The 129,533-nt window shown below is 37.7% G+C and overlaps 6 protein-coding genes and 3 pseudogenes across 7 annotated transcripts; 7 read left to right on the plus strand and 2 right to left on the minus strand.

Annotated features, from left to right (window-relative positions):
- Positions 1-898: 898 nt before the first annotated feature.
- LOC149016234 (protein IRX15-LIKE-like) lies at positions 899-2,763 on the minus strand. Its single transcript, XM_089157360.1, has 2 exons — positions 2,503-2,763; positions 899-2,403 (listed from the first exon to the last, which is right to left on the minus strand). Exon 2 carries the CDS (start codon positions 2,338-2,340, stop codon positions 1,435-1,437), a length of 906 nt encoding a protein of 301 aa, XP_089013486.1. The 5' UTR covers positions 2,341-2,403; positions 2,503-2,763; the 3' UTR covers positions 899-1,434.
- Positions 2,764-25,631: 22,868 nt separating this feature from the next.
- On the plus strand, positions 25,632-38,968 carry LOC149016235 (uncharacterized). The gene is made up of 2 exons (XM_089157361.1): positions 25,632-26,893; positions 38,359-38,968. Exons 1-2 carry the CDS (start codon positions 26,375-26,377, stop codon positions 38,611-38,613), a joined length of 774 nt encoding a protein of 257 aa, XP_089013487.1. The 5' UTR covers positions 25,632-26,374; the 3' UTR covers positions 38,614-38,968.
- A 3,105-nt stretch (positions 38,969-42,073) lies between these two features.
- Positions 42,074-50,725, plus strand: LOC149016236 (F-box/kelch-repeat protein At3g23880-like). Of its 2 annotated transcripts, none has more exons than XM_089157362.1 (4): positions 42,074-43,387; positions 49,455-49,663; positions 49,747-49,802; positions 49,915-50,725. In XM_089157362.1, the coding sequence occupies exons 1-3, from the start codon at positions 42,128-42,130 to the stop codon at positions 49,751-49,753; spliced, it is 1,476 nt and encodes a 491-aa protein (XP_089013488.1). In that variant the 5' UTR covers positions 42,074-42,127; the 3' UTR covers positions 49,754-49,802; positions 49,915-50,725. The 2 variants fall into 2 exon arrangements, with proteins under 2 accessions (XP_089013488.1, XP_089013489.1); XM_089157363.1 differs by having other exon boundaries at positions 50,120-50,725.
- A 6,352-nt stretch (positions 50,726-57,077) lies between these two features.
- On the plus strand, positions 57,078-79,228 carry LOC149016237 (F-box/kelch-repeat protein At3g23880-like). The gene is made up of 3 exons (XM_089157364.1): positions 57,078-58,465; positions 78,565-78,731; positions 78,848-79,228. Exons 1-3 carry the CDS (start codon positions 57,188-57,190, stop codon positions 78,855-78,857), a joined length of 1,455 nt encoding a protein of 484 aa, XP_089013490.1. The 5' UTR covers positions 57,078-57,187; the 3' UTR covers positions 78,858-79,228.
- Positions 70,280-73,709, plus strand: LOC149016238 (uncharacterized). The gene is made up of 2 exons (XM_089157365.1): positions 70,280-71,983; positions 72,146-73,709. Exons 1-2 carry the CDS (start codon positions 71,080-71,082, stop codon positions 72,160-72,162), a joined length of 921 nt encoding a protein of 306 aa, XP_089013491.1. The 5' UTR covers positions 70,280-71,079; the 3' UTR covers positions 72,163-73,709.
- A 10,408-nt stretch (positions 79,229-89,636) lies between the features above and the next one.
- Positions 89,637-90,585, plus strand: LOC149016239 (endochitinase EP3 pseudogene; annotated as a pseudogene).
- Positions 90,586-92,448: 1,863 nt separating this feature from the next.
- On the minus strand, positions 92,449-112,721 carry LOC149016240 (SKP1-like protein 1B; annotated as a pseudogene).
- Positions 112,722-113,589: 868 nt separating this feature from the next.
- On the plus strand, positions 113,590-113,946 carry LOC149016241 (chitinase 6 pseudogene; annotated as a pseudogene).
- A 6,795-nt stretch (positions 113,947-120,741) lies between these two features.
- Positions 120,742-123,885, plus strand: LOC149016242 (F-box protein At3g07870-like). The gene is made up of 3 exons (XM_089156711.1): positions 120,742-122,084; positions 123,202-123,245; positions 123,649-123,885. The coding sequence occupies exons 1-3, from the start codon at positions 120,881-120,883 to the stop codon at positions 123,883-123,885; spliced, it is 1,485 nt and encodes a 494-aa protein (XP_089012837.1). The 5' UTR covers positions 120,742-120,880.
- Positions 123,886-129,533: the final 5,648 nt, after the last annotated feature.

Raw genomic sequence — 129,533 nt, forward strand, 5'->3', positions numbered from 1 at the left:
CAACAACAATGCCTTCTAAACCAGGGAATTAGCAAGAATATTTGACTCTCAGTGGAAAATATTGATTTTAAAATTGTATTCTATTTGTTTTCTTCTTAGTAAAAGTATATGGACTGTGGACATAATCTATTATGTGCCTACTGATCAGGTATCTGACATTTGATATCAAAGTGACACAGTAGAAGTGTAGTAGACCCATTAACCCTCATCTCATACTAAAAGTTAGATACTGTAACCTATCATGTACTAAGTTGCCCTAATCTTGCGTTCATACACTAAATTAGGACCCATTAAGCACGTAACATAATTTTCAAATGAACCACATAAATCTTACCCAGATAATGTTTCCACAGCTTTGTTAACATATGCTTCTCCTCATCTCCCTTGTTGGGGTGTAAACGGATCGGATTCGTCGGATAGTGGTATATCCATATCCGCATCCTATTATATTCAGATGCATTCGGATAATATTCTATCGGTTTTCAGACGAATTCTGTCGAATTCAGATGATAATCGGATAGTTATTTTCAGTTATTTTCTTAAGTAGATTCTTCTAAATGGGCATGAATATAAATTAAATACAAGTTTTCGACTACCTGTTTACATCTTTACCTTTTTATTTGTGAGGGCAAGGTTTGAAATTTAAGAATTTAACAACTTTCGTAGCTATTTTAATAAAAAAAACCTAAAAAAATAGTCATATATCATAGGTAAAATTTATAAAAAATAATAATAATAAATTTAAATAAGTAACTTAATCGGATAATTTTAATCGGTAAGAAATGAGTATATCATATCCGCATCCTATTAATAATCGGATGTATTCGAATACCCCTAAACAGATGCGGATGCGAATTCAGAAACGAATTTCAATTATCCATTTACACCCCTACTCCCTTGTCTATCTACTACAACTCAGGTGTCCCTTATCTTTTCTGTACAATCTGTAGGGCCAAAGGCTACTAGGGTGAGTCCTCTATTTCACATCCTCATGCCTTTTTCCCACCGACACACCCTTCCTCTTTGTCTGCAGTTCTGACTTCTGAGTCACAATTCCAAACTTTTTGAATCGCCAGATGCCAAAATAAAGCCTGCATTTCATGTGATTTCATTAAAGACATTTCCAGTTCCTGTATCTCAAACATGATCGCAGTCAGAAATTGAGTTCCCAGCCCATCTCAGACTCTCTCATTAATCCTTAAAACTCTCAGTCAGGGACAACCACTTTAGCCAAGAAACAAGCTCTGGTTGGAATTTCATTTTCAAACCCTTCCATCATAGAAACTTCAGATACAATTAAACCATCAACTTCACTTTGCAAATATGTATAATGTAAAAGAACTTGCAGAAACTGCAGAGAAAAACGAAAATTTGGAAACTGTAAATTTACAGTAGAAAGGAAAACTCAAATTCTATCGATTCATGATGATGATATCAGTGTGATGTACGATTTGGGCAGAATTCTGAAGCGGCGTTACCGTCCATTCGTTCCACCACGAAATGGGCTAGCAGGTCTTTGTTCTCCACCATGTTTTCCTTACAGAGGAACTCGTCGCTGCAAACCCTCTCTACTTCTCTGTGAAAATCATGAACGAACACATCTGTCTTGGAAACGGCACCTTTCTTGCTTCTTGCCAGAACACCGGCGGTGAAGATCGCCGACATCCGCCCTGGCGCCGCCGGATAATATCCTCTTGGACCATCCACCAAGATTACATCCCAAGCCACATCGTATAAATGATTGGGTAGATCGTTAATCCCAAGCTTGCAATCGGAGAAGAGAAGATTCTGAACGGGTCTGCACTCGTTTCGAAGCTGTTCTTTTGCAGATTGGACGAGTTCCTTCAATTGACCTACCTGGGTTGTGTATGAAACATCGTATGCTTCCATGTCAGGGTGTTTTTCTTCGTAATAAGCGATGTAGTACTCGTTTTCATCGAGAAAAACTGTGCGGCCGTTGTGATTCAGAGCTTTCCAGAGCTGGAATTCATGGGTTAGACCGAAAACCAAGAAATTGCAGGGATTGGAAGGGCAGTTATGGAGGGCTTGGGCGATGGATTTGAGTTCTGAAGCTGTCATTTTTCCGGTTGCGTTGGAGTTTGAAGCGTAATGAAGGAGAGCATCTCCGATGGTTGTGGGTAGCCTGGTTTGAACATTAGTCCCAGGAGCAGGGGAAGAAGCAGAGGGGATGATGGAATCCCTTGTGTTCAGTAGTGTTAGAAGGAAAGCGAATGTGAAGAAGGCAACAAAGGCTAGAATCCATACTCGATGAGAGCTTGCTTGCTTCTGCAGAGAAGGATGGAGGATGAGCAGCTTCGTGTTGTTGTTGGTGTTCTTCATCTCTGACTAGTAGCAATTCAAATTTCAAACCAGCTGGGTAACTTTGAACTGGGTTTTCCTTTCCTGGAAAAATTCAAATTTGAAGCTACTTTTCAGAACAAATGAACTGAAAGAAAAAACAAAGAAGCTTAGAAGAAAACGCAAATAGAAATGGCTTCTGACCCAAAGATGGGACACAGAAATGGCTTCTCTCCCCTCTCTCTCTCTCTGTCTCTCTATCTCTCAAGCTCTGTTCGCTGCTGTTGTTAAAATTTGAATCACAGAGAGACAAAGAGAGAGAGAAAAGGATAAAAGAGGGGAGATCTGAAAACCCAGGTGGTTAGATTGGAGAAATGAGGAATTAGGCATGCATGGACAATTGGGCATAAGAGAGCTTCTGGGTTCTCTTTTCAAGGGTGAAACAGAAGAGAGGTGTTAGTTGAGGAAGATAGATCATCTCTCTCAACCTCATTATTCAATTATATTATAGTGAGAGAGAGAGAGAGAGAGACAAAGAGGTTTGGACCGATATGGGCCCGGTTCAATTTGGGGTTTGGTTTGAGTTGGTCGGTTGGAGAAAGAATAGATTCTGTGACAGAGTGGAAGCTTGGGATTGGGGAGAGAGAGCGATTTGGTAACAGAAAACCAGCGAAACGTCGCTGTTACTTTGGCTCCCAGAAATCGGTTCGTTTGGGAGATTCCATTTTTCCAGAATTTGCATTATTGATCATCGCTTTTGTTAATTTATTTGTACTGAAAAGGTAATATGGAATATGAAATCAAAAAGTAAATTTACGAAACCGCGATAACTGGGAAAATGTGGTAACGCATTACCGGAACACAGGCTTAAATTTTGGATAACGAAAAGAGGGGGACGTGGCTTTCTCAAATTTCCAGGCTTGATTTTTTCTGCGTCAATTACAAGAACAAGTCCGCATTCAACGGTGATAGGGTTGGTCATTTCAGGTTGGCTTGCTTGCGTGGCTGCCACGTGGCCCCACGGCTGATTTTGAAATGTCCAATGTTCAGGCTTTGCTAGGTATGTGAAATTGCTTAATTGTGCAGCACTTTCAGCGAACAGTCGAGATCTCGATCTTGACCAAGATTTCGATATCGACCGTCTATTTTCAAAAAGTGTTTTTACACTATTGAGAAAACAACGTTCAAAATCTCTATCTCGAGCATCCCAACGCAGTGTTACTCATTAATTGTGCAGCACTGAAGTCAAGCTTGTAAGTCTGGGAGTTTAGATGCTCTCCATCCGAGTGAGCCGTCTCACCATTCCCCCACGTTCATATTTGACCTGCCCATAGTATGCAGGCAACGGGTAGGTCATGTGTCAAGCCTTATGTGAATGGGGAAGAATGGGGAACCATTTACTTGGTGGTGAGTTCTCCATCTTGGGTCAAGTATCTTGGGTGATTTTTTTTTTTTTGAGAAATTTTCAGAGTAGTCCCTTGAATTACTTCTTAAAATTAATGTCATTTCTTAAATTCTGTAATAACCAGTGAGACCCTCTATTACCAATACCATTTGTCTTAATTACCTTTTACTCATCTAGTTCCAATATTACTCCCACATCTAAGAGAAGATGGAGAAAAAGAAGAAGAAAAAATTATTTGCAAAATAGTATCACCTAGAAAATACAAGAATAGAAGAAGATGTACAAGAAGACAAAGACAATTTAAATGAGTCGTTTTAAAAAGTTTAACTTGAATTCATTAGCATTAACTCTGATTTCCTAACAGTAAAGATTATTGTTGATATTTTTTTCTTCCTATAATGGTTTGATTGATAAATTGAATAGCTTAGTGGATGACATTAATTTTAAGAGATTATTCAAAAGGTAGTGCTAAAAAAAAATTTCTTATAGAAGCCAATTGAAGTTTAAGAACCGTTTGGTAACGGATTTGTTCTGAAATACATATTTTCTCCTTAAAACATTTTCTGTTTATGCATAAAAACAATTTTGAACCAAAAATGGTTTTTTTTTTTATAAGAATACTATGAAACTCCTTTTGAGGTTGTCAATAGAGATAGTTGTGTGTTTACTCCTTTTGAGGCTGTCAATAGAGGCAGGCAGCTGCTGTCACAAATAAAAATCCGTTTAGGTCTCTAATATAAATGTTTTGTAGACAAAAAAATCTAAAATAAATTATTTTATTTAAAGAATTTAAAAGTAAATTATTCTATTTAAAAAAATGAAAAATCAACTTTGGTGTTTCGTAAATATTGTTCATAGCACAAAAAAAATAGGCAGAATAGGTCAATAATTTAAGTGGTCCCAAGAAAAATAAATATTATACAGAACAAATGTAAATCATTATTATATCTCATTTCATAACGAAAAACAATGTTATTCTCGTATATGATTTTTGCATCCACGTGACAATTAACAAGAAAATGCGTGAGAGCATTAATATGAGTGAAATTTTCAATTTTAAAGGTATGTTTGAATAATAATTTTGTTCTTTTGCATTTAAATACACCCAAATTCTTTTGATTTCTCATGCATAATTTAAAAATGAAAATTTTGTACATGTTTAATGACACTTTTTTATTTTCATACATGATTTTCACATTACATAGCGATTGACAAGAAAGTGCGTGAGGGCATTAATATGAGTGAAATTTTCAATTTAAAAATATGTTTGAAAAATAATTTTGTTCTTTTGCATTTAAATGCAACAACCACACAATTTCTTTCAATTTCTCATGCAGCATTTATAAATAGAATTTTGTACATGTTTAATGACACTTTTGTTATCTTTACTTTTAATTTCTCTTTGCGGGTGGATACACTATGATATAAGGCATGAGAGCATTAATATGAGTGAAATTTTAAATTTAAAGGCATGTTCGAATAATAATTTTGTTCTTTTGCATTTACATGCAACAACCACAATTTCTTTCAATTTCTCTCATGCATAATTTTTTTTTCTTTTTTGCTAATCTAACTTTCATTAAGAGACAGGGTAGTATAGTGAACTAAACATAATCTCAGTATCTAATCAAAGGAACATAGCTAATAATTTGGGTCCTGAACTAAGTAGGCCTTCTGTGCTAGATGATCTGCAACAAAATTGAATCTTCTAGAAACATAAAAGGACTTAAAGCCCCAAAATTTACTACTTATAAATTTGATATCTTCAATTACAGGTAGTATAAAAGTAAAGGGGAAAGCTGTCTCAAATGAGAATTTTGTACATGTTATTATCTTCACTTTTTATTTCTCTTTTTAAGTGTAGGGTGGATACGCTACGATATATGGCGTGCTAATGTTGTTGTGCTCTCTTTGTCCCTTTGAAATAATCTTCCTTCCCTTTTACACCTCGATGAATGTCTATCTTTTAATTATATTTTACTTTTCTTTCTTTTCGTGTCATTTAAGTGTATGAAAACTCTTTTTTTTTTTTTTTAACATAAACAGGATTGACCCACCAAAAGTATTAGAGAAATCTGCTTGCAAGAAAATATTATCAAAATAAATAAATAAAATAGCGTTTAAAAAAGTAAACGTGGAGGCGTAGATCTTTGTCTTCTTAACAAAGCAAGCACGTAGTGATAACAATCATAAATATGATAAAAAGAAAAAAAACAATAACAATCATAAGTTGAATTTTGTACGAGTTGGTCAAATAAGTTGGGATTTATTTGTACAAACTTGACCAAATCCCCACCTCTGGTTTAGATAAACGGAAATATCTGATTTTAATTTTTTTTATATAAAAACAATTAAAATTATTTTATTTTTTGGTTTGCCAAAACCGATTTTTATAAACCGGTGGTTCGACCCGCGTCGCACACCTGGCTGTGGTGGGTGAGTCTCCCAACGGAGATTTTTTGCATCCACAAGGATTCGATACCGGAACTTTGCTTAAGCGAACCAAGCTGCTTACCACTTGGACCAACCTCCGTTGGTACAATTAAAATTATTTACTCAATCAACAAGTCTTTGATATTCACAGGTATATAAATATTTTTGTAAAGATTGATTTCTATATCTTGTTTTATACATTCACGCCCTCCAAAGTGAATCCGGATCATCACCCCGTCAATGCTCCCCGACGGTTTTACCACCACAAAATCGGTGGGCCCCACAGGTAAAAATAATATATATATAAAACCCATCACCCAACCCCTGAGCCCCCCTGTAATTTGTGGTGGTAAAGCCGTCGGGGAGCACAAAATGCTCTCCCGACGGGTTGCAGATCCCGACTGCTCGAAAGGTGTACATAACAACCCCATTTGCGGGTGAAATTGAATTCGAATGCAACATGTACAGGATTTAAAGGAGTGTTGGGTTATGTTGTTTGAGGGCTTGGAGGTAACCCATTGTGTATGGATTTTATTCTTATGAATCTGAATAGCACCATTAAATGAAAAGCTCTAGTATTAAGAGAAAGCTTATTGTATTATTCAACGGGAGGCTTTGATCATTTGATTATAACCAAGGTTCGATATATCTTTTCATGTCACCATGTCGGTGGCTAGCGACACCACCGACACGGCGATGTTTTGCCGATTCTTCGGCAATTTTTGGGGGTGAAACTATTGCCTGAAATGGGAAATCTTGTTGCTTCATGCCTTCACTTGAAACAAGAGAGAGAAAGATTGGCGATGGAAGGAACTACACAAAATCGCCGGAAAGTTGCTACTAGCCCACTGCTTCACGCCTTCACCTAAAACCAGAGAGAGAGACTGACGGTGCTGCTAGCCCATTGCTTCACGCCTTCGCTGGAAAGTTGCTACTAGCCCTCTGCTTCACCTGAAGCTAAAGAGAGAGGCCTGAAAATACTCAGAGAAATATCGCCTACAAAGTGCGAGAGAGAGAGGGAGAGAGAGATAGAAGAAAAAAGTTGCAGGCTGGAGAAGAACAGCAACGGTGAAGTTTTTCCGTCGTCAGAGTTGGAGAAGGTGAAGAGCCAGCAGCGACAGTTCGATTTTGGCCGATATTTCGCTGGTTCGACGATTTTCCAATGAATTTGGATCATTTTCCGACGACTTTTGGACGATTTTTCAGCGAATTTCAGTCGATGTTGAATCGAAGCTCGGTTTCATGTCGCCCTTCAGCAACATGCCGACTTATCGCCGAAATGTCACAATATTTCAACAACATAATGTACCGTGATTATAACTACTTTTCTCTCATAAAGGTTGTGTGTGATTAGAGTTGAAGATACTCCTATGGATATAAAGAGGTTTGGTTTGGGATATCAAGCAAATAGATTTTTGTCTTCCAATTTTCCTTTTTCTCCAAGGGAGAGTAACTGCTATGTCGGCTCCTGGTTAGGATGACAACCTCGTCACCAAGAGGGAGAGATTGGCCTACTTCCACACATTGGTCTCCAAGCTTGTTAACTTATCTTCTTCTTCCTTCTTCTTAATTTTTTTATTTTTTTTAAATTTTTTATTTATTTAAGGGGGGTGTTTGAATTTTTTTTTTAAAGAATGTATAGATTATTGAAAAAAAAAGAAAGTACAATTATTTCTAGTTCACTTATATTGCTCCTTTCATCTTATAAATAATTACTTTTTTTTGAATGATTAAGGAAAAAGTATTATAATCGATGAATATTTAAATAACATACCTAAAATGATTTGTATATATGATTGAAGTATCAATGCCTTGGTTTGTTTTTTTATTTATTTATTTTACTTTTAGTCCATCGTTGAACATCTTGTGAAAGTTAGGTTTTTGGGGTCCATAAAGCATGATCTTAAAGTTTGATAAGATCAAAACTATAATGAGATCACGAAATATCAATCGATTTTCTTTTGTTTTCCTCCTTCCCTCGAGAGGAGCAATGCCAACAATACATTGACTAGGGTTGGAATTATGAAATATGATATATCACACTCACTACTAGAAGCTTGAAACTAGTATTCATTTAATGAATGAAAATTTTAATATTTTTCTTCTAAAATTAAATAAACATTTAGTAACAACTGCTACCTTCAACCACATCTACCAAACTTAATATTCTATTATATCTTAATAAAACCAGATATACTTAAAAGATAGAGTAGTTAAATTTTACTCTTTATTTTATAAATTTTGTGTTTTGGATGCCTTGAGTTCTTCATTTCATTAAAATGAGTATCACGTAAACGAGTATCCAAAATGATTTGTCTAATTGGAGTATCGATCAATGCATTAGTGAATGAGTATTCAAATGATTTGTATGATTAGAGTATCAATGGCTAAGTTTTTATATTTTTTATTATTTTTTTATCTTTTGGTTTATTTTTTAGTAAGTTGTGAAAGTTAAGTTCTAGGGGACCATTCATCATAAATCATCGCCGTAAAGCTTATGAGTTTCAAAAACATAATGAAGTCATGAAGGATTCATTATTATTTGCCATTCTTTTTTTCTCGAGATTCTCATTGAAGTTAAAGTGTAACACCAACTTCTTACTTCTCTCTTTGTAAATATTGATTTAGGTGAAATTTTTTTCTTTTATCCGAACTAACTTAACATATATCCCAACTACATCCTCAAAATAGTTTTAGTGGAGTTTTACCGATGACCCAAAAAAATTTCGAACTTAGATGGGACACTTAAAATATAATATATCACACTCATCACTACAAGTTTGAAATTAGTTTCCACTTAACTAGATCTCAATCTTTTTCTTCCAAAATTTGAATAAAAATTTCAATGCCAACCACTACCTTCAACTGCATTTGGTACTAAACTTAATTTTATTATTATATATTTCTCATTTGCTCTTTACCTATATATGTTAGACAAGAGACCAAATCATTATCTAACCAATGACCTATGTTGGCTTTACTTTCCATCATTCAAAGCAGATAAATTGTAGCTCTCAATGTCTCATTATTCTAGTGGAAAGGTACACATAAATCTTTATTTAATTGGAGACATAAGATAATGGATTATGTCCTTTATTTTATATAAATTTTTTCTTAATGTCACACATTACCCAATAATTATAAAAGGAATTCAAAGATTTTTTTTTGCTTTTAGGTATGGAAAGAAATTCAAAGATTAGTACTTGCTTTAGTACAACTAATCTAGCTAATTAAAGCAAAATTAAGATTCCATAAAGTTAAACCCCATTACATGCTACAGTTATGTCATGAATCTCAAAAATGTTTTGTGAATATAATTAAGGAGGGTTTCCTACAATGGCACCAAAAGATTTAGAGCAACTTATACTGGCAACTCAAAATGGAGGCCTTAAAGCACTAACACCCTACTTTATATTTAAAAAGCATAGAGACCTTAAAATTGGATTTTCATTGGATATATTTGTCCAATTTATCACTGAAAATAGTTAAATTACTATTTATTTAAAAAAATATTCCTATAATAAAGGTTTTCAGTAATAAATTGGACAAATATATTTAATGAAAATTTAATTTTGGAGTCTTTGTGCTTTTTAAATATAAAGTGGAGTGTCAATGCTTTAAGACCTCCATTTTGGGGCGCCAATGCAATTTGTTCAAAGATTTAATACGTACTAGGGGATGGGAAGATATCAGCTTTTAAGCATCCATTATGGTTGACATGGTTAGAATAAGAAAGAAAACGTCAATGTGGGTCAAAAAAATATCTTAAATATTAGAATGCTTCAGAGCCAAAAAATATCAAAGTTGTATTTAGCTGTCTTTGATATGATTTCTTAAACTTGAACATCACCTACGTATGGACTTATTAAAAATTTCAACAAATGGAAGGATCTATTTTATCCTATATTCCTATGCTATCATTAGTCAGGTAAAATATTGTAGGGTTGTTCATAAAACTTTGCTTTCTCGAATAATTTATGGTTAGGGGAAAATAAAAAAATAAAGAAACTAAATTTTTTTTTTGTGTTTGATCAAATACATTGTGAAATCTATAACTATTATACGAACAAATATTTTGAAGATAAGTGAGATTTTTGCCAAACTAACAGTTTTTGAGGTGATTCATAACATTTTCACCTCTCCGTTAAAATTATCAGTAAAAAAAAAATGACTTGCAGAAAATATTTTTAAAAAAAATCCAAATTCTACTAAACACAGCCTTATCTCAACATGCATATTTTCATAATTGTTTAAATTCATTTCTTAAAATTATATGAGTCTGGAGAATTCAAATATCTAGAGATTTCAAATTTATAGATTTCAAATTCATAGAGTCATAATTTATAAAATTAAATGTTTGGTTGTGGAATGAAATTTGTGGATTCATCCTAAAAAATATTTGATCGACGTGATTTTTTTGAATGTGCAAATTTATAGCTTTTTTGAAATCTCTGAATTTCATCCCTTACCCATAAATTTACAGATTTATGTTTTTAGTGTAAAAAGGTGAATCTGTAGATTTCATGAATCTAAAGATTTTTACAACCAAATGGGTATAATTCTCAGATTCATGAATCTAGAAATTTGAAATCTCTAGATTTATGTAACCAAACAGGCCCTAAAGCAATACACAATAGAATTTTTGTTTTCTACCTTACGAGTATCTCCCGTGCAGCCCTTAGATCACGATAGGCAGAGTTTTCTAAATCTAAGGACTATAATCTTCCTACCTTTATAATCACAATGTTTGGATGTTTAGAACCTTATGTCTTCAATTTGAAAACCACATCGGAGAAATCTATGCCATGGAAGAAAAAGGAAATTTCCAACAATGCCTTTCCCAATCTATATATATGTTCAATATTCACTTTTATGCATATTATTATTATTATTAGGTTGTCCCCCCCCCCCCCCCCCCCTCTCTTGTTTTAATTTTTCAGTAGAACTCTCCTGCTACATGGTCAGTAGTCACTTTCTTGCAAACATTGTATTCTAATTTTTCACAAAAAAAGGGATATTGGTAGGCTAATTTGTGTGTTAGTGTGGTGTTTTGCAATTCCTTTCTCCTTAACTATTGGTTATCCTTTTATTTCATTTCATTGTTTATAATTTCTAATACAAAAGTGAGGTCATTCTCATCTTTTTGGATCAAAATTCAACTTAAAGTAATCTTTAAATTAACTGCATCTGCTTTGGGTATCAAGAATACTCCTCTCACATAAAGATTCAAATATACAAAACCATTGAATCTGAAAAAAGTTAGTTCCTGGGAAGAAAAATTCATTTTCCTTCACTGTTTTCCATCTTAAGAAGTTACCTAAAACCATATGAGATACACCAAAACAAATTCTACTAAACCAATAATGAAACGTCACCAACCATTTGACGAAATGCCGATGAGACATTTAGGTTTGGTAGAACTCATAATTTGATCAGGTTGTGTCAACTAATCTCTCCACTCCTGCTCACCTCTTATCTACAGCCAACTCAGGACAAGAGATTTTTTTTCCAAACCCAAAATGAACTTAGTCTTTCTCAATGGTTGAATCTCCATTTTTTACTTTGAAGGTCATCATGAAAGAACCAAATTAAGACTTCTTTTAATGAAGCTCCTTTTGACTGGACTGCCTGTGTCTGCTAAAGACCACTTAGCCACTTTGTAGTGCTTTCTATCTTGTAGATTTTTTTAGTTCTTTATAGCCAAAACCGTACATGATCACTTTGAGAAAAGAAAAGACATCATCTGGTAGTGAAAACCAACACAGATGGACTACTTCTTTGTTGAAAACGTGTTGCAATAGATGAGTTTATTAATGTTCTGATAAGGATTAATGCTTTTCCTTGACTCATAAGATTTGCCCTCCACCACAAAAAAAAACTACTAGTCATCAAATTGTTCTATAAATTGGGAAGAATTGAAGAAACTCAGAAGCAAGATGTTGGGAACTCTGGCATCTTGAGTTTGTTGAAGAGCTTCTTGTTTTCTGGCTGTGGGTATGAGGTGGTAGTGAGGCAGTCTCTTGTGACACCCCGGCCGCCTTACTGGTGGTGTCCTTGACTCTTGAGAGGCTCCCTCACCACCACTTCATTCACTGAGCTATTGCATTGGGAGGGGGCGATTTCTGCTCTGCAACCATATATTACACCCAGGTGATCTCTCTTTCACCCTCATGGCTCGGTATGCTCTTGATATTTCTTTTTAATTTTCTTTTTGGAACTTAAGTTCTTCTGGGCTGGCCTGTGTGCTCCTTTACTAGACCTATAAATGGATCGGATCCGAATCCGAATCCGGTAGAAATTTAGAGAAGGCATCTGAATTCGAATCCGATAAACTATCCGGTTATTGATTGGTGATTGTAATTTTTTTAATTTTTTATTTCTGATTACCAGTTTCTGAATTCGATTTTAGCCCTTTTTTTTAGAGAAAAGTATTTAATACTTTACTTTATCCGATTTCCGATTATCCGATTACCGGTATCTGAATCCAATTATCATCCATTTTCAAAGAAAAAAAATGTTGAATACTTTACTCTTTCCGAATAAATTTTTTTTTTTTTAGATATTATCCGATCCAACAAGCAGTTATCTAAATTCGAATCCAGTTGCTTATTAGACGGATACGGATATTTTCCGGTAAGAAAAATTCCAGATACGAATACTTTTTCTTTTTTTTTGCCAACCCTGGTTTCCAAGGCTTTGCCCTGACTAATCCGGTGTTCGACCTGGGTCGCACACCTGGCTGTGGTGGGTGAGTCTCCCAACAGGAATTTTTTGCATCCACGAGGTTTCGATAACGGAACCTTGCTTAAGTAGAGCAAGCTGTTACTACATCCTCAGGGTAGCTGTTACATAGAATTTAAATAAGCCCCTGGATCCAAGGGGATTCGAACTCATCTCTGATAGTTTTTTTTTCTTTTTTTTTTTCTTCTCTTAATCCTACTCAAGGACCTATGCTAGGCTGGTGCATCTGACATGGTAGCATGCACCTGCAGTGTCTAGCATTGGATGAACATCACATAGACTCTATTAAATCTCAAACTATTCTTTTGTGTGATTGAGATTTACGGAATCTATGTGGCGTCCATACAATGTTGGGCCCCACAGGGACCGCCACGTGAGCCGCACCAGCCTAGCATGATTTTTTCTTGCACATTGCACAATGCAGGATACCTTTGCTTGGGTTGGTTTCAAGGCCCAAATCCAAGCACTAGTAACAGTAGTCCAGGTGGGCCTGAGGCCCAACATTCAGCAAAGCCCCTAGTTTTGCTTTTCTTTCCTGGTAAGCCCAATAACTAGAACATGGCTGACTACTGATAAGCTTATTAGGGCCCAGTTTATAGGACCAATCTACTGTTCAAGTTTCGGGTGCAAGTTTGGACCAGTAAATCTGAGCCCACCTTCAGCCCCACAGGGCCTGGGCTGGGCTAGAGCTGAGATTTGAAGCCAGCTTTATCCTTTGTGTAAAAATTTAATTACCTAAATGCATATAAAATATTTAATTACATATATACAAAAAATAAAATAATATATTAATTATACAAGAGGGAATAATAAGACTCAAAAGTTGGGCCAAAAGAAAATTAATAATAAGGTTGTATTAGGGTATACCGACCCTTCACAGCCCAATATATGACCAACTTGGATGGGATGGTTTAAATTATTAAATAGCAACCTACAACACCTTTACATAATGGATATGGTTTTGGTATAGTAGGCAGTAGGACCAAGGAGATTCCTTACACTTTCCCCAACTTTGTTTTTATAGCAAATTGCACTGACACCTCAAAATGGAGTCCTTAAAACACTGACACCCCACTTTATGTTTAAAAAGCACAGAGAACCCAAAATTGAATTTTCATTGGATATATTTGTCCAATTTATCACTGAAAACCTTTCAAACACTGTTTATTATAGATATACTTTTTAAAATAATTAGTGATTTAACTGTTTTCAGTGATAAATTGGACAAATATATCCAATGAAAATCTAATTTTGGGGTCTTTGTGCTTTTTAAACATACAATGGGGTGTCAGTGCTTTAAGGCCTCAATTTTGGGGTGCCAGTGCAATTTGCTCTTGTTTTTATCACCAATGCAAGGCTGGTCGATGGTAAGTCCCATATGTTTGTGAATTTTAAAAGTAACGAACAGCGCCGCAGTATCGTGTAGCTAACGGGTCGATCTCAAGGAGATATGCCACTTATAATTCAACTTCTTAATAGTAATGCGAGAGTGGAATGATTCAATTTTTGTTAACTAATTAACTAAATTAAATGATCCTAATCTATACGTCTAATGCAATCGAATTGAAACGAACAATAAATTAAACACAATCAATGCATAAATAAAAGACAGGAAAATGCAGATGCAACACCACCCGTCACCGAGAGAGAGCGAGATTGTAGGCTTGCTCCGGTTATGTGGTCCGAGATTATGAATGAATAGGCGAGAAAGTAAATAACTGAAAGTAAATAACAAAGCAATAAACAAAGCAATAAAAGGAAAAGGAAATAACTAAAATGCGAGATGCAACACCACCGGTCACCGAAGCGGCACGCCATTGTAGGCTTGCTCCGGTTATGTGGTCCGAGATTATGAATGAATAGGCAGAACAATAAATAATGCTGAAAGTAAATCCTAAATTAAGAATATAGAGGGGTAGATAGAAGCGAGAATGGAGGGAGGAGAGAAGATTAATAAATAAGGTTACTTACTTGCGAATTGAACAAACGATTCGAATCTCAACCAACCCTAACAACCAGATCTAGATCTAGAATGATCTAAATCTGCAATTGCTAGACCCAGAGAAAAACGAATCTAAAAAAATTGAATCTTGAACTTGAAGCTTGAACTTGAATTGCATTACATAAAAAGATTAAACCTAAACATTGAATCTAGAAATTTAAATCTCACTAATGCAATCAAAGAAAACTAGAGAAAACATAAATAAACTGAAGAGAGAAGAAAGAATGCTTCTACTAAGCTCTAAGACACGTTCTCCTTTGATGGAATATGATCTCCTTTTATAGAGTTTACATGAGATATGAAGCACGGCTGAATTTGAATAAAACTCAGGGTTTCTATCTGACTCAGCCAATTAGGGTTTTGACGTAGTAATCGCGCCAACTTAGAGAGATCAGATGCATAATTTCACCGTTGGATTTGAGGTTTAAGTAGTCATGAAGCTCTCCTCCAAAAATCAGCACGATCGGACATCGGATGACCGTTCGATGAAGGGTTTGATCGAAACTGGACAGAGCCATTCAAAAACGGGATTTTTCCTCTTTTTCTTTCTGAATATAATTCTTTTTCCTCTTTTTCTTTCTTTAATTAAATCCAAGATAGGAAATAAGATATTGAGGTATGCAAGGACTCTTTTCCATTTGGACTCTCTCAATAATATCTCTGTAGATTTGATTTAAAATCTCAGTCGTAGATCAGATTTGCCTTCCTTATCTCTTCAATATTTCGGAGTTGGCCCATAATCACACATCTCTAGCCCATCATGCTCCAGATCAGGTCCATTTTCGCATTTGAGAATTTGAATGAACTTCTTGATATGTAAAATAGCATGATTCAAGCCCAAAACTCCAAATATTTGCTTAAATCTTGAAAAATCCTAAAATCTGCAAAAACAACATAAAACCTAAGGTAACTCCACTCTAAGTGTATAAAATGCATGCTTTATGCCCTAAGATTTCACACATAAATGTGCTCATCAAGACCCATACCTCTTTATGAAGAGGTTGTGGGTTTGACTCTTGTGGACAGTATATGTAATATCTTGATCTACTATATGTAAAAGCATTTGTCCCCCATCCCCCTCCCCCCAAAAAAAACTTCGTTTTTATTGTTTAATTTCATTTAAAGGAAAAATATTAGGATAACTACTAATGCTTCCTTGTACTACAATTGAACTTTGCTTTTCATGAAAATTAATATGCCCCCTTACTTTTAATTGTACTAGTTAAATGACAAGTGCAAATGCACATGAGACCATACATGAGGAAAAGACAGAAGAGGAAATCGAGAAAAGAAATAGAAGAAAGAAAAAGAAAAAATTTTGCAAGTTCTATAATAAGTAAGAAAAAGCTATGGTGTTTGCAAAATGTTGTTTACATGTATAATGAATCCTTATATAAAAAAAATGCCAAGCAAAACATTTTCAACTGAGGAGATAAAAACAAACAGTAGTTTGACTATTTTGAAATATCATACATAATAAAATATAATAATTCACATTTTCAAAGGAAATCAGAGGCAAAAACTTTGGGATAGAAGTAAGAGTAAATAGAAAATAAGATAATTCAAGAAGATATAATGTTTGTTATTAAAGAACACATATCTCAATTTTGAACATAAGTAGAACACTAAATTTTTTTTATTATTAATATCAAATTTCAAGAAAGGTGTATCTAATAGTAACAATTTCTCTCTCACTTTTTAGGAAGGATATCATTTATGATGATCTATGTTATTTTGCTTAGGAAACTCAGCATTTAAGTCAAACCAAACACCCACCCACTCCAAGAAAGCTTTAAGACTTCAACAAGTCTTTTTTTTTTTCGTATGAATGTTTCACAAATGTCCATTTTAAGCTCAATTAAACGAATGAGCTTTAAAATCTACAAATTAGTCCATAAGACTTCTTATATTGAAATGGTCACACTTCTAAAAGAAGAATACGTCAATCACACTTACGTGAATGCATTTGAATGACAAATAATGAAACAGATAGAGTTACATGGCAATGAGCATAACTCAAACACCTAAAACTCCTTGTTTCTTTCTCGTTCCCTTCTGATCTTCCAACCCTAAAAAGATTTCATTCTTTTTTCTAAGCCAACTTAACACTCGAATGCTTCTCTTCTCAACAATCATGTGTAGCTTTATATCATAAAGAAACCGAAACCTTAGTTCAGAGTTTGTATTCATCTCACTTCTCATTCACTAAGGACCGTTGGACAGGCGGAGATTCAACGAGAAACAAAACAAAATGGGGAAATTATAAAATTAGATGTTGGTGTGGAATGAAATATCGACATCCTAAAAACAGGTCAACGTGACTTTTGGAAGGCAATGAAGCTTTGAAACCGGCACCCACCCATAAAGATTCACATTTTAGGAAAAGGGAACTCAGATTTCATGAACTAAAGATTTACAACCAAACGGGATACAATCAGAACGGAGATTTGAAACCGGATCATGTACCACGGCCCTAACATAATCTGAATATTGTGATGGAAAAAGAACCCTCAAATGACAAATCCGTCTCTCCCTTTCAACATATATCTTGTTTGTTTTTTTTTTTCTTTTATTTCCTTTTACATTGTTTATTTTACAAATCCAAGCCAGACCCGAAATATTTGGATCAGTGAGTTGTTGTTTATAGTTTAATTTCAATGATTAGAGCATATTTTTGGGTAGCTATTCTAGTGATTGAAACCAATACCTTTGTAGTGAGGGTTGTGGGTATCTAAGATCTCCCGCTTAAAAAACCCCACCAAAATAAAAAATAAAAATTGCAACCATAGTTGAAAGGAATCAAATATTTAATTTCAACATTGATCATGGCTAAGCCCATGGAAACTCAAACCATCTCAGCAGCCAAAGCTAAAGTAAAAGAACTTAGAATACTTCCAAAATAGATTCTCAATTTTTATAATTATCACAAAATGGTAGCAACCATTGAAATGAGATCAATCAAAACTGAACAGTCTGTTTGAAAGGGCCATGCAACCTTCTCCTACTATTGCAATCACCAAGAGACGATGGTCTCGCTCACCAACTTAGACTGGAAAGCTGTTGAGCAAGTGTCAAAGCTCTGGAAAGGAGCAAATAAATGAATGATAAGCAAGCAAAGATAGTCATATATATACGAATGGTGCACTCTCCTTGTAATATGTTTGCTTGTAACCTCTCCCTAATGTAATAAAGGAAGTTTTTTCATGGTAAGATCTCCTCTAACTTTCTAGTTTTTCTTAATCTTTTCGGGAACTCGAAAGAAAACCCAAACAGGGTAAATATGTAAATCAACGGCCTGTTTTTTTTTGATTTCTCTTAATTTCATAGATGAAGGATTTGGGTAGACATATATATACACACATTTACTATTATTGTCTCGAAAAGACTGTCATCACATATAACATTTAAGACAAGCTTCTTTACAACAGATAGGAAAGTTAAGTTCTCCTTCTCCCGAACCCAAATGCAAGGCTGGTGCCGCCTCAAGGATTTCACTATCCCGAGAGGTGGGGAGTTATTTTCAAGCCTAAACACAATCTACCTCGACTCTGTAAAGCCTCCCAAGTACAAGAGAGAGCCTAACCACACTGAACATTGACTCAACCACATATTATAGGTCAAAATCTCCATAGGAAGTTGTCCTCTTAGAAGTTGCAAACCTGACCTTCAACCATATACGCAAGTATTTCGGATACCAACAAAGAAGGTTTATTCAGATACAGAGGAAGAACGGCAACAAAAAGACCTACCGAATGAGTTGAATATGCAATCAGCTAATCATGCAAACCATCAAGCAAACAAGGACATAAACCAGTTCTTCCCAAGTTCATGTAATCATCTTCACCAACAAAATTAGACTCAAATGCTTCTAACCTCAACCAATGGCAATCTAGTTGTCCATGAGACACTTTCAGTATCTAGAGAAATCAGAATTTGAAAATGGGGCTGCAAAGAATAAGATATAACAGTGCAAATTACCCCACCTATAAAATTGAAATCATAATGTAGGCTTTTCGGCAGTATTTGGCGTGATTTTTATTTTTAAATTTTTTCCCAAATAAATAGAAATGGTAGCATTTGGTACGGTTTGTACAATCTATTTCTATTTAAGAAGTGTTGAAAAACAAATCAAGTCTTATGGTGGTTCTTAAACACATGTGACTGTAATAGTTATGAGTGAGATTAAAACGATAATTTCAATTCCTTTTATAAAACTCTCATTATCTTTTTTCTTAATTCTTCCATAAAACCCTTTGTCTCTATTGACAAAAAAAATATATTTTAAATAAATATATACAAAAACATATTTTTTAATAAAAACAAAACTATTTTTACCCATTGATTACCAAAAGTTTTTCATATTTTGATCCAAAATAATTATTTCTAATTATTTGTAAAAAAATAGGTAAAATAAAAAATAAAAATCATGCCAAATAAAGCCTTAATATTGTAGAATAAATGCAAAAGCAAAAAACATGATCTACCAAAAATTACTTAATATTATCAATATTCAACATTTAATATTCTCATTTATACCATAAGGAGAGAAAATGCAGTAGAATCCCCAATTTCCTTGAGGCTTTGTCTATAACATAATAGTTTCAATTAAATATTATTAATATATATTTAACAAGACATATAAGGAAGAGCTTACGGTAGACATGATATTAATTTCAATATAAATTAAGACACAATAAGTAATTCGTAGAAATAGGTAAATACTATAAAACTCTACCCTTTTCAAATGAGTTGGTTAGAATTGGTGGTGAAAAGAATTTGAGATACCGTTTTAGAGTGTAGGAACAGACAATGAGATATCAAAAGGAGCAAAAAAATGAGGGTTTTTTTCTTCTTCTTTTTCTTGCTCAACAACTATCAATCTTATATCAACATATCCCAGATAATAATCCTGGAAGAAAAGTCATTGTTTACACACATAAAATGAGGTGAGACAAACCATCAAAACCTAGAAAGAGCAAATAGATTTGTTCCACGAGCAATAGTATCTGCAGTAGAGTTTAAAGATCTGCTAATAAACCTGAATTCAACAAAAGAGAAATATTTAGCGAGCTGCTGAATTTTTCTAATAATACTCATACTCACCCAATCAACGGGTTGATTACTACCATTTAAAATAAGGTGAAAACAAAGATTAACACTATTTATGTTGTGATACTATTCTTGGGAAATAGAGTCAAAAGGAATATATAGAACTTAGTCTGATCATATCATATTCTTACTCTGAACAGTGAACACAACTTGAAAATGGAGAAGCAATCACCATTTCCAACCTCCTTAAAGATTTCAACATCATAGATATGAATCAAAGCCTCAGCAACACAAATTGAGATGAAAAATATGACAATAGTTGAAATCAATAGAAGAGCTAAACACATCACATATAGGGAAAAACCATGACCATTATACACTTTAGATCCCCGTATTTAATGGATGAAAATATAAAGCACTAAGACAATAGCGTAGTTTCTGCATTTTCTATTGGAAAATATCAATCAAATGATCTTCATTTTCATCATGACATATAGATTAAGATATTTCTAATTTTCAGTGATGATTTTACTTGAAAAAAATAATACAGAAAGAGGCTAAGCATTTGATAATACCATAGAGGAGCTGAAACTTGTGGACTCTACAAAGAATGGGTGCTTTTGAAGACTTATTTGAGCTTTTTTTTGTTCTACACAGCTCTAGAAGAATTGTACTCTAGAAATAGAAATAACAAAGTAATTTTCAAATACAAATCTAGAGTTGAAATCTAAATGTACCTTGCCACTTTTTTTTCTATTAAATTAGTAAACCTAAAATGCATCAGTATAGGACTTCAAAACACAGTCCGTTTAAGCCAATATACATTTCCACTGTATTAAATTTGTTTTTTTTGGTACAAAGGGGTTTTATTAAGCCGAGGGATGAGAATATTAATATGCCTTAGCGGGAGTCAAACTCACAACCTCTTCACTAAGAGGTGTTGGTTTCAACCATTAGAATAGATCTGCGTTGACACTGTATCAAATTAATAAGAGAACCATCATGGGAAAGAAAATGATAACCCACATGGTGCCTCTCAATATTTATACAGAGATGAAAGATGTGATTTTTTTTTCTGTGTTCCTATTTACAACTGAATCTGTTCTATTCCGAAAGTTCTTTGAATAGATAGAATTAGTTGAAAAAAAATTCATGTCTCTCACATACTACACAAGCCTGTTAACTTTGAAAGAGAAAAGTTTCTACATGCATTATACTTTCTTCCCTTAAAATGCTTTTACTTGGATCTTTTAAGGACAAAACATTTGTTTACTTCTTTAAACATCCAACATTGATAATTCAGATTCGTAGAACCATTTCATTGTAGATCATGGAGTTAAAGACTTCATCAATAATGTTTTTTGCTTGAAAATAAGCAGAGGTAAAGGCAGCAATATAAAATAAGTTTTGAATATTCTGGTAATGAACTAGAAAAGAAAAAATTCCTTACTTTCCCTGCCCAAGTTAGATCACAAGGTGACCATTAAAAGAGCTAACACTTGCACACATAGAGCACATCTAATCCCAAACTAGAGTCCTGTTAGCCATATTTTCAATTGACTAATATTGAAGACTATGAGTAGGCAGTCCATTTTATTAGGAAGGTTTAACTTAAGGACTTGAGATAGTTGAAAGGGAAAAAAATAGAATATAAATTCTAACCATTCCTCAAATATGAAATAAGAAAGCAAATACAATCGCAGAAGGAATTCCAACAAGGTAATGAGCTCCTAAATTGATAAAGTACCAATCCTCGCCAACCACGTCCCCTCGCAATACCTAAGTGTCAATGAGAAAATAATCAAAGATTAATTACAACAACAATAATAAGCCATGTGCCAACTTAATGGGGTCGACAACATGAATTCTTGCTACTAATTAAGGTCGAATCCATGAAAAGGGTTTTGCAAAATTTTTTACGGTGTTGATGAAAAGGCCCGAGGACTGGCAGTAAACACTAGCGAAGTTAATGAATGTACAAGTCAATAAATGTTTGCGAATTTGTTAATGTTGACAATGTAATAGAAATCAATAGACTTGAAAGCACACATCGGATTCCTTTCAAGAATTGGACATCATGGCTACATTATTTTAGCCACATAGTTTGCTATTTCCTTTACATTACTATAAGCATAACCCCAACATATCTTGCCATTGTATTTGTAGTGAATTAGTACATTGAATACCACTCCATCAAACTTTAAACCAGACTTCCATCTTCAAGTCATGCTTCATATTTCACTGAATGGGTGATGGTGGTAGAGCAACACCTACTTGGTACCTCATTTGGGTTAGATTTATGATTAATCAATACAATAAGATTAGTAAATTTGTGATTAATAGTAGAGGAAGAGTATAAGACATGTAGAGAGACTTTATAGTGATAATATAAATTAATAAAAATAAAGATGATTCAGCTCATTTTTCAAATATTCAGCATTGGTCATTCTGCAATTTAAGAGCATTGTCATATATGGCCGTGAGTGTTACATTAAATTGCATGTGAAGTTAAGCCTTATAGATCCATTGTTGCTTTTAAGCTTCGCTCTCTAAATTGAAAGTAGACAATAGACATTGATGACAATACATTCCATCTTCCAGGAAAAAAAAAAAAAAAAGCCTAAGGCAAATAAACCTTTAAAAAAAAAAAAAGACGAGTTTAAGATAAGATCTCTACACTCTTAAAATCCCATGCCTTCGCATAAACTACAAGCAGACAAAAAACTAGATTTTTTCTAAAGAAATTCGATCGAATGAGGAAATCACAGATAAGTTGCCCTAAAAAAAAGCTATTCATTTTACCTTGGCCAAGCGTGTATTTGAATGGCATTCTCTTATCCCTGTATGAATCGAGCTGGTCATCGAGCAAAATTCTAGTGTAGTGAACTATAAATCAACCGAACAATCAATATCAACAAACTAATTTAAAAGACATAAAACTATAAAGCTCGATTCTCATTGTGATCCAAAAATGCAAACTTACCTTCCACTTTGTCACCATTTTATAGAGTATCCCAGTCTTCACCTTCCTTGAGTAGCTTCTTCTTCAAGCTCTACTTCCCTCTCACCAACTTTTGAGTTAATCAAAGGAAGATCCATGTCCTCATTCATTTAATCAGATGGTTGGATATTGAAATCCTTGTTCATGGCTTCAAGTTGATTTCATGAGAATAAAGCTCCCCTGGCGATGTATAGATAGGGAATGAAAATGGGGTGCTAATGGTTGAGGAAGAGTTGGCTGGGACGTGGTGGTTTGGCAAATTCTCCGAAAATGTGGAAGCATAACAAAAGTTTGGGAAGTTAAACTTTTATGGACAACTTTACTCTTAGGATACAATAATTATATGAGAAGTCTTTGTAAGAGAAAAATTAGAATATGTTCTTTTAAATAACTAAATAATAAGTCTTTGTAAGGGAGACATAGGACAATTTTGTCTAATGAAAGATTTGCCACGAATCAAAATGCGTACTTCCCAAGAGATTAGCATGATTAGGAATAAATATTTACCTAAGATTTTTTTTCTTATACGTTATTAAAATTTCAATTGCCTCCCATATATCAGACTTATTCTTCAAAAAAGATAAATGAAAATCATTGTGTTAAACTATAATTGTCTACATAGAACAACTAGAGACAATAGCCACCAACATTCTGTACATGTGAAATTTGTATGATTATTTATTATCTTTAATCATGTATAATGTATTTTTTTTTAAAAGAAGGAAAATTTTTGAACCACCCCAAGACAATAAACAAAACACCTCAAAAATATATCAATTTGGCAAAGACACTCTAAAATGTTTATTAAATTTTTATAATGATACACTCCATTAGCAAAGTTTCATTAAGTTATTAAATATATATAAATTCATTATTTATACGTTATCCTTAATTTATTATGACTTTATAATGTTGCCCCTAAAAGAAATTGAATCATAAATTTCATCTCATTTATTACTCCATGAGTTCATTCTTCTTCAATTCGTAATTTTATATTATAAGATATAGAAGAATACAACTAAGAATATAATCATCATTTTTTTAAATTAATTAACGTGTCTAACTAAAAAGGGGTGATTGCCAATTTGGCATAGTTTTAAGGTTTTTATGATTTTTCCCATTTATCCTAGGTTGTCGCTGACTTTTTTTTCCCCAAAAAATCATGCATATTGTATCAACACAATATTCTAAATTTTAAGAAAAAATGAAAAATAAATGAAGTGCTTTTAAAATGCTTCACGTGATTAACATTTTAATAAACATCACAATTTTAAACATTTTTTTTTGCACTTAATACGCTACTTTATATTATATAGTTAAAAATATTATTCGACTTCATAATACATCCGAGTATCCAATAACCTTATAATTAATGGTCGCCTGAGTATTCTTTGGGATGTGCTTATCTAGTTGAGAGTTGACATAACCTAATTTTGGCAAGTTTTACCAAATCTTTGAACTCTTGAATATTATGAGATTTGTACATAAATTTGAAAACTAATTAATTACCATTTTTTATATAAATTAATTGTCATATGCCATATATATGAGATATATTATTCATTTCTTTTTTTTAATTGATTGATATTTTTTTCTATACCCTCTTATATATCTCCTCATGTATATGCAAGTGAAAGTTTACTAATTCATAAAAATATATGAGATAAAAAAATATTTAAGCTATAGTACAAGGGCATTAGTAATTGTCTAAAAGATTAACTTGGGCCCAGGAAACAAAAAACCGCATGGAAGGCCCCCCCAACGGGACCGAAGTTGAATATGTAAGCTAATGCCCCATGAAAATAGAAACAAAAGATGAACACCCATTTATAAAAGCATATTAAATGTCAATACCCAAACCATATTTTGAATAAGAAAGGGCAAACAAACCAAAAACCATTTATTTTGAAAAATAAGTGATATTCGTCAATTGAGTTGAAGACCCCCGGATTGAGTTTACAACACTTCTTATTGGGTTTTTTTTTTTATTTTTTATTTTTTATTTTGAAAAACGGATATAGTTACTTTCCCCGGTAATAGGGCCGACGACAAAAGGGAAAAAGTAAAGAGAAGAAAGGGTATTTGGGGTTTTGAGAAAATATAAGTGCCCAAACGACTTAACGGGGGGGAAAGTAAGTGCAGTCAAGGTTGGTTAGTATTTTGAAGCGGGGTACATTGTTAAAATCAAAGCGGGGCATAGTAATTATCCCATTAATCTTTAAATCTATGAATTTTGACCGATGAGGTTGTTTTGAATCGTATCCAAGTCATTTAGTCTTTAAATCTATGAATTTTGACCAACGAGGTTGTTTTGAATCTTATCCAAGTCATTCTACCCTAACCTCGAGGGGAGATGTAGTTGGTAAAAAAACAAAACTCCAATTAGGAGACTAGATTTATTCGGAGCCTTAGCCCGAAATTTTATTAGAAATGGACCATCTATTTTCCTCTAGATGAAAGACATATATAGACACATCCGAAATGGATATGAAATTTATTTTGGTTTAATCTGAATTTTTGAATGTGATCGATAGACATTAGACATGTGTCATTTATCAAAGGAGAAATGAATGAAATCCAGCCCAAAAAAAATATTGGTGGTTACAAAAAGACAAATAAATAAATAAATAAAATAAATGAAAATAAATGGCCCCTTGTCGTTTAACTCTTCCGAATAATCTGCTTACACCTGAGACGTTGAGAGTGAGAGGAGACGATGAGTGACGGATTGAAGATGTTTCAGTCTGAAGATGTTTAGCTTCAAGTCCTATCGAAGCTTCCCGTGAAGACCCTCTTTCGATTCAAGTGCGTATGTAGACGATGGCGTGATATCATCTATGGTGATCCTCATTTTTCTATACTTCACTATAAGCAATCCAAATGCAAACAACCCCTTCTCTTTTGCTCATCAGTTACAAGCCACTCAAATTCAGGGATTATCTGTCCTGCTTTCCTAGAAACCCTCGATAGAGAAGGGGAAACAGTCAGCGAATTTGAGTTCAAGTATAATTTTAGTAATGCTAAGGTGGTGCCTACTCGTTTTGATCTTGTTTGCATTCAAGACGATACTATTGTTCATATCTGCAACCCTAGCACACATGAAATCATATCGTTGCCCCAACATGGTTTTTCCATTGGTTCCTCTTCTTCTGTGGGTTTCGGATATGTCCAATCCACTGATGTGTATAAAGTAGTGGGTTTGCTCAATCCTTACTATTTTGAGGTAGAAGATGGTTACATTATTGATCCTGCCTCATTCACTACAAAATGCTATGTCTTTACTTTGGGAATAGAAAGCAGGGCCTCTAGTTCTTGTGCTTCTTATTCTTCTTCTTCTTTTTGGGCTTGGAGAGAGGTGGTGGATTCTCCATACCGTGTCAACCATGTAATTCCTCCAGCTTCTGCTAACGGAGCCATCCACTGGCTGGTCCTATATGATTCTCTGATGGACAATGAGGTCTTTGATGGGGATATGATTGACCCTAATAACACCATTGTTGCATTTGATGTTGAGAGTGAAGAATTTAGATTAGTGTCACATCCTGAAGGTTGTCCTGATCTCAAGGCCTTACAACTAGAGCATCGGGATTATGAATGTGTTGAACTCCAATTGGTGGAATTGAGAGGATTGCTATCTCTTTCATGTGCTAAAGGTTCTAATATGGACATATGGATGTTCAAAGACTACTACTGCGAGAGTGGTAGTTTTTATGTCAGTGGTACATGGGTGAAAGAATATAGTATTGATCTCAGTGTCTTGCCTAAAGAGTACCAAATGGGTTACTATTGTACTCCTAGAGATGTGGACGACACAGAGGTTCTAATTGAGACACATATGAAAGGTTGGGGTTATTATCATCTCCAAAGCAAAAAGTTTGAGGGATTTATGCACAATACCGAAATGCCAAGTCTACAGTTCAGTTTCTACACAGAGAGTTTGCGCTCGCTAAAACTATTTAAGCAGGTACCATATTTACTTTTCTAATGCTTCTCTCTTTTTTCTTTAATTGAAGATCTTGCACTTAATATATAACAATTAATAAACAAGCTTTTGCTGCATTTGATTTTGCTGAATTAGGCATTGCATCTCAAAATTGTCAATTCTTAGCTATCGTGTCCTACTTTAGATTTGGCTTTTGTATGACTAATATCTTTCAAATGTTAAAAGTCACCTTCTCCCCCCACCTATTGAAGGGGAGTTGCTTCTTAATTACCCAGGTATTGAAGCAAATATAGTTAAAGCAAACACAACAAGAAACAGGCACATCAACAGTACTTATGGTGAGACTATGGTGGTACTACTTTTAAACAACATTACATGTACCTATTCAATGCCCTTTTCCCCCCTAAGAATGCTGGGAAAAAAATGCTGTTATATATAGAACCATATGGGTTGTTACAAAAAATGCCACTGTATATCGTGATACCAGAACATTAATACAAAAGCATTGGAAAAACAAATGTATTCAGGGGCTTTTTCAGCGTAAAGATTGCTGCAGATCTCCTTCCAATGGCACTTATTGTAATATGGTTACATAATATAGTGGAATATTTGTAGCACTTAGGAATAAAAACCAGCATAGCCCCGTATAATGGCATTTTTTTTAATGAAATGCTGCTGAATATCCCTACATAAATATGACCCTATTCAGTTTTCACTCTGTTCCAAGCCTGTAAACCCATCCGCTCCCACCCTTTTGTTCTTCCATGTGTGAACAAAGCAGCGAAAACTCCCACAGGCAAAATCTCTGGCCACTGCACAATATTAGACTACTGGGTAAGCTTCACTCCAGATCTCTTCCTCTGTCTAACTATCTCATTGCACCTTGGAATCCAAGCTTCTAAGCCAATTACTTGTGGACTCAACTAGGAACAGAGCAAAAGAAAGATGGGGCTGACTCGACTGCCCTGGAAATGTGCCTTGAGGAGCCACTAGCTGGTCAACGCATAAATCAACTGGGGACGGGGACAGAGAAGAAGTTGGGGGCAGGGGCTGCAGCTCAATACAAACCGAGCAGGGCCAAGGATGTTGAAGTAGAGAGAGAGAGATTAATTAAGAGGAACTGCACCCCTGATGTGAAGAAAAGCTGTTACGAGCACTAAATCGAGCTTCGACCTTATCTTCTATATGAAAGAGAAACAAGGAATGGTTCTTTGAGTGAACCAAACTCCCAATAAGAAAATGCTTAATCTGTTAATTATCTTCCTTTGTCCCACTACGTTAATTATCCCATGCATAATAACACCCGTACGACGACTCTCTAAACTTAAGGATTAAGTTACCATTACAACCAAAGGACCAATTGCCCAATTGCCCCCTCCCTACTGACAATTTAGGAAAAACAACCTAAATATCTATTTCCCTCAATATGCTCATAAGACTTAAATTCAACCCTGTTACAATTGTTAACCTTTCCACCCTATATTCTATATACCAATCATGAGGCCCTCAAGTATTTACATTCACAGAAATCGATTAGCAACAGGCGTGCTAAATGGGTTGCTTATCTACAAGAGTTTGTGTTTGCAATGAAGTACAAAGCAAGAAAGGAGAATACAATGGTTGATGCATTGAACCAAAAAGTACTTACTCTTAGCACATTCTCAGCACATGCAGTTAGCATTTATCAGATACGTGATGAGTACGCATGTGACGAAGTTTTCAACATGCCATACAAGGAGTTATTGCAAGGCAGGCAACATTATAAATACTCACTTCACGATGAGTATTTGTTTTTGGGAACTCGATTATGCATTCCAAATTCCTCCCTACGACATCACATCATACGGGAGTTGCATGGCGGAGGTTTGGGAGGTCATTTTGGCAGGGATAAGACTATTATACAAGTTACCGATTGGTATTATTGGCCTCATATTGCAAAGGATGTTTATCATGTAATCAAGAGATGCAGAGTCTGTCAGCTAGCCAAGGGAACCAAGCAAAATATAGGTCTGTACTCACAATTACCAGTTCCTCATGCACCTTGGATTGATATTAGTATGGATTTCGTACTTGGGCTACCCTCAACAAAATAGCGATATGACTCCATCATGGTTGTGGTTGACCAATTCTCAAAGATGGCTCACTTTATACCATGTTGCAAGACCTTTGATGCATCTCACATTGCAAAGATGTTCTTTAAGGAGGTTGTACGACTACATGGGCTACCAAGTACCATTGTATCAGATCGTGACGTCAAGTTCATGAGCTACTTTTGGAAGACATTGTGGCTGAAAACTAACACAAAGTTATAGTTTTCAACTGCATTCCATCCACAAACTGACTGGCAGACAGAGGTGGTGAATCGAAGCTTGCGAAACTTACTGAGGTGTTTGGTTTGTGACTATTAGAAGACATGGCCGTCCATACTCAACATAGCTGAGTTTGCTTACAACAACTCAGTTAATCGTACGACAGGTCGTACTCCTTTTGAGATCCTACTTGGAGTTCAACCCTAACCCCGACGGCCTATAGACCTCATTCCACTACCACCACAAGCACGCGTGAGTATTGAGGCTGACGAGTTTCAGCGCCATATCATAGAGGCACATGCTGATGTTCACCGAAGAATAGCTCTCAACAATGATGTCTTCAAGGCTTCAGCAGATCGTCATTGACGATATGTGGAGTTTCAAGTGGGAGACATGGTGATGGTTCGTGTCAACCCAGAAAGGTTCCAACATGGGGTCAACAACAAACTCCATCCAAAGAAGATGGGTTCATACAAGGTGCTGAAACGCATTGGACCAAATGCTTATGTGCTCGAGCTACCAGAAGATATGAACATAAGCAATGTCTTCAACGTGGCTGACTTACATCTTTATGTAGGACACCACTCTGATGATGGAGACACTGAACAAATGTTGAGGCTGCCGCAACTCAAGCCACCAATCACTGACATCATTGAGGAGGTTTTGGATGACTCTACAAAACCACTCGTTCGTGGTACTGAATACCATGCTTTCCTCTTCAAATGGAAGAATCGTCCACAACATGATAGTACACTTGGATTCATGCTGATGATTTCAAGAAACTTGATCCTGATTTGTATGAACGTTACATGTCATTCATTCATTCGTCGGAGACGAGTGTTTTCAAGCCGAGGAGAGTTGATGTAGAATTAAAGACATATTTAGGAAAGAAAAAGCCCATCAAAGGCATAAAGCTATCACCTGAATCAGTCCATGGCTTTCATGGGCTAGGACTGTATTAGTGGGTTAAAGTTAGCCCACATATGTTGAACTTCATAAGTTTAGACCTAAGCCCAAGTTAGTTTTTGAAAAGTCAATAAAATGGACTGTGGTTTGAAAATAAAAGAGCTCATTGTCAAAGGAGTTTTCCTTTGTCAAAGAGTTAGCTAATAGTTGAGTTATTAATAGGTAGGTGGTGTTAGCTAGTGGTTGAATGCTATCATTAATGTTTATGTCTCTTTAGAATGCTATGTAAAGAGACTTATGTAAGAGGTGAAGGGATTACTTATGAATTGAAATCAAATTGCTTTGTTAGCATTCCTTCTCTATGGAGAATCTTTGTGTTTAATCAAGTTAGGTTGGTGTTCAATCCAATTGATCTACCTTGCAGTGTGAAGCCCGGATGTTACATACTTACATTTTATTCTCAATTCCCTCATATTGTCCTTTCAATTTCTTCATCATAGATCTGCCCTTGTTTTGAATATCTATTCGGCACGTATTATTAATGCTATTATCCTTATAATACCACTTTAGTCTCCCCTCTTTCACATCTAGATTTTGTTTCATCTTAAGTCTATCAAATCTGAACTTGATTTCCTGTGAAAGGTCCTATTTGGCTACTGTTTTGATCAATCTGATACAGTACTACATTACCTACCTACAATTTAGGAAAAAACAGCCTAAATATTTATTTCCTTAAATATGCTCATAAGACTTATTCACCTGTTACAATTGCTGACCTTTCCACCCTAGATTCTTGCTAGATTAATCGACCATTGTCACCTCATCACTTGAGAGAGAACTCGTAACAAAAGCTATGATTCCTAGTACCTCTTATCTTCTCCCGGAAAGGAAAATTGTCTTGAGCCTTTCATGTTCTATTATTCTGTGTTCACTATCACTCTCAATGTGCGTGTCATCATTATATACCTAATTCACATGAATCCTAGTCCATTTTTGAAGCTTGTATGGATTACCATCTTAGGATAGTTATCTACTACAAGGGATACAAAATGAAAGACCAAATGATAGAGACAGCCCAAAATTCTGCATTTATTCATAGATGCCCCATGGGAATTTAATATACCACAAATAATTATTATTCCATTAGAACTGTTATGTCTAAGCTGGAAAAGACTAGTTTACCCTTCTTTATATTTTTCCTCTTCCATTACTCAAGTCACTTAATGCCACACGAAGGTTTGGAGCTGAAGCCGACCGATGGAGTTGGTTCAAATTCATGTCTTGTGCCCAATCTAATATCGTGCTTATGTTGACCTATCAAAGCATCTCCAGTTTTTCTCCATGCTTATCTGGAACTTGTCTTGAAGGAGAGCTATCCATTGAAGAAGAAGAAGAAACCCCAACTTGCCTACAATAGGAAATAAATATCTTTCTTTCAAACCCTTAGTGAAAACATCTGCTACTTGGTCTCCAGATCTTACAAAAGGCATGCATATAAGCCCTTGTTCCAACTTTCCTTTGACAAAAAACCTGTCTATTTCAATGTGCTTAGTTCGACCATGTTGTACCGAATTATTAACAATACTAGTAGCAGCCTTGTTGTCACAATATAACATCATAGGGTTTGGAACTTGGACTCCAATATCTTGTAGCAAGCCTTTCAACCATAGTAGCTCACAAACTCCACGAACCATAGCTATATATTCAGCTTCGATACTAGATAAAGCTACCACATTTTGTTTTTTACTTCTCCAAGTAACTAGATTACCTCCAACAAAGGTACAATAACTTGAAATTGACTTCCTGTCTAGAGCCCAGTTTGCATCAGTGTATACTTCTACTTTTAGATTATCAGTGGGGTGACAAAAGTATTCCTTTTCCAGGAGTTCCCTTCAAATACTGTAGTATTTTGGTAACAGTCTTCATATGAGCTAAATATGGATCATACATGAATTCGCTCACTATCCCTACAGTATAAGCGATGTCTGGCCTGGTGTTGGACAAGTAAATAAGCTTCCCTACCAGCCTTTGGTATCTTCCTTTGTCCACTGGTTCTCCCTCTTTTTCTTTAAGTTTAGCTCCAGCTTCAATAGGGGTATCAACTGCTTTACACCCCAACATTCCCACTTCTAATAATAAATCTAGGACATACTTTCTTTGGGATAGGAATATACCTTTCTTTGATCGAGCCACCTCAAATCCCTAAGAAATACTATAACTTCTCTAAATCTTTAATTTCAAACTCTCTGCCAAGAAAGTCTTTCAACTTTTGAATTTCTTCACCATCATTCCCTGTGATGACAATATCATCCACATAAACAATGAGAAGTGTGATGTTAGTATCTTACTTCTTGACAAATAATGTATGATAAGCATTGCTTTGCTTGTACCCAATAGAAGTCATTGCCTTTAGAGGCGTCCAAACCAGCATTTAGGAGACTGTTTTAACCCATAAATTGACCTCTTCAATCGACAAACTTTCCCTACAGTATTGTCAATGGAGAAACCATATGGGGTTTCCATATAGACTTCTTTTGCTAACTCCCCATGTAAGAAGGCATTCTTTATGTCTAGTTGGTGCAAGTTCCAGTCTTTGTTCACAGCTACAGACAATAGAACTCCGACAGTGTTTAGTTTCGTAACAGGGTCAAAAGTCTCCTGATAATCAATCCCATAGGTCTGGGTAAACCCCTTTGCAACTAGTCTAGCTTTCAACTTGTTGACTGAACCATCCATATTTTGTTTAACCACAAATACCCATTTGCAGCCCACTAGTTTTTTTTTTTTTTGGAGGAAGTGTAACCAGCTCCTAAGTGTTATTTTTCTTCATTGTCTGCATTTCCTCTACCATAGCTGCCTTCCATCTCTTATTAGCGTAGGCTTCCTGCCAACTTTTAGGAACAGATACAGATGACAAAAATGATATAAAAGCATGGTAGGAGTCAGATAGAGTTATAAGAAACATATTTAGCTATGGGATGTTGAGTACAAGATCTGACTCATTTTCTAACAACAATAGGAAGATCAGAAGAAGATACCTTAAAGGGAACAGTAGAATCTAATTCTGGAGCAGGAGATTGAAGTGGTAACATATCACCTTTCTCCACTTGCTTTAGCCATTTGTAATTCTTCCTTTGATAAGTCTGCATCTCCTTATTCTGGTCAATCTGGTTTTCAAAAACCTTAATAGTGTCTTACAGGAGTGGTCTCCCCTTGGCTAGGTTCTTCATATGGTTCAGAATACGAAGGGGGAGGATTAGAGTCCTCAGGTATACTGGCCGAAGCCTCCCCCTGGTCAAGAAACTCTTTTGGGACTCTTAAGTTGTGTTGGTGTGTGATAGGAAGATCTAGAGGCGGAAAGAACACCTCTCCTCTAGGACTCTCCCCCTGGAGAGGTGTATAATAAGGGCAAGACTCATTAAAAATTACATCCATGGATACAATGGTTTTCCTGAAAAGAGGATGATAACATTTGTACCTTTTCTAAGTAGCAAAATACCTAAAAAATATGTAGTGTAGGCCGCGGGGAGCTAGCTTACTCTGGTGGGCGGTGATTTTGGCTTTATGCACATCCAAAAATCTTCGGGGGAATAATAAAAAAAGAGGCTCTTTGGAGAATCTCATTAGGACATTTAAAACCAAGTATCCTACTAGGCATCCTATTCATAAGGTAAAAAGCAGTGAGTATAGCATCACTCCAGTATTGGTCACGTAAATTCATAGCAATCATAATGGAACGGGCCATGTCTAAGAGATGCCGATTCTTCCTTTTGGCAACCCCATTTTGGGCAGCCGTATCAACGCAATTGGTTTAGTGTATTATGCCAGAGTCAGAGAGATATCTCTGAAATTCACCATCAATATACTCTATGCCATTGTCACTGGGAAGGATCTTCACAGTGGCATTGATCTAAGTTTTAATCATATTATGAAAATCACGAAAACATAGGAAAACCTCATTTTTTTGTTTTAAAAGATAAATCCATGTAGAACGAGAGTGACAATCAATAAAAGTAACAAAGTACCTATGGCCAGTAATAGACACACGTCGGCAGGGACCCCACACATCAGTATGAATTAGCATAAAAGGAATAGTTTTTCTATTATGAAGAGAAGGTAAATAAGTAAAACGAGGCTGCTTCGTAAAAATGTAGGCTTCACAAAAAAAAGTATCTCGTTACAAGAAGAAACCAAATCAATATATATTTTTTTAAGAGTTGCTAGAGGGGGGTGACCTAGCCTACGATGCCACTGATGAAGGTCTGATATTACCGATTGGACCGGATTAGAAGATGTAATCAAAGCAAATGCAGATTCTCTAATCGGCTCAAGCAAATAAAGTCCATTGTCTAGTTTACCACGTCCAATCTCCTTCCCCGTGACCAGATCCTGAAGTAGCAAGGTAGGAGTTTGTATGGGAAGTAGAGGAAGCAGTGGTCGAGGCTGTACCGGCAGTCAAAGACTGCAGAATACATCGCAAAGTAACGAACTCCTCTTGTGAAAACCAATGTCTGCAGAGGGTGTGGTGGAAACTGTCTTAGAGCAAAAGCAGATCCTCCAATCGGCTCGAGCAAATAAAGTCAATTGTCCAGTTTACGACGTCCAATCTCCTTTCCCGTGACCAAATCCTGGAAGACATAGTAAGATAGGAAAAATGTCACTTTACAATTCAAGTCATCTGTAAGACTACTGATAGAGAGCAAGTTAGTAGAGAAAGAGGGAACATGTAAAACTTTAGACAAAGAAAGTGATGGAGAATGCTGAATGGTCCCTTTTCCAGCAATGGAAGAATAGGAGCCATTGGCAATTCAAACTTTATCCTTTCCAGAAGTTGGAGAATATTGTAAGAAAGGGGAGGATAATCCTGTCATATAATCTTTGGCTCCTGTATTGATCCAAGAAGTAGAAACTGAAGAAACTTGAAATCCTGTAAAAGTTTTACCTGAAGTAGCAAAGTAGGAGTTGGTATGGGTAGTAGAGGAAGCAGTGGTAGAGGCTGCTCCGGCAGTAGAAGACTACAGAATACATCGCAGAGTAGTGAACTCCTCCTGTGAAAAACCAACGTCTGCAGAGGGTGTGGTGGAAAATGTCTCAGAAAGATTAGCCTTTGGTTTTCCCTTTCTTTGTGCTCATTTTTCCTTTTCTTTGTGCTCGTTTTTTCTCAAAATCAACAGGCTTCCCATGCAGTTTCCAACAATTTGTCTTGGTATGATATGGTTTGTGACAGTGCTCACACTTGACAATCTCCTTAGCCGGATCATATTTAGTGCAAACAGACTGTAAGGTTGATTTCCCCATAATAGGAGTATGAAGCATGGCTGATCAACGACTTTCCTCACACTGAAAAAGAGCATAAGACTGTCTAGTGTAGGAAAGAGAGAATGACTTAATACTTGCACTTTGATCTGATTGTACTCCACATTCAAACCTGCTAAGAAGTCATATACCCGAATCTTATCAATGTGCTTCCTATAAGTAGTCACATCATATGGGTTAGTGGGATGATAATCCCCATAATGATCCAACTCCTGCCAAAGAGATCGTAACGTGGCATAATATTGGGCCACAGTCAGTTCCTTTTGGGTAGTCTTATGAAGCTTCTTTCGTAGCTCATAAACATGTGCATCATTCCCCAACTGTCCATATGTTTCAGTAGTAGCCTTCTAGATTTGGGCTGTAGTATCAAGTAATAGATATCCACGGGCAATATCTGGAATCATGGAATTCAAAAGAAATGACATAATAAGAGAGTCATTCGAGATCCATTTATCTTGTGAAAAACCTGTGGTAGTAGGTTTGATAGTGGTGCCTGTAATGTGTCCAACAAGTCCACTTTCGGCAATAGTCAGGTAAGTAGATCGAGACCAAATCAAATAATTTGTCCCATCAAATCTTACCGAAAGAGGATGAAGAGTGGGGAAATGTTCGGAGCCAGTGGGAGCAGGAGTACCATCAATAGTTGTCATGTTGACAAAATTATTTGTAGTTCTTCATCTTCACCCTTTCCAAGTAACAGATATGATCGCAGAATGCAATAGCCGAACAACTCAAACAAATCTACTTTTTTTTTTTTTTTACAAAAACAAATAAACTCTGAAAAATATGAACCCCCGAATATATATATATATATATATATATATATATATATATATATATATATATATATATATATACATAAATATATATATATATATATATAACAACATAGGATTTCAAACCGAAGAATTGGAGGACAAAATATGGTTCGGAAATGAGGTCTGGTTTGGTCCAAGTGATGGGCTTAATGGGTTTTTAGAAGGGCCAGCTTAAATCGGGATTTTAGAAGGGAGATGGGATTTCAGAAGGGTTTTCCTAGGTTTAGGACGATGGCGGAGACAATGGCAGAGGCGAATGGCGGAGGCGATGGCGATGGTTAGATGCAGAGATCGATCGATTTTTTTTTCGGCGGCAACGGTTGATGCCTCTGTTCTTCGAAACTCTTTCTGCTCTTTCAAGAGAGGTTCCTTCGTAACCTTCCCACTTCTTCTACCACTTCGAAACCCTTTGTGTTCTTAAGCTCAATTGTAAACAATGGAGAGTAATTTGATTGAGAAATCACAGAAACAAAAGGGTAAAGACTCTTGACTAGCTAAGCAGCAAAATCGGTTCTCATCATGGATCCTTCCGAGATTTCAAAGAAATCAAAATCCCCAAGAAGTAAGGTTCCAAAAGGGAGAGAAGATAGAGACTCAGATGTTGATGTCGAGGAGGATGGAAGCAAAGGCGATGGCTTCTGGAGAGACCTCTCAGCAATGGAGGTAGGTCTTCTCAGTGATTTTTTTTTCTTCTTCCCTTCCCTAATCGAACTTAGGCTCTGATACCATGTTGATAAACAAGATATTTGTAGAATGGTTTATCAATCAATGATCTCAAGCCCTCTATTTATAATTAAGTGGAAAGTACACTATTACGAGGAATAAAATTTTACATGAATACAAACTCTAATTGAACTCCTAGTAGAATCCAACAATATAATTTGCCTCGACACCCAAAACTTTAACAAGATCATCACCAGGGCTCAGCCCAAAATAAGGGGAAACAGGAAAAGAAGCCAAGAAAGATCCAGTTCCCCTCTGACCTTCACGATGATTAGGTAATCCCTAATTTTAATCCAAGTTCACGTCACTGCACCGGTGCACCCCATGTAAGATTTAATTAAATGCAAATCATCACTTCGACAACCCAAAAAAAAAAGAGAGAAAGCAAAAGATCTTATAGAACAAACTTGAGGTTTCAATCCCAAAGAAGAAAGAAGATCCACATTCTCAGATATTTCAGCCCAAGAATATTAGAAAGGTCTGGAGCACGCCAGAGCTCAACAAAAATGTAAAGCAACCTCAAATCCCAAAAATTAATCACACGATCCCGAGACACTCCCCAGCAAAGACCCAACAAATATTTTTTTTCTAAAAGAATTAAAATACATCTCCCAGGAAGACGGAATCAGAATCACAACAGGACCAAAAGAACCTGGCACCAATTGCCTGAAAATTTTTCTCTGTGAAATGTGAATACAGCAAATATAAAGACGAGAGTAGAAGGGTTAAAAACAAAGAAGGCCTTGATCTGAGATTAAGACTTCAAATTTTTTATATTTAGAACAATGTTTTTGGTCTATGACTGCATTGGTATCTATTATTGTGCTCGATGAGCATTTTATTTTTTATGTCATTGTTGCCTCTGGTTTCGGTGTTCTTGAAGCTTTAATAGTAATTTACTTTGTCATGTATTAGGGTTTAGTGGTTCTAAAACATCGAAAAGTAGTAATGGATTTGCAAGAATCCATATCTTGAATGTTTCTCTCCCTTTTTCATCTCTTCCATTTTTTGTTGCTTAGTTTTATTCATCATGAAATTTGGATATTCAAGCGAAAGGAAGAATACCATGAATGGTTATTTTCTGAAGGTTTTTGGTCAACGGAAATAGATTAATGTCACAATGGTCTAATGGTACTTCAGGAAATACAAAATAAGAAATGGTGAGCTACAGAAAATACTAACAGAACAGACTCGCTTATTACTGCATATGAATTTTTGCTGTCATCCCCATGGTTTTTGCAGGTTGGGTTGATGTTGGCACCTTGTAGTGTTTGTATAGTGTATCGTACGGTTTTGTGATATTTCAAGTATCAGTTTCAACCAAATAGCTAAACACTTCTGTTCTATTTGTCATGTTGTGTGAGTTCATTGGTTTAATCTGTTTGAAGCACTGAACTGTTGTGATCACTCATAGTTGGCAGAAACAAAAGATGTGTTGGCAAAGGTGTTGAAAGATTTAGAAGCAATGTCTGCTGAACTGGAAGATCTAAGAGCAGCCTATGCAGAAAGGGGGGAAGATGTGAAAGCAAGGCTCGCAAGAGTAGAAAACATGAAAGAAGACGTGAAAGCAAGCCTTGCAAGAGTAGAAGACATGAAAGCTGAAGTAGCTCATCTAACCCCAAAATTCTTAGGTAGTACCTCAAAAGGTCAGTTCGTTTATGCAGGTTAGAAAATTATACATTTATAGTATAATATTGATTAGAGTTTTTTTCATGTTGCCCACTTAAGGTGGGCCAAAACTCATTTGGCTATAAGTGGCAAAAATTACATGCTGCCCACACTGGCCATTTTGAGAAATTACTAGTTATCCACTGTTAGATTTTGACCCTTTGACGGTTAATGTTTTTCAAGTTTTGAATGTCAATAAGTCAAAAATACCCCTTAGCACTGTAAATGACAATAATGCCCTTAAGTGGAATCCCTTCACCCATCTTCTACCTAAACCTGGCCCCCTAGCTGAAAATACCCACCACTGTTCCTGGCCAGGAAAATGCCCACCACCCCTCCCCCTGCCGGTGACCATCGCCGGCAACCACCACCCCTTCACCCTATTAGAAAAGAGCAAATGCTCATAAATTTAAAAAAAAAAAAAAGGGTACCAGTAACAGGTCAAACTTAGTTGCAGAGTTATGAATAATCATTTGGTTCTTCCTCTTCATCTTCCTATTCAAACTTAGTTGTAAAGTAATACGTCAGAATACCATATGGTCCCCATAGTTCCTGAAGAGCTGACCAAGTCGCCCATAAAAAGATATTCATGTAATGATCACAACCAATACCTAGATGCACCCAAAGATTCCATTTTATAAGAAATTAAATCTATTAATGTGCTACCAGTAAGTTTTATCCTCTAGTCCGGTGGGAGAAAAAGCAAAAAACGATTTTTTGTTATTTCCGTTATTTCAGTTTTATCAATTTTCATCTCTTACAACTTTTTAAACCAGGACTTGTGTTTCTATTTTTGTCTCTTTTTGACTTCAATGCATTATCCTTCAATATCCGTATATTATTGATTTACCACCTCAAATTGGGGATCTTGCAATCCTCTTTGAATTTCACGAAGGTTGGATAATTTCTTGGCGAAGAAATTGAATACTCTTTGGTTGAATTTTCCGGTACTTCTGGATTTTTTTAATCATTTTTTCTTTCTTTCCCTGGATTTTAGGTTAGATTGCTCGAAATTCTTGTTTCAAACTTGCTTGAACGCTTGTTTGTTGCGGCACAGATTTTTGTTTGTTTCTCTTTCCCCGGATTCAGATGATTGCGTTTGGGGGAAATTAAAGTCTCTGAATCTCTCCAGTTCCCACTGGAATTATTCCTTCATGACTGCAATTGGAGAGATACAACCAGTACAATTTCTTGGGCTTCAAAACCTCTATTGGAAATAGAACCCTATGGAAGCTATTAAATAAATTCAGGTGAATCAGTGAACCCCAGGATTTTTTTTCTTTTTATAAATTTAAGAAAATTAAGTGAAGTTTTTGTAAAATAAAAAACTTATATTTTCGTTCACTCCATGGGCAAAATGGTATTTTAATTTCAAAGTTAACAGAAAAGTAACAGTGGGTATCTTGTAATTTTTCAAAAGGGCAGTGTGGGCAGCATTAAAAAAACTCTACTGATTTTGCTCACCTATTTATTTGATCAGGGGATAATTGAGGCCACTCCATAAGCTTGAAAACTAATTAATTATCTTTCTTATAGAAATTAATTGACATGCTATATATATGAGATATATTACTCTTATCCTCTTTTTGGTATTTTGTATACCCTTGTATATACCTATTCGTGTATATGGACGTGAAAGTTTACTAGTTTATAAAACTATATGAAATAAAAAATATTTAAACTATAGTACAAGGCATTAGTAATTGTCCAAAAGATTAATCTTTAACTCTATGAATTTTAATCCACGAAGCTATTTTGATTCGTATCCAAGTGGTTCTACCTAACCCCGAAGAGAGGCTAAGTTGGTAAAAAGTCAACAACTCCAATTAGGAGATCAGAGTTCAAATATGCCCTGAATTAGTCCGAGTATATAAAATCAGCTGTTAAAAAGACAAAAAAATTAATAAATAGATAAATGAAAAGTAAAAGTCATTTTACCCTTAAAATAAATAAAAATGGGTAATTTTCATCTGGACCCCTTGAGGTTTGATCTATTTCACTTTTAGTCCAAATAAATGGACACTTTGCATCTGCCTCCCTTGAAGTATCCAATAAGATTAATTAAGGACAAATTATAATTTTTATGACTAAAATACCCTTATACATATTCTTCCTTTACTATGTTCTTCTACTCCGGTGATCAATTGGAAAAATCCGTCCAAGACTCTTCGTTCCAAACCCTAATCAAAACTTAGATTCAATACCAAGCAGAACATTTTTACTCGCTGTTACTATCTACCTAAAAAGAGAACCTGACGCTTGATAGGAACATCTCTTGGGGTAGTAGTTAAAGCTCTTTGGCTTCAATGTATCATAAGAAGATCAAGAGGTAGATTCAATCAAACCCAGATCGAACTCACCGGAATCGGCGTTTTTCCAACCGGATTATTAATGACTACTGTTCCTTTTGAAGTTAACCGAACGATTTTCCGGTCGACAAGGTTGAGTCATGTAAATGGCGGAAGCGACTATTGAACGGTTTATCAACTGGTCATGAGCAGAGTACAATTGGCTTTCAGAAACAGTAGGTAGTTGCTCTGCTTTGGGCTTTTCTCGGTTGAGGTAAATTCTAGGTGAGCCGATTCTTTCGGAGACGCAAAGAAGGGTTTGATCTTTGTTGGCGAACTGGCCATTGAAGTTGATGGAGAAACCATCGGTGAGACGATTCTCTATTCATTGAGTCAATTTATGAGTTTAGAAGGTAAAGCGGTGGAGAAGAAGACATCGAAGCCGTAGTATGGCCTGCCAACGGTGGTGAAGATGATGGTTCCTCTGGGCATCATCATAATCAATTAACTATTTTCCCTTCATTAGGTGGTGCTTGAAGAACACTTGTTTTTCCCTTCATCAGGTGGTGCCAGGAGAAAATTGGCAACCTTAACGTACGTCGGAGGGGAAGTTATTGGTTTTGGAAAAGCATGGACTAGATCTCATCATTCGCCAGTTCGAGTTGGACAGCATGCTTGAAAACAACAGTGCAGAAAGCTATGATTTGGGAATTTCAGATTGTGGGGTAAAAATGTTCTGCTTGGTATTGAATCTAGGTTTGGATTAGGGTTTGGAACGAAGGGTCTTGGACGGATTTTTCCAATTGATCACTAGAAGAACATGATAAAGGAAGAATATGTATAAGGATATTTTAGTCATAAAGATTATAATTTGTCCTTAATTAATCTTATTGGATACTTTAGAAGTGACAGATGCAAAGTGTCCGTTTATTTGGACTAAAAGTGAAATAGATCAAACTTCAAGGGTCCGGATGAAAATTACCCAATAATAATTTATTAGACGATTTATTTTCCTATAGATATATAATACGTGTTTCAAAATCACATTAAATAGTTAAAATTTATTTATATAAGTCACATCAAAGTGATTATGTTACTTATAAACATTTTGACATGATGTTGGGACTTGGGACATGTCATATACACGAAATTAGTCCTACGGTAAATGGCCCCTTTTCTCTCAATTCTTTAGAATAATCTGCTTACACTTGAGAGTCGGAGGACACGATGAACGACGGACCTTGCGATCGCATGGGGCATAATCATCTGTTTCAGTCCGAAGATGTTTTGCTTCAAGTGCTATCGAAGCTTCCCGTGAAGACCCTCTTTCGATTCAAGTGCGTATGTAGACGATGGCGTGATATCATCTCTGATGATCCTCATTTGTCTGTACTTCACTATAAGCAATCCAAATGCAAACAACCCCTCCTCTTTTGCTCATCATATACAAAGCACTCAGATTCAGGGATTATTTGTCCTACTTTCCTAAAAACCCTCGATCGGGAAGGGGAAACAATCAGCGAATTTGAGTTCAAGTTTAAACTTAGTTGTGCTAAGGTGGTACCTACTCGTTTTGATCTTGTTTGCATTCAAGACGATACGATTGTTCATATCTGCAACCCTAGCACACATGAAATCATATCGTTGCCCCAACATGGTTTAGCCATTTGTTCCTCTTCTGTGGGTTTCGGTTATGTCCAATCCACTGATGAGTATAAAGTAGTGGGTTTGCTCAATCCTGACTATTTAAAGGTAGAAGATGGTTTCAGTATTGATCCTGCCTCTTTCACTACAAAATGCTATGTCTTTACTTTGGGAACAGAAAGCAGGGTCTCTAGTTCTTGCGCTTCTTCTTCTTCTTCTTGGGCTTGGAGAGAGGTGGTGGATTCTCCATACCATGTCAACTATTCAACTCCTCCAGCTTTTGCTAACGGAGCCATCCACTGGCTGGTCCTATATGATTCTCTAATGGACTATGAGGTCTTTGATGGGGATATGATTGACCCTAATAACACCATTGTTGCATTTGATGTTGAGAGTGAAGAATTTAGATTAGTCTCACATCCTGAAGGTTGTCCTGATCTCAAGGCCTTACAACTAGAGGATACGGATATCGAATGTCTTGATCTCCAATTGGTGGAATTGAGAGGATTTCTATCTCTTTCATGTGATAAAGGTTCTAAAATTGACATATGGATGTTCAAAGACTACTACTGCGAGAGTGGTAGTTTTTATGTCAGTGGTACATGGGTGAAAGAATATAGTATTGATCTCAATGTCTTGCCTAAAGAGTACCAAATGGGTTTCTATTGTACTCCTAGAGATGTGGACGACACAGAGGTTCTAATTGAGACACATATGAAAGGTTGGGGTTATTACCATCTCCAAAGCAAAAAGTTTGAGGGATTTATGCACAATACCGAAATGCCAAATCTACAGTTCAGTTTCTACACAGAGAGTTTGCGCTCTCTAAAACTATATAAGCAGGTACCATATTTACTTTTCTAATGCTTCTCTGTTTTTTCTTTAATTGAAGATCTTGCACTTAATATATAACAATTGAGAAACAAGCTTTTGCTGCATTTGATTTTACTGAATTAGGCATTGCATTAATCTCAAAATTGTCAATTCTTAGTTATCGTGTCCTACTTCAGATTTGGTTTCTTTATGGCTGATATCTTTCAAATGTTAAAGTCACCTTCTCCCCCACCTATTGAAGGGGAGTTATTACTTTGAAGCAAATATAGTTAAAGCAAAACACAACAAGAAACAGGCACAACAACAGTACTTACGGTGAGAGTCAAGACTATGGTGGTACTACACTACTACTTTTGAACGACATTACATGTAGCAATTCAGTGGCCTTTTCCCCTCTAAGGATGCTAGAAAAAAAAATGCCGTTATATATAGAACCATATGGGTTGTTACGAAAAACTCCACTATATATTATGATACCTGCACATTAATACAAAAGCATTGTAAAAACAAAAATAGTAACGTGCTTTATATGCATTTTTACACAAAAATGTCTACTGTATATTGTGATACCAGAACAGTCATACATAAACATTATTAAAGCAAATGCATTCAGGGGCTTTTCAGCATAATGATTGCTGCAGATCTCCTTCCAACGGCACTTATAGAAACACCTTAATATGGTTACATAATATAGTGGAATATTTGTAGTACTTGGGAACAAAAACCAGCATAGCACTATATAATGCCATTTTTTTTTTAATGAAATGCTGCTTAATATCCCTACCTAAATCTGACCCTATTCAGTTTTCACTCTGTTCCAAGCCTGTAAACCCATCTTCTCTCACCCATTTGTTCTTCCATGTGTGAACAAAGTGGCAAAAACTCCCACAGGTAAAATCTCTGCCACTGCATAATATTGGACTACTTGGCAACCTTCAGTTCAGATCTCTTCCTCTGTCTAAGTATCTCATTGCCATTCTCTCTCTCTCTCTCTCTCTACTTCAACATCCTTGGCCCTGCTCTGTTTGTATTGAGCTGCAGCCCCCTCCCCCAACTTCTTCTCTGTCCCCATCCCCAGTTGCTTATGTGTTGACCACCTAGTGGCTTCTCAAGGCACATTTCCAGGGCAGTTGAGTCAGCCCTGCTCCCATCTTTCTTTTGCTCTGTTCCTAGTTGATTCCACAAGTAAATTGGTTAGAAGCTTGGATTCCAAGGTTGTTAATGAAGAGGAACTGCACCCCTGACATGCAGAAAAGCTGTTACTAGCACTAGATCGAGCTTCAACCTATTCATCTATATGAAAGGGAAAACAAGGAAAGATTTCTTTGAGTGAACCAAACTCCCAGTATGCAAATGTTTTATCTGATAATAATCTTCCTTAATCCCACACATTGATTATCCCATGTATAATAACACCTATACAATGACTCTCTAAACTGGAGGATTAAGTTACCATTACAAACCAAATAACCAATTACCCACTCCCTACCAACAGTTTAGGAAAAACAACCTAATTATTTTTTCCCCTTAATATGCTCATAAGACTTATTCAACCCATTACAATTGCGGACCTTTCCACCCTATATTCTTGCTAGAATTAATCAACTGTTGCCACATCATCACTTGAGAGAGAAAACTCATAACATTCCCTCCCCTTTTATTTCACCCTTGTCCTCAAGGGTAGGGAAACATTTCCTATGTTCCTCCAAATTCTCCTAAGTAGCATCTGTTGGAGCCAATCCTTGCCAATGCACCAAAACTTCTTCCTTTTTCCTTCTAACTCTTCAATCTAACAAAGCTTGTGGCTGAATAATAACAATGTCTTCTTCCTTCTGGACATTCGGCAGCTCTACAAGCACTTGGATATTTTCTCCCGCCCTTCTCTTGAAACACGATATGTGAAACACAAGGTGGATCTTTGACCCCGTTGGCAATTGAAGCTTGTATGGCACTTGATTTGTCTGTTGGATGAATTCAAGTGGTCCATAGTAACGTGGCGATAACTTGAGATTTCTTTGAAGTGCCATTGAGATTTGTCGACAAGGTTGAAGACATAGGTAGACAAAATCTCCTACATGAAAACTTCTTTCCATGTGCTTTTGTCATACACTTTTTTCATGCGATTTTGCTCCACTTGAGCTGGTCTTGTATTTGTTTAAGAACTTGATCCCGCATATTGAGTTCTTTGTTGACCGATTCCACTTGAGTTGTGTCAGGGACACAAGACAAAAGCGGGGGTGGAGCACGACCATAAACTATTTCATAAGGTGTCTTTTGTTGTAGAATGCACACTAACAATATTCAGCCCAGGGAATCCAATGGATCCTTTCCTTTGGCTTATGACTAGTAAAACACTGCAAGTACATCTCCACCGTTCAATTTACCACCTCTATTTGATTGTCTGCGGATAATATGCTGATGAAAATTGAAACGGGTTCCTTGCAAATGGAATAATTCCTTCAAAAGTTGACTTTTGAAGACTGGATCTCTATCACAAACAATAGTTTGAGGCATTCCATATAATTTAAAAATTTGCTCAAACAATACTTAACCCACTGAGGTGGCCGAATATGGATGAGAAGAGGACAAAAGTGTGCAAATTTAGAAGGTCAATCTACCACGACAAATATGGTAGATTTTCCTTTAGAATTTGGCAATCCATTCATGAAATCCATTGGAATATCTATCCATACCTGGGTAGGAATGGGAAGTGGTTGGAGTAGGCTCACCGGAAAGGTATTTTCCCATTTATGTTGTGGACAAATGTCATATTGCTTGATGTGCTCCCTTATTTTTCTCCTCATTCCATTCTAATAGCAAATGGATTCTATCCATTGGAGGGATTTGAGATAGCCTTCATGGGTGCTAGCATGTAAAATGTAACTCCTCCACAAATATAGGAATTAATGGAGAATCTTCCAACAAATTGATTCTATTTTTAAAAAAATAGAACACCCTCTTTGTAACCCCACGGCCCAATTGCTCTCCCTCTTCTACACACTTCTTGATCTATTGCAATTTTGAATAGTCTGCACTTCCTCTTTAATTGGATCAAGCCATTATGGGATTGGGTTGGATATTGCAAAGTTCTCTCCGTTTTCTCCACGTCTAGATAATGCATCTGCAACCACATTTTCTCTTATTGTTTTATAGGATATTACAAAGTCGTATCCCATTAATTTGACTAACCATCTCCATTGGGTTGGTGTATTGATCTTTTGATCCCATTAATATTTTAAGCTTCTTGATTTGTCCACACACGATAAATTGTTGACCCAGTAAATAATGCCTCCAGCGTTGCACTATAAGAACTAGAGAAGCGTTTCTTTTTCACAAGTGGATGAAATAATTTTTTACCTTGCAAAGCATACTAAAGAAAGCTAATGACCGTCTTTCTTGCATCAAAACTCCTCGTATACCAACGCCGGATGCATCACACTCAATCTCAAAAGATTTAGAAAATTTGGGAGTGAAAACACTAGGGCTTGAGTCATCACTAGTTTGAGTTGTTAAAATGCTTCTTCAGAACTTGACTCACATTTGAACCTTCCTCTCTTTAGCATGTTGGTGAGAGTGGCTGCGATTTTACCGTAATTCTTGATGAATTTACAATAATACCTTGTCAATCCCAAAATGCCTCGCAATGCCTTTTTTAATTGTGGCTTGGGCCAGTTAGCATGATTGGTATTTTGTCTTGGTCCACCGCTCCTCCTCCTTTGCTGATAATTTGCTCCAAATATTTCACCTTCTATTTGCAAAAACTACATTTCGTTCCCTTCTTTGCATACAATTGGTGAGATCTTAAATTAGAAAGTACAATGCTAACATGGGATTTTCATTTTGTCCATTTTTGACATGGAAATGAACCATCCATTTCCTTATGGATGAGTGACACCATACGTCACATCAAAGGATTGAGGTTAGATTTAGAAGATAGAAGTTTTTTTGTTGTAATTTAATCTCAACCCTTTGATGTGACCTATGGACACATGCCATTCATTCATAAGGAAATGGATGGTCCATTTCCATGTCAGAAATGGGCAGGATAAAATTCCTGTTGATATGTTCTAAATTTTCTTCCAAGGTTTTACTGTAAATTAGGATATCATAAAAAAAAAATACTAATAAAAGCTTTTGAAGATATTTCTTAAAGATGGAGTTCATCAATGTTTGGAAAGTTGAAGGAGCGTTGGTCAACCCAAATGGCATTACCAAATATTCATAATGATCTTGATTTGTGCAAAAGGCTATCTTCTCAATATCTTGCAGGTGCATGCAGATTTGGTGATGCCTTGATCTCAAATCAAATTTGGTGAATAATCAGCTCTGTGTTACTCATCCAGCAATTCAGCAATCATAGGCATCAGAATTTGTCCTTTCACAGTTGATTTATTGAGTTCCTAATAATCTACGCATGTGGCCAAGACTTGTCATGTTTCTTTACTAGTAGAACTAGGGAAGAGTATGGACTAGTACTTGGACGAATAACACCTAACATCAATAGTTCTACCATCATTTTCTTGATCTCATTCTTCTGATAATGAGGGTACTGATAAGGCCTAGTTGAAACGGGCCCACTTCTCTCTTTCAGTGGAATCCGATGGTCATGAGCATGCTTTGGAGGAATCTCCTTGAAAGAACGTCCTCATGAGCGTGCAATAGTTGCTGGAATTTGGTGTTTGCAATATCAGGCGAATCATTTAAAAGAAGTAATGGATTTCGAAAGACACAACTCTTGAATGTCTCTCTCCCTTTTCCATCTCTTTTGCTTAGTTTTATTCATCTTGAAATTTGGATATTCAAGCGCGAGGAAGAATACCATGAATAGTTATTTTCTGAAGGTTTTAGGTCAAGGGGAATAGATTAATATCACAGTGGTCTAACGGTACTTCAAGAAATACACAACAACAACAACAACCTGTCCCAACTAAATGGGGTCGGCTACATGGATTCTTGCCCTCCAATCAATTCTGTTAGAGGCCATGTTAGATACAAGGCCTAAGCTATACATATCATTTTTCACCACTTCTCCTAAGGTTATCTTAGGTCTACCCCTAGCTCTTATAGTTCCTTCAATATGGATTATATCACTTCTCCGTACAGGAGCATTTATAGGTCTCCGTTGAACGTGGCCGTGTCACCTAAAACGACTTTCTCTAAGTTTATCACTTATGGGAGCAACTCCCAGACCAACTCTAATATGATTGTTTCTTATCTTATTCATCTTAGTTTTGCCACTCATCCATCTTAGCATCCTCATTTCTGTTACATTGAGTTTATCTATATGATTCTTTTTAATAGCCCAACACTTTGCACCGTACATCATAGATGGTCAAACAACGGTCCTATAAAATTTTCCTTTAAGCTTTAATGAAATACGCCGATCACATAAGACCCCGGACACACCTCTCCACTTCATCCACCCTATTTTAATTCTTTGGGAAACCTCATCTTCTAAATCACCTCTTTTACTTATGATTGAACCTAGGTACCTAAAACAATCACTCTGAGGAATCTCTTTATCGTCAAGTATCACCACCTCATCATCTGCCCGATCATGACTAAAGTTACAACCTAAATATTCTGTTTTCGATCTACTAAGTTTAAAGCCTTTTGATTCCAAAGCTACTCTCCATGATTCTAATTTGGTATTAATTCCCACTTGGGTCTCATCAATCAACACAATATCATCCGCAAAAAGCATACACCAGGGGACCTCATCTTGAATGGCTTTGGTTAATTTATCCATTACCAGTGCAAATAGATATGGGCTTAAAGTTGACCATTGATATGGTACTTCAGGAAATACAAAATAACAAATGGTGAGCTACAGAAAATACTAACAGAACAGACTCGCTTATTACTGCATATGAATGTTTCCTGTTATCCCCATGGTTTTTGCAGGTTGGGTTGATGTTGGCACCAAGTAGTGTTTGTATACTAAATTGTATGATTTTGTGATATTTCAAGTATCTCTTTCAGCCAAATGGCTAAACACTTCTGTTCTGTTTGTCATGCTGTGTGAGTTTATTGGTTTGATCTGTTTGAAGCACTGAACTGTTGTGATCACTCGTAGTTGGCAGAAACAAAAGATCTGTTGGCAGAGAAATTAGAAGATATAGAGGCACTGTCTGCTGAACTGGAAGATCTAAGAGCAGCCTGCGCAGAAAGGGGGGAAGATATGAAAGCAACCCTCGCAAGAGTAGAAGACATGAGAGCCCAACTAGCCTTTCTAACCCAAAAAATCTTAGGTGGTACCTTGAAAGGTCCAGTTCGTTTATGCAGGTTAGAAAATTATATACTGATAAAATAAAACTGATTATATCTATATACACACACTGATTTTGCTCATCCATTTATTTGATCAGGGGATAATTGACACCACTGCATAAGCTGGTCTATGTTTGGTTATCTATTTATACATGTAAGTAAAGTTTCAGGGCCTTGCATCTGTATTTAAAATGTTTAGTTAGTTGATTATTAGTTCACCAATTATGTTGACTTTCAGTTTTATTTTTATTGTGAGATCCTTGCAGATCACCCAGTAAAAAGTTAGAATTTGAGTCAGAATCAAGGGGCTCTCAAGAGATATGCTGTTATTGGTTTGTTTAATTAAGAGAGTATCTAGAAGTATTTATGCAGTACTAGAACCAAGATTTTAATGGATTTAAGCTCTGAAGAGTATAGATTTGAGTTTGTATTTTTTTATTATTGATTGAAATTAATTTTTGTGGTGGTTAGGGATTTCAGTGGAATGGATCCTATCGTTATTTCACACTTGGACAGTTGGATAGGTCGACTGTTACTGAAATTGATGTTTGGTGGATGTTGGGACATTACTACTCAAATGAAAGAAAGTGGATTGTAATTCCTTTTATAGAAATTAATGAGGTATATCTTATGTCTTTTCAACCCAAGATTGTGTGGGGTGAATGAAGCAGGTTATAGAGTCACATAAAGTTTCAGATTATTTATTTTGGGAATTGGTAGCTTTATATAAGGAGGGGAAATAACTATTTTATACATGTAGAGTTTCACCCTTAATTCAAAGGAGATTTGAACTCTTAACATCATATAAGGTATTAATCTTTGTCAGTTAAGTTAATCCCTTGAAATTTAGAGTTTTAGATTTTAGAGAATTGATCTTGAACCAGTGAAACTGGCAGGAGATCGATTACAACTATTAAATGTTGTAAAATGCGTTCAGGTGTCCCTGGGAAATTTATTGCCCCTCTACTTTTTCTCCTTATTTGATGAATCAATGATTAATGCTGAAATCCTGCATGTACCATTGTTATTTAACTTGGAAGTGCACAATAAAATCTTTGAGAGCTGTGGAGGAAGATGGGGTATGCCACAAATGAATTGTTGGATGGTATTTGATGTGTCAGTTTGAATCTTTATGTTGGGTCCGGCCCATTTAAACATTGTGGGGCCCATGGTTTTAAACATTGTGGGAATCAAAAGCCCTAGGGTTTTTGCTCACTCTCTCTCCTGTTTCTGCATGTTTTTCATTTTCTCTGGCAAATCTGATGGTAAAACATTGTCGGAATGAGCTGAAATTTGAAGGAAATGGTCGTGGCACTTAGCTCTTTATATCCAACGGTCAAAATATCATTCTACCATAGTTCATGGGAAGCCTCTCTGGTGACTTTTTTCCATTCTCTCTGATTTCCATTTCTTTGATGATGTGGTTATAATTTTATGTTCCTCTAGTGTTATCTAGAGATGAAATGTTGATTGTATACTCATTGTTGTTATCTTGATGATAATGGAAGTTTGAATGGACTCCGATAACAGTTCCGTGGTTTTTCCTTACAGCTTTTTTCATGTTAAAAATTTATGTGTGACTATTGTGGTTTATTTGTTGAATGCTTGATCGATTATTGTTATATTTCTTGCTTTAATTTAGATTAGCATATTGTTTGGCCTCCCATCACTTTATACAAAAAACGTTTTTGTTTACCTCCATTGTGTGAGAGTTGGTAACGTGAGTGCTAAATTATTATCATCATAAATTGGACTTAGCTCCCACTCAGCCCTTGATAATGGAGTATTTATTCTTAGTGTGCAGCCCTTTTTTTGATAGTCAACATTTCCCAAATTCCCCTCCATTCATGGACCTATCTTGCACAAAGGCTAGTCTATGAAAACCATTAGATATTGGTATAGCCTTAATCTAATGAGATCAATAAGAAATAACTCAAAAGTTCTCTGCAGATCTAGCTTGGCTTCTACTAGGGTTTTCTGGGCAACTTTATATGTTGGTAAGTGTAATGGACATTCTTTGAGACTAAAAGTGTGGATGGATGATCTTACTGAAAAAAAAAGTAGTGTGAATGGATGATGGAATCGATGGGTCTAAGTTGGTCTCAAACAGAGTAGGTTAAGCTAGGTGTCTAGAATCTAGATTACGTTTTTGTCGTAGGGGAGAACAATGTGTGCCCCTGAGACTTCTTCACAACCCAATAGTTATTAGGCTCCCTTGTAAATATTGAAAAGAAAATTAAAAATAAAATTCTAGTGGCAAGTCTGACCCTTATTATATGGTTCAAAAGCGTTAGGGGAGCATATTGTTCTTCAGTGAAGGGGAGTTGATTCAAACTTGTTAGCATGTGCACACATATACACACACAAAAGAAATAAAGAAAGAAAACAAATAAACAAACAGACAACAACAACTTCGCAGGACGATGTATAGGTATCTTCAGGAGGCAATGTGTTGGAGATTCTGAGATAAAAGGGCAAAGCTGGGATTGAATGGAGGGTTTATGATGGGATAAATGCTCAACAAAACTAGATGGATGGTTTAAATATAAAAAGTTTCTTGATTTTTAGGTTAATAATTTAGGGTTTCTAACAGTCATCTCAAAAACCAGAATTGGGGTTTTTCAGATTCAGGTGAATTTGTAATGAAGGTTAGGAACATGTATATGAATTTTGAGGGGGTTTTTGGTGGTTCAATCCTTAGACCTAAACCAGATGGACATTGATATATGGAGTATGGACATGCTCAAGTGGAACATAGGGATCGAATTTGGAGTGAACTTACACATTTGGGTTACTATTGTAAGGTCTCATTTTATGATGATTTTTAATGAAATTTTCAGTAATGAGGAGAAATTTGGGGGGAAGGGAGGTATGTTTAGATAGGGCTTTGTAAACCTAGAGTTCCTGAATCTTTATCGTAGCATTCAAGCCTATAGATTTGCAATGGTAGAATCCAACCATACCCCTATAGAGATCACATTGTATCCGGGCAAAAGGAGACCAGTGAGGTTCCATTATGAAACTAAATGCGAAGACCACCATGATCAAAGAAATCAAATTATTGGGGGTTGGACTGCTCCTAGGATGGGATCCGTTTTTTATTAGCTTCATCAAAAAATTAAAAATTGCACAAAAACCTGGAGACTTGTAGCAAGGAAACTTTCAAGGATGCCTCAATGGAAATCAGTAGACTATCCCATTTGTTGGAGATATGTCAACATAAAACCCCCCTCTATTAGTTTTGCCAGGAAGGCTTAAAACTAAATATTCAACTGGAACAAAGAATATTAGCGGAGGAGAAATTTTGGTGTTAAAGATTCAGTGTGCTTTGGCTTAAAGAGGGGGATAGAAACACCCACTTTTTCCATGTCCACAGCCCACTTTTCCATGTATCCACAACCCAGAAGAGACAAAGTTTAACAAACTTACACCATTCATAGATAGAAGGAAAATAGTAGATATCTACAATCTACATCAAATATGTCCCAGAAAATTGAAAAATAAAACAACAATAGATCTCATCAAGACAGAAGAGATGTGCTTGACTTGTCTAAGATAGTAGAAATCTTACTAGCTAGTATGGCTCATGTTGAACTAACAATATTGCATTCAAATTAGTAGAGCAATTAGCTATTTTTACCAATAAATCACATGATTTTCCAAAAGTGCCAACAACTCAATATTTCTCTCATCACACAATAACCTCAAATGGAGCGTATGCACAAGCATGAGCAGGTGTCCCCATCCCATAAAAACTTACTGGAATTGGTCTAAGAGTATCTTTCCACGATCATCTGTGGATTGTAATAGTTGTTTGAAATTATCAAGATCCAAAACACCATTGTCACAACATTTGAGTGCGAGAGAGACATGGTTACAGACAAAACCGGCGGCACTGGTGACCTATACAGGCATGCCACTAGATCGGTGGATCTGGGTGGAGGTTCTTACCTGTTTCTTCCATTGGATTCCACCCCAAAAAAACAAAATAATGGCTACCTAAAAACTTTGAAAGATGAGATATGAAACGGTAAGAATGATAAAGAAGAGAGCCCAAAGGAACATTTTTTGGTAAACAGCACTTCATTTAAACTAAACAAAGTACAAACACACATGCATGAGAACACAAGGTTCAAAACGAACCAAGGAGCGGCAAAAGACCAAACTGTCGTACATGCAAGAGACAGGGTCAGCCAGGGTAAGGGTTGGGTCAAGCCCAAAGTGGATCGCAGCCACAAAACCCCAGAACAAGAACACCAAAACAACACAACACCCCAAAGGGGGACAACACAACCCACATAGGGGGACAAAGTACACGCCTCAAAGGCGGAGTCAAAACTCCTACAATTACAGCGATGGTAGCAGCGAAAGTGTGGAGAAGGTTCAAAACCTCCAATCCAACGATGCCGAAAGGCGACCGGTCAAGCTCGACGCGAAGAACTTGGACCCCGACTTGGAGTGAGCGGTGTGCACACGAGAAAAGCCGAACCAAAGGAGCGCATGAAAAAAAAAAAGAAAATAAAATAAAACAAAAAAAACAAAAACAAAGCACCGCAACCCACGGATCAAGGGGAAACCCTAGATCCGGTATTAATGGAGAAAGAGCAACGGAGGCGGGAAATAGGGAGGCGGAGACGGAAAGAGGACGGAAAAGAGAAAGAGATGAAACGAGAAAACGGGAGAGAGAAAACGGGAGAGAGAAACGGGGGAGAGACGCCGGAGAGAGAAAACGGGAGAGAGAAACGAGAGAGGGCGAGAGAGAGAAGAGAAAACGAGAGAAGGCGGGAAGCAAAGATGAGAGAAACAGAGAGGGTGGGAGAGAGAACGAGACGCCGGGAGAGAGAAAACGGGAGAGAGAAACAGAGAGGGCGAGAGAGAGAAGAGAGAAACAGAGAGGGCGGGGAAACAAAGATGAGAGGAGGTAGGGAGGAGCGGGGAGCGAGAGAACGGACGGAGATGGAGTAGGGAGGGAAGAAGATGGGAGAGGGGAGCAGGGAGGAGGGAGAAGGAGCAGGAAGATGGGACGGAGAAGAAGCAGGGAGGGAAGAAGATCGGAGAGGGGAGCAGGGGAGGCGGAGAGCCGCAGCGATAAGGCTCTCCGCCTCAAAAGGGGAAAAGCCGGATTTTTCTCTAGGAGAAAGCTTTCTCCTAAGAACAGCCCAAAGGAACATGGCGCTTGTAGAATCATCGATGGAATTAACGGTTTATTGTGTGGGATCTTTCATTCTTCTCCTTACTTGGCGTTCGATGCAAGGGTATAACTACATTGGGGCCGAGGTCCCCTTATTTTTAAAAAAATTTCAATTAGTTTCCTTAGGCTGTGTTTGGTTCTGTAATTCTCTGGAATTGGCTTCAGGATGATGTTTCTTCAGAATCATGATTTTGTGGAATTAGGTTATGTAGGATCATATTCATTTTAAAAAAACTGTTTGGTTACCTTGATTTTGAGAGTGGATTCAACCTGAATCACTTGAAAAACTGTTTTGTTACTTAAAAATATATAATCTCAAATCTGTTTCACAAGGCCAAGTCTTTAAAATCTGGCATGATGTGCAACAAGTTCAAGCTGCAACCCCGAGGCAAACCATGACCCATCCACTTATGGAACTTTTGTATCGCATTGTTGTATAGAGTGCAATCCACAATTTATCATTAATAATACAAGCATGAAATAAAAATGCTTAGTACATGATAGTAAGGGTGATCTTGCAACAATATGGGGGTGATCTTATGCTTGGTCAATGTTCTAATCCACATGAAATAAAATTCCTCTACTGAATCATTTAAAAAAAGCCATAATAAGAGAGCCACTAACCTAGTGCACAATGTGTTATGTTTGTGAGTAAGGAAAACTTTTTAATCTTTGTGAAAGAAGATTAGCATGATGGTCTCTCAAAGCCATAAAATTTGATTAGAACTTCCACCAAGTCCAAAATTGTTCTTCCAAATTTCAAGAACTGTGTGTATTTAGTGATTGCCAACTATTTAGTTTGTGATGAGATCAAAATCCAGGTTAAATGATCAAACATTTGATTGTAGTGTTTAACTCAAGTGAGTTTGTATTATCTCTTCATTTTGTCCTCTGTTTAATTTTTTTATTTTAATATATTTTTGTTTGGGATGAGGTAAAGAAGAGCAGCTACAAGGGCTTTTGTGTTTTTTTTTTCTTTTTTCTAATAATAAATGTTTTAACTCAAGTGAGTTTTTCTCTTCCTCCAGGTAAAACTTTTTTCCTAAATTTTTTATAGAGGACCACGATCGGCATTCTAATTTCTCTTTCTTCTTTTTTTTTGGGTTAATTTTCTCCTTTTTTTTCTCTCGATTTTTCTTTGACTTTTTTTTCTCTCTCTTTCTCTTTTTTTTTTTATTTTAATTTTAGTGTTCAATATACATGAGTAAGAGTACGAAAGTTTATTGTTATTTTTTCTTATTAATTATTAATTTATTTTTATTTCTGGTTGATGTGAGAGAGTATATATGTTTTGTACACTAAATCAAATTTAAACTTAAAAATTTTTTTTTTAGAAAATTTATTTATTGAGGAACAACTGAGGCTATAGGGATATAGTTACTAATATAGGGAGTGGAAAGTAGCCAAATTGTTGTCTCCTCTATCAAGTAAACCTTTTTAGCTAAAACATCCGCTAAGGAATTGTGGGTTACAGTAACAAAGGCAAAAGTAACACTTTTTAAAAATAAGAAACAAATTAACAAATATCTCAAATGATAGAAGCAATGAAAATGGGAGGTGCCCATCTTCCCAATTAAGCATTGCGCCAGTTCAAGACTATCAAACTCAAAAACAACACAACACGAATCCTCTTGGATCGCATACGTAAAAGCAATTCGTAGTTCTAGAGCTTTATCCACCAATGCCAATTCAAAGCGAATTGGATCAGACAAGCCAAAAAGGATCTCACCGAGACTGTCTTGGGCTACCAAACCGGGCCCATCGTCAGCATAGGATGCATTGGAATTGAGCTTCTTTTTTTTTTTTTTTTTTTTTTTTGAATGAGGTTCATCCGGGTCAGCTTGCGCTCGCCACAACTACATCCTCAAGGCGCTTTTTTGTATAATTAATATAGGCGGGGTTTTGTCCGTGGCCCCGAAGGGATTCGAACTTTGACCTCCTATGTAGAAGCGTTGGTCTTTTTGCCAATTAAATCACCGCTCAGAGTTCATTGGAATTGAGCTTCACCCAACCCATCAGTGGTGCCTCCCACTGTTTTCTATCACCTTATAGATCCGGCCAGTTGCATTTGTAAAAAAAAGAAAAAGAAAGGAGGCACCCGTAATTCCAGAAAAAATCTAAGATAAAATTAATAAATTCAAAAAATAAGTAAGATAAAGATAATAATTAAGGGCATTATTAATTATCCGAAAAATTCCGAATCTTTAACTGTCTGAATTATCCGCTACCCTAAAAAAGACCATTTTCCCTCCATTCTTTGGAATAACCTGCTAGGTCGGACAAAGTCCTTGATAGCGCTCGACAGTCAGAGAAGAGAAGAGAAGAGAAGAGAAGAGGAAGAGAAGAGGATGATTGGCGAACATTGTCGTCCCAGATTGATGGGGCATAATCATCTGTTTGAGTCTGAAGATCTTTTGCTTCAAGTACTATCGAAACTTCCCGTGAAGACCCTCTTTCGATTCAAGTGCGTATGTAAACGATGGCGTGATCTTATCTCTGACTCTGATGATCATTACTTGTTCCTACTCCACTCTGACCATTCCATATGCAAACAACCCCTTCTCTTTTGCTCATCGGTTACAACCAGTTCAAGTTCAGGGATTCCTTGTTCTGCTTTCCTAGAAACCCTCGACAAAGAAGGGGAAACAATCAGCGAATTTGAGGTCAAGTATGACATAAGTTATGCTAACGTCGTGCATACTCATTTCGATTTGGTTTGCATTCAAGACGATAGGATTCGTATCTGTAATCCTAGCACACATGAAATGATAACATTGCCCCCACATCCTTTATCCGTTGGTTCCTCTTCCGTGGGTTTCGGATATGGTCAATTAACTGACAAGTATAAAGTAGTGGGCTTGCGCAATCCGAACTATTACGAGGTAGAAGATTATGAAGATGTCGATCCTGTCTCATTCACTACAAAATGCTATGTCTTTACTTTGGGAATAGAAAGAAGGGACTCTAGGTGTTGCACTTCTTCTTCTTTTTGGGCTTGGAGAGAGGTGGAGGATTCTCCATACCATGTCAACTATGCAGCTCCTCCAGCTTCTGTTAATGGAGCCATCCACTGGCTGGTCCTATATGATTCTCTAATGGACGAAGAGATCTTTGATGGGGATATGATTGACCCTAATAACACCATTGTTGCATTTGATGTTGACAGTGAAGAATTCAGATTAATTTCACATCCTGAAGGTTGTCCTGATCTCAAGTCATTACAACTAGAGTATAGGGATTACGAATGTCCTGAACTCCAATTGGTGGAATTGAGAGGATTGCTATCTCTTTCTTGTGCTAAAGGTTCTACAATGGACATATGGATGTTCAAAGACTACTACTACGAGAGTAATAGTTTTTTTGTCAGTGGTACATGGGTGAAAGAGTATAGTATTGATCTCAGTGTCTTGCCTAAAGAGTACCAAATGGAGGGAAACCCTTTTTACTATTATACTCCTAGAGATGTGGACGACACAGAGGTTCTAATTGAGACACATATGAAAGGTTGGGGCTATTACCATCTACAGAGCAAAAGGTTCGAGGGACTTATGCACCGTACAGAAATGCCAAAGCTACAGTTCAGTTTATATACAGAGAGTTTGCGCTCACTAAAACTGTTTAAGCAGGTACTATATTTACTTTTGTAATGCTTGTTTCTTTTTTCTTTAATGCAGATTTTGCACTTAAGCTTTTGCTGCATTTGGTTTTACTGAATTAGTCGTTGCATTAATCTCAATATTTTGAATTCTTGGCTCTCCTGTCCTATTTTTGGATTTGGTTTTTGTATGACTAGTGTCTTCTGAATGTTAAAAGTCACCTTCTCCCTTACCAACTGGAGGGACGTTATTACTCAATTACCCAGGTATTGAAGCAGATATAACTAAATTAAAACAGAACAAGAAAAAGGCACAGCAGAACTACTTGTGTTGAGACTATGCTGGTGCTACTTTTAAACAACATTTCATGTACCAATTCAGTGACCTTCCCCCCCCCCAAGAATGCTGGGAAAAAGACGCTGCTGTAGATAGAGCCATATGCAATGTTACAAAAAATGCCATTGTATCATAATACCAGAACATTTAATGCAAAAATATTGTAAAAACAAAATTCAGGGGCTTTTCAGCGTAATTGTTGCTGTAAATCTCCTTCCAACATCATTTAATGGAAATGCCTTAATATGGTTACATAATATAGTGGTGTATTTATAGGCTGTGCAGCACTTAGGAATAAAAACCAGCAGAGCACCATATAATGGCAGTTAATTTTGGTTTCGTGAAATGCTGCTGAATGTCCCTACATAAATATGACCCTATTCAGTTCCTACTCTGTTCCAAGACTGTAAATCATCCTCTCCTGCCCTTTTGTTCTTCAATGTGTGTAAACAAAGCAGTGGAAACTCCCACAGGCAAAGCCTCTGGCCACTGCACAATCTCTCACTACTTGGCAACCGTCAGTCCAGATCTCTTCCTCTTATCTCATTGCCATTCTCTCTCTCTCTACTTCAAAATCCTTGGCCCCGAGGTTTTAGTTGAGTTGCAGCCCCCTGCCCCCAACTTATCTGTCCCCCTTCCTGGTTGATTTATGCTTTGACCAGCTAGCGGCACCTCAAGGTAGGGCAGTTGAGTTCAGCCCTGCTTCCATCATATTGTAAACCTTTAACTCACCTTAGACCACTCAGACCATATTGTTTGGGTGTAAAATGAGATTTATGACCTCAAGTAATTAACCTATGTTCAGAAGTTAGCAAGACAATGGGAGATGGTTAGCAAGTCGTCAACCTTTTGCCAGAATGGTACATATACGTGTAGATCATGAATTGCTAGCAGCGTTGTGTCATAATAGAAACCAGGATTGACAAATTTATATCTATATACCTACAAATTTGTTCCTAGTTGATTCCACAAGTAATCAGGTTAGGAGCTTGGATTCCAATGTTGTTAGTGAAGAGAACTGCACCTCTGACATAAACAAAATCCCATCCGCTCATATCTCTTTCCTTCTCCGCCTTAATAATGTCAGCACGGGCCAAGTCCATGGCTAGGATGGCAAACAGGAGGAATTCTGGGCCAGAGAGTCATGAGGAGAGAGGATGGTTCCAGTCAAGGTATTCCTGATACCTCTATCTTCTACCAGAAAGGGAAACCGTATTTGGCCTTTCCAGAAAGGGTACCTAATTCACATGAATCCTAACCCATTTTTGAAGCTCATCTCTTAGTCACATGGATATTGTTTACCATCTTGGGATAGTAATCTACTACAAGGGATCCAAAATGAAAGAGCAAATGACAGAGACACCCCAAAACTCTGTATTTATTTAGACACCTCACAGGAATTCAATGTATCACAAATAGCTGTTATTCCATTAGGACTGTTAGGTCTAAGCTGGAAAAAACTAATTTACCCTTCTGATGTAAATGTGGATTTAGGTTAAGGGTATTTTGGGAAATTCCTAAATCTAAGGGCTGCCCAGGAATTCCAGCAAAGAGGAGGGCTGATTCTGGGTGTTTAGGGTATTCTTTAGCTCTGAAAATCCTATTGAAGCAGTACTTCAGGTCTGAACTTTAACTCAAATTCAAAACTAGGGTTTGAAGGGGTTTTGGATAGGGTAGGAAGGGCAAACTGTATTTCTGTTTCTGCAATTTCAGAATGATTGCATTGCTTTTCTGCAATTGCAGAACTTGTTTTGAGGATTTTAAGACTTGAGGAAGCTCTGAAATTGAAACAGGCTTAGATTTTACAGCAGTTTAAATTCTGCAGAATCTTTTTAGGAAGAAGAAGATGTGCAGAATTTTCTAAAGCTAGGAGATAGGGTTCAGTTAGGTAATGAACAATAGAACTACTGTCTAGAGGTGGGTGTGATCCTAGGGGAAGGGAAAAGGGAGCTAAAGGGGCTGGGGAAGTAGGATTGGCTGTTTTGGAGGGGGGGGGGTGTTGCTTCTATCCAGGGGAGAAAAGGCGTGGGGGAAACCTACAGCTGCAAGGAAAGGGGTGGGGGAGGGCTGGAGTTTTGCTGGAACAGAAGGGGTAGGAAGAGAGAGAGGGGAAGGGGGCTGGCGGTGTTGCTTGATGATTGCTTGTAGACTGCTGGAATGGAGAAGAAGAAACTTGAACTTGAACAAATTCTACTCAACCAAGGCCCCCTCAATTAGGAAACCCTGATCCCAAACTCATCAATTTTATTAATCATCAAAACTGAAGAATTACAAAGACTCCTTGGCTATTTATAGCATGTAAAGACTTGGAACCTATGTGGGAATCCTTAAAAGACAAGGATGCCACCAGTTGACCTAAACCCTTGGATTGGAATCTACTAACTAGTGACACATGCTGAAATTAGACTTTAAGTTAACCTAAATAAGCACATGCTTAATTCTCTTTTAATTAAAACTCTTAATCACATTTGCCAATTTAAGATAACCAAGGACTCAACAAAACAACCTTTAAGTAACTTAAAACTCTAACTAGCACATGCTAAATTAGAACTCTAATTGACATATGCTAAAATCATGACTTAAGGACTCTTATCTTATCCACAACTAGACTAATTCAAACACAACTCAAACTTAGGAAATAAACTCAATTAGGACTTTAAGACTGAATTGGAATTAATTCCAGCAATAAACTAGGGCTTAAATTGCCCAAAATACCCATGTATAGGGTTTGGTCAGCTTGATTGGTGGACCTTTGGGCCCCACTTTAGGGTTCGGTTAGGGGGTCATTGTGTTCACATCAGTTCTTCCCTTCTTGAAAGCATTCATCTCTTTGATGAATGTGCCGATCAAACACCCGTGATTTGTTGCTTTAGAAATCCTTGGTGTGGACTCATTCTCGCATCTTGCAGTAGGAAGTAGTAGGTACTTGGCTACTAGTACTGCTCCTAGACAGAACTCAGGAAGAGTGATAGGTTGATAGATGTGATCTTCGACCCTAGGAGCCTCCTTTTCAGTGAACCAAGAAGGCATCATGAAGACATTGAACCCAAGGCAGTGTGTTGCTGAGGTGACTCCTTCAAGATACCCTTTAAGGTTAAGGGTGGGTTCAGTGTTGAGCAGAATAGAGGCTGTTGCTAATTTGAAATTTGTGGGCAGCAACTCTTGAACTTCAAATATTAAGGGCACAATGATCTTCTAGTAGAGAGATTACTTTCTAAGGCATGTCTTCTGCTGATGTGGTGGCCTTACCATGTCCCTGTACTTCTTGGAGGCATTCTCTGTATTTGTTAGGGCCTTGTCTTCAAGGGTTATGATCTCCACCTGGTTTTCCAAGATTTGGGTCCTCGTGGTCTCCTTCGGACTCCTTTGTAATTACCTTAGAAAGCATGGGTATCATTAATGTGCTTGTTACTAACTCATCATGATCTTGTTGGCTGTCCAAGTGTAATTTGTCGTTAGAGAATTCTGCTAGGGCTGCTTCTTGAGGTGGACATTGTACGTCTTTTAGAGGAGTTGGCTGGTGGCTTGGGGAGACTGTATCTCCCCTAATTTTGAGGGCATTCACTGGCTAGGTAGTCCTTGCTGTAGTAGCGAGGGTTGTTATAGTTGGTGTAAGACGCTTCCTTGTGGTCTATACTAGAAGGGTAGGGAAGAGCTGTGGAGAGAGTGGTGGATGGTGGATCCCTCTTATGGATAGTACTTTGACTGATGTGGCTGATATGATCTCCACGTTTCTTGCTACTCTATACCAGTTGATGTGAACATAGGAATCCCCCCTTTACAAAACCCTAATTGGGCCCCCTAGGATGGATCCAAGCAGCCCTCATGAAGCTAGCTGAATCCCTTTGGAGTGGTATTTTGGGCATTTTGGCTCTTACTTTATCTTGTTTTATTTTTGGAATTATTATTAGAATGTTTCAGAATTTTAGTTGAGTCCAGTTTGGCAGTTTGAGTCTGTTTAGGATTTGCTTGGAGTATTCTATGTTGAGTTGCGTTTGAAAGAGTCCTAAGTTGGTTGCTTTGAGTTATCTAATTAACATGTGCTTAAAAGGATAATTTAAAGTATGTTAGTGAGATTCCAATCCAAGGGTTGTAATCTCGTAGTAATTTGATTCCCTTTTAAGTTGGATAAGAGTTCAGTTTGAGTTGTAATTGGATCTCATTAGTTAAGGAGATCCCAGTCTGAGTCAGAGTCGTTATTGTTAGGCTATAAATAGCCATCTCATGTAAGTTATTTTTAGATTTGATGAATTAAGAACTTGTTTGAGTAATTGCCTGAGTGTTGGCAGCGTTCCTAAGAGGGGGACCCTGAGGTTGTCTTTGTGAGAGGTCTCAAGTTTTTTTTCAGCATTCAAGCAGTCTGCACCCAAGTTCTGAAGACTGATTCATCAAGGCTAGCAAGTTTTCTCAAGTTTTCCAGCCCACCAAGTAAGTTACAGCCCCTTCCCTGTCAATCCCAGCCCCCTTCTTCTGTCCACATGCCTCCCTACCGTCTCCCTCCTTGTCCACAATCTCCCCCGCCCCTTCCCCGCTTGTTACAGCTTCAAACACCTTCCAACCCCATTGCATATACCCCCTGCCCCTTCTTCTCTGTATTGCTTCAAGCCCTTGCCCCTACCCTAACACCTGCACCCTTCCCCTAAACCCTCCTTCCCACGGCAGCAGATCCTTACCCATCTAAGAAATCCCCATTCCCAGCCCTTAAACCCACCTCTCTTCCTCCATTAAAGTCACAATTCCTCTTGGAATAAAACCCACCCTGCGAATTCCCCCATTATAGCCCTCTTTCTAGGAGTTTCAAAATCCTGCACTTCATCTTCTTCCTTGAGAAGAGTTGCAGAATTTTAAATTCCAGAAAACCATAAACACTTACAATCTCAATCCCCCTTCCTTTGAGACAGTTTCAGACTTACAGAAAAGTAACATCATTAGTTCTAAACTGCAGGACAGCAGCCCATTCCCCAAACCCTAACCTTAGCCGAACTAGTTCTATCCCTAATTCTGAGTTTCAAGTTCAAATTTCAAATCTTATATTTTTTCTGATGATATTGTGTTGATTGATCAGACTCAAGTGATGATTAATACCAAATTAGAATCATGGAGAACAACTTTGGAATCAAGAGGCTTTAAACTAAGTAGAACGAAGACAGAATATCTAGTTTGTAACTTAATTCATGATCGGGCAGACGATGAGGTGGTGATACTTGATGATAAGGAGATTCCTCAGAGTGATTGTTTTAGGTACCTAGGTTCAATCATAAATAAAAGAGGTGATATAGAGGATGATGTTTCCCAAAGAGTTAAAATAGGGTGGATGAAGTGGGGAGGTGCGTCCGGGGTCTTGTGTGATCGACATATCCCATTAAAACTTAAAAGAAAATTTTATAGGACTGTTGTTTGACCAACTATGATGTACGGTGCAGAGTGTTGGGCTGTTAAAAAGGATCATATAGATAAACTCAGTGTAGCAGAAATGAAGATGTTAAGATGGATGAGTGGCAAAACTAGAAATGATAAGATAAGGAATGACCATATTAGAGTTGGTTTGGGAGTTGCTCCCATAAGTGATAAGCTTCAAGAAAGTCGTTTGAGGTGGAACAACCACGTTGAATAGAGACCTATAAATGCCCCCTGTACAGAAGTGATATAATCCGGATACAAGGCACTTGAAGAGCTAGGGGAGACCTAAGATAACCTTAAGAGAAGTGGTGAGAAAAGATATGCATAGCTTAGGCCTCAAATAGAATTGATTGGAAGGCAAGAATCCATGTAGCGACCCCATTTATTTGGGACAAGGCTTATTGTTGTTTTTGTTGTTATCTTCAATCTGTTAAAGAGTTCAGATCTGAACACATCTTCAGCTGATTTGGATTGTTGGGAGACCCTAGAAAATTTCCTCTACCCATTGTTGGAATTTCCTAGGCAACCACATTCTAGGGAAATTACAGCTTTACCCCTAAACCTAGATTTGTGGTTTCATCACCTCCTAATTTCTCCTATCAAATTTAGGGAACTTTTGGGAGTGATGGAGTTGCTGATGTTTTTGTGGGAAAAATAGATAGCTCAAAGCTTTTGACATATCTTCCCAAGTAGTGGGTTCATTACCTTCATACATCATTTTTTTTCCGAGTAAATCCTTCATACATGATTGATGAAAGGGAAAATTACATATAGAACCCCTGGGTTTTCAATGAACTACATATACTACCCCTGAAAACAAATCAATTGCATACATCCCCCAACTCTTACGGATTAAGGTTAAATAATGGTTTCCTCACTAAAAAGAAAATTGAAATACCAATTTTATCCTCTTTTATTCAAATAATTTTTGCAATCAACTACATATACTTCCCTTGAAAACAATCAATTACAAATGTCCCCCTACTCTTAACGATTAAGGTTAAATAATGGTTTCCACGCTAAAAAAAAATTGAAATACCAATTTTATCCTCTTTTATTCAAATAATTTTTACAATATCAATTTTACCCTCATCCTTATATTTTATTCTCTCTCCTCTCTCGTTCTTCTTCCCTTGACTCCGACAACTACACGGTTTAGGTCGTCATCATCATGAGGTGATACTTTTGATTACATAGCAACACAAATTTTTTTGAAGATCAGACTTGAGAAGCCTAACTATTAGTCGGGTACTATAAGAGATTGTTTGACATAATGATTAAGCAGATCCCCAAGACTTTACAGAAGTAGATGCATCTTTATTACTGAAAGAGCCAGTTCTCCATTTCAACTTAATTCTGAAATTTGATTGACAATTAACAAGTTAAACCTTACACGAAAACGAGAACCCCGTCAACGCAGGGAAAATGCCACTCAACATCCACCATTGTTATTTGAGACACTTTTTCATGAACCCAATTAATCTGAACCTCAATATGATTTTGGCACAATTTGGAGATGGTTCTTGTTTGCCTATTATACCCACCAATTATACTGAAGTCTGTAAACCACAACCGTTGCTGTCAAAAACTCTACTCCTTCACAAATCCCTAACCTATCAGGAGGTTTAAGAAACCTTGCCTCTGAAACCAGCAAACAATCAGTGACCAGAAAAACAGGACCAAAAACAAGGGAAAACACCAAACAAGCTTGAAGCAGCTGATTGACAACAAGAACCAGAACTACAATAGCAAAAATACCAGATCGCCGAACAAAAATTCAGATCAATGAAGAATGGCACAAACAGGAACCAAAGCAAAGCAGTTGAAGTGAAAATCAAAGCACAAGAACTAAATCAGAGTAGTAGGAAGAATGGGGCAGAAGTGTTCAGGTAGGATCAGAACATGCTCTGTTACCATCTTAGAATGAACTGAAATCTTAGTGTATTCCCGTATATATGTATATAGATATAGATATTAGAGCAAATTGCACTGGCACCCCAAAATAGATGCCTTAAAGCACTGACACCGCACTTTATGTTTAAAAAGCATAGAGACCCCAAAATTGGATTTTCATTGGATATATTTGTTCAATTTGTCATTGAAAACTTTTCAGACATTGTTTATTATAGGGATATTTTTTAAAATAAACAGTGATTAAATTGTTTCTAGTGATAAATTTGACAAATATATCCAATAAAAATATAATTTTGGGGTCTCTGTGCTTTTTATACATAAAATGGGGTGTCAGTGCTTTAAGGCATCTATTTTGGGGTTTCAGTGCAATTTGCTCTAGATATTAAATATAGTATACCGTATCCAAGAGAAGAATACCATATCGTACGATTACTCTCTAACTATGTCTTACCTTCTCAAGCTTGGCATTGCCAAAAAGCATGACAACTGAAACCACGCATCTCTAGAAGCTGAGGAAGGAGAAGCTGACGAACGAGGATGGAAAGAGCAGAGATAATAAAATAGAATGATGAGAATAAAATTGGTATTGTAAAAACTATTTGAATGGAAAAGGGTAAGATTGGTACTTAATATATTTTTTCAGTGAGGAAACCATCATTTAACCTTAATCTTAGGAGTAGGGGGATGTTTGTAATTGATTTGTTTTCAGGGTGAAGAGATGTTATTGATTGCAAATCCAAGGGGTCTATATGTAATTAACCTTGATGTAAACCAGATTTAGGGTTAAGGGTAGAATGAGATTTCCCTAAATCTAAGGGATGTCCAGGAAATTTCAGCAAAAGAGAATGGGTATTTTAGGGATTAATAGGGTGTTTTATCACTCTCAAACTCTGCTGTTGTGTGAACACAGATATGGATTTTTAAGATGGAAAGGCTGAAACTTCGGATTTAAGGGTTTGTATGTCTTTTGAGTATGGAACGGTTCAAGGGTTCGGTTAGGCTAGAACTAACTCTAATGTTGTTGTTTTACAATTTCAGAATTAATCCTTTGAGGCTGTGGTTCAAACTGGGTTTCTTACTTGGCCTAGGACACTTGGTTGGGGTTAGGGCCTGGTCTGATTTGGGTTGAAATTAGGACGAAAGGTCACTGGGGTTAGGGGGATGATGTTCCTAAAGTTTGGGACAGGTCTAACGGTTAGATTTTCGTAGATCCCAAACTCAACAATTGTATGAACCATCAAAACTGAAAATTACAATGAACTAATAGTCTATTTATAGCCTTCAAAAAGACTCTTAACTTGGATGGGGATTCCCTAATGGATAAGGATCCCCACCCCTTGACCAAAAACCCTTAGATTGGAATCTAATTGATTAAAAGATTTGGACTGTAGGTGGGGTTCCTTACTTCCTTTATAGATTAAGATCCCACCTCATTATGTGGACTCTTTGAATTAGACTCTACTACTAAAGGACAATACTTAATCAAAAGCAAACTTCTAAAAGATAAGAACCCTTCCTGTAAAAGAGTCTTATCTTATCAACAACTTTGACCAAGTAAAAGCAACTCAAGAAATTAAAATGGACAGCAATTCCCAAACTACTAACTTAAATAGAAAACTAAAAAATAGATCCATAACCCTTGGATCGAGGGGATTCCAGCTAGATCCATATTGAGCCCTAAAGGGGCAAGAAAAATGACCAAAATACCCCTGGAGTGGGTTTGGCCTGCAGGCTTAGGTGATTCTAGGGGCTCACTTTAGGTTTTGGTGTAGGGGGGGGGGGTTCAATCAGTGTTTTCATCAATCATTCATCTCCTTTTGTTGTTCTACTATTCACGGGCATATCCCGCCAGTAGATTATATGCAAACCCCCCATCTTACCATTCTCTGAATAGTGATGTTGATCAAAATACTTGTCTAGACCCCACAACCACTGATAAAATACATGAAGATCTTTGACTGTTTGACACCATAATAATTTCTCAACTCGTGCATCCCTGGAGGTCGCTGTGGTTGCCATCCCTCTATAGATACAATGACGAGATTGTAAGTAGTCTCTAGTTGGTTCCTCCATGCTTACTGCTTCATCCATAGGAATGCTAGGGTATTGGGCTCAGCTGGAACTGGGAAAGGACACTATGGTTGTGGGGATGGTATTCCTCAAATTTGGGACGGATCTAAGTGTCAGATTTCTGTAGATTTGTCCTAGAAAATTAGGTCTAGAAAAAGGTCAAAAAATTGCAGAAAAAATTCTAAAAAATTAAAAAAGGTTGCTAAAGGTATTGGGGTTGCTGGAAACTGCAGCTCTGATGCCAATTGATATATACCCAGATTTAGGGTTAAGGGTATTTTGGAAAATTCCCTAAATCTAAGGGCTGCCTGGGAATTCCAGCAAAGATGAGGGCCGATTCTGGGTGTAGGTATTCTTTAGCTCTGGAAAACCCTGCTGAAATAGTAATTCAGGTTTGAACTTTAACTAAATTTCAAAACTAGGGTTTGGAGGGGATTTCGGCTAGGGTAGGAAGGAGAACTGTCTTGTTGTTTCTGCAATTTCAGAATTGATTGCCTTGCTGTTCTGCACTTTCAGAACTTGTTTTTGAGGATTTTAAGACTTTAAGGAAGGTCTGAAATTAAAACAATTTCAGATTTACATTTTACAGTAGTTTAAATTCTGCAGAATTTTCGAAGGAAGAAGATGTGCAAAAGGTAGGGAGATAGGGTTCAATTAGGTAATTAGCGGTAGGACTACTGTCTAGAGGTAGATTGCGATTCTAGGGGAAGGGAAAAGGGAGCTAAAGGGGCTGGGGAAGTAGGATTGGCAGGGGGGGGGGGGGGGGTGTGGGGTTGCTGCTATCACAAAGGCAAAGAGGGTGGGGGAAACCTATGGCTGCAAGGGAAGGAGTGGGGGTGGGCAGGGGTTTCACTGGAACAGAAGGGGAAGGAAGATTGAGAGGGTGCGATGGGGGTGGGGAGATCCTTATGGGGCTGAGCAAGGCAGCGGAGGGTGGGGAAGGGTTTGCGTGAGAGGGAGGAACAGGGGAATGAGGCTGGGGGTATTACTTGTAGGAAGCTATGAATGATTGTTGGTTGCTTGATGATTGCTTATCATGGTGGGAGATCTTTGGCAAGATCTCGCGAGATATCTCGCTATTTAAGGATAGCGAGACGAGATGAGAGTCGAGAGGGGAGAGATGGGAGATCTCGACATGAGATCTCGCCGAGATATTGGAGAGATCTCGCCAAAGGTGGTCCAACCACCTCTTTAGGGGGTTTTAAAATTCCCTGTCTCGCTCGAGAGAGGCATATCTCGCCTCTCTCTCGCTGCAAGTGTGTTTTTTGCCGGAATTTATTGGGGATTCAACTTCTAAACATCATCAACACATCTACAACAACATATTATCATCATTCAAACCTATTTGAACTAGATCTTCAATAAAGGTAAGATTTTTCCCCAAATTAAAATTTATTCAAATAGAAGGTTCTACAATGGGTGTGAGTGTAGTATAAATATATGTTGATCTACTAGCTTTGATCTACACTTTCATGGAAATAAATTTAATTTTCTGTTATTATTATTTTTTTTGAATTTTCATATTTAAAAAAATATTATCTAAAAAATTAAAACTAAAAATTATAAAAAAAATACTTATGATATGAATGTGATTATCACTTATGTTAAACTACATTAAGAGGGCTACAATCCCATGTATTCATATTTTGATTATCATGGTTGCTGTATTATTTTTATTTTTTTGATTTAAATAATTAAATAAAATAATTATGAAAAATAATATTTTATTAATTTTTTTTTTAAATGATGCTTATATTATGTAGTCTATTTTAAAAATACAAGCATGTCTATTTGAGCATTGTATATATGTTATCGTAGAACAAAGTGTGTGTTTTGTTGTTTTATAAATTGTTTTTACATAAAATAATTATAAAAATAATATTTTATTAATTTTTTTATTTTTATTTTTATTTTTTAAATGATGCTCTTATTATTTAGTTTATATTAAAAATACAAACATGTTTATTTGAGCATTGTATATATGTTATCTTAGAACAAAGTGTGTTTTGTTGTTTTATAAATTATTTTTATATGTTTTTATTTATCTAAAAATTATTCTAATGATTATTTGGGAACATTCATGTATGTATTTCAGTGTTGTACACTTGTATCTTAAATGGCAACTAGTAGGAGTGGCGGCATTGGCAGTGGGACTCAGGATATTGCTTGGCAACATGGGGATCCACTAACTGCTGACAAGAAAAAATCCCGATGCAAGTATTGCGGCTATTGCCTCATGGCCTTGAATTTTGTGGTTCAATCAGATTAAAGCAATATTTGGTCTACAAAGATGTTTCCAAGTATCCTAAGGTTCCTTATGAAGTGCAAAAAGCAATTGCAACAACTTTAAAGGGAGGGAGACAAAAAAAGGAGGGGATGATACAAAAGCAAAGGGAATTTGAGGATACCGTGCTGGTTAGACCTTTTGTTGATGTTGATGAGGAGTCAGACGACAATGAAGAGAGGAGGAGGGTTATGGGCATTGAGTCACAGGCCAAGTGGAGATAGATGAAGGCTGCAATGGAAGCTAGCAGACAGTCCTTACATTTTGAGAATATGAGGTAATATGAACAGACAAGAGGAGCAGGTGGTTTGGGGGTCAGGGGCATCCATGCCACCTAGACATAGTTTTCATGGAAGTGAGAGGACTGAAAGGAGGAGGAAGACTAGACATTATGATGACACATTTGACCAAGACCCCTCCCTCTTCAAGCATCAAGACATCTATCAAAGAAGTATTCCATATATGTTTGCTGGAGGTAAAGAAGGTAGTAGGGAGGAGGAAGCTAGGTTGGCAATTAGCAAATTCATGCTCTACAACAACATTGTAGCCAATGTAGCCAAAACACCATACTATAAGGGGATGATCAATGCAGTTGTTAGGGCAGGTGTAAGGGTTAAAAGGCCCAACAACTTAGGAAGTAATGAATAAATATTTACCAAAGGTAAAGCAGGTGGTGGAGGAATACATTGGTTCATTAAAGGAAAAATGGACTACATATGGTGTTATTGTGATGGTTGATGGATGGACTGGTCCTACTAGACAGTCCATCATTAATTTCATGTTGAGATGCAATGGAAAGACATCCTTCCTTAAGTCAGTGGTTGCCTCAGATAAAATCAAAGATGCTGACTACCTTTACAAGCTTCTTAGGGAGGTGGTCCTCGAGGTAAGGCCAAAGAATGTTGTCCAAATTGTCATAGATAACGGTGCTAACTTCAAAAAAGCTGGTGAAATGTTGATGAAGAAGAAGAGTAGTAGGATCCACCTCTTTTGGACACCATGTGCAGCACATTCGATTGATCTTATGTTGAAGGACTTAGGGAAAAGAAAGTCAATTAATGTTGTGGTTGACAGGGCTAGAAGGGTAAGTAATTTTATTTATAACCATGGTTATGTGTTGAAGATGACGAGAAACCATTGTAAGCGTGATCTAGTCAGACCTGGATTGACTAGATTCGCCACCAACTATGTAGCTCTGAAAAGCTTCCAGAAGAAAGTGGTGGGTCTACGGCACATGTTTGTAAGTGAGGAGTGGTTTAATTGGCGTGGATCTAACCATCTTGATGCTGTACTAGTCCAACAAACCATTGCTGATGATTCCTTTTGGAGGCAGTTAAATAGGACAATGGGCATTTTAAAGCCTATTGTGTTTGTTTTAAGGATGGTGGATTTGGAGAAGAAGCCCACAATGCCCCACATATATGCTGACCTCCAGCAAATGAAAGAGTTGATTAGAGCTGCTGCCTTTGGCTCCTTCAAATCCTACGAGAGGATCATCAATGATAGATGGGAGACGCACTTGATGCATCCTTTTCACTTGGCTGGTGAGTCACTTTTAAGTCTTTAAGTTTTTGTTGTATACTTTAATTTACGTTGTTAATTTGTTATAAGTTAATAACTTATAATTTATAAACAAGTAAACAACCAAATCAATTAATCAAATTTTTTTATTTCCGCAATAAAAACTTACTACCGCAAACCCAAAGTACCATTACAAGAATGATTTGGGGCTTAATGTAAGGTGGATGAATGTGGTGCAAGACATGGTGGAGAAGCTTGTGTCAAATCCCGTCATGCAGGGGACAATTAATGGAGAGGTGAGAACTTATTCAATTGTTTCTTCAACTTTTTGCATTAGTGCATATACATAATACAATAATTGAAGAATTGATGTACAGATCATAAAGTTCAGGGATGCCTCTGGGAGTTTTGGAAAGCCTTCTACGGTTGCAACTAGGCAAAAAAATGATCCTGGTAAATAGTCTATTACTATAAGTCTATAACTCTGTAAATGATAACTGATAAGTTATATAAACATTAAGATTTACTTGCCTAATGCATTCTTATTTTTGGTTATGCAGCTGACTGGTTGGTGCTATGTGGAACTAGTGCGCCAAATCTTAGGGACATAGCAATTAAAGTACTCTCACAGACTTGCTCATCCTCTAGTTGCGAGAGGAACTGGAGCACCTTCTCGCTCATCCATAGTAAGGTATGGAACAGATTGGGAGTAAGAGGCTCGAGGACTTAGTGTATGTGTATTCAACATGAGATTGAGAGTAGGGCACATACAAGATGATATAGATGACGAAAATTGCGAACCGATGGAGTTGATTGATATATTCCAAAATCCCCCTGAGAAGATGAGGAAGATGATGTCATATATCAATGGGTTAGGGATCAATGTGGCCTAGTGCTGGATGGGCCAGGAGGGCAGCCGGATCCTACTATTTATGGGCCCAAATGTTGTGGCTGAGCATGTGTCTTCTAATAAGGGTCAGGTTGCTGTAGCAGCATCACTAGGACCAACTGTACCATTTGTGGAGCCACCTGGTCAACTTGAAACAACTGTGGTGACATCTAGTAGTGGGAGTTCAGATGATGCCGATGATACCAGAGGGCCAAGTGGCCCAAGTCATCCATCGAGTCTTGGAGGCAGTTAGGCTGGTGGAAGTCAGGGTCAACAAAGGGAGTCACCTCCACCAGGTTCGAGTCATCCGACACATGCGAGCCACAGTTCCCCTATCTCTTGAACTTATAGCAGGAGTAAGAAGAGCAGATCAGCCCGAGGGGCAAACGAATGATGATGCAAGCATGCAGGATCTTGAATTGAACATGGGAAGCATGAGCCTAGATCATGGTCACAGTGATTCACAACAGCAAAGTTTGAACAGTTGGCAGTCATCCGGGTACCTATATGGGGATCACAACACCAGGTCAGATTACATTGGGTATTCTTCTTATGGAGATCATGTTATTCCTCAAGACCCTGCACTTGGAGAGTACGCATATGGGAGTGAAGGTGGGTTGTTGACTGAGTGGTTTAGAAACCCCTACCCATATATTCAACAGCAACATGAACAACAACAACATCAATGGCTTTTTCACCCTTCCACGATTGACGGTTATCCCAGAGTGCTATTCCTCCAGTATTCTGACATGGAGACATATCAGTTCCATATTAACCGGTATGTGATATAGTGATGGGTTGACTGGGGAGTCATATGTGGCCACCGTTCAGAATCAGTTGTTGCAGAATGTTGAGTGATACTCTTATAGTCTTATTGTCTTGTAGTCTTGTAAGTTGTAACCTTGTAAGTTGTAAATTGTAATCTTGTTACTCTTGTACTCTTGTTAGTCTTGTGAGTTGTGATTGTGAACTTATGGATTGTGATTTATGACTTACTAAAAGTCTAAAACTTCTTATGGTTGTAAAATTTTGAAGGCATTTAAGTTCTTTGATAAGTTGATCACTTGATGTGTAATGTTAATGTATTTGATACTTGATAGTTGATAATTTGAATTACTTGATATCTTTACATTACATGTTGTCTAACCTTGCATTTCACAGAATTTTGATTTTACACGTAGGGTCGACTTAGAAGACATACTTAGGGTTATTTTCTCACAAATCTAAGGCCACCAATGTGTTCAAAATCCCTTAAATAGGCTAAATACCAAGTTTCAGCCCAACCAGGGCCCTAAAACCCACCAAGATGGGCCATTGAGATTACGCTAGAATTTTGGTAAATTTTGACTGAGATCTCGCCTTTTTTGAGTGGCGAGATCTCCCACCATGTTGCTGATAGATTGTTGGAATGGAGAAGAAGAAGCTTGAACTTGAACAAATTCTACTCAACCAGGGCCCCCTCAACTAGGAAACCCTGATCCCAAACTCAACAATTTTATTAATCATCAAAATTGAAGAATTACAAAGACTACTTGGCTATTCTATTTATGGCCTTTAAAGACTTGGAAACTATGTAGGCATCCTTAATAGACAAGGGTCCCACCATTTGACCTAAACCCTTGGATTGGGGTCTACTAACTAATGACACATGCTGAAATTAGACTTTAAGTTTACTTAAGTAAGCACATGCTGGATTTTCTTTTAATTAAAACCCTTTATCACTTGTGCCAATTTAAGATAACCAAGGACTCAACAAAACAAACTTTAAGTAACTTAAAACTCTAATTATCACATGCTAAATTAGAACTCTAATTGACATGTGCTAAACTCATGATTTAAGGATGCTTATCTTATCCACAACCGGACTAATTCAAACACAACTCAACCTAGGGAAATGAACTCAATTAGGACTAAGACTGAACTGGAATTTATTCCAGCAATAACTGGGGCTTAAATTGCCAAAAGAACCCCTGTATAGGGTTTGGCCAGCCTGATTGGTGGACCTTGGGGCCCCACGTTGGGGTCCGGCCGTTGGGGGGGGGGGGTTCACTGTGTTCACATCACCTTCTATATATATGCTCCCTCTTCCCTTACCCAAGTCACTTAATGCTACACAAAGATGCTAGAGGGTTTTGTATCTTTTGCAGCAGCTTGGAGCTGGAGCCGCCTGGTGGAAGTGGTTCAAACTCGAGTCATGCCCATATCTAATATCCTGCTTATGCAGTTAACCCATCAGGTCAGAATATATATTGCATCTCCAGTTTTCCTCCATTATTATTTGGAATTTGGCTTGAAGGAGGGCTACCCATTGAAGACGAAGAAGATGAGTTGACAAAGAATGCTAAAGAATGCTAAGTAACAAAAAAAAAAATATCATTAGATCTGCCTTAGTGCCTCTCTTTGTTCCAGAGCATAAGATTAGATCTGCTGGCCTTATCTAAAATAGTATCTGGTGATCTCTAATAAATTTCTGTTTGGGTGGCTTCTGCTGCCTGTCAGGAAAAAAAAATTAAAAAAATTCTGCCTTAACACCCAGAACTTTAATAAGATAATCACCACGGCTCAGCTGAAAGTAAGGGAAAAATAGAAAAGAAGCACAGAAAGATCCAGTTTCAGTCTGACCTTTAAGATGATTAGATCCTAATTTTAATCCAGGTTTGTGCGACTGCACGCAAGGCCAGATTTAACTAAATGCAAATCACCACATCATCAATGCAAAAAATTAGAAAGTAAAAGATCTCACACAACAAACTCCAGGTTTCAGTCCCAAAGAAGCTTCATATTCTTAGACATTTCTGGCCAAGAATATTAGAGAAGTCTGAACATCCAGAGCTCAATTAAAACGTAGAGCAACCTCAAATCCCAAAAACTAATCACACAATCCTGAGACACTCCCAGAAAAAACCCAAGAAATATTTCTTCTTGTTAGAGGGTGTTTTGAGAATTTTTGGAAACAAAAGAAGGGATTGAGACTTAGCACTAAGTCTTGTGCAAGGCTCTGTCGTTTTTGAGCCGTGTTGGACTCTTCTTTCTTTATTTTTGAAGATCATTGTAATTAGGAAACTATACTATAAATATAGAAGTTATTTTGCAAAGTTCCTCAATTGATTGAGGCTCCTCTCAATCGTAATCTTCTTCTTCTTCCTTTGTTTTCTGCAACTCTTCTTCATCTCAATCTGCCTTTCTCTGATTTTATACCATAATTTGCATGGTATCAAAGGAAAGGTTCTCTAGATTAATTTTGTTTCAAAACCATTAAAGTCCACTCACATACCTGCAATCCCTGGGGACCTATCGCTGCTGCTTTGAAGGAGATTTAGGGCTTTGTTTGAGGGGGAGGCAGCACTTTACGCTGTAGTTCTGAAATTTTGTGGAATCAATGGAGTAAGCACCCAGAGCTTCGTTTTGTTGGAAGAGTTGCTACATTGCACCGTCTCTTGGTTTGGAGAGGTAAGAACCTCAATTCAGTATCGTTTCTTGAAGGATTTGATGGATATCTTCTAAATACACTGAGTAGTATCGATCAATCTGCTTGAACATCATATTTTGGTCTTCTTTTGCTGGAGAATCGATGGATTTGATGCCCTATTTGCTGTGCATGAACCTTTACTGGTGTCCTACGTGAGTTTTTGTGAGAATCAACTTAAATGTCCTATTTTGGTTGGGTTTTTTTTTTTGAGGTTTTGGTTTGGTTCATTATCTGTTGGTTTAAGACTATAGTTCAGATATGATTTGGTTCAATTCTGGTTCGGTGATTCTAATCTGATTTGGTTTCTGGTTTGGTTCAAAATTGCTGGTTTGGTTAATTTCTGGTTCAAGCTGTGGTCCAAGGTTATCTTTTTTCAATTTTTGCATTGCAAGAAAGATTTGATCATCATGTCTGAACCTAAGATTACTGAAATCATGACGTCCACATCCCATCGCATTTTTGAACAAAAACTTGAAGGGGCTATCAATTTCTATCAGTGGGAAAGGATAGTCCAGGTTGTGTTGACTGGTCATGGACAACAAGACCATCTTACTAAGTTCACTAGGAATGATACTTGGAAGACTATAGATGCCCAAATTTTAAAGCAGATGTGGAGAGAAATATTGTTGACTGAGTTACACAAATATGGGACCATCTAAATATATTATATTTTGGCCAGAATAATCTTTCTTGTATCTATGAGGTCTCACAAGAATTCTATACGGCTGATAGGAAGGGCAGACTTGTGAATCAATATTTTGCAAAATACAAGAAAATGTATAAAGAGTTAAATTCCATTATAGCCATCTTATTGGTTGTTGTTGAGATGCAAAATCACCGTGAACAAGTAGTCATGGGATTTCTAGGAGGAGATAAGGTACCCTCACTGTGTGAGACTTGGGAACGAATTTGAATAATTTAGAGCATAAGTTTTAGGAAGAGACAAGGTACCCTCATTTTGTGAGACTTTTTCCTGTGTATTTCGGGTGTCTAAATAAAAAACACAAGATTCTAGCTCCTCCACCAATTTTGCATTAACTTCTTTTACCCCAAACTGCAACTCTGGTGGTGGATCAGGTACTCATGGCCGTGGGAATGGAGGTTAGTTAGAAACCCCAACACTGAGGGATCCAATGAAACTGCTGGGAATGTCAAGACTTGTCATCACTCTGGAAAATCAGGACATACACAGAGATTTTGTTGGAAGCTTCATAGCAAGCCACTTCAGGTTTCTGACACTGTATCATCAGAGACATTCATCTAGAAGGGAAAACTGTGAAAATGATTGACGAAGAATATGTCCGTTTCGCCCAGTTATAGGCACTTCAGGTTCACCTCCTACTACCACCTTTGTTTAGACAGGTAATGCTACAACACTTGTTTCTACCTCAGGTCACTGGATTATTGACTCAGGGCATCCGATCATATGACTGGAGTTTCAAGTAATTTTTCATCCTTTTCCCCATCCTCTTCCATTGTCACCCTCGTTGATGGTCCCATGCCAATGTTAGAGGTATAGGAACTGCTGGCCTCATCGCCAATTTATCCCTATCTTCTGTGTTATACTTAGTTGAGTTTCCTTTTAACTTATTGTTTGTTCCTAAATTAACCACCGCCTATAATTGTTTTGGATCTTAGGACGAAGAGGACAATTGGTAGAGGTCGTGAGACGGGTGGCTGTACTTGTTTGAGGATGTTCTGTCGATTGCTTGCTTGAGCACGTCTACTCTTTTCCAAATTCACTACCGTCTAGGCCATCCTTCATTAAAAACATTGAAAATTTTGGATAAACAATTTAGTTCCATTTTTTCTTTACATTGTGAGTCATGTCAGTTGGGAAGCTTCATCGTGTAAGCTATCCCCTTCGAGTTCATAGTATAATAGTGGAGATAAACCTTTTTCTCTTGTTCATTTTGATGTGTGGGGACCATGTCCTATCATTTCCACTTTAGGCTTTCAGTATTTTGTTACTTTTGTGGATCATTATCCTCGAGTTACCTGGTTATATTTAATGAGTCTGAACCATTTAACATCTTTTGTGATTTTGTGACTGAGATTTGCACACAATTTGGGGTAATGGTAAAAATTCTCCTTGGTAGTGTTTGTTTCTTATATCATATGGTTTTGTGATATTTCGAGTATCTCATTTAACCAAATAGCTGCACGCTTCCGTTCTATTTGTCATGTTGTGTGAGGTTTATTGGTTTCATCTGTTTGAAGCACTGAACTGTTATGATCACCTATAGTTAACAGAAATGAAAGATGAGCAGGCAAAGAAATTAGAAGTCCTAGAAGAAATGTCTGCTAAACTGGAAGATCTAAGAGCAATCTGTGCAGAAAGGGAAGATATGAAAGAAGCACTTGCAAGAGTAGAAGACTTAAAAGCCAAAGTAGCTAGTCTGATCCATCGATGGTAGTACCTTGAAAGGTCCAGTTCATTTATGCAAGTTGGAAAATTATTGAAATTTGTTGTTTTGGTTACAGAAGCATATATATACACTGATTTTGCTCACCTATTTATGTGATCAGGTATAATTGAGGCCATTCATAAGCTGGCCTATATTTTGGCAGTCTATTTGTACTGGTAAGAAGCGAAGTTTCAGGGCACTGGATCCGTAGTTAAAAAGTTCAGTTATTTGATTATTAGCTCACTAATTATGTAGACTTTTGTATTGATATAGGTTCTCAAGAAATATTTTTGTTATTGGTTTGTTTAATCAAGAGAGAATCATGAAGTATTCATGTAGTATTGAGAACTGAGGTTTTAACAGATTTAAGTTTGTATTTTGTATTGTTGAAATTAATTTGTGGATGTTAAGCATTGGATCCTATTGCTATTTCACACTTGGACAGGTTAACTGTTAGTGAAATTGATGTTTCCTGAATGTTGGGAATTACTACTGGAACGAAAGAAAGTGGATTGTAATTTCATTTTACTGAAATTAATAGTTATATCTTGTGTCTTTTCAACTCAACATATTGTGGGATGAACAAAGCAGGTTATATATATTCATAGAGTTTTAGATTTTTTTGGGGGGAACTAGTAGCTTTATTAAAGGGGAGGGGGGATAACTATTTAATATATGTAGAGCTTTGTTCCTAACGCAAAGGAAATCTGAATTCTTGACCCCATATCCTGGAAGTTTAAGATTTTAGATTTTAAAGTTAATAATACCAAAGAATAAGAGAGTAATATGCTTTGCGATATTCCATCAATGTATCGGTTGTTAATCCTTATGACTTGCAGCTTCTTGCTGGTAAGGCGTGGAAAGCGGAAGCCATTAAAATCGAAGGCTATTATGTGGTAGAAGGTGGGTGCACCAGATCGATTCATTCTCAAGTTAAACTCGTCACGGGATGTTCACTGTCTCCTCTTTTCTCAACCATGGCAGTATAAAGGACATCATTTAATATTTATACAACCAAGGGATCCGACCTTTCCTGCAGCTACTGTACCATTTCACTATGGCATCATGTGGGTGCAAATACTCATTATGAATTGGCTGTATTTCGATTATGATATTCTGCAAATTGTCTTTTCATAGGTGGGATATGTGCTAGAGATTGAATGCCCATTAGGGGCCCTCACCAATTACTCCTCGGCAGCTTGTGTTGCACTTGATCTCCACATGGACATACCTACCTCTATTAAGTTTGATGGGACACAAAATCCTCCCATCTTTATACACTTTGCATATGAATAGAGGCCAGCCACAATTTGCCCATATTGCTTCCGCATCGGACATCGAGGAATGAATTGCCCTTTACATGACAATCCCCAATACTCCTATGTGATCTTAGTGATGGCATTAAGAGATGCTGCAGATCCTTCCTACATACCTTGATTAGCAACACCAATAAAAAGGCAAGGTTCTTTGCATGACATAGCTCGCTTGTGCAAGGATGTTTTCTTTAAAGGGCTCACTTCGGAACATATAGCTTCCACATCCTCTTTATCACAACAGTGAGACATGGAGATTATTCGAAATTTCTTTATGCTTGCTCACCTATTCCAACTTCAAATTCCACAAGAATTGGAATATCGATATTTGACTTCAGATTGCATCATGAAAATTACCAGCTCCGGTATTGGTGAGGAGGACCCAGTGGACAAGAAAAGCACTTATGACATGGTTGGAACTGAAATGCAGGATGTCAAAATTTCCTCCCATCCCTCCCCTTGTGAGGTCCTGCAGGTAGCACAACTAAATATAGTCTCTTAGCTGGTAGTTACGATTGTCATGCCGCTGAGCTCTCAGTCAATCATTACAGCTCCTTTAGCTAATGAAAGGTACAAAGAACTGTTATTTTCTTCCATTGCTATCCACTTACCCCATACTGCCAATCCCAAGCAAGAACCCCTTCCCCCACCTTCCATGCTGCCTACCCTCCTTACCTTACTCCCATGTAAGCGGAAATTGGTGCTCACTAAGATGGAGAATTTTGATATAAGATGCACTGAATCATTGGAAAAGATACCGTTTAAAAAAATAAAGGTGGGTGGAAGGATTGATTCGTTTTCCCCTTCTGAGGTTGAGATGGCTGGTCGGACTCAGCCATCACAGGAGCCATGATCCAACTCAATCTTAATTGTCGAGGGTTTGGTCATCCCTCAATTCAAGTGGAGCTTCAATGGTTTATTCACAAACTTCGACTATCTTTGTTATCTTTTTTATTTTTGTATGAAGTTAGGTCATCTCGAGTCCAACCCCACCTTATGTGTAAAAAATGGGGCTTTTTTGGTCCCCCCCCGGGTCGTGTTGGTGGTTTGCTTTTGTTTTGGGACTCTGCATCAATTAGGATCTTTTGTTAGCATGCCTTGGCTACTGAATGGTGATTGGAATTGTTATGCCTTGCTAACTGATCGACAAGGGGGTGTCCCACTCTTGTGGAAATATGTTGAACCTTTCTCCACCTTCATCTCAACTTACCATCTTCATAAGGTCCCCACCCACGGCTTGAAGTTTTCGTGGACCAACAAACAATCCGGAATTCATCGAGTAGAAGGGATTCTAGACATGTTTATTTCTAATGAAGATTGGCTTGCTGCTCTCTACCCTGAGGCCAACGTTCAACACATTTCATTCTCCCATTCAGACCATGCTCTCCTGACACTTCATACTAATCCTCCTTTACCTAAAGGTGCGAGGCCTTTTAGATTTGACCATTTCTGGCTCCACGAAAGTTCCTATCTTGATCTAGTTGGAACAGACTGGCATGCCTTTCCACCATCCAGTGTGGCATCTCAGATAATTGACAATCTTAATTCTTTAAGACCAGTTCTTATTACCTGGAATAAACAGGTGGTTCAACACTTGGAATCTCAAGAAAAGGAACTCTGTTTAGACCTATAGAGACACTACAACCTGCCACCCTCTTTGAGGCCGCTTGAGTGGTATACCATTGAGAAACACCTCCTGGAATCTCACAAAATATCCTCCATCAAATTTATCTCAAATGGGCTCAAAAGTCTCGCATTTAGTGGAATTCCAACAGAGACCGTAATACTCGCTTCTTCCACTTGTCTACCTTGAAGCACCGAGCTCGAAACCGCATCAAATCACTATCCTATTAAGGTATGAACCTAACTGACCCTCAACATATCACCCAAGCATTTCAACAACATTTTCAAAAGCTATATACATCGAGCAAGCCATCTTGCCCTGCCAATTAATTCACTAGTTAAGGATCGAGTTTCTTCTGAGGATTAGTCCTTCTTACTACGCCCTGTTATGGATGCGGAGATAAAGGAAGTTGTGTTCGATTCTAATGGATTTAAATCCCCTGGTCCTAATGGTTTTCAAGGCATTTTCTTTCAACATTCTTGGGTGGATGTCTCAACTAAAATATGCACTATGGTAAAAGATTTCTTTTCTAAAACTCATTTTCATTATGATGTGAACCATACTTTTCTAGCCCTGATACCAAAAGTTGATGGCCCAGCTTTTGTGGGCGATTTCCGTTCGATTAGTCCATGCAACATGACATTCAAAATCATTTAAAAAATCTTGGTGAATAGATTGAAACAAATCATGTTGCGACTCATCTCCTTTCGCAGAATGGCTTTGTCAAAGGTCGACACATTCAAGATAATATTCTCATAGCTCATGAATTGATGCACAAAATCCACTCTCATAGGAAATGGAAAAAATGAGTCATGGCAATTAAGTTGGACATGAGCAAAGCCTATGATCGCTTAGAATGGAGTTCTCTTGAGTCAGCCCTTGGCAGCTATGGGTTTCGCCACAGCGGATTGCTTGGATTATGAGTTGCCACCCAACTATCAATACGAGTTAATTGGTCACCTCAGTTGCCCTTCACCCCATCACGTGGACTACAACAGGGTGACCCATTGTCCTCTTACTTATTCGTGCTTTGTGTGGAAGTTTTGACCTCGCATCTTGAACTGGCCCTACAAACAAAAAAACTCCGGGGCATCTAGCTTTGGCGAGGAGGGGAACACATCTCACACTTAGTTTTTGCTGATGATTTGATCCTATTTGGTCAAACAACTAACACAAAAGCAAGAACCTTCCAACACATTATTGCATAATATTGTTCTCATTCTAGGCAACAACTCAACATCCAAAAAACCCGGGCCCACTATAGTCCAAGCATGTCATCGGGGATGAAGCGTTCCCTCTCAACTCATTTCCACATCACAACCACCATGAAACTTGACATTTATCTAGGGATTCCCCTAATTCTTGGTAAGTATAAAAAGAAGCACTGTGACACCCTCATCAATAGAATAAATAATTGGCTTCAACATTGGAGGGTCAAATTCCTATCCTACGCAAGAAAAAAGGTACTCATTCAACCCACTCTTGCTGCCATACCCACTCACTTCATGTCATGCTTCCAATTACCGGTCTCGATCACAAACACCCTTGACAAACTTTCATGAAATTTCTTTTGGTTGAATGGAAATAATAGGCATTTCCACACAATGTCCTAGGATTTAATTTGTAGCTCTACTAGAGCAGGCGGTCTCAACCTCAAAAAAACTGCCACCTTTAACCTCGCTTTTCTGGCTCGGAAGGCATGGGAACTCCTCAATCCAATGAACTCCTTATGGGGCCGCTTGATGAAACATAAGTATTTTAGGCATTGTACCTTTTTAGAAGCTCCAGCATCCCTTGCGGCTTCGTAGGGTTGGAAGTCATTGATTAAATCAAGGGATCTATTATGTGAGGGCCTCTTCCTTCAGTTAGGTGATGGAAATCTAGCGAGCCTTTGGAACCTCAATTGGGTCCCTAACCACCCTTAGGACTTGGGATGTTATCCATCAACTTCCTTGCCTCTCAAAGTGTCCGAATTCATTAACTCTTCGAAAACATCATGGATCAGGGAAAAGGTGCTTGATTGGTGGCCTCCTAATGTGGCAACAAAGATCCTCAATATTCCCCTTCCACTGCTCCCAATAGCAGATCGGTTCATTTGGAAGCTTCATTTGACAGGTATGTTCACAGTTAGTTCAGCATATCGACTGCCATCAACTCCTCCTAGTACCTCTACCCCATCTTCCACTTTCAATTGGCTAAAGTTGTGGCATCTCCCCCTCCCACCTCGAATCCTCTTTTCTTATGGAAGGCTATCCATGGAAAGCTACCCACAACAGATCTTCTGCTATTGCGAGGTTTGCCAAGTGCCCTTGTTGCTTGTGTACCAAGATGTTACGCAAGTGCACATGTCGCAATCAAGTAATAAATGATAAGTAGAGTATCGATCCCACAGAGAATTCTATCATTAACTTTCAATGTAAAAGTAAAATTGATTTAAAAGAGATTAACAAAGTTGATTTTTGATTGACTAACTAAATATCCAAATGACAGGTAATAAAACTAAGGAGCTAAAATGGGGATTAAGCAATAGAGGGAACTTAGTGAGTGAGAAGAGTGTTGGGAATCAAGTTTCCCCTCCCCTAAATTTTATAATGCAAATTCTAAAGTAATACTACAACCCCAATATATATCAAGAACCTGGAATGAATGGCAATATAGTATTTTCCAATACACATAAGCTAGTATCCTAAATCAACATCTGCATATTCCTATGAAGAATTGAAATATGAATGCAATTTAAACCCAATCCCAATCATGGCCATGTGAGGTAAATGGATATTCCTACCCAACCTACTAATTAACACAAACTAATTAAAGATTATGCTAACTCACACAATTCAGTAAACATCTAGGCTGCATTAACTTTCCAGTTAACTCAATCATAGCATTCGTTCATGAAAGATCATTCAAGAACCGAAATCAATCAATATATATCATGCTGAATTCATTGACAAAAGGTTGTATTGTAGTAAGACTAAAGAACACATGATAAGTACATCTCAAAATTCAGATTTAGGTACTACTATCATCCCAACACAACACAAGTTTAGCCTATAACAGCCATTAAAAACACAGCAGTAGTTATAGTTAACATTAAGCTAGAAGATGAGAAGAGAAGTTTATAAAAATGAAAAGAACTAAAGCTTCAATGCTTCCACAAGAGCTCCAGCCTTCTTCTTGCTTCAAATCAACTTCTCCAGTAGCCTTCCCTAGCTTCCGCAATCAGTCCAGCTCTGGTTCTTCCTCTCCTTGCTTCAGCCGTGTCCTCTATTCCCCTTAGCCGTGTGTTGCAATCTTTTCTTTCTCTTTTGTCTCTCTTTTCTCTATAAATGTATTCAATCATTAGGGTAGAACCTGGCCATAGGATTAGAACATTCCTCTTGAGATCAAGGGCTGAGAACCATCATGTATTTACAAGAATATTGTCCACTTAAGTTAGCCCTTTCTAGTCATTTTCATTTGAATTGGATCTGAGAATATTCTGCTCCGTTGTTGTAGCAATGCTGCAGCAACTCTACAACAAAGTTAGAGGAGAGGTTCTTCTTCTATTATGGATCTTCACCTACATTTTCAAGGGAAAGAGGATTAATCAAATTCATCCATTAATCTGAAGAAAAAATCATGTAAGAGTGACAATAATGACCTTCATAAGATGCAACATGTTAAGACTCAATAAAACAAAATCTAATTACTACTAACACTAAAACAAAGATAAAACTACTCCTAAATCAAGCCATCTCAAGTATAAAGTTATCAATCTGAACTCTATTTCATAGAGTTATCAGCCCTCCCAGTGCACCACCTGTGGTCTCCAAAATGCTTCCGCGCAACATCTATTCACATCTTTATCCTTTGACCCTTCACTTATGGCATACCTTACATCTTCATTAGGGAGACCCATCACAACTCTTCATTCCTCAACTTCAGGCCCTTGTCTCCAACTCTACCCCATCATTCCCAAACAACCAACAAACCATTCACACCCTCATAGCATATTGGACTCTTTAGGGTTACTACAACTTTGTCACTTACTCGCCTCAAACACAGCAATCACATGATGCACTACAGAGGCTTCGACAAGCTCTCATCGAATTCTCCCCATCCTTCTCTCAAAAACCACAGTGAGAAGTACAACGACTCATACGATGGGAACCCCCGATGCCAGGTCAAATCAAACTTAATGTGGACGGATCCTCTTTCTCAAAACCAACTCGATCAGGAATTGGTTGGATAGCACACGACCATAACCATCAAGTGGTATTTGCTTTTGGCCAAGGAACATGATGTCAAGACTCTCTCATCTCAGAAGTACAAGCCATTCGGCGAGGACTCTCCCTTGCACGTGATTATCAGCTCTCGAATGTCCATGTGGAAAGCAATAATCATGTGCTCGTTCTCACTATTCTCAATCCAACATCCCGACGCAGCTGGAAAATTCACCACTTAATCAATGACATCATCAAGTTAGCTAAAATTGCTCACTACATGTACCTTTGCTCATGTTCCCCGAGAGGCGAATTTTGCTGCGGACGAGCTTGCAAAATATGTTGCATTAACCTAGGATTGGTTTGTGTATAGACATTCCCCACCCCGTTCTTAACTTGGATCCTACTCTTTGATTCCCTTATGTGTAGGCTTCCTCGATGCTTTATTCTCAATCAATAAAGTACTTATTATTACCAAAAAAAAAAGTACTATCCCAATTCTGGTGGTAAGATATTTTTGTGCATGTTTTTTGATAAATACTGTTAAAGTGAAATTTAAATGCAAAGAAAATGACCATCGAACCAGGAAAACTAGCAGGAGATCGATTACAAGTATCTCTTTTATTTTTTTTTTTTTCCTTTAAATTGGTTCAAGTGTCAAACGACTCAAACACCCCCCCCCCAAAAAAAAAATCCAAGTATCTTTATTTCTTTTTCTATTTTTATTTTAGTTTCTTAATTTTTTCTTTTAAATGGGTTCAAGTGTCAAACGACTTAAAACACCTCCCACCAACCCCAATTTTTTTTTTTTCTTTTTCTTTTTTTGATAAATTGATGGTGAGATCCTGCATCTACCATTGTTTTTTTAACTTGGAAATGCAAAGTAAAATCTATGCAGAGCTGTGGGGCAAGATATGGGTATGCCACATATGAGTTGTTGGAGGATATTTGATGTGTGTCAAAATGAATCTTTGTAGAGAAAAACATTTAAGTTGACCTATATTATGTGCGAGTTGGTAACATGAATGCTAAATCTTACTAAACATTGAACTTAGCTCCACCAAACCCTTGATGATGGAGTCTTATTCTCACAATGCAGCCCTTTATAATTGATAATAAACATTTTCCACACTCTTTTTCACACATGGACTTATCTCGCGCAAAGCCTAGTCCATGAAGACCATAACATATTGGCATAGCCTTTGTACAAAAAACATCTTGGCATAGCCATACTCTGATCAGATTCAATCAGAAATAACTCTAAAAACTGTTTGAGAATCTCGGTTAGGTTCGATTTGATCTCCAATACAATGAGTCAGGGCAAAGTTTCAGGTAATTAACAGGAAGAAGAAGAAAAAAAATCTTCTTTAGGGATGAAATAGACATATTTGCAAGTAATGTGTTACTGACTCTGAGATAAGAGGGTAAAGCTGGATCAAAGAGATAGTTATGGTAGGGTAAATGCCTAGCAAAATTGGATGGCTTGTTTAAAAGTCAAAGTGTCTTGATTTTCTAGGTCAAGATTTAGGGTTCCTAAACAAGAATCTCAAAAACTAGAGTAGGGTTTTTTAGAATCAGGTGAATTTGTAATGAAGTTTGGGTTAGGTGAGGAATATCTATATGAAGTTTGAGGGGATTGTAATGGTTCAATCCTCAGATCTGTGAAGGTCGAGGTGGGGCTCGATGGAGGGTTTCTAGCCTTGGAGAAAAAAGAACTTAGGGGAAGATTATGAGTTTTTTGGGTTCTTTTTTTATACTAGGATTTTGTGACCCTCTAAATCGGCCACTTTGAAACATAAGACAGACCAACTTTTAAATGGAATGACCAAAGAGCATTATAAGTTGAAGCAACACGGAACAATGAACTAATGTTTACAAATATTGGAAATTTTTTTGGGACACCAAGGGGAAAATCCGCCCAAACGTAGCCCAATCTATAATCGCCCCTTCCCGATAGCATATTGTTAGAGGGAATGGTACACAGTTAGTTGCTCCTAAATCTTACAAGAAGGAACCAAGGAGGAAGGAAGAAGAAGAAAAAAAAAATTTTTTTTGGGTTTTTTTTCAGTTTCAAATGCATATGTGAAATGATAATATTTTTTCTCATTAAAAGAGCAAAAAAATGAAAACAACAAACAAGTAAGGTTACAAAATGATTGAACAAGTCAATATTAAAGGACTCGCAAGGTCCACTTTCGTAGCTAATGGGTTTCTATGGCAAGTTTAATGCCCCTACTTATTTATTTCATAGCATGTTTGTCTTCATAAAAAAAAGGCATGAAAGTATTTATAGTGTATATTCTAAGTATAAGACTTCTATATATTTTGGAAAAATAATATGCCCTAGCTGCATTTTAGAGGCTGAGGAATTCATGTACTTATTGAATTAGTTAGAGATATGCATGAATTTCAAAATCTCAATTTGCAGGATTTGAAAGAAGGCTTGACTAAGTCACAATGGTTGCTTTCTGTCACATAATTAACTTTGCCCTCGACTGCATGTTTGATTTCTAGTTAAGTGAATAGCATTTTGCAGGACAAAAAATGCCTTGCAAAATTCATTCATTTAAATTTTCATTGTTGAATTGTTCAATCAAATTGGTGGGATACAGTCTCACTTCTTCCTTTTTTTAACCATTGTTTTAGGTAATACATTCTCCTATAATGAGAGAAAATACAATTTTTTCACATATACACTTGAAAATAGGGGTGTAAATGAATAATCAAAATTCCCTTTCGAATTTGCATCCGCATCCACATCCGTTTAGGGGTATTCAAATCCGTCCGATTAACTAATAGGATGCGGATATGGTATATCACTTTTTTACGGATTATTATCCATCCGATAAAATTATCCGATTAAGTTACTTATTTAGATTTATTTATTTATTTATTTTTATAAATTTTTTACCTGTGATATGTGACTATTTTTCTAGATTTTCTACTAAAATAGCTACCAAAGTTGCTAAATTCTTAAATTTCAAACCTAGCCCTCGCAAATAAAAGGTTAAATATGTAAATAGGTAGTCGAAAACTTGTGTTTAATTTGAATTCATGCCTATTTAGAATAATCTACTTAAGAAAATAACTATCCGGTTACCATCCGAATCCGATTGAATCCGTCCGAAAATCGATAGAATATTATCCAAATCCGTCCAAATATAATAGGATGTGGATATGGTATTACCACTATCCAATCCAAATCCGGTCCGTTTACATCCCTACTTGAAATATGTGAGATGATGGTTTTGCATAATAACATAATGAATAATAAATAATTAGATTTCAACATATTTAACTATGAGAATGTTTTTTTTTTTGGTACAGTATATTTTTTGAAACTTTTGTTTATAAAACTTTTCAGGAAATATATTAGGGGAATTAAAAGATGGAAAGTGAAGATTCTAACTATAAACATAAAGAGAAATTGACTAGTTAAATTTAGATAATCATGTGATTTATTAGTAAACATGGCCAATCGCTCAGCTACTACAAACGCAATATTGCTAGTCCAACATGGGCCATGCATGCTAGTAGACCAGCCAAACATAAGTCTTGAGTCTTGATGAGATCTATTGCTATTTTATTTTCTAAGACATTTTTAACGTAGATTGTAGACTTAAATTCTCTCCTTTCACAAGCATGAACTTTGCACATATGACACTATAAATCCTTTGTTCTCATGAAATATTTTCACAAATCGGTGCTCCCACATTTTCTCTATACATTCTTATTCTTAATTTTCCAATGTATACCCCAACTTCCAGAATGAAAAGCTTCCTATTAACCATCACTTTGGCTGGACTTTTAGCAAGTCTGATGCTAGAAACTGCCATTGCTCAGACTTGTGGATGTGCCTCAGGCCTTTGTTGTAGCCAATATGGATATTGTGGAACCGGAGACGCCTATTGCGGCTCTGGTTGCCAAGCAGGTCCTTGCTATTCTTCTACTCCAACTCCTACAACTCCGACATCTGTGGCTAATATAGTGACACAATCATTCTTCGACGGGATAATCAATCAAGCTGCCTCGACTTGTGCCGGCAAAACCTTTTGCACTCGTGATGCATTCCTAACAGCACTTAATTCGTACCCTAGCTTCGGCACCTCTGGGACAACTCTTGAAAATTACCAAGAGATTGGTGCCTTTTTTGCCCATGTATCACACGAGACTGGTGGTAAGTGTTTCTCATAAGAAAAAATATTCGGTATTGTTGATTTCTTTAAACTTGTTGATTTTAGGGTCTAAATTTTTAGACAGAATCATGCATGTATATATTTCTAAGTGTGTGTCTGTATGTGAACAGTTTTCTGCTACATAGAAGAGATAGGTGGAGCTTCTCAGAATTACTATGATTCAACAAACACACAGTACCCATGCGTTGCCGGACAAGGCTACTATGGCCGTGGACCGCTTCAGTTATCATGGAATTATAATTATGGTGCTGCTGGTAACAGTATAGGATTTGATGGGCTAAATGATCCTGGAATTGTGGCAACCGATGCAGTGACTTCCTTCAAGACAGCATTGTGGTTTTGGATGAACAATTGCCACTCGATCATGATTTCTGGCCAAGGGTTTGGGGCAACCATTCGAGCCATCAATGGTGCAATTGAATGCAATGGCGGAAACACAGCAGCCATGGAAAATCGTGTTCAGTATTATGAGACCTATTGTACCCAATTTGGTGTCACCAGGTAGCTACCTCACTTGCTAAGATTGTATGTATTGTTTTTATTAAATTTCTCAAATGATGGGAAACCATAAAGAATTGATTGTCAATCAAGTCCGGTGAATAAGTTTATCACCTTAATTGTATTCTTTATGGACTTGAAAAAAACATATTCTTATACGGGGATAGCTTCCATACTAAAAACTATGTTTTCAAATATTGAATTGTTCAATGTAATTTCTTTGTTTCTTTAAGTTTAAGGAGTTTGTTCAAACTAATTAATAAATTAGCTAGTTGTATTCAATTTCATTATAGTATAAATCCACCCTTTCCCACTCCTCCAAGTACCGGACTCTTTTCCTAATTTTGGCATACAACTAGTAGAATTGATGAATAAAATTGAAAGACTGCAGCCTCTTATTTTTTATTTTTAGGGCTCATGTGTCACATTAAACTAGATTTAAGAGGAAATGATGAAAATATCCTTAGTTGTATTATGGTAAATTAGCAATTACCCCTTCTTCCATTGGAATCATTGTTGATTCAAGAAAATAATAAATATACGTTTAATTGTATTATTCTATATCATATATAATAAAAAAGTAGAAGAAGAAAGAACCTGTGGAGGAAGAAAGAAGATAAAATTTAGGATTCTAATTTATTAAGGGCTAATTTATAAAGTCACAAGAGATTCACGATATTTTAGAAATCATGAATTTATCTAACTATGACATGAGAAAATTTTCTAACAAGTGTACTATTGTAGAAATATATTATTTTTGTATTTTTATTTTTGAAGAGTGCTTTACATCAACTTACCAAAAAGACTGGATGGAAATCATTATATACACCATTAGGAAAAATCGAACTCTAACCTCCCCACTAAGAGGCGTTGTTCACTTTCAATTGAGCTCACATTTGATAGTCAATTGCCAAATTAAAGATGTATCTGAAGGTTCATTACCATTTAATATGAACTTTAAAGAATAAACAATTTGTCACGTTAATATAAAATAGTTTGCATGTTTACTTTTAGGGTTTTTTTTTTGGGATTTTTATTTGGAGCACTGCTGCCGCCAGAACCAATGGTCGACCACGTCATCAAATTTATAATTAACAGTCTAGTAAACCGTTGTATGTACACTTCTGGAAAAACATAATAGTCTTGCCTAATTCTACCACAACAAAACGTCATTTCATTTCTATTGAGAAGAACCATTTCTACAAAGCGTCACTTCATATCTAGCGACTTTATAACAATATGTTATGAATATAACTTGCTCTGATACCATGTTGAATTTATTGTAAACATTAAAAATCTTGCCTAACTCTACTACAACAAATGGTCATTTCATATCTACTGAGAAGAATCATTTTAACAAAGCGTCACTTCATATCTAGCGTCCTTTAAACAATCTATTATGAGTTTAACTTGCTCTGATACCATGTTGAATTTATTGTAAACATTAAAAGTCTTGCCTAACTCTACTACAACAAATGGTCATTTCATATCTACTGAGAAGAATCATTTCAACAAAGCGCCACTTCATATCTACTGAGAAGAACTATTTCAACCAAGCACCACTTCATATCTAGCGTCCTTTAAACAATCCATTATGAATGTAACTTGCTATGATACCATGTTGAATTTATTGTAAACATTAACAAGTCTTGCCTAACTCTAACATCTCAATCAAGGAAAAGCGCCCTCATTTCATAGGTTGATATCCTCTGGAGAAGAACTATTTCAACAAAGCGTCACTTCATATCTAGCGTCCTTTAAACAATCTATTATGAATGTAACTTGCTCTGATACCATGTTGAATTTATTGTAAACATTAACACAAGAAAACTACGTTATAATAAATTTAACATGGTATCAAAGCAAGTTACATTCATAAAACAATCTCAATCGAAGGAAAATTGGTTCTCTCTCCTAAGCTCCTTCCTCTTTGTCAGCATTCAAGATCAAACAAGCTCTTGATATTCAAATAGTTTCTTCTTCGTAACAAATAAATTTAAAAATCATACCACAATGTTGGCATGTCGGATCAATAAGTTCTGATAGTCATCAGTGCGAACAAAATAAATTTGAAAATCATCAAAAATCGTGTAGAAGACCGAGGACATCCCGAGTATCATGTCCAATCAAAATGGAATCAAAAAAATTAGAACCCACCAGCTAAGTTTCATTTTTCATGAAATGAAGGGGTGGGGGTGTTGTGTTTGTGCATTCCAATAACTAAATATTACAGACAGGCATGTCTTACTTTAGAATTGGATTAGCTTCTAGTTCAATATCTAGAGGAACACTGTTATTAAAATCTTACTAAAGTTGCAATAAATTCAAGATGGTATCAGAGCAAGTTATATTCATAACACAATTTCAATCGAAGGAAAATTAGTTCTCTCTCCAAACCTCCTCTCCTCTTCTTCAAGGGTGAAGTCATTTCTTATGTTGAATATCCTTTGGACCTCTTCTACAGTTTTTTTCTTAATCATATCCACAATTGTTTGGCATGTCAGATCAAATAAGTTCTTGATATTCAAATAGTTTGCTGCCTGCGAACAAAATAAATTTGAAAATCATCATCTACATAACTGTGTGGAAGACCTGAGGCCATCCCAGTGTATCATGTCCAATCAAAAACCGAAATTTTACAAAAAAAATCACAGAACCCACCAAGTGAGTTTCAGTTTTTAATGAAAGGAAGGGGTGGGGGTGTTGTGTGTGTGCATTCCAATATCTAACTAGTTACAGATAGGCATGTCTTACTTCAGAATTTGATTAGCTTTTAATTCAATATCTAGAGGAACTCTGTTTTTAAAATCTTACTAAAGTTGCAATAAATTCAATATGATATCAGAACAAGTTATATTCATAACACAATTTCAATCGAAGGAAAATTGGTTCTCCCTCCAAACCTCTTCTCTTCTTCTTCAAGGGTGAAGGCATTTCTTATGTTGAATATCCTTTAGACCTTTTCTACAGTTTTTTTCTTAATCATATCCACAATTGCTTGGCATGTCAGATCAAGCAAGTTCTTGACATTCAAATAGTTTGTTGCCTGCAAACAAAATAAATTTGAAAATCATCATCTACATAACTGTGTAGAAGAGTTGAGGACATCCCAGTGTATCATATCCAATCAAAAGTCAGAATTCTACAAAAAAAATTACAGAACCCATCAGCTGAGTTTCAGTTTTTCATGAAAAGAAGGGGTGGGGGGTGTTGTGTGTGTGAATTCCAATATTTAACTAGTTACAGACAGGCATGTCTTATTTCAGAATTGGATTAGTTTCTAGTTTAATATCTAGAGGAACTCTGTTATTAAAAATTTTACTAAAGTTGCAATAAATTCAACATGGTATCAGAGCAAGTTACATTTATAACACAATTTCAATCGAAGGAAAATTGTCCCTCCAAACCTCTTCTCTTCTTTTCAAGGGTGAAGTCATTTCTTATGTTGAATATCCTTCGGACCTCTTCGACAAGTTTTTTTCTTAATTATATCCACAATTGTTTGGCATGTCAGATCAAGCAAGTTCTTGATATTCAAATAGTTTGCTGCCTGCGAACAAAATAAATTTGAAAATCATCATTTACATAACTGTGTAGAAGACCTGAGGTCATCCCAGTGTATCATGTCCAATCAAAAATCAGAATTCTACAAAAAAAATCACAGAACCCACCAGCTTAGTTTCAATTTTTCATGAAAGGAAGGGGTGGGGGGTGTTGTGTGTGTGCATTCCAATATCTAACTAGTTACAGACAAGCATGTCTTACTTCAGAATTGGATTAGCTTCTAATTCAATATCTAAAGGAACTCTGTTATTAAAATCTTACTAAAGTTGCCAAACTTCCAAGCTCAATAATCTACCTACTCTTCCTATTGTTATGAAAAATAGCTTATGTGGTACAAATTTTTTGTTTGACTTCTGAAATACCTTGCAAACATGTCCAACAAGGTTAAACCCATTCTCAATAAGAAATTTGAATTTATTATGAATAACCTAGTCTGGAATGTTAAATCTCCAACTGCAATTTTTCTGGTTTGGATTAGTTTCCACCATCTCTATGTTGAAAAAAAAAATTTTAAACGCAAGCATGAAGGCCCACAATGCATAACAAAAGCAAATAATTCTTTATTAAATAAGTTATTTATAATGATAAAAAATATTATAAGAATGTTTCCAATGCAACTACTTCACTAGTAATCATGATGAACCATGAGACTATCTAATATTGGAGTTTCTACAAAAAAAAATAAAAAATAAAAAAAGGAGAGGGGACAACTATCAAGAAATCCAAAAACCAAAAGTGATTCAAGTTACAGCATGCTATTTCAATTGATATCAATAAGTAATCAAGTCTCTTTTCCACACACTTACATAGGCAACTAAACAGAGAAAAACCCAAGTAAAAGCAACATGCCAACACTTCCCATCAGATTGTTTTTCATTTTAGGTCTAGCCATTCCCACATTTCCAGAGATTCAATTAAAGCAGTCTCACAAAAGCAAATACATATCAGACTTCATACAACAATACACAATACCTAAAGCATTGTTTTCAACCATCCCACTCGATAATGTAGGACAAAATTCTTTGTCTGACTTCTGAAATTCTTCGCTCAACAAGTAAACATACTCTCACTCAGAAATTTGTGTTTGTTTTAAATACCCTAGTCTGAGGCATAAAATTTCCCCTTTTGTTGGAATGTGTTCCTTTTCAAGTTAATCTCCAACTGCATTTTTCCTGGTTCGGATTAGTCTCCACCCGGATGTATGTGAAAAAATAATAATTTAAACACAAGATTGAAGGCCCACAACGAATAACAAAAGCAAATTATCCTTTATTAAATAAGTTATTTATAATGATAAAAGCTATCATAAGGAAGAATATTTCTAAGGGAACTACTTCACAATAACCAAGATGAGCCATGAGAAAATATCTAATATTCGAATCTGTATACACAAAAAGAAAGAAGAAAAGTGGGTTTGGGGGTAAAGATCAAGAAATCCGAAAACCAAAAGTGATTTGGTTACAGCATTTGTCACTTCAAATAATCAAGTTTTATTTCCGCACATATATATGGGTGATTAAACAGAGGAAATCCCAACTAAAACAACATGACAATGCTTCCAATGAGACTATTTTTCATTCGAGATTTGGTCATTCCCACATCCCAAGATTCAATCAAAGCAGTCTCACAAAAGCAAATACACATGACACTCCATACAACAATACCTAAATTATTGTTTTGCCCACTTAGTAGTGTCTCTCTTGGAGCATGTTGATCAATGTCAAAGCAAATAGTTAGATCTCTAAATCAAAGAATAAAAAATCTAATGTCTAATAGAGAAAAGAAACAAGAAAGAACAAGAAAAACAAGAAATCCTAAACAGGTAATGACTAAAAGAATTATGATATTTGGTTTTAATGCTCAAGACCCCACATTAGCTTGAGTATTGTATTTATAGTGTAATCAATTACATGAATAGGAAGTTGAGATATACGCGGGAAACAAACTTAAATAGAATACCAACTCTTAAGTAACCAAGTGAAATATAATTCAAACTCTAAACTAAAGAGTTTGTCTCTCACTCAAACTCTGGTTTATCATCCCCCACAAACTATGGGGTGGTAGCCACAATAGTTTTGAGCGTAGCCGGAGAAAAGTTGTTGTAGGTAGACATTTGGTAAAAATGTCTGCAACTTGAGCTTCATAACACACAAATTGAACTTGGACTTTGTGGTTTACAACCAAATCACGAACAAAGTGGTAATCCACCTCAACATGCTTTATTCGAGCATGGAGAACTAGGTTTGCTGCCATTTGTGTAGCAGACAAATTATCACAATAGACTAGTATAGGAGGCGAAAGTTCCACATGTAAATCCTTCAAGAGATACGAAAGCCATAATAGTTCAGAGACTGTAATAGCCAAGGATTTGTACTCAGCTTCAGCACTAGAACGAGCACTAGTTGGTTGTTTCTTTGATGACCAAGAGATTAAGTTAGCACCAAGATATGTACAAAATCCACTGGTAGAGCGTCTAATATCAAGGTAGCCAGCCCAATCCGCATCAGTTTAAGCACCTATAAGAGACAAAGAACTAGATTTGAATGTAATTCCAGCACCAACTGTGTGTTTGACATATCTTAAGATCCGTTTGACAACATTATAATGATTAGTGGTTGGATGTTGCATATGTTGGCATACTTGATTGACAGCATAAGAAAGATCTGGCCTTGTCATAGTAAGATATTGTAAAGCTCCAACCACTTCTTGATATTTAGAAGGATCAAATAATGGATCACCACAATGTACAGACATCTTAGAACTTGGTGCCACCGGTGTTGTGCAGGGTTTAAAGTGTGTCATACCTGTACGGTAAAGAAGATTAAGAGCATACTTGGTTTGACTTAGTAGCATTCCCTCTGCAGTTTGGGTCACCTCAATGCCCAAAAAATAATGCAAACGACCGAGATCTGTCATGGAAAATTCTGTGCCAAGTTTCTGAATTATAGTAGACACAAGAGAGCCATTATTGCTAGTTAAAATGATGTTATCTACATACAATAACAAGATGACCAGCCCTGCAGAAGAGTGGAATGTGAACATAGAATTGTTTGCTAGACTTTGAACAAATCCTTCACGGATCAAATAATTCTTTAAACGTTGAAACCATACACGGGGGGCTTGGTGCAAATCATAGCACCATTCAAAAAGGCATTTTTAACATCTAATTGATGTATCGACCAATCACGTGAGACAGCAAGGGCTATCACATTACGAATGGTAGCTGCCTTCACAACTGGGCTAAAAGTATCAATGAAATCAATGCAAGGCTGTTGATTAAACCCTTGGGCAACGAGTCTAGCTTTGTATCTTTCAATGGTTCCATCACTCTTGGTCTTTACTTTATAAGCCCATTTACAACCAACTAAATTCATGTGGTTTTCATATGTTGTGGGGAACTAAGGTCCCGAGTCCCCCCCCCCTCGGAAGAGATACACCTCCCTCGGGCTGGTGCATCTCTTCCCTCATAAAGGGTCCCGAGTGCCTCACTCGGGACAGATGCACCCCCTTGGGTTGGCTGATCTTTTCCTTGGAGAAGGGTCCCGAGTGCCTCACTCGGGAAGAATATATATCCAACTCAAGCATTTCTCAGAAGACTCTCTTGACCAAGTCAAGAAGAGTTAGTTACGCATAAACACTCAACATATCTATTCCGAGAATTGGGGAGGTGAGCCAGCATAACGGCACTATCTGGTGCGACAAAGAAGGAGCCGTTATTCCACTACTCCACTCACTCCTCAACTATCGATCCGAAACTTAAGGAATCGCCGCCTTCAGGTAACCTCTATATAAACCCACCTCCTACATGGAGAAAGGTATGAGAACTTTCATCTGAGTAATTACTCATTACGTTCTTGAGAACTCTCTCAAGAACCCTTATTGTTGCCTAGGCTGACTTGAGCGTCGGAGGCGGTTCCCCGGCCAAAACTAGGCAGGACCGTTCTTGCTTTCTTTGTGTGTGCAAGCATCCCAGTTATTCCAACTTGGCTGGAGAGCTCTTAAGGTGGTCATCTCAATATCCGGCCCTCGAAGAAGTTCTAGACGCAACAAATTGGCGCCGTCTGTGGGAAACGTCACAGAAAGTCATGACAAGATGTACCACACCTCAGGTGACTAGTTCTCAAATTCTCACTAGAGCGAGGGAGAGGGAGATAGAAAACGGACGTGTTGAAGAACAAACTCTCCCTTCTCTAGATCAACAAATTCCTATTACAGAGGAAGTTCAAGAAGGGGTTCCAGATAATCCCCCGTTAACTATTCCAACTCCATTTGGAGAAGGCGGTTCGAGTCAACCTCCAATTCCAGCGATAGTGGCCGATTTGCAGAATATGCAAAGAGAAGTCCAACAACAAATCCCAAGAAGGACGAAGGTGTGAAGCTGTCCGACATACTCTGGATAAGCAACGCCTCGGTGAACGAAGAAAGGAGAAATCCCAGAATACCAAGGCGACCAGCCGAACGAGTTGGAGAAAGATCTCAAGGAGTGCATATTGAAGAGCCACGTCCCCGAGAGGATCGGTCGAGGGGAAGTGTGTTCCACAGTTTGGTTGGGCTTAGACAGACTCGGGACTTACCCAGAAGGGAGCGTAGAAATGAAGGAATCCGGGAACAAGAAGGCGAAAGCCACGGAAGAGGCCATTCCAGATCTAATGACTCGAGAGGATCGGTTAGTCAGTATGGATCTTCTCATGGACCAACTTCCCAATATTCTGATCTCGGAAGTGTTCGGTCTCCGCAAGAATGTCAAGAGGCGCATGGTCTCGGGAGAAGATTAGATGCCATGGAGAGACGGCTTGATGATCGGGACCTTGATGACGACTATGACGTGGTTGACAGAGAACCCTTCTCAGAAGAAGTTATGAGAGCACCTCTTCCACCTAACTTTATCATGCCGACATTTACTCCCTATGAAGGTAAGTCCAATCCTCGAGAACATATTAGTTATTTTAAATCTATCATGGCTGTTATTGGCCGAGAAGATGAGCTATTGTGCCGAACCTTCCCGACATCTATCAAAGGCCCGGCGATAAAATGGTTCTCTAGCCTACCGCCAAGATCCATCCAAAACTTTCGAGAACTCGGGAGAAAATTTATTGCCCGATTCCGAAGTTGCATCGGGAGTAAGAAGACCGCAGATAGCCTCTTTGCCATTAGGCAGAAACCAAATGAGTCTATTCGAGACTATCTTCTCAGATGCGATAAAGTGGCTATTGAGGTTGAAGCATTGGATGATATAGTAGCGTACAATGCGCTATGGAGTGGAATAATCCAAAGACGTTTGCTCGAGGTATTGCTCCAAGATAAGCCGAGGACTTATGGAGCACTTCTTAAGAAATGCCAAAAGCAAGCAACGGTCGCAGAAGTTATTGAAGCCCGAGAAGAGTCCACAAGAGGCGTAAAGGACAAGAAGAATTATGGAGAACGAGGTCAGAATTCAAATGCTCGGGCAAAAGATGATAAAAAGGGAGGTTGGAAAGAAAGACTCGCCACTGGGGACTTTACACCTCTTAATACTAAGAGGTCAGAAATTCTGTTACAGATCTAGAGATAAAGAAAACTTGAAGTGGCCGGGTAAGATAAAAGCCCAACTTGAAGATAGGAATATGACGAAATATTGCCGCTTTCACAAGGACTACGACCACCATACGGATGAGTGTAGAAATCTCAAGGTCGAGATCGAGAAGCTCATCCAAGCAGGGCATCTTGAAAAATATCTTCAGAAGAGCCGACAAGATCGAGAGAAGTCCCCACCTAGATCAACAAAAAGACTCAGATCCAAAAGTCCCGAGAGGGCAGATAAGAATCCCGAGAAGAAGCCCGACCATCGGGAATTTTCCCCCATTTACATTGTTTTGGGAAATCCAACGGAAGAATCCATTAAGAAGGCGAAGCAAAAGGCACGGTTCGTTGGATCGACGCAGTTGCCAAGAAAACGAAGAAACGACTTATGTCCAGATCCAATAACCTTCACAGATGAAGATCTCAAAGGCGTGACTTCTCCTCACGACGATGCTATAGTTATCAAAGTGAAACTTGCAAATCGAGAAGTTCACCGAGTTCTTGTGGACACGGGATCTTCCGCCGACTTACTATCTTATGAAGCATTTAAGAAATTGAAGTTTGAGGACGAGATGATGACTCCATGCGGGACTCACTTATATGGGTTCGCTGGGTTGTCCGCCATATCCGAAGGGACCATCCAATTGGATCTAAGGATCGGGACCTCCCCTTGGGATGCAGTCGTCCAAGCAACATTCATGGTGGTTCGGGACCTGTCAGCTTACAACGTCTTACTCGGGAGGCCAACCCTTAACGCCTTAGGGGCAGTGGTTTCTCCAACACATATGAAGTTGAAGTTTCCAACCACAGCAGGAGTCGGGGAGTGCTCTTCTGATCAGCGACTCCAGACAATGTTATGTGAATTATCTCAAGAAAGTCAGAAGAACCGAGAGATCGGGCAATACAATGAGTATTGAAATTCGGGATGACCGGGATGAAGAAGCTATGCAGAGAGCCGAACCTGTTGAAAAGATAGAGCGAATTCAACTTCATCCGGATCTTCTCGAGAGAGGGACTATGATCGGTTCAGAACAACCTACGGAATTCAAGGAAGAACTGACCGAGTTTCTCCAGAACAACCTAGATGTATTCGCATGGTCGGCCAAAGATATGCCCGGAATAGATCGAAGAGTTGCAGAACAGCTTATGGATCAGGGACGATGCAATTCCAATGATCCAAAAAAGAAGGAATTTTTCGCTCGAGAAACATGCTGGCATCAGAACCGAAGTGGAGAAACTAGAGCAATCGGGTTTCATAAAACCCATAGAATGCCCAACTTGGTTGGCGAATGTAGTAATGGTGAAGAAAGCCAACGGCAAATGGAGAATGTGTATGGATTACACAGATTTGAATAAGGCATGCCCCAAGGATTGCTATCCACTTCCACGGATCGACCTCTTGATCGACGCTACAGCAGGACATGAAGTATTGAGCTTCATGGACGCTTATTCGGGATATAATCAAATTAGGATGAATCCCAAGGATGAAAGGGATACGGCCTTCATGACGGATCGAGAAAGTTACTTTTATAAAGTAATGCCCTTCGGGTTGAAGAACGTTGGGGCCACTTATCAGAGAATGGTAAACAAAGTCTTCAAAGACCAAATAGGAAGAAATATGGAAGTATATGTGGATGATATGCTCATAAAGAGTATTGTCCGAAGAAGTCATCTGGAAGATCTTGAAGAAGTCTTTGATACTTTGAGAACATACCAAATGAGGCTAAATCCAGAGAAATGTGCGTTCGGAGTTTCTTCCGAAAAATTCCTTGGGTTTATGGTATCCCAACGAGGAATTGAGGCAAACCCGGAAAAAATCAAAGCCTTGCTCGAGATGGAGTCACCAAAGACGGTTAGAGACATCCAATGCCTAACTGGAAGAGTAGCAGCCTTAAACAGATTTATCTCGCGATCGGGTGAGAAATGTTTGCCTTTCTTCAAGGCTCTTAAAGAGCTCGGGAAGGCAAAGGATACCTTATGGACCGATGAATGTCAGAAAGCATTCGAGAAGTTGAAGGAGAAGCTCGGGACTCCACCTCTCTTAGCCCGACCTTCAACGGGAGAGCAACTATTCACATATTTAGCCATATCTCCAGCGGCAGTAAGCGTGGTCTTAGTAAAAGAAGAAGGTACTTCACAAAACCCTATCTATTTCATAAGTCATGTTTTAGTAAATGCCGAGACACGATATCCGGATGTGGACAAACAAGCCTTAGCACTTGTAATCGCATCTCGGAAACTCAGACCATACTTCCAAGCTCATCCAATTGTAGTCTTGACCAACTTCCCGTTGAAGAAGATACTACAGAAACCAGACTTAGCCGGAAGAATGGTCACATGGGCTATTGAGTTAAGTGAATACCAAATTGAGTACAGAACTCGTCCAGCTATAAAGGGACAAGTTCTGGCCAACTTTGTTCTTGAGAATAGCATGCCTAGTTCGGGAGTAGAAAATTCACCCGGTCCGGAGTTATGGACTTTGCATGTTGACGGCTCGAGCAACTCTTCGGGGAGTGGAGCAGGGCTAATGCTAATCAGCCCGGATGGATTCACTATTCATTATGCTTTAAGATTCAACTTCAAAGCCTCTAATAATGAGGCCGAGTATGAAGCCCTACTAGCAAGACTAAGACTTGCCCGAGCCCTAAGAGTCCGAGAATTGGAAGTCCGAAGTGACTCTCAGTTGATCGTGAATCAAGTTCGTGGGGTGTACGAGGCAAAGGAAACAAGAATGGCAAATTACTTAGCCAAAATTGATGATTGTTGCCATTATTTTGATCATCTTGAGATAAAGCAAATTCCGAGAAAGGAAAATGAAGTAGCAGATGAGTTATCCAAGTTGGCTTTATCCAAATATTCGACCTTAGGCTCAGCCGTTTATATTGAACAGTTAGAAATTCCTAGCATTCGGGAGGCCGAGGCGATGGATGTTGAAGAAGAGCTTAGTTGGATGAGCCCAATTATAGCATATTTGAAGAATGATATCCTCCCGGAAGACGTCAAGGAGGCTAAGGCAATTAAAAATCAAGCAGCGAAGTTCACCATTATTGAAGAACAACTTTATAAAAGATCGGTCACTCAGCCTCTTCTAAAGTGTGTTGGCCCTTCTCAAGCCCAATATGCCTTAGCCGAGGTACACGAAGGAATACGTGGAGCGCATATGGGAGGTCAGGCTTTGGCCCATAAAATAATATGCCAAGGCCTTTATTGGCCGACTATTCAGAAAGACGCCGTGGATTACGTGAGAAAATGCAAACAATGTCAACTTCATGCATCTATTCCGAAAACTCTAGCTGTCCCTCTTACATCAGTCTCCAGTCCGATCCCTTTCGCCATGTGGGGAATGGATCTGGTTGGAAAGCTTCCTAAGGCCGCCAACAATAGAGAATATTTGGTCGTGGCAATCGACTATTTCACCAAGTGGGTGGAAGCCGAACCTCTCTCATCCATTACTGAGAAACAAATGGAGAAATTATTTCAAGAAAGGATAATCTACAGATTTGGGATCCCAAAAATCCTTGTTACCGACAATGGAAAGCAATTTATCGGAGCCGGCTTCAAGAATTTTTGTGAAAGATGTCACATCGAGCATAGAACTTCATCCGTGGCGTATCCACAGAGCAACGGGCAAGTTGAGATAACCAATCGGACACTTTTGGATGGAATAAAGAAGTGTTTGGAGACAAGCCGAACCAAATGGGTGGAAGAATTACCAAGCGTCCTTTGGTCATATCGCACCACGGCCAGAACTCCTATGGGAGAAACACCTTTTCGGCTAGCCTACGGCATAGAAGCACTTGTCCCGGTAGAGGTATTGGCAGAATCAAAGAGATATACAGACTTCAATGAAGAAGCAAACGAAGAAGGCTTGAAGAGCAATCTTGATCTAATAGACGAAGTAAGGAGCATGTTAGAATACCGGAATCAAAGATATCAGAACCGAGTAGCTGGATACTTCAATGCTTGAGTAAAAAATAGAAGACATCGTGCGGGTGACTTAGTGCTCCACAAAATTGCAGCATCAGACCCAAGAAACCAAGGAAAGCTCTCACCCACCTGGGAAGGGCCATATCTAGTCGAACAAGAGACGAAAGCAGGGACATACAAGCTAAAAAGCTTAGCCACGGGCGAGACAATTGATCAAACTTGGAATTCCATGAATCTTCGAAAATTCTATCAGTAGAGTTAGTCTAGATATGTAGCATTTGCAACCAAGTCGAAAGACCATTTGATTCTCAATAAAGTCTACGTCTCCATTTTTGACATCCTTTTTCTTAAGAAGAAAGTTATAGCGACGAATATACAAACATCTTTTCAAATTATTCAAAGGCGTTACACTCGGGACCTCACTCGGGAGAATTTCCCCACCTCTTATGAAAACCAATAAAAGCTTTCATAAGATGGAATTATTCAAAGGCGTCACACTCGGGACCTCACTCGGGTAGCCACTTGGGAGAATTTCCCCACCTCTTATGAAAACCAAGAAAGGCTTTCATAAGATGGAATTATTCAAAGGCGTTACACTCGGGGCCTCACTCGAGTAGCCATTCGGGAGAATTCCCCCACCACTTATGAAAAAGCAAGAAAGGCTTTCATAAGATGGAATTATTCAAAGGCGTTACACTTGGGGCCTCACTCGGGTAGCCATTCGGGAGAATTTCCCCACCTCTTATGAAAACCAAGAATGGCTTTCATAAGATGGAATTATTCAAAGGCATTACACTCGGGTAGCCACTCGGGAGAATTTCCCCACCTCTTATGAAAACCAAGAAAGGCTTTCATAAAATGGAATTATTCATAGGCGTTACACTCGGGGCCTCACTCGGGTAGCCATTCGGGAGAATTTCCCCACCTCTTATGAAAAACAAGAAAGGCTTTCATAAGATGGAATTATTCAAAGGCGTTACACTCGGGGCCTCACTCGGGTAGCCATTCGGGAGAATTCCCCCACCACTTATGAAAAACCAAGAAAGGCTTTCATAAGATGGAATTATTTAAGGGCGTTACACTCGGGACCTCACTTGGGTAGTCATTCGGGAGAATTCCCCCACCACTTATGAAAAACCAAGAAAGGCTTTCATAAGATGGAATTATTCAAAGGCGTTACACTCGGGGCCTCACTCGGGTAGCCACTCGGGAGAATTTCCCCACCTCTTATGAAAACCAAGAAAGGCTTTCATAAGATGGAATTATTCAAAGGCGTTACACTCGGGGCCTCACTCGGGTAGCCATTCGGGAGAATTTCCCCACCTCTTATGAAAACCAAGAAAGGCTTTCATAAGATGGAATTATTCAAAGGCGTTACACTCGGGGCCTCACTCGGGTAGCCATTCGGGAGAATTCCCCCACCACTTATGAAAAATCAAGAAAGGCTTTCATAAGATGGAATTATTTAAGGGCGTACACTCGGGACCTCACTTGGGTAGTCATTCGGGAGAATTCCCCCACCACTTATGAAAAACCAAGAAAGGCTTTCATAAGATGGAATTATTCAAAGGCGTTACACTCGGGTAGCCACTCGGGAGAATTTCCCCACCTCTTATGAAAACCAAGAAAGGCTTTCATAAGATGGAATTATTCAAAGGCGTTACACTCGGGGCCTCACTCGGGTAGCCATTCGGGAGAATTTCCCCACCTCTTATGAAAACCAAGAAAGGCTTTCATAAGATGGAATTATTCAAAGGCGTTACACTCGGGGCCTCACTCGGGTAGCCATTCGGGAGAATTCCCCCACCACTTATGAAAAACCAAGAAAGGCTTTCATAAGATGGAATTATTCAAGGGCGTTACACTCGGGACCTCACTCGGGTAGCCATTCGGGAGAATTCCCCCACCACTTATGAAAAATCAAGAAAGGCTTTCATAAGATGGAATTATTCAAAGGCGTTACACTCGGGACCTCACTCGGGTAGCCACTCGGGAGAATTTCTCCATCACTTATGAATTTCTCCAACACATGAGATACAATTCTCTACAAGACCTTCATTCGGGACCCTATTCGGGCTGACCAACTGAAATAAAGGCTTGGGAGAACTCAAACATCATCAACTCTAAGGCATTACGCTAGGGGAGTGACTCAGGAAGATACCGGGACAAGTCAAAAGAAGCTTAATGCCTCAGTTGGAAGCAAACAACTACAAGTTACCATCCAAAATATTTGGCCACAAGGACCAATATTACAGAAAGCGCAAAAGTTCCGCAAAATTCAACATTCAACATTGTTTATAAAAATTCCAAGAAACAAAAGCAAGAAAAAGTAAGTCTTGAAAAAGTCAAGTCTTTCAACTCTCAGGAGGATTCCTAGATCCAGGAAGCTTGTCTTCATCAGGCCCGACGCCGCCAGGAGCTTCTTTCTCATGACTCTCTCCAGAGCCCACCTCTTCATCTTCATCAACATAGAGAAGAGGATCGGGAGGGCTGAAAGGTTCTCTGCATTCAATCCCTTGAAGCACGGCTCTTTCAAGAGTCTCATAGACTCTACCGTCCAACATTCCGGCTAATTCCTTCGGGTTAGGAATATCTACCCTTCGGAGAACTTCAGTAAAAGCATCATTGAGCCCGAGGCGATAAGTCGAAGCAGAGAGAGCCAATTGGAGTTTCTTGAACTGAGAAGTGCCGAGGTAAGAAGTGATGATCTCCTTCTGGATGACATCAGGCACCTCGTCTGCACTAATGGGGAGTTTCCCTGCCCGAACTTCTTCACGAAGTTGGAGGGCAATAGACTCCATATCAGCTTTCTCGCGCTCCAACTTTTCCTTTTCTTTAAGGGCCTCTTCCAAGTTTTCCTTGGTCTCAGAAAGTTCCTCTTTAAGAGCTGCCTTGCTCTTGGACATCTCCTTCAGCTTCAAACTCCTTCTTGCGTCCCGCCTCTTCAATGACCCAATAGTCTTGATGGACTCGGAAAGCTCCATGACGGTTCGTTCCCAATCCTTTTCAACATCCCGAAGTTGATTAGCCAAGTGCTCAGAACGGATCATGCACTCTCCCATATAATGTGTCCCTCCAGAGAAATACCTGAAGAAAATATGGACCATGTTACAGAAGTCACTTGAAGAAACATAAAAGATAAGGACAGAGAATTACCTAGGCGCTGGCATAAAACTTGTCATCCGGGAGATTCTTCAAATATTGGCGATCAGAAGGGATCATCCCTTCGAGAAGCCAAGTCCTGGCTGCGTTTGAATCCCCCAGCACAGTGTAGCTCGAGGTTAAGTCCCATCCGGGAACGAACACGGGGGACTTCTGGGAATCCCCCTCGGCAGCATCCTCGCTGTCCCGAGGCCTCTTGGAGGGCCTACCCGAGCATCTGGACCGGGACGCCTGAGGGACGCCTATCTCGGGAGGACCTCCTCCAGCTGAAGAGCTCTTCCTGGCGGTCTTCTTGCCCGAAGGCTTGGACGAGTCAGGGGCGCTGAGAACTTGGACGACGGGATCAGTCTCTGTGGCTCCGCCTTTCTTCACTAGCTTACGGGCGAAAGCCTCTTTGGTGTTCCCACGTGTAAGGGCTCGAAGAGCGTCGATGTCCAATTTACTAGCCACTGCGACAACAAACGAAGAAGATTAGAAAATGGAAAGATAAGAAAATCCACAGAATTGAAGAACGTCAATGAAAAAGGGGCTCACCCGGAGAAAAGCCCCACAATTGAAGAACAAACGGATACTCAGACAAGTATCCATGAACTGCGGCTGAGTCTCCGTCAACCTGGATGATCTTTTCTAAAGCCGCTTCTTCGGCGGCGGATAACTCAATGAGAATATTGGGTTCTTTAAGATCTGATTTGGATTTCTTCACAAAAGCAGTTGGGAATAGCGGCGGGACCGGGGGCTTGCAGAAGAAAAAGTGATGTCTCCACCCCTTGGTGGACGTAGGCATAGACCCCGGCAAAATGATGTTGCTCGACCAGTCCACCGCGTCGGTTGCCTGACGTTGAAGAGAGAGCCAACCCCCCTTCGACTGACTCTTAACTTTGAAGAAACGCTGGAGAAGGGGGAATGTTGGTTCGACTCCAACATTATGACAGAAACCCATGAAATAGGTGACATTTCTCCAACTATTTGGAATAAGGTTGGAAGGAGAAATTCCATAATGAATTAGAAGGTCTTCAATAATTTTTTGACGGGAAGGCGAAGACCCCCTAAGAAAGCATCATAATAAAGGGAGAAGGCCCCATCCGGGGGCTCTCCAACCCGACCGGATAGAGACGGGAGCAAGAAGGAATAATCCTCGAGAATTTCAGAGAAATCCCTTAAACGCTGGAGATGGTTTTGGTTAAGATCTCCGGGATAGAATTCGGGACCCGAAAACTTGAGATCATAGTCAATGTGAGAGGGCGTCTTTGGTTTGTTCCTTTCTTCAAGAGTTTCCTCCTCAGAAAGAAACTTAGCAGGGAGAAATGGTGGCCAACGATTCCAGTAATCTTGAGGACGAGAAATGGGTGGACGAGGCGAATAATGCCTTTGACTAGCAACTCGGAATTTAGCAGGAGATTGACTAATACTATCAACCTCCTGCTCAGCCAAAGAATTCACAGAAGCATCGAAATTGACTAAGTCCCGTTCCTAAATCAGAGCATAGGGGTTCTTGGTCAAGAGGGTCGTCCCTAGCTAAGTCAGTAGCAGCTCTAACAATAGAAGAATCTGAGAAACCATCTTCACTGGAATAATGCATAGATTGAGTTCGGGAAGACGTCTCGGGACTGGAGATCACAGTAGTCGGGACCTCCAATCGGGAGGGGGCTCGGGCTATTTCTTTGTCTTTTCTCAACTTATCCATAATGCAGAAATGACAAAGGAAAGAAATGGAGAAAAGTTAGAGATAACTTACTGGTCGAAGGATTGGAATAGCTGGTTGAAGAAAGCAAGCAACGCAGTCAGGAGACTTCAGAGAGAGTTTGCAAGCAAAAGAGTAGAAAGAGGATTGAACCTCTATTTATAGTGAGGAGGAGGAAGATGAAGAGACACATCCAACGGTCTTGAATCAAGCAAGGTGACGGTTAAGATCTAGCACATGAAAGGTCGCGATCCAACGACCAGCGATGAACAGACACAATGGTTGAGATTGAGGGACTCAATATTTCAATCAAACGGCCCATGATCGAGTAAATCAACGGCTGAGATAACGTGACCATTTGCATATCAAAAGCAGCAATAAATGTGAATTAGTACGATGGTTGGGAATTACGAAGGCCTTGGAGAAATAATGGTTCTTATTCAAGACGACGTCTTAAAGTTTCTCCAAGAAGAAAGGAAAATTTCTAAGAAGCCTGGGAGTAACATTCCATACGTTCGAGAAGTCAATCGCACGAAATGGGGGGCTCTGTTGTGGGGAACTAAGGTCCCAAGTCCCCCCCCCCCTCAGAAGAGATACACCTCCTTCGGGCTGGTGCATCTCTTCCCTCATAAAGGGTCCCGAGTGCCTCACTCAGAGACTAGATGCACCCCCTTGGGTTGGCTGATCTCTTCCTTGGAGAAGGGTCCCGAGTGCCTCACTCGGGAAGAATATATATCCAACTCAAGCATTTCTCAGAAGACTCTCTTGACCAAGTCAAGAAGAGTTAGTTACGCATAAACACTCAGCATATCTATTCCGAGAATTGGGGAGGTGAGCCAGCATAATGGCACTATCTGGTGTGACAAAGAAGGAGCCGTTATTCCACTACTCCACTCACTCCTCAACTATCGATCTGAAACATAAGGAATCGCCGCCTTCAGGTAACCTCTATATAAACCCACCTCCTACATGGAGAAAGGTATGAGAACTTTCATCCGAGTAATTACTCATTACGTTCTTGAGAACTCTCTCAAGAACTCTTATTGTTGCCTAGGCTGACTTGAGCGTCGGAGGCGGTTCCCCGGCCAAAACTAGGCCGGACCGTTCTTGCTTTCTTTGTGTGTGCAGGCATCCCAGTTATTCCAACTTGGCTAGAGAGCTCTTAAGGTGGTCATCTCAATATCCGGCCCTCGAAGAAGTTCTAGACGCAACACATATGGAACTAGTTTCCAAGTGTCATTTGCTTGGATCACTTTGTACTCAGCATCCATTGCTGCAACCCATTTGGGATCTTTGGCAACAGACTTGTATGAGGTGGGTTCGGTGATAGTGGTGTTGAGGGTGGTGAGGAAGGCATGAGGTAAGGGATGACAAGTGGTTAAGAGGCACAATGGGGCTTTGGGGCATAGAGAACCTATTTTACTACGTGTTATCATAGGATGGGATGGTAGTGGGGGTGGTGTAGGCACATTGGGTTGAGATGGTGAACTAGATGAGTGGTGTGGTAGGGTGTGTGGAGATTGTGTAAGGGTTTGAGAAGTGGATGAGGGTGTAGGGTGAGGTGTTGGGAAATTAGAATTTGTGTAGGAGAATATTTGGGTAGAAGGTGGGGTGAAAATTGGTGATTGGGGTAACACGGAAGCGGTGGGGGACGTAGGTGGAGGAGAGGGAGGAGAAATGGTGTTAATGGGAGTGTTGGGAATAGAATTTAGGTTGCTAAACTTTTCAAAGGGGAACACATGTTCATTGAATACAACATGACGAGAGATGTAAACACGTCTAGTAGTAATGTGGAGGCAACGACAACCCTAGGACTATAGCCAAGGAAAACACACTCGAGTGATTTGGGAGAGAGTTTGTCCTCACGGTAGGATCTAAGATTAGGAAAACATTGACAACCAAAAACTCTAAGACCCGTATAATCTGGAGGGCATCTAAAGAGTGTCTCATGGGGTGATTTGCCTTTTAAAATAGGAGTGGGTAATCGATTAATGATGTGGACAGCAGTGGTAAAGGCCTCAAGCCAATATATTTTAGGCATACTAGCTTGAAACAGAAGCGATAAACCCATTTCGATGATATGCCGGTGTTTGCGTTCAGCTATACCATTCTGTTCATGAGTATGTAGACACGAAATACGAGAAAGAATACACTCATCAAGAAAACTTTTAAAAGGACCTCTTATGAGCTTGTTGGCACCATCACTTTGAAAATATTTGATTGTGGAGGAGAAAATATTTTCAGTCATAGTTTTGAAATGTTTGAAACAAGATAATATATTACACTTTGAGCTCAAAGGATAAAACCATGTATATCGACTATAATCATCAACAAATATTACATAAGAATGATATCCACTAATAGATGAATGACATGTTGGACCCCAAAGATCACAATGAGTAAGTTCTAATGGCATAACTGACCGAGTGACAGACAAGGAAAAAGTTAGCTTATGATGCTTACCCAATTGACATGCAACACAAGTGTTATTGGACGAAGGACTACCAACAAAAGAAAATAAATTGGATTGACGCAATTGTTGAAGAACTTGAGAAGACGAGTGACCAAGACGACGATGCCAAAGTGTGGCTGGAACAATGGTGCTAAATAGGGCCATGGAATGTGTTGGAGACGTAGGCAACATGTACAAGTTATTTCTGAGGGGTCCCTTCAAAAGGATGGTTCCCGATTTTAGATCCTTGATAGAGAAACCCCAAGGAAAAAATTCAACCGAACAAAGATTATCACGAGTCAATTGTGAAATTGAAAGTAAATTTGTGCATAAACTAGGAACAACTAAAACATTATTAAGGGATAAAGAAGTAAAAACAATTGGTAAAGTAGAAGAACCAATGTGTGAGATGACTGCTTTCATACCATTACCCACCGTCACATGATCTGAACCAGAGTAATTGGTAAACTATTATAGATGTGCGGGTTCAAATACCATATGTGAAGTGGCACCAGTATCAGGGATCCATTGAGCATTGTTGGGTGTACGATGAGAAGAATATGTATGAAGACCTGCATAAGGATGAGGAGGTCTTGAGCATTCAAAACCAAATATCATAATTCTTTCATGGTATCAGAGCGTTTGTCATTGATAGTTGCTAGGGAGTCAGTAATGGACTTGATTTTATTTAGGTATTGCTGTATTGGTTGCTGAACCTCTGTTAAGGGTTTGAATCTCTTGTCGTAGAAAACTACGTCTAGCCGTTGACTATTGTTGAAATAACTGAGCAAGAGAATCTCACACCTGTTTTGTTGTTTGGAGACCAAGAATGTGGGAAGAAAGAGATTCACTCAAAGTAGTATTGATACAAGCATGTACAAAGTGATTTGTTTCTTGCTAGAGTGTATATGCTGGATTTGGAGATGTAGTTGAATCAGTTGTAATTGTTGGAGAGGGTACTGTGATTGTGCCATCTACATGAGGCAATAAGATCATAGCTGATAAATATGGACTCAAGTTGCTCCTTCCAAAGCAAATAATTTGTTTTATCAAGTTTGGAAGCAATGAGATTTGGCATATTGGTGATTGGAAAGGGAGATGAGGAAGCTACTGCCATTGAGAAGTTTGAAGGAAAAAAATTTCAGGGTTTTTAAGATCAATGGTTTTGTTACCATGAAAGAATTTTGATATTTTTTGAATGCTCAAGACCTCACATTAGTTTGAGTATTGTATTTATAGTGTAATCAATTACATGAATAGGAAGTTGAGATATACAGGGAAACAAACTTAAACAGAATACCAACTTTTAATTAACCAAGTGAAATATAATTCAAATTCTAAACTAAAGAATTTGTCTCTCACTCAAACTCTTATCAATGACAGCGATAATAGATTAATTAATAAATCTAATACTCCGCCATAAAAAACCATGAAACCAATGAAAGATTTTATGAACCACCCATCACAAACAAACTGCAAGAGCATAAGTAGTGAAAGACAAAAAGGAATACAGGACAACCCCTTACCCGGGTGAGCTAGAAGAGGGTTTCCTTATCAACCTTAACGAATTGCGTATCGAAACTTTCGAGATCTTTGTCAAGATTTTGATGATTGGAATTGGGAGTGGCAACATGTTTCTTACAGTATTCAACTACTTTCGATAATATCCCACCGTTGACGTTGGGCAAAGGAATCACACTATCCTCGCAAACGTCCTCGAAGATGTGTCTAATGGCCTGCGACTGAACTGCGACCACCATGTCAACATCAAAGAATTCACCATCACAACTCTTCAAGGTCACCTTCGAAGACATGATAGCCAAATTGAGAAATGAAGAAAATCCTCTAAACGAAACGGATAACTAGCCCCTTATTTATAGATCTCTTGGGTTGGAGAGACCCTAGGATGAGGATTCTTTCTTCATGTTTTTCTTTCCATGTTTAATTCCTTTATCCTAGTCTTAGAATTATTGTTTTATACAAATAAAAAAAAATTCTTTTGATATTAAAAATGTATGAATTTTTTTTGCATTCTAGTCCCTTATTTTGGGAGTCCAGATTCTCTGCCTTGGGACTTTGCTTTAGTCCTGCGGGACTGTCAAGTGAGTCATTGTGGTCCGTTGGATTGAAATCTTGGTTGAGATCGCTTGATCGTCATGCGCATGACTCAAGTAATTTCGTTTGCCATGACTATCCCCGTACTCAATTTACCAAAAAAAAAAAAAAAAAAAAAAAAACTATTCCCATACTCTCAAAAAAAAAAAAAAATCCTCTTACAATCTACCAGACATAGGTAGGCTATGTGGTTTGTGTCAGCTGGACTGTGGGAAGGAATTCCGGGGGCATGAGGATAATGAGTAAAAGATTTGTTTCCTTATTTTGGGGCTAACATCTGGTGTATTCCTTATTGGATAAATTAGGTTTGAGTCATGCGAAAAAAAGATTTTTATTAGCTTCGAGTTCATCTAATGCACTGTTAGATACTTGACACATGTCTTATTCTAATCCTAAGTTCAACATTTTTCCAACCTTAACTATCATGGTCTATCATCTCTCTAATCAATCCACTATCCTCTAACGGTTCTTATGTCCTCCGCCTTCTTCCTCTTCAACTCCGGCGTTTACGCTAGTCTCATCACCACCACTTGCATGAATGAACAAAGACTTAGGTGGTGGTCTACTATGGCCGTGGACCCATGTGTTGCCGGACAAGGCTACTATGGCCGTCGACCGCTTCAGCTATCATGGAATTACAATTATGGTGCTGCTGGTAATAGTATAGGATTTGATGGGCTAAATGATCCTGGAATTGTGGCAACTGATGTAGTGACTTCCTTCAAGACAGCCTTGTGGTTTTGGATGAACAATTGCCACTCGATCATGATTTCTGGCCAAGGGTTTGAGGCAACCATTCGAGCCATCAATGGTGCAATTGAATGCAATGGCGGAAACACAGCAGCCATGGAAAATCGTGTTCAGTATTATGAGACCTATCGTACCCAATTTGGTTTGTCGCCAGGAAACTACTTCACTTGCTAAGGTTGCATGTGTTTATTAACTTTCTCAAATGATGGGAAACAATAAAGGGTTATTGTCACCTCGAGGGGTGGCTCATTTGGAAAAAGACTAATGCTTCCATGCAGAAGGTCAGAGTTTAAATCCTCTCGAAACCAAGGATGAAGCCTAGTCTATATTAATTATATAAAAGCTTTCTGAGGATGTAAACACCAATGTTTCATGTGACCCTTGGAACTGAGTTATCTTTAGTAGGTCCTTGCTATTCAACTGCTGCTTCTAACCAACGAACTATCTCACTTGCCTAGGGTTTGCATCTTTATTAATTTGTGAGAAAAAAGTCTTGAAATAACACAATCTTATGAATTTAGTTCTTTAATCCATAGGCCGCGGCCCATATATGTTGGCCCTAGTTCAAATTCAAGAGTTGGGATCCTCTAGTCTGATGGGTAGAGGATTATGCTCCATTCATGTCTTTGCCATCACATCTTTAAGGAGTGGGTTCACTGACGGTTCACTTTATAAATATTTAAAAGTGGAACTTGTCTAAATGTATAATAGAAAGATGTGAGAAGGCCCAATCCTCTATCATCGGGGTAGACCTTAACTCACATAAGAATCCTCTATAAAGGGTCTGTCTAGTTGGGATATCTACATTTGGGAAATACAAGATTTTCTTACCCAAAAAAAAAGTGGTAGGCAGAGTTCAATCTGTATTTAAAGGCAAACCTTAGGCCGGCGGGCTATTCCTATAATTTAGCCATTGAGGTTTTTCCTGTGTATGAGCTTCCAAAAGATGACACGATTAAAACATATATTCATATAAAAATATAAAATAATAAATATAAAGTTTTAAACATATTTACAACAAGAAATAACAAAATCTTATGAATTTAGTTCTTTAATCCATAGGCCCTACAGCCCATAGATGTTGGCCCAGTTCAAAATGACCATCATTAACCAATTATTATCACTAGTTTCACGTAAGTCCATAATAAGACATCGTCAATGTCGCTTGATAGCTTGGTGCTACATAATTAATGTACATTGCACAACTTACAGTCAAAATCGAAACGACAGCCGAGATTTCGCACAAGTGTAGAAACAACTTTTTTTTTGTACAAAGGCGCTTTTTATATATGGGGATAGGGATAATACATATGCCGCCGGTAGGAGTTGAACCCATGACCTCTCCACTGGGAAGCGGGTTCCTAACAACTTTTGCCGAACAAGTAGTTGAGATCAAAATCTTGACCCTCATTTCGATCTCGATTGAAAGCTATAGGTGTTGTGCATTAATAATGTAGCACCCAAGCAAAACACAAGCATTGGGGAATACAATAGTAAAGATATTTAAATATTGCGAAAAAGTTATTGAAGAGCCAGAGTTTAGATTTAGAGATATGATAGTTGGGGGATGAAAGTTTCTGCTCGGAGATAAAGCTCTACTTGAGAACAATTAGTAATAATATTTGCAATCTTTTTATCAAAAAGAAACCCTAAAATGCCTTGAAAAATCCACAGATGACGAGATAATCAAAGTCTCCATATAAGAAGTTTTGTTATTTACCAGTGGGAGCGAGTAAGGGGTTCAGGAGAAAATTGCGAGTGGAGAGAGTTTGAAGAGATAAGCCAGAAAAGAGCTTTCTGGAGGACAGAATCAGGAGATATTGGTTACCAAAAAAATGAAAATCAGGAGAGATTTTCTCATGTCTAATGAGGATTTGATTGCGGGCGTCCCATAAATAGTAACAAGAGACTATAAAAACATAAAAGAGGGAAAAAGCTTGGGTCATGCGCATTAATCGTCAAGTCGAGATTTCAGTCGTTGAATTTTGACAGTCGAGATTGAAATTTCAATCAAAATCTTGATCCAACCGTCTAAAATACTTGGATTGATGGTCATGCACATGATCCAAACAAGACCCATAAAAGAACCAACTAAAAAAAGATTGGGATAATTACTGTTGCCCTCTTGTACTCTGATTTTATTACTACTTTATCCCCTTTACTTTTTAAAATTGCTAATCCAACTTTTAACTTTATCTAAAATTACTAATGCCCCCTTCCGTTAAGCTCAGTTAGTTTGCTGATGATGTGGCATCTATATATTTTTCCAAAAACCCAAAAATAACCTTACAATTATCTTTTTACTTATTTACTCTTTTGCAAGTTATAATACTATCCTTAATTAACTATGGAGAGAAATTAACTTTAAATTAAATTTATTTTCTAAAAAGAAACTACCGAATAAAGAAAATACTTGATTTTTCTTCTCTAAAAAGAATTCGCCCGAATAAAGGAAATATGTGATTAAATAAAACTTAAAATAGAAACTAAAATATTAGGAAATATCAAATGTAATTCAAAGTTGAAAATTGAAAATCTCCTAATATATGCTAACCATTGTACAAAGTGTGTGGTCCCACTAAAGCCAAAATTTATTGTAGAATATAAGATTTTAAGGATATAATTGACATTCAATATAGTTTTTAAAAATGAGGGTAATGTCATATTTTTTAACTTCTTAATTTTAATAAATGGGCAAAATAGACATTACATATTTAATGTTAACAAGCACTTAACACCATTAAAAGTGAGGGGGGCAACAGTAATTTCATAAAGAAAGAGGTTTGATTAGTAATAAAACCAAAGTACAAGGGGGCAATAGTAATTATCCCAAAAAGATTTGTCCTATTTGGAACAATGACAAAAAGATATGCAAAGCTTCAGCTTTAAGAGGCGTTTGGCTTTGGTGATGCATAATTAATGCGAAAAACTTGCAGCCATGGTACCTTGTATTGCCACACGGGCAAAAATTTCGAGGTGTCGCCGGGGGTGACACCGATTTAAACAGTCGAAAACATGTCGATCCACCAACCGTTTGACAACCACCGGCGGTGATATTGCAGAGGTCGAGAGAGGGAGGGAGAGGCACACAGATATACAAGAGGTTTCATTGCGTGCTTCAGCCCCTTGATCAAACCCGAATTCTTCTCAGACCATGGCTTCCACCCCAACCCAAACCCCTCCACAGCTTTGAAGAAAAATGCAAAAAACCTGACTCTCCATCCAGGTCCTCTCCCGTTCCAGATCCGACCCAAAAAGTGAGACCCCAGATGACGATCACAACGCCACCATCCATTGCCAAGACGACCTTGAAAAACCAGCCACCGGAGGAGGAGGAGATCTAGTGGTTTGGGATGGCTGACGGTGAGTATCCTTGGGAAGGAGGGAAAGTTGCCACCGGAGGAGGAGGAGATCTTGACGGCAATTAACCCTGAAAGGAGAGAGTTGCAGATAAACCGTGGAACTATAGAAGACTGAATTGAAGACGGTTTTAGTATTTAAGTTTTAAAAAATTTAACATTTAAGTTTTAAAAAATCGTATCGGCCACATCGCCCGTGTCGCCAAGGTTCGACACGGGTCGACATGTCGGACCATGCTTGCAGCCAAGGATGGATCCACAATGAGGCCGGGGGCCATAGATTTAAAAACAAAATTATATTATTTCCTTGATTTTTTCTATATTAAATATTAATTCCTTTAATTTTTTTTCAGTTTTTTCTCTTCCCACATGAAATATCACTATTTGGTCTCCTTCAATATTGAGAACAAATTTTAAAGGTAAAATAATAGAAATAAATGTCATTCCTATTTAAAAACTAATTCTTCAATCCCTATTTATTCTCCTCTATCTTCTCTTTCATCTTTTCTTCCTATTTATTCTCTTCTCATCCTGTAAAACGTGGGTTAAAAGAAATTTTTGAAAAAATAATCTTATTAGATATTTATTTAAAATATCATTTCGAATTAGAAATTAACTCCTCCATCTCTATTATTTTCTTCTATCTTCTTTCTCATATTTCCTCTTTTCTTCTTCTTTTTTTTTTTAATTCTCTTTCATTTCTATAAGCGTGTGGTGGGTTAACGAAAATTTGGGGGAAAAAAAATCTTCTCCACAAATAGGTATTCATTTCTTTTTCAATTTTTTTATTATTTCTATTTTTCTCTTCCTTTTTTTTTTTTGTTATTTTTTATTTGATTTTATATTCTCTATTTCTTTATTTCAATTCTTTTGTAATTTTTGTTATTTGTTATTATATTATGAATAAAATGTCTATAGTTACTAAAGTAGCTAATTACCATTGGTTTTGCGCCTTCCTACCTAAAAAAAGAAAATTTTATTTGCTTCTTCTTCTACCAAATAATTTATTTATTTATTTATTTAAAGCCTGAGGGATGGCCGGATGTGGGATATTAATATGCCTCACCTCTTCACTAAGAGGTGTTGGTTTCAACCACTAGTTTAAGGGTGTCAATCGGTACGGTTTCGGTAATTCGGTATGGTACCAACTTTGAATACCGAAAACTAGAACCGTACCGTATCGAATTTAAACGGTACGGTACGGTTTCAGTACAAAAACAGTTCGATAACGATTTCGGTATTAAATCGGTACGAGAAAAGGTTTAAACACGTTATCTAGTGCGGTATAATTTTGGTACGAATGAACTTATGCTACTTTTGTTATTAGCTCATTAAGATCATAATGAAATTGTGATCAACCAATTGATATAATTTCAAAGTAACATAAATAAAGCAAATAAATCTTATTAATAGAGACAAAACAAGTAAATCTAAGAAGAGGAGTGAATGATGAAACAAAAAATTAAAATAGGGAATTAAGATAGGGAAAAGGTAAAGTGTTTTAATTGTAAAATTACAATTTATATCTCTTAATTTGGTACTGTACCAATTCGGTATGGTTTCGGTACGTATCGACTGTATGAGTATCTAAAACCAGAACCGTACAAGAAATTTGGTTTTTGTATGTACTGTATCGAATTTTGAACTGTATGATACGGTGCGGTTCAGAACGGTTAAACGATTTCCATACGCAATTGACACCCTACACTGACTACCAAAGAAAATTTTGTTTTGCTCAAATCATGTGTATATATTTTTTTTGTATTATTGCTTTAATTTACCTATATTTTGTCCAAAAAAATATTATTTTCATTAATTTAGTTTTTTTTAAATATGTGTAGGCCCCACAAAATGTGTGCACTTATTTTTTAATATAATAAATAATTCAGAAGTGGGACCCTAATGGGTCTTTAAGGGCTCACACTACGAAAAAGCATTAGTCTTCCCCAACTAGAAGGTTATCTAAACTTTTATTCTTCGACCCCTCAATGTTAAATCCTGGTCCCGCCCATGCCTACAGCCTATGGTTGAGATCAAAATCTCAACTGTCCATTTCGCAAAAAAATGAAACCCCACTTATGCGAAAAGGACGGTCAAAACTGATGGTTGAAATTTCAATGTCGACCATATGTACAATCTTGCGCATCAATGAAGCAGGACCCTTTAAGAGTAAAAAAAAATATATATACACATATCAAAAGCCAAAGGGGCTAGAGAACCATACGTGTAGTGCCCCTGAGCAATCAATGAAAAGGTGTCAATAATTCTTTGCCTCAAAGCATAAAGAGCAGAGACATTAGCCCCCACCCAGAAAAGTCGGGCCTTATTGAAGATGTCTCCAAAAGAAAAGGTTAATATCTGGGAAGAATGGATGCATGCCTTGAAAGAAAGCGCCACCACTTCTTAATAGAAGGTTTGACAAGAGGTTGAGGAAACAAATGCTGAAAGGCTTTAGAGTGGAGTATTTGCTTGGAAGAGAAAAGATTGCTTTTCCAATAATCCTTTGAATGGGAGGAGGGGATATCAGATATTTCCCCTACAAAGTGAGAGGGAAGGACATAAGAGATAAATGTGTCAATTGCGTATCAAAATCGTTAAACTATACCGAACCGCACTGTCTAAAACCGTCTAAAAAAGCGCGATTTGATGCACGGTTCCGGTTTTAGGTACTCATACTGTCGGTATGTACCAAAACCGTACCGAATTAGAACCATACCAAATTAAGGGATATAAATTGTAAATTTTACAATTAAAACACTTTACCTTTACTCTATTTCTAATTCCCTATTTTAATTTTTTGTTTTATCATTCACTCGTCTTCTTAAATTTACTTGTTTTGTCTTTATTAATTAAATTTACTTGCTTTATTTCTATTAATTTAAAATTCTATTGATTGGTTGATCACAATTTCATCAAGATCTTAATGAACTAATAACAATAGTGGCATAAGTTCATTCGTATCAAAATTGTACTGCACTAGATATCGTATTTAAACCGTTTTTTCCTACCAATTTAATACCCAAACTTATACCGAACCGTTTTTTTAAATATCGAAATCATACCGTACTGTTTAAATTCGTTACAATAAGGTTCTGGTTTTCGATATTTAAAGTTGGTACCGTACCAAATTACCAAAACCGTACCAATTGACACCCTTAATAAGAGAGAGCAACAGAATCCCAACTTAGATTTGGAGAAATGAAATGGTTGATTGAGAGTTTAGAAGGATGGGAGAGGAGAGAACGAGGAAGAGGGTTCCCTTTGCTGCTAGGTGTTGTGGTCGGACTTGTTGAACCGGGGTTTGATCGTGGAATCTTGGTTTGGTAGAATATTTGGTTCAACCATAAATCCATGATTCATGCCAAATCCGAGTCACAAGAGGAAAGAGGAGGAATCCGGATCAAACTCAGTCATTACAATTTGAACGGAGTTCAACTAACCTAAAAGAGGTCTATTCCTGATACAACTCAGGAATAAGAATTCCACCAGTAACCAACTAAGAAAACTATATAAAGACACGTTATCATGATCATAAGCACGCACTCTTAAGTTATTCTGAAAATTGAGAGACTGAGTATTCATGGTTTCATAGTTTGCTTCATTTGTCCCGCTCAAATCTGGATTTTGGTTAGGGTTCGTAAGTTCTCGTCGTTCCTTTTTTCTTGGTTGGCGTCGTCAATTCTTCACAGGCGACTGTTTTTCTCAGTTACATTTTAGTTGATTTACTTCAAGCGGTGGAGGAGGAGAAGATGATTAATAGACGATGTACAAAATCGAGGAGCCATCATCGGTTCTCTCAGTCAGAAGATGTTCTGATTAATGTGCTTTCGAAGCTATCCGTGAAGACCCTGTTGAGATTTAGGTGCGTCTGTAAACGATGGCGTTATCTGATATCTGATGATCCTTATTTCTTTCAACTTCATTCTCAGCATTCCAAATCCAAACCTTTCCTATTAGTCTCACCAGGCCTACCCAATCCAAGGAAGAGGAGTCCTCACCCCATGTTGGTAAGATCCATGGACAAAAAAGGGCATTATGTAGGCAGCTTTGAGGTTAAGACTCATTACCCGGAGGTTATACCTACTCGGTTTGATCTGGTTTGCATCAAAGACAGTGAGAATGTTCATATTTGTAATCCGAGTACACATGAATTCATAACGTTGCCGGAATCTCCTTGTCAGCTTTATGCCACTTCTGTTGGCTTGGGATATGTTCAGTCAACTGACGAATATAAAGTAGTTTGCTTGATTGATCTTGACACGGAACCGATAGAATGGGAGGTTGACGTTTCTGTATTCAAGACTAAATGTCAAGTCTTTAATTTGGGAAAAGGAAGGGGCTCTACTAGTTCATCTTCGTCTTCTTCTTGGACTTGGAGAGAAGTGGCGGATTCTCCATTTCATGTTGCCCCTTCAAGTCCTTCAGCTTTTGTTAATGGAGCCATCCACTGGATGGTCTACTATGATTCCGGGTATATGATCACTGCCTTTGACGTTGAGAGCGAAGAATTCAGATTACTCCCATATCCTCCAGATTGTCCTCATATTTTTTCCTTGCGAGCACCCCACCAACAACTCAATTTTGTGGAGCTGAAAGGGTTGCTATGCCTTTCATGTACTATAGGTTCCAAAATGGACATGTGGATGTTTAAAGATTACTACCGCGGAAGTGGTAATGATCATATTAGTGGTACTTGGGTGAAAGAATACAGTATTGATCTTGATGGGATCTCCCCTAGGTATAATTTGGGAGCAAGCCCTTTTCACTACTATGCACCTAGAGACATAGATGACACAAAGGTCCTAATTGAGATACATATGATAGGTGGAGGCTACTACTGTCTCCAAAGAAAAAAGTTCAAGGAATTTATGCATAGTAGTAGAGAAATTCCACAACCACAGTTCAGTTTCTATGTGGAGAGTTTGCGCTTAATAAAACCAAAAATCAGTACAGGTATGTGATATACTTTTTATATCCCCCTTTCATTATGAAGATCTTCATCAGATTTTACATAGTTAATATATAAAAATTTTGTTGCTGCATCTGATTTGATTCGATTCATTGAATTTTGCATTGCAATGTTCTTAATCATCCTGTTACTCTATTTGTAGATTTGGATTCTTATGGATAATTATAAAAAATTAAACGTTACTTTGTCCCTACCCACATTGAACAAAACTTACAACTCTATTGTGCAGGGGAGAAGATTGAAGCAGCTGAAGCCAAAGCAAATGTGACTAATTAATTGGTGAGCAATTGTTAGATGGCTTGACTTGTCTTCTTAACCAAAGTTTTCTGTGTTGAGTTTGTATGTTCTTTGATGAGAAGGATGATTAGTTTTTCATCGTCAATCCTTGTGAATATAAATGATCTATAGTTATCAATAGTGTTCTCTGTTTGTTTGAAGAATATATCCCTAACATTCTGTCAGGGGTCTATGGTTTCTAAATGTAATGTTGATTTCTGTTTTTTTAGTTTGTCATCGTCACTCTTTGTGAATCTAACTAATATGTAGAAGTACACATTCGAAGAGTCTATATGCAACATTCTCTCAAAGGTCCATGGCTTCTAAAGACTTCTAAAGATTATATTGATTTCTGATTTTCATAGATAATTTGTTAATTGGATTTGATTCCTGATTTTCATGGATAATTTGTTAATGAGATTTGTATTTTCATTGGGACAAATTGCATTTGGATAATGGTTTCATCTCTTATCTATCTTTTTAACCCGAGAAAGGTGTCAGATTTCTTTCTTAGCTGTGATTTCATAGTTGGTGATATCAGCTCCTTCTGATCGAATTAACATGCATTAAGAGGTCTTTGAATAAATCGACAGCAGTTTTTTTTTTGGTTTGGGGTGTTTTTGTGCTTAGCTCCAATCTGATTTTGATGATGCATGATCTTCTGTCCTTTTCAGACCGTTATGCATGTTTTTTTTAGTGGATCTTCATATCATTAATTAATCCAGTTGTATAGGAAAGCTTACCAAACTTCTCCGTGTCACCCTCGCTCTTTTTTTTTTTAGTGAATGTAAAGTAAATTAAGATCTATTTGATTATGAGTAACAGATCAGTCTGCACCTGCTCCAGCACAAGCAGCTATTACCAATACCGTAATCACCTGAGAGAGAGAGAGAGAGAGCAATCGAAGTTTATAAAACAAAATTTAATTATGTACCTATTAAGAAGAAAAGAAATTCGCAATCTGCTTAAGCCACCATACCAAATCAAGCAAAAACAGGATAAAGTAAGTCAATTGATGACGAAGGAAGAGAACAATGCCCAAGAAAACCAGAGAAATGATGATTGCAGCAACATTTGCATATGCAATTAGAACAACAGAAAAATTCTGCGAAAAAAAAAAAAAACCAGAAAATTAGAACAGAAAAATCCTTGATCTGAATCTCAGGAAAGTAAATAAGAATAAGGGGAAGAAGAAGAGTAGTAGTTGAAATAGGTGTTCAGGAGCAATCTCCCTCACCTTCCATCAGTAAATAAAGACCTGTGAGGTCTCAGCATGATGATCATGAAGGCAAGAAAGCTGTGGAGCAGGTGGTATTTACAGAGTTAGGAGTGGAAGATGTTGGAGGATTGAGGTCTCATGTGATTACAAGTAACAAAGAGAAAAAGAAGTTGGTGCTCATGGATGAAAAGAAGGATGATTGCAGGCCTCCACTGGAAAACATAGATGAATGCGCTGAGGAGTTTATCAGGAGATTCGGAGCGACTCGATTCAACGTCTCCAGTCCTTAGAGAATTATGAACAAATGTTGACCAGGGGACTCTAAAACTACTCTACTCTTGTTCAATTAAGTCACTACAATCAAGATTAACTTACAAGGCTGCAATCGGCTGTAGACTCCATTAGATTCTTATAATGTTAAATTGTATGGAGAAAAATGGGACTTCAAAGCTTCTCGAAGTTCCAATCACATCTTTTCCTTTTCTTTTCTCCAATGTATCCCAACACTACACCTGGAAAATGTCATTAATTTTTCTTAGAATGTGTAAGCATTTATGCAGTTTGATCTCTATTTTAATTTCCTAAAGATCATTCTCTTTCCTTATCCCTCATCACCAAACAAATCTAACCTACTTTGCACTCAAATCAAAGAAACCCATAATTGGCGACCTCAAATACTACATGAATTCTTTATTGGATGTTCAGAAACGAACATAGAGACTGAAGCTATCTCAGCCCCCATAGAGACTGAAGCTATCTCCCCCTTCCTTCCTCTAATAAGTTCAACAATTTTATTATTCCAAATAAATCCATAATACAATAATCTTATTATTCCAGATATGTTCACATATATATCATCAGCAAATAAAAGATATGAGAGAGAGAGAGTTACTTGGCATTTAAAAAAATGACAGTGGAGATTTAAAGATTAAGAGTCTCCATCCAAAAGTAACTAAGATGCCTTTATTATGGACAAAGCTACTACAAGAACCCAAACCCCTTTGATCTACGCATCAAACTATAAATAACTTTTTTCTATTGGGATACCTGGCTTCTCCTGAACTTTGAACTTATAGAATCCAATTTGGAGCAAAATGAATTTCGAATGGAGATACAAAAATGAGTTTTAATACTGTAAAGATACAAACTGAATTAAAATAAGCATCAATGAAATAAAAGCAGTGGATACCGTGTATTTGAAAGAACCAAGCGGTTGTAGCCATAGTATTCTAACCCTGATTGTGAAACATTATCATGTGAAGCTCTCATGTCAACTTGTGTTCACTGTGAACTAGGAATCTAAAGCTGGGAACCCTTTGGTGGCTAGTATTCTTTCAGTTCTAAATTTTAATACTAAGCTACTTCCAAGTAAACATTAATATTTGTTACTCAATAAGAAAACAATCTGAACAGCAAGTAATCTAACAAAAATACAAACTTGAGAAATTATACTTTATGCCCAGGTTTCATGGGCTCAAATCAAAGTATTCTCATGATTCTGAAGTTACTGGAAAAAATCAAAGTATTCTCATAAACCACAAACAAATACTGAAAAAATGCAGCAAACCTATCTGAATTAAACTTGCCTAAGATGAAAGGAAGCACAAAAACACAAATAAAAGGGAAGGGAAAACTTCCTAGGCTATATGATACAAACCAGAGCTCAGTTCCTTCTTGTGGAGAGCCAATTCCAGCAGAGCAGGTTTCGGTTATGCCAAGACCACTTCTAGCGAAACAGATTTCAGTTACCCCAGGACAATGACAGGAGGCCACAACCGAAGCGCTACGTACCAGTACCAGAGCAAGCCAAAAGCCAGCTCACCTAACTCGAAGCAAATGAAAAAGGAAAAAATAAAGAAGAATGAGAGTGTGAGGAAGGAAGGGTGGCTTTGGGAATAAGGGTAATTAAAAATGGAGGTTAAACCCAAGATCCCACGGTACAAAAGAAAAAAGTAACGAAAAAAGATTAAAAAACAGATAAAAAAAGAACAGTGGGAACCAAACAGAAAAAAAAAAAAGGTTAGAGAAAGAGGTGAGAGAACGAGAGAGAGAGAAGAAAGAAGAGAGAAAGAGTAGAGAAAAAAGCAAACAAGGAGAAAGGGAGGAAAAGAGTAGAGGGAGAGAGAAAGAAACAAAGGAGAGTAAATTTGGGGGAATAGACATGGGAGGTTGCAAAAAAAAAACCACCACGGTTAGAAGATGAAAAAGTAAAGGGAAATGACCACAAGGATAGTAAAGTGGAAAATAACAATATAAAGGTTTAATTTAAAATAAAAGGATATATTAGGGAGAAAAAAGAGGAAAAAGATTGGTTGGGGAATATTTATATTTTGGACGGTTTTAGGTAAACCATCACCGAAAATGACTATATTTGATGGGTAAAGTAGCCATTGGAAGTTGTAAAGGAGAAACCAATTGGAGACCTATTTTTTTAAATCGCGGTAAAAATTCATATGGCTACGGTTTGTAAAAATCGTGAAAAGATATATGGCGAGGTTTATGAAAAGTAAGAAATAATTATTTGGCTACGTCTATTATTCGTTGTTGAATCTTTGTTTTGGGATGGTTACATAAAAAGGGAAAAATCCAATATGGCGACAATAAAAAATAGTGTCACCAAAATGGGGTTGTGTGTGTGTGTGTGTGTGTGTGTGTGTGTGGTAGTGGTTCCAATATACTCAAGGTATTGGTTAAAGACACTTTGTATTAGTGTGTATCTTTCCGTGGGTTAAACAATAAGAACCCACACAGGTATCAGCCAACAAAGGAAACACCAGATGCAAACGCGCGGAGAAGTAGAGAAATAAAAAAACCTAGATCCCAAATGAAGATTGAAAAGCGGTAAGTGCTTGAAAACGGGTAGTGATGCATGTTGTGTTTCATGGTGAGATTGCAAAGTCATGGGCAACAAAATACAGGGTTCTAAGAGTACATGACGATAAGTGAAGCCGAGACTGGGCATTGTAAGTTTAGAGGGTGATAAACATAAACAGTTTGAGTGTTGTGAGAAGATTTAAGTGTTTTGGGTCAAGCAAAGATACTAGAAAGTGGATAAGTCATTGAAAGGGTCAATGGATGAAGAGTAGTCAGGCGGGGAAAAGAACAGAAGCTCAAGACCGGATGGATGAGAAACAAGGAGTAGAGGTTTCGTGAGAGGTGTGATATGGAAGAAACGGGCATGTAGAAGAAAGGGGGATGTAATCACTGAGTAAGAAAATAATAAGAGTTTGGGTTAAATAAATTTACATCTCAAGAGGAAAGTGTAATTGAAAGATTAAAGATACAACTAATGGTCATTAGAAGGAGGATGAAGAAAGAGGTGAATAGAAGGTCAAGTGCCCAACAAAAGAAGGGGGAATGATAAAGGTGACGCAAGAAAGATCAAAAGAAGGAAGCAAAGGTAATATTAGAAAAGATCCTGAAAAACGGTGAAGGGATAATCTTACATCACTAAAGGAGAACACGCAAAAGGAACAAGGCTGGGATTAGATTCTGGGACATCAGAAGATGAAACAAGGGGAGGTCACCAAACGAAAAAAAATGGTTTAGTTCGGGAGACAAAAAAGGAAGGAGAAGCCAAAAGGGATGGAGAAAACTGGAGTGATTTGGTGAAAATGTTATAGAAGAAGGTGAGTAATCTATTGTAATCTCTAATTTGAAAAGTTTCACTTTTCAAGTAGTTGCTTGTTAGGGTTGAGTTGTTTGAGGTTGGAAACAACAAGGAACTAAAAAAGAGACACACAAAGAAAAGAAAAGAAAAAAGAAAAGGAAAAAAGGAAAGAGACCAAGTGAATGAATAGAAGGGTATCAGAAGGGTTGGGGCCCAAAAAGGATAGAAAGAAAGAAAAAGTGAGAAAAAAACAAAAAACAACACAGAGGGAAAAAACAGAAAGGGGATAAAAAGGGGTAGACAAAAGTAGAGGGAGCGAGGAGAGGAAAAGGGAGAAGAACGACGGATCGGAGTTAACGTGGTATGCACCAAGGACGCACAACCAAAAGTTTGAAAAAAAAAAAGAAAAAGAAGGAATAGGGAAAGAGAGCTGGAAAAAAAAGAAAGAAAAAGGATTTGAGGGAGAAAAGAAAAAGAAGAAGGTGAGTAGAGGAGGAGGGAAGGAAAAGAAAAGAAACAGGATGGTGGGGGGAAGAAGAGGTGGGAGACAGAGCTGGTGTTCTATCAAAGGGAGAAAGGAGAGGAGAGAGAAAAGAGATGAGAAAGAAAAGAGAGAGAGTAGGAGAAAAAGAAAAAGGACAAAAAGCAGAGGTAGGAGATGAGAGGGGGATGGAGAGAAAAAAGAAGAGAGAAAGGGAGAGGAAAAAAGAAGAAAAAGAAGAAGAGGAAAAGAGATAAGAGAGGAAGACACAGGCAAGAGAGAAGGGAGAGCTGAGGAGATGGTGGAGGAAATCACCATTGTGGCCTTATACTTTTGTCGGTGCAAAAGTTAATACTGGAGTGGGTGCTCTCTGATCATTGTAGTGAAAAATTTCACCTTTCAAGTAGTTGCTTGTCAGGGTTGAGTTGTTTGAGGTTGACACCCTATACTTTTGTATACTTTTGTGGGTGCAAGAGTTAATACTGGAGTTGGTGCTTTATGTTTTGAATTAATTGAGAGTGGGTGCTCTTTGATCATTGTAGTGATCAAAATTTTAGATGGAAAGTATTGAGTAAATACGAAGCTTAATTTAGGGCATTACTCCGTGGATGTAGGCAATTTGGCTGAACCATGTAAATTTGGTGTCTTGCGTTTCTAGTTTATTTTTCATTGTATATATTGGAGTGCTTTGATTGCAGAGTGGTGGTGCATTGTCTGGTAGACCTAGTCACATTGTGGTTTGTGGTGGACGTGCCCTTGTGTAACTGATAATTATAGGATTATCTTAACTATCCTTGTCTTGAGTTTAAAGAAGCGTCACATCAAAGAAGACACTGATTCACCCAACCCCCTCTTAGTGTCAACCTGGGAATAACACATTTGAAGCAATATGGGATTTTTTCAAAAATCTAAGACTGACAGTTTAGATATAACTTTCCAAACTCACAGTTGTGCCCAAAGGTGATCACAATCCACATTCTTGAACTAATGACCTATTACAGTTAATTCATTTTTGTATAGATTGATTGCAAAATTTATTGCAAACAGGCTCGATATGTAATCCATACCGATTGCAACCCGTCTGCTCTCATGGAAGGTTGACAAATTTCATACAATATGCTTCTATGCCAAGAATTGGCTAACAAATACGAGTGCAATGGAATACCTAGGTTTGCGGCAAACATGGACTTGAGGAAGGTGTATGACTCAGTCTGATGGAGTTTTTTATTTAATCCTTGATCGCTCGGGGTTCCATCCCAACTTCATTGCATGGATCATCTCCATTGTGTTGCTGATCCTAGTTCTGCAGTGATCCTTATCGGTGCCCAATCTCCCATTTTCTATGTGAATAGGGGTCTCCGGCAAGGGTTTCTCATGTATTGTTCAACATTGTGATGCCAGCTTTTTTGGTTTCCTTAACAATTTCAGCAAGAAAAGGAAGATTTCACTACCATCTTCATTCCTTTAAACCAGATTTATCATCGGGCATGCTTGGAAGAAGAGCTACATGTCCATCAGGGAACGCTATGCATGAGCTTTTGATCAATTCGAGCAACTATCAACTTTATCCATAAATAAGCCAAACGATAGGATTCTGACAAAGCACCAGAAAAGTGAACCATTAATCATTATCTAAGGAAGGTAAAATCATCTTATATTCAGTTTAGTTTTACATCTTTCTATGTGACTATTTATTTATTTATTATTATTATTTTAAGTAGAGAAAGAAAACAGAGCACAATTAAGCATTTGGGTGATTACACCCCCATCCCGGCAAAAGAAAAAGAAGAAAAAGAAAACACAACATTGGGGGCCTCATAGCAAAGGCAGCTGGGTGAGAATAAGAA

This window comes from Hakea prostrata, chromosome 5, assembly GCF_041222555.1.
Source record: "Hakea prostrata isolate BN-2017 chromosome 5, UWA_Hpros_2, whole genome shotgun sequence".
Lineage (NCBI taxonomy): Eukaryota > Viridiplantae > Streptophyta > Magnoliopsida > Proteales > Proteaceae > Hakea > Hakea prostrata.

Bases quoted from the DNA above. Each gene is read 5' to 3' on its own strand.
- LOC149016234 (XM_089157360.1), bottom strand. From the start codon at position 2,340: ATGAAGAACACCAACAACAACACGAAGCTGCTCATCCTCCATCCTTCT.
- LOC149016235 (XM_089157361.1), top strand. From the start codon at position 26,375: ATGGACAATGAGGTCTTTGATGGGGATATGATTGACCCTAATAACACC. The intron at 26,894-38,358 runs GTACCATATTTA...GATCACTCATAG, and splicing joins CGCTAAAACTATTTAAGCAG to TTGGCAGAAACAAAAGATGT.
- LOC149016236 (XM_089157362.1), top strand. From the start codon at position 42,128: ATGAACGACGGACCTTGCGATCGCATGGGGCATAATCATCTGTTTCAG. The intron at 43,388-49,454 runs GTACCATATTTA...GATCACTCGTAG, and splicing joins CTCTAAAACTATATAAGCAG to TTGGCAGAAACAAAAGATCT.
- LOC149016237 (XM_089157364.1), top strand. From the start codon at position 57,188: ATGATTGGCGAACATTGTCGTCCCAGATTGATGGGGCATAATCATCTG. The intron at 58,466-78,564 runs GTACTATATTTA...GATCACCTATAG, and splicing joins CACTAAAACTGTTTAAGCAG to TTAACAGAAATGAAAGATGA.
- LOC149016238 (XM_089157365.1), top strand. From the start codon at position 71,080: ATGAATAAATATTTACCAAAGGTAAAGCAGGTGGTGGAGGAATACATT.
- LOC149016242 (XM_089156711.1), top strand. From the start codon at position 120,881: ATGATTAATAGACGATGTACAAAATCGAGGAGCCATCATCGGTTCTCT. The intron at 122,085-123,201 runs GTATGTGATATA...TATGAGTAACAG, and splicing joins AAAACCAAAAATCAGTACAG to ATCAGTCTGCACCTGCTCCA. The intron at 123,246-123,648 runs GTAATCACCTGA...GTGAGGTCTCAG, and splicing joins AAGCAGCTATTACCAATACC to CATGATGATCATGAAGGCAA.